Raw genomic sequence first — 128,672 nt, forward strand, 5'->3', positions numbered from 1 at the left:
GGTTTGAAAATTTAATTTTCAAAAAGAAGCATAGTATTAATTTTAATAAAAATAATTTTTTTTATCATATTTCCTAATTGAGAATTGTTATAATAAAGCATCTTTAACGTTTCCAAAATTTGAATTGTGAAGTTGATTTTCAATTCTATACAATAGTTTGAGAAATAATTAAAATGTAGTATATTTGTTTATAACAAATTACTCCTTAATATTGAAATACTAATATTTATATAATACCCTAAAAATTCTTCAAATTCTACACTATTAGTACTTTTTATATACTGTTACTAATTAATAGTATCATATTATTATTCCTTATCAATTTAATGTAAAATTATAGAGAAGGAAGATGATTCAATAATTATTTAACTAACTACTGATTTATTTGTTTTTTTCTTTGGAATTTAAGTTTTTAGGAACCAACATTGTATTAATATATAAGAAAATGGTTTTAATTTTCCTCACCGGAAATGATGTTATAACTTTTAAGCATCAATAGTCTATTTTCAGACTCCAAAAATATTTTCCCATATTTTATTAAGTATATATCACATTCCCAAAATTCAACCAGTTCTAAATTCCAAACAATAATCTAAGAAAGAATAAATAATTATTCATTTTTGTTTTACAAATCACAAATAATTTTAAAACAGTACAGTTTATGTAATTCTTTAAGGAAAGTACCAAAACTTTTCATTGCTTATTTTATTTTCTCTTACTAATTACGAATATCATATGATTATCCTTCACCAAGATAAAATTATATAGATGGTGGGTGATACCTAATTTATTCAAATCATGTTTTATTTATATCCTCTTCTTTTGAAAATTTTATTTTCTAAAAAAAAATAGTAGTAATTTTAATAAAATAAAAATTGATATCATATTCTCTCATTAAAAATGGTATTATACTTTAAGCACATTAAGGATATATTCTGTGACTCCAAAACTATTGTTTTAAGCTAATTTAGAATCTTTAATATTTTCAAAATTTCATGTACATTAATGCCGACTTTAAATTCAAATCAATAATTTTTGAAGATATAAGAATTTATTTATTTGCCTTTTCTTTTTGAAAATGAAATTTTGGGAACCAATATAGAAATTGCATCACGAGTGTATTTTTAGGCTAAAAAACTATTTTCCCCTAGTTTATTAAGCATTTTCAAAATTCATGCTGTTCTAAATTCCAAATAATTGTTTGAGAAAGAGTACAAAATCATTTATACGAAAATCACAATTTGATTTTGAAATAGTAGTATTTATACAATACAATGAAGAAATCATCAAATCTAGCGTTCCATCCCCTATTTTGTTGACTATTACAATTTACTAATTTTGTATGATCATTTTTCACTAATTCGAGATAAAATTATAGATATAGTGGGTGATACATAATTTATTCAAATTATCTTGGGTTTATTTCCTTTGTTCGAAAATTTAATTTCGGAAATAAAAATAACAGCAATTCTATAAAAATGAAATTATACTTTGGAAACATCAAAGATACATTTTGAGATTCCAAAACTATTTTTGAATATTAGTTACCATTTTTAAGTTTTTAAAATTTTCATGCATTCAAGTTGACTTTAAGTTTCAAACAATAGTTTGATAAATAATTAAAAAAACATTTCATTTATTAATAACAAACGACAATTCGATTTTGAAATAGTAATTTTTATATAACACCTTAAAAAATATGAACCTTAGTTTATTATTACCTACTTTGTTGATTGCTTCTAATTAATAATATTATATTATTATTTTCTAAATAAAATTATAAATATTAAGGATAATTCCTAATTTACTCAAATTATTATTGGTTTATTTGTCTTTTTATTTTTAACTTTAAATTTTGGGAATAAAAGATTGCAATAAGTTTAAATAAAAAATATATTTATGAGTTTTCCTCATTGAAAATGTTATTATAGAAATAGTTTTCCCTATTTTATTAAGCATTTTTCACATTCCAAAATTAAATTGGTTCTAAATTCGAAACAATAGTTTAGGAAAGAATAAAACAATTGTTGATTTTTTATTTACAAATCATAATTTGATTTTAAAATTGTACTATTTATTTAATAGCCTAAAGAAATTAAGAAACTATCAAATCTACTATTCCATGCTCACTTTATTTAATCTTACTAATTACGAATAACATATGATTATTCATTATACATACACACATACATATATATATATATAGCATTGTTAATATAAAGATTTATATGCAGTTATTATATCATTTATCGTTCATTTATATTACTTTTTTTAATAGTCAATGATGATTAAATATCAATGACGAATGATACAGTGATAATATATAAAACTCATACACTGTCGTTAGTGCATACATTTTTTCTCTATATATGATTAGCAATATATATACATATATCATTTCATATGTCAAATTATATTTATAATAGTAAGTAATATTGAGAAGACATTATTTAAAAATATATGCATTATTCTTAATCGGATGTAGGATTAGGTTTAGATTCAATAGATGATTCAATTGACATTTGGAGTGAGATTAGCTTCGGGTCTAGGGCTGAATTCAGGTAAATAAAATTAATAACCCAAAAAAAACCAATATTAAGATCGGGTTAAAGACAAATTTTATTCGGTCCAACCGGGTCCATACTTACCCCACCCACTTATATATGAGAACAAATATAAGAGATGATGAAGCAGTGCTGAGGAATTAGTCTTGAAACAGTACTGCAAGGAGTATTTAGCTAGAATGCCTACTTTCCAGTCCTCAAAACTGAAATGAGGCCACTTTTTATTTCACAAAACTTAGGTTATACACTTTCATTAGAGTGTATATGGCCCTAAAATATTCAGTAATATTTTGCTTAGTTTCTAATTTTTACAATATATTCAGCAATTGACGATGCTTATTTTAATTAATTGTGAAAACTATTATATTGCTATGAGTAAAGAATTTTGGAAGCCTATTTTAAAAATTATTGGAGGCCTATCTAAAAAGATAAAAAGAAATATAAGAGCTTACAACAAAGGATTTACCTGCTTTATCTCTAGACCACCCTACAATTTAATGTAATTGGGTGTATTTTTTCCTAAATTAAAACTTCACCATCAAATTTTCCTGTGAAGTAAGAAAACATAATAAACGTTTGGCGTTAGTGCAATTACTACGACGAATTGGTACCAGGAAGCATACATCTCTCATTTAATTCTTTTATCTAACCCATAGTCTATACATTGTTACACTTCTCAATTAAGGGCAATAGCATAGCCATATCTCTCACCTTATGCATGAGTTTGTATTCCTTGACCATGCATGTGAACCTATTAAATATTTCCCAAAATAAGGGTCATCATATGATGTTGACAAATTATCTGACTTACCATAAGGAAGTTAATCAAAATAACTATTGAGGGCAATTATGAGTCATGACGGCTAAGAAAACAAGAGTTACCCTGCCCAATTACCTTTTACTCGTGGTCTTTCACTTCAACATAGACAAAAAATGCATGTGAAAGGTTTGGTTGTAAAACTACTGCTGAGAAGGTTAGGTTATTATAATATAAGGGAAATATCAATAAGTGAGGTAAAAACATTTGTGTAGGAAATAGAAAATTTTGTATTAAAAATGATGTTTTTATATTTCGAAAAATATTTTTTAAGGTTGATTTTTTTTTGTATTCTTAAAATGTTTTGTCAAATTCAAACCTGGTGATGATATAGTATACAACAATGCACAATTAAGGCGACGTTGTTGTATAGTCGATGCACAATTGTCATGAACATTAGGTCATTAACAGCACAACAATAAATGTGCGCTGTTGAAGATATGTCATTAACAGGGCCACCTGAAATATGCGATGTCGTATATGACACTTCAACAACGCATACTTAAATATGTGTTGGTGTATATACTGATTCCTAATTCTACACAGTTGAGCACAAACATGCAACACGAAATCAAAACACTGAACACGAAGCATATATTGAAAAAATGCATACATCAAGCTCCAAAATAGATTATGCTACAAAACATATACATATATTGAACAACAGAACATATCAAAATTCTCAACAACTACATATACACCAGAACAGAATACTGTATATCTGTGTGACTATACATTGAATTCCTGTGCTACAACATAATTTATACATTGAATTTCCTATACTACTCATTAAAAGTAAGTACATATTTTGACCATTCTTCCCTAATCTGGGTGACTCGGTCTTCTGAGTATGTCTCTAGATCTGCATCAAATTGGACTGGAGTTGGCCATTGCTGAATAATCTCCTTCATGTAGTTCAATGTATAATAGCTGCAATCTTTGTCGTTGGTTTGGCAGGGAGTCTATAATTATAATCAAGTAAGCATATAAGTATAATCTTCACTGAAATATGATTAATACATATTTATATAATTGTTTGAGATAATTTGTGTCAATACCTTTATATGAATCCATTTGATGTTGTTTGATGAATAATTAGGATGAACATTATGGGCTCTAGAAATTTGCAGCCCCCTAAACAGCATAAAATGTACTTAATTACTAAACAATAGAAATTTTACTTAAATACTAAACAACTAAATGAATATACCACTCACTTAGTGAAGATTTCTTTAATAACGGTGTACTTGGACAGATCGTCATGTTTCAATGAGTCAAAATAGTATATTTGCTCCTCGATCCAATTAATGACAACTAGAAGCCAATGTTTCCTGACAAAACATATGCATACGGTTATGAAATGTTAAACACATAATACAAAGACAAACATATACAAAATGCTCACCCGAGATTAAAAGGTGCTAGGAATAAATCTGCAGAATCTTTACATTGGATCATAATATCTGCAACATAATTTTTCTGATCCCCTACGTTCTTAGTGGTGGCATTGCTTGGTGCCGCAAAGGAATGTGGGGATAAGAACATCACCTTCTTCTTATCTTTCTTGATAAGGTTGTCATACAAGTACCTAATATATATAACATAAATGTTAGTTAATTATAACGTCAATGGTGATTAAATGCAAAAGTGAAATGTTAAGAAAACATAATTTATTCTTGTACAATCCAGGCATATTTATAGACATCCTTGACTTCATTGATGCTAATGTATTCTTGTAATTCAAGCCCGAACACATCAAAAGGAAGTGGTACAATGATTAGTCCATCCGTACCCAAACTTTGTACATGCCTGGACAACTAAGTGCATAAGGGTATATGTGATTCTTTAAAGCTGACATCCCCAACGAATTTTGCTTATTCATCAAATTTTTCATGCGATGCTTGAAAGTCCCATGTTTTTCCTTTTTCGATACTTGTTGGGGAGTAGGGGATGTCATTGACTACTTTGCATGGGTTGCGGAGTATGGTGCGGAAACTTCACTACCCTGGAATATTCAATGTAAAACATATCAGTTACAGATCAAAACATATAATAATTAAGAATTAATGAGCATTAGGTCAAAATCATACCTTATTCGGCACTACATGCACAAGGTCTATTGGCCAAGCCACAAAAGTGCCTATAGCCCCTTCAACTGTCAAGATATCCTCATTGAGAGGAATTGACAACAATGCGTCATCATCGATTGCAACCTCAATCGCGACCTTCACATGATTGGGCGGTATAGGTGCATTGTGTAGCATCATATCGGATGAGTTGTGCACTTTACCAACACCCACTAATCGCCTCGATGGGATATCCAAGAACAGTTTGCATTTATTGATTCCCTAAATGTTAGTTAAAACATATAATTAATTAGTTTACGACCAAAATTAAACTAAAGGGCCAACAAATGAAAATTAGTTAATGCTAAATTACCTTAGGAAGGGTAATGTTTTGATGAATAGCCTTTGAGAAACTCTCGTTGATGCTACATGAGATATCGCTAGCTTGGCGCACCTCATCATCCTTCAGTTAAAGTATATGTTCAAATTGACTGTAGCGTTTCATGAGAAAGTCCAATTGTTTTTGCATCCAATCCAATTCGGATTAGGTAACACGCTTCTTTTTGGTTACAAATGACTTCTTGGTCACCCCAAAACCTGCCCCCCATATACGGCCTGGGTACTAACGCAGTCCTACAACCTCATCAAGTATCTTGTGTTGACTGTCCGGAGTATTTAGCTCTTCATTTTTTTAGAGCAACCTATACATCAAGAAAACATATAGTGTTAATTAGTCGATCACATTGATAAATAAAATATGGAAATCAAATTTAACTAAATGATAAGCACTTATAACACGTTTTGTCACTTCTTGAACTTTTCTGTTGTCAATTACGCCTTGCTTGTTCTTACGGGCATCTAGTCATAGAACATCGAGATCTACTGTGTGAACTCGAAGGAGTATCGGTTTGCTCAAGCTGCAAAAACATAACCATTAATAATGTAATTAATTATGGATACAAAACATAACTAATAATGTACTTAAAAATTAACAATACTTACAATATTTTCTTCAACTCCTCTATACCTTGCTCGGGAAGCTCTATATGGATACATAGGTTTAGATGTTCTTTTGCGATTTTCATTGCTTACTTTGTGCAAAAACAAACAACGGTAACATCAACAATCATATATATACAAAAGCATAAGTAGACAGTCCATATACCAAAAAAATATGATTTTACCAAGAAAGACTCATCTTGTGTGTGTATAGTGACAAAAGTCTTCTAATCCTCCTCTCGAATATGATTTACATATCTGGTTGGAATTTGAAAGTTGGGTTTGCCATCGGCATCTCTAACAATTTTTCTAGCATCGCTTCTGAATTATCGGAGAGCCTTTCCAGCCGATTTAAGGATGTAATCCTTGTGCTTCTCACCAACATCAAAAGTTGACTAAAACACATAAATACAACACGTAAATCAGAAATGTGAAAAGAGTACATGCATTCTTATTATAAATACATATACATTGTATTTACTATACATATACATGTATACATTACTTGCATGAAAACAATACATGCATTCTTATTGTAAAACAGTACTTACTGTAAATACATTACATTGCATTTACTATACATATACATATATACCAAAGTACACTTTTACTATACAACACATAAATACATAAACATTGCATGAAAACACGTATACATTGCATGGAAACATAAATATACAAAAATGTAAATGGAAACTTACTGTAATCTCATTCCAAATACGCTCCTTCATAGGATTCAACTGAACATCAGTTTAAGAGCTGAATGTGATAGGCACATTTTGTCATACTGTGACCCTGATGAAGCTTACCAAAGTGTTGCCACCTTTCTTGTTTAATGGTTGACCTTTTGTGTTCCACTCAACCGGTATCTTCACGTTCTTACTTCTTGCACGAATCACCTTCTTCATGCAAGTCATTCCACGAAGAGGATGTTTTAAAGGAGTAGTAGGTATTGTTGCATCATCACCACTATGAGAATCATCACCGTGAGAAACCATTGAAGAAGTTTGTGAAGTTGTATTTACGTGTTTATGAGTTCTGAGTGTTTGAAAGTTCAGCTTGAGAATTTTTTATCGTAGAAGCTTTGAGAGTATAGAGGGATGTGTTTCAACTTCTAATATTTAAAACATTGTAACCCATCAACAACTCTTATTTAAGAATGTGTTGTTAATGAATACTCATCAACAACGCTTTTTTATGGTAGCATTGTTGATGAGTACTCTACAATAACGCCAACTTCAATAAGCATTATGGATGATATGTTAAATAACAGCGCAATCTTCATACAACACTATTAAAGAGCCTCCAAATTAAAACACACACAACATAACTATCAATTAATTTTGAAACTCATCAACATCGCATCGCATATTTAAGAATGCGATGTTGATGATATGTTAAATAATATCGCAATCTTGAGATGGTGCTGTTAAAGAATCTTCAAATTAAAATAACGACACAACTATCAATTAAGTAACATCACAGTCTTGAGATAGTGTTGTTAAAAAGTCTCTAATTTAGAAAAACGACACAACGTAACTATCAATTAAAGAATACAGATATTAAAATAATGACATAGTGTCAATAACAATTAATTAAGTATGTAAAATATTTAAGTAATTTTGATTTTTATTGACATTCAAATAATAACACCAATAATGGCATGAAAATAATGACATTAAAGTCAATATGACATTAACAAAAATATTTCATAAAATTTTTAAAATTCATCAACAATGCATATTTTAGAATGTGTTGTTGCTGATATGGTAACTAACAACACAAGCTTAAATGTCCGCTCTTATAATACAACGTTTATTAACAGTGCGTATAAACGCATGCGCTGTTGAAGTGTTATCTGTGGGTCCAATTTAACAGCGTGTGCTTTAGTATGTGTTGTTGTTTAGCTTCCACTTTTTTATATTAACAACGTTATTTTAGAATTCGCTGTTGAATAGGTGTTGTTGTATATCAAATATGGCGTAGTGTTTAGACATAAAGTCAGCAAGCGCATTTCCTCTTTAAGTAGGCGACGAATATTAGCAACAACTTTGGCCACCCTTCCAAGACAAATATCCAAAATTTTAGAGAGTATATGTATCACCTCAAGACAGTCACTTTCCAAGATAACATGACGAAAGCCCAAGTTCCAAGCCAGCCTAAGCCCCTCTTACATTGCCCGAACCTCAACAAGAATGGGATGCTAGTGCCAAAACTTGGAGAAAAACCAAAGATCCAATTGCCATCGTGGTCATGCACCACCCATCAACTTGTTCCGCGTATTGCAACTTCCATCAACATTCATCTTGACAACACCATTCTTAGGTCTACACCATTGGTCATTAGGTAGAGTATCAATTGAGGAGCCATGTTTTGAAGACTCCAATCTCGTAGCTCATGATGCACATTACTAGCGACATGATTAGCATTCTAAGAAGTATCCTTGAATACTCAGTTATTTTGCCACCTCCATATTCACCATATACTTGTAAAAATTAAACTTCCCTGAAGAGTCCTAGCATTAGTCATGAACTAGGTAATGAAAGAATAATTATTCCAAAAAATATGAGTGTTGAAACTTAGGGGAGTTATTTCCACACAATCACCAAATAAACGGAGTAGGTCCTCTACTTTGTTATGACATCGAGAATACATAGGATTATTTGCCAATCTCCTAGTGAAATGGAGAAGATTAGTTGGCAAAGAGTCATGAGTAGAGAACCAACATATGAATTTAACAAAGAATCTGAAGTCACCTAAGCCAGTTCCAAGCAAGAATGTATTTGATAAAAAATATTGAATAGTACCTAAAGTAAAAAAAAAAAAAAAAAGCTTTCTAAAATACAACTTATAGAAAGGGAAATGGGGAGTGTCAATTTTTCTATTAAAAACATCTTTGAGGAATCAAAGATAGATATGCACATAGGAATTGACATATTCACGTGGAAAAAATTAAAAGTTATTTTTCATCGAACTTTTTATGTTTATTAATTTTTCTTATATTTCATCCATCCCATTTTAATTATATTGTCTTCTCATTTTTAAGTTTTGTTTTCCAGTTATTTGTTACCTAAGCAAATCAATTTGTATTAACTACTTTCCCTCATTTTTTACTCATCTATTGCATTAAGTCAAGTTTAATAATGATGAATATGAGTTGCTAAGGATAATTTAGTCGATATATATTATTTTACATTGATAATCAACCTATCCAATAATTACATTAATTTGTGTGCTATGCTAAAATAACAATTAAATTAAGAGATATGAAGTAATCATATTTATTTATGAGAAAAAATGTATATACTAGTAAGAGTTTGTTAGATTGTTATTATATTATCCATTATTTATTTTCAATCTTTATTTCCTCTTAAAAAATTAATCTAAATGAATGAGAGATAATATACTGATTGTATATAAATCTGTACACCGTCAGTATATGAATATTTGATTGTTCAAGTTTTTCTTAAACAATGTAATAGAACTTAACCACAAACATAAAAAAATATATGATTTAATATATTTCTTATACTAAATTATATACGATTCAATAATTTTTAAACGTTGTGTATAACCACAAACATAAAAAATATATAACGGAGGATTAAGAGTTTAATAAAAAGATTATAAACCAGCACCTTCAAACACATAACTAGATCCAATTATTAATTAGTAATGAAAAACTTGTAAAATGATAAAAGCAAAGTTCATAGATAAGGCTATAATTTTCTAAATAAAAATAATATTAGTAAGAAGTAAGAGGTCCTTCACTATAAGGCATATTAATCTATCACTAGTAATAATATTTGTCATGGAAATTCCTTTTGTCCTTTACCGACAAATTCCATCACTAGTAAGGCATATAAATCATTACTCAAATATAAACCACTATTCTAAATTTGTCTTTAAATAATAATAATTATTATAATACAGCTACCTATTACACTATTATATTGGATGGGACCCTTTCTCCTCCGAGTAGGGATCTTTCTATATCGTTGGAGAGAGAAGTGATCTTTTTAGATTTATTTTTAGAATAAAAATATCATTACAAATATAAATAAAATAATATAATTGTTTTTTATCATATTTTTTGTTTTATTTTGTACCGCACTTTCGAGTCTAACTCTTCTTCTCCCTGTCCTTTTCTTTGTTTCTTCCGACATTCTCTTCATTCGTTTTATTTTATTGGGCAGGGGTCTTGGCCAAGTATATGTCAACCATCAAAACCTAGCAATTTTTCTTTACCTGCATTCTAGGCAATGCCCGTGTTAAATTATTTCTTTACCTACAAGCTAGTATAATCTTCATTTTCTTGCTCAACATTACCTTGTTTTCAATTCCTTTATCATGCTTTGGAACATAAAATTTGATATTAATTAACCTATATTTATACATCATTAGGCCATGGCCTATATAGCTAAGTTGTCTCTTTACCTAGGAAACAAATTCAATATGTATGAGTTTTACAATATATTATTTACAAAATCTCCTACAAGTCATTCTATTGTTAGATGAAAAAAAAGAATAATATTAGATGAGAAAAAGAATAAAGCATTAAACAGTTTAGTTAATGGTAATAAAATATAAGAGATTTTTGTAGAAAACTTCAGAGTTATACTTTGAATTCACATACACTTGGCACCTACTAAATTAGGTAAGGTACTTCTGTAAGAGTCAGTTTCTGACACACTATTGCACTTACCTGATATATCATATCACCATACTCTACCATCTATCCTAAAATAATTCCAGCAACACAAATATAAAGATGATATACTATCATTTTTTATACATTAATCAGTACTCATCGACATATAATAAAAAGCTCAATAATAAAGATGATGGAAAGAAAGAATAAAAATGTATAGTCTACACAACACTCAAATTATATTCTATTATTTATACACAATATTTTAACCCTAATAAAATAAAAATTGTGTGAATTTGTGTGGAAAAAACGAAGCAATGTTAAGTTGTGGTAGTAGGTTGAATGTAGGTAGTGAAACCAAATCCCCATTTATAACTCTGACATACAACAGGCCCAGCAAGACAGTAATGTATGTTCTATCAAACAAAAAAAATCTTTATAAGTTTATCCTGTGGTTAGAAAATTAAAATATCTTTTATTACATGTACAACCTCAAAGTATTGATATCATCAAATAATGTTTTTTTATGATGTGTTTTTGAAATATCTATGTACATATCTCTCTCTATATATATAAAGATAGAAAATAAGTGAAAATTAACATAATGTATGCAATATTATACTGATACAAAGTTTAAAATAATCAAAGTTTGAAGTACAAATAATATTACTTGGGAGGAGAAAATGGTATTTCATGGTGGCCCTAGTAACCAGCAAGTAGAAGTAACAAAACTAAAGTACTTTAACCTGCAACTCTCTGAAAATTCAACCATGTTGGTCGTTTCAACCATTAATTAGTAGCAGTGATAATTGTATTACATGTCTACGTTGTAGCTCCCACTCCCTTTGTATAAATAGTGCAACAGTGATACAGTACCATGCAATGCAAGGCCTTTATTAGCCAATAGCCATAAACAGATTTAGTATTGTACCACAACTACTTCCTGAAATAGTCACTAATCTTTGTCTGTCCTTTCTGTCTGTGAGTAAGTGTCAGTGATTAGAAGTTAGAACAATACTGTTTGTGTGTTTTGTGTATATAATGGGAAGAGCACCTTGCTGTGAGAAAGTGGGATTGAAGAAAGGAAGATGGACTGCTGAAGAGGATAAGATCTTGACTGATTACATTCAAGAAAATGGTGAAGGATCATGGAGGTCCTTGCCTAAGAATGCAGGTACATATATATATATATATACACCGTAGCTTTAAATTGCAATCCGGCCAAAATATTATAGTTTTGGGAGTTTCTGCAATTATGTCTGAATCACAATTGACGCCATATCGGCCACACTTTATGCAATTATGGTAAACGCAACATAACAGCGCGACTAGTCTTTTTTTTTTCTTCGTGTAATACCAAACAGATAGATCAATTTGCTGGTTGCTCTAGCTTAAGTTAGAGTCCTTGTGTTAGTATGTATATACGTATGATTATGATATTGTGTGTATATGTGAAGGTTTGTTAAGGTGTGGGAAGAGTTGCAGATTAAGATGGATAAACTATTTGAGAGCAGATGTTAAGAGAGGGAACATCACTCCCGAAGAGGAAGAACTCATTGTCAAGTTGCATGCTGTTCTTGGTAATAGGTACACCACACATTTCGAAACATGAATTTGGTCCATCTTCACTAATATACCGTACTTGCTTAATAATGGTATTTGAATACATTCTTTAGTAATTGATTATAACCATTCATACCTTGGAACAATAGGCATAGAAAGAGAAAATATACCTTATTTTCACGACTTTAAAAAATGGGACCTACTAGAATAATTGGCTTCTACATTAACACATGACTACTACCCTTCTTCAATTCTTCACCAACCCCATAAGGAAAATGTCAACAATGCAAAAACAAAATTTGAAAGTTTAGTAGTCACATGCATTAAATCACTCCTTTTTATGATATTTTTCTACTATTTAATAACCATTCTTCACAATATATCATCATTAAACCTATGAAAAGTATAGAGAAACTTTTGTTGAACATAAGATATTTGACATCATATCATGTTATCAACGATTCACTGTATAAGAAGTGTCGGTTTTGAACATTGAAATAATGGTATGAGAAAGAAAAAAAAGTAACAAATACAAGTTTAACTTTTTATTTGAACTTATGAAATTTTTTTAGGTGGTCTGTGATAGCAGGACAATTAGAAGGGCGAACAGATAATGAGATAAAGAATTATTGGAACTCTCATTTGAGAAGAAAGATTTACTGCTTCATGAGATGTTTAAATAATGAGTCTTTGCCACCCATTGATTTGGCTAATATGGCTTCTACATCCAAAAGAAGAGGTAAAGGAACAAAGAATCAAGTTGAAGTAGCCATGGAAGAGGACCACAACATGGCTTTGAACAAAAACTCTCATGAACCAATGCCTCAAAGGAATGCAACTTCACAAGTTTGTTTTAATGGTGGAGAACCTGATAAAGAAATTTCCATGATGGATATTTGTTATGAAATGGATCAGGGCAATGGTTATTATAATAATAACAATAATAATAATACAGTTGCATCATTATACCCTAATATGAATGGAGATGTTGAAGGTTTGGGACCATACCAATGGCTAGATGATGAAATTAGGAAACTTAGTCACATGTTTGAAAATGGGGTACTTGTAAATAATCTAAGTGTTAATGGGAATGTAACCCTTAAGGATGAGCCTAATGGAAATGACTCATATGGTCATATGCAAATGGATACAATGGGAACTAGTGAGGATAAAAAAAGTGCTAGTGTTTGGAACTCATCAAATGAAGATAATGGAGGTTGGTATAACACTAGTTGTTTATCAGTTAATTCTGTTAGTGATTATCAATGGCCTAATTGGGATTTCACAAGTAGTACTCAATCTCATAATCAATGGGACCTTTGTGAACAAGACCAAAACCAATCTTGCTTGTGGGGTATTGGAATTGGTGAAGTAGATGGGTTTCATCATTGATTAGTAGTTCTTTACAATTGGTTGAAATGTTATGTGCTTGGTAAATGTAATTTTATTTCTTTGCTTCATGAGATTATATAGGTAGTAACTTAAATAAAAGTACCCAAAAAAAGAAGAAGAAAAATTATAGTGAGTGTGTGCTATCATTGTACAAAAAAATTGGATACATGAAAGTGGCTCTACTCTTTAATGTATTAAAACATGAAACTTATTACGTAGAAGTTATGGTCAAAATTGTGAAAACTATGTTGCTTATATAATGAGAAAATTATTTTGTTTCAATAAAGACCACTCAGTTTTTTAAATTCATTAGCACTTGTTTAGGAGTAATTGATTCCTTAGAGCGATATTTATTGGGGACAACCACATATCCGAAATGAATTAGTTCTTTACTCAAAAAGGGTGAAGAGATAACTTTTGTAGAATAAAAAAAAGTCTACTAAACCAAATAATCAGTAATCATGTGCATAAAAGCTAGAGGAAAAGATACTCCTAAACAAATTTCTTGACTGTATGCACTTGAAAGAATCAGTATTTCCTGACCAACAAAAATCTATTGTTCCAAATTCTATCTCCTATCAATAAAATAAAAATATGTCATGACAATTAAAAAATGAAATATTCATTATTTTTTCTGTTTTTGTTTTATTATCATTGGTGTGATACAATATTTAAGATATGGTCTGGGACAATAGAATAAAATAACCCCCACCTATGTTTATTACTCTGTTTTTGTTTTATTATCATTGGTGTGATACAATATTAAAGATATGGTCTGGGACAATAGAATAAAATAACCCCCACCTATGTTTATTACTCTGTTTTTGTTTTATTATCATTGGTGTGATACAATATTAAAGATATGGTCTGGGACAATAGAATAAAATAACCCCCACCTATGTTTATTACTCTGTTTTTGTTTTATTATCATTGGTGTGATACAATATTAAAGATATGGTCTGGGACAATAGAATAAAATAACCCCCACCTATGTTTATTACTCTGTTTTTGTTTTATTATCATTGGTGTGATACAATATTAAAGATATGGTCTGGGACAATAGAATAAAATAACCCCCACCTATGTTTATTACTCTGTTTTTGTTTTATTATCATTGGTGTGATACAATATTAAAGATATGGTCTGGGACAATAGAATAAAATAACCCCCACCTATGTTTATTACTCTGTTTTTGTTTTATTATCATTGGTGTGATACAATATTAAAGATATGGTCTGGGACAATAGAATAAAATAACCCCCACCTATGTTTATTACTCTGTTTTTGTTTTATTATCATTGGTGTGATACAATATTAAAGATATGGTCTGGGACAATAGAATAAAATAACCCCCACCTATGTTTATTACTCTGTTTTTGTTTTATTATCATTGGTGTGATACAATATTAAAGATATGGTCTGGGACAATAGAATAAAATAACCCCCACCTATGTTTATTACTCTGTTTTTGTTTTATTATCATTGGTGTGATACAATATTAAAGATATGGTCTGGGACAATAGAATAAAATAACCCCCACCTATGTTTATTACTCTGTTTTTGTTTTATTATCATTGGTGTGATACAATATTAAAGATATGGTCTGGGACAATAGAATAAAATAACCCCCACCTATGTTTATTACTCTGTTTTTGTTTTATTATCATTGGTGTGATACAATATTAAAGATATGGTCTGGGACAATAGAATAAAATAACCCCCACCTATGTTTATTACTCTGTTTTTGTTTTATTATCATTGGTGTGATACAATATTAAAGATATGGTCTGGGACAATAGAATAAAATAACCCCCACCTATGTTTATTACTCTGTTTTTGTTTTATTATCATTGGTGTGATACAATATTAAAGATATGGTCTGGGACAATAGAATAAAATAACCCCCACCTATGTTTATTACTCTGTTTTTGTTTTATTATCATTGGTGTGATACAATATTAAAGATATGGTCTGGGACAATAGAATAAAATAACCCCCACCTATGTTTATTACTCTGTTTTTGTTTTATTATCATTGGTGTGATACAATATTAAAGATATGGTCTGGGACAATAGAATAAAATAACCCCCACCTATGTTTATTACTCTGTTTTTGTTTTATTATCATTGGTGTGATACAATATTAAAGATATGGTCTGGGACAATAGAATAAAATAACCCCCACCTATGTTTATTACTCTGTTTTTGTTTTATTATCATTGGTGTGATACAATATTAAAGATATGGTCTGGGACAATAGAATAAAATAACCCCCACCTATGTTTATTACTCTGTTTTTGTTTTATTATCATTGGTGTGATACAATATTAAAGATATGGTCTGGGACAATAGAATAAAATAACCCCCACCTATGTTTATTACTCTGTTTTTGTTTTATTATCATTGGTGTGATACAATATTAAAGATATGGTCTGGGACAATAGAATAAAATAACCCCCACCTATGTTTATTACTCTGTTTTTGTTTTATTATCATTGGTGTGATACAATATTAAAGATATGGTCTGGGACAATAGAATAAAATAACCCCCACCTATGTTTATTACTCTGTTTTTGTTTTATTATCATTGGTGTGATACAATATTAAAGATATGGTCTGGGACAATAGAATAAAATAACCCCCACCTATGTTTATTACTCTGTTTTTGTTTTATTATCATTGGTGTGATACAATATTAAAGATATGGTCTGGGACAATAGAATAAAATAACCCCCACCTATGTTTATTACTCTGTTTTTGTTTTATTATCATTGGTGTGATACAATATTAAAGATATGGTCTGGGACAATAGAATAAAATAACCCCCACCTATGTTTATTACTCTGTTTTTGTTTTATTATCATTGGTGTGATACAATATTAAAGATATGGTCTGGGACAATAGAATAAAATAACCCCCACCTATGTTTATTACTCTGTTTTTGTTTTATTATCATTGGTGTGATACAATATTAAAGATATGGTCTGGGACAATAGAATAAAATAACCCCCACCTATGTTTATTACTCTGTTTTTGTTTTATTATCATTGGTGTGATACAATATTAAAGATATGGTCTGGGACAATAGAATAAAATAACCCCCACCTATGTTTATTACTCTGTTTTTGTTTTATTATCATTGGTGTGATACAATATTAAAGATATGGTCTGGGACAATAGAATAAAATAACCCCCACCTATGTTTATTACTCTGTTTTTGTTTTATTATCATTGGTGTGATACAATATTAAAGATATGGTCTGGGACAATAGAATAAAATAACCCCCACCTATGTTTATTACTCTGTTTTTGTTTTATTATCATTGGTGTGATACAATATTAAAGATATGGTCTGGGACAATAGAATAAAATAACCCCCACCTATGTTTATTACTCTGTTTTTGTTTTATTATCATTGGTGTGATACAATATTAAAGATATGGTCTGGGACAATAGAATAAAATAACCCCCACCTATGTTTATTACTCTGTTTTTGTTTTATTATCATTGGTGTGATACAATATTAAAGATATGGTCTGGGACAATAGAATAAAATAACCCCCACCTATGTTTATTACTCTGTTTTTGTTTTATTATCATTGGTGTGATACAATATTAAAGATATGGTCTGGGACAATAGAATAAAATAACCCCCACCTATGTTTATTACTCTGTTTTTGTTTTATTATCATTGGTGTGATACAATATTAAAGATATGGTCTGGGACAATAGAATAAAATAACCCCCACCTATGTTTATTACTCTGTTTTTGTTTTATTATCATTGGTGTGATACAATATTAAAGATATGGTCTGGGACAATAGAATAAAATAAACCCCACCTATGTTTATTACTCTGAGTTCCATGCCAAAAACTCAACAACCACAGCACAACTTCAAAATGTGAAAATATGAATTAACCATTCTCACCCAAACAAGCAGTAATTACAATTATTCTAAGCCAGCCATAAAAACATATCTAACATGACTTAAACTCATCTGTCTATAACTTTAGCATATGGAAAGAACTAATTCAAATTACCAAAAAAGCTATATTTATAGAAGACTTCAATCATAAATCACACAGCTCCAAAATCAATCAATCAAACACTAAGGTGTTTTTACAGGTGCAATATATCAGCAACAACATCATCAACCAAATAATTAAACATTTGATCAGCAATCTCTGCTCCTAGTTCAAAAGCATCAACCTCAAAATCTAGCCACCTTCCATATTGGCTACTCATGTCTTTGTCAACAAGCTCATCCACCATTGAATCCCCCATCTTTCTCCAACCTGGAATTTCTTTATACACTTCTTCTGCCAACCATTCATTTCTTTTCAACATTGCAACCCCTTTAGCCCACATTTTGTATCCTCCCCCTACATAGTGCTTGTATCTTAAGTCCAAATATTCACTCACACAATCAAATATGACTTTCCTTCTTATCCTAGCCACGCCATCATCGAACTCAAACCCTCCCTTTCCACTCTCCAACTTGTTGAATAGACGAGGGTCTACAACCGTGCGAGTTTGACCGAGGGAAAAGTCCATATACATCATTTCCGCATTAGATAATATATCTTTCACATAGTCCAACTCCCATGTACTTGATCTTGCACCAAACTTCATCACAACAAATGTACTTGTGTGCTTGGTCCCAATTGATGTTGAAGAAGCTGAATCAGATAACTCTGCATCAGGTTCAGCAGGATGGAACTTCGTTGAAAATTTCGAGCAATGAACATCCTGAGCTTGAACAGAAGGACACAACTTGCTTCCTGAAAGTAGGCATAGTAATGATTAGCACTCATGAATCATGAAAACTAAATTTTTAGTAGGTAATTAATTTAATTGATGATATGTAAGTAAGCATAACTACCTTCTGTACTAGTGATATCTGTGCTCATTGAAGATTCATAGCTTTCAATTGAAAGAGAAGGCTCGAGAACAGAGATTGGACTTGGTTGTCGGCCATTGAATAACAGTGGATCCATTTCATCAACCTGTAAATATTTTGAGCTAATTAATTGACCACTTCATTTGAAAAGCATAGGGAAAGTGCAACCAATTGGTACTTTCGATTCTATTGTTACCAATTGTAATTGTAAAATTGTTTTGGAGTAGTTAAGCACATTTTATTTTAGCTACTCAAGTTTGGTTTTACTTTTACTATTAACTGCATAATATTTAGCCATTTATCACATGATTTAACAACTTTTCAGATTGATTAGCATGGACTAGGATGTGGTTGACAAAACTAAAAATTGATTCCAATGAAAAATGACATCAACACCACCTTAAGTGCTGATTGCATCTTAAAACAAGCTATAACATAGAAGTTCGGAGAGTAAAGTAGAACAGCTAAGACCACTCTAGACAGCAAATTTCAAGTAGCCGAGTAGTATGCACTATGCAGTAAGCAGACAGACAGATTATTTTCATCACTTAGGTCGCATAACTGCATTTTCTCAGGAAAAAGACTAAGTTAAATACAGGTATAATTTACTTTACCTTAACCTTTAGGCACAAACTAAATACAAAGTGAAGTAATAAAAGTAAAACTAAGAAATAGGCGTCAAAGAAGTGGAACCAGTTTTTTGAGTAGTAAACATGTAAAAATGAACACAAGGCAGGATTATGTTTATATGCAATTATTTACAATGAAAAAGTTGGAAATAGAGAATGAATCTGTCAGCTTCAGTTTTTCATTTGTTAGGTAGGCTGAATTTCAATACAAAGCAAGCCTCACCTTTGCTTTTGTTTGGTCATTTAACTAGTAACCCTCTATTGTTTGCATGCTTAAACCATAAGTACTAGAAAATTAAAAAAAAAAAAAAAAAAAAGACAGCAAGTCTTAAAAGATTGTCACATACCCATGAGTTATGTTTCGATGAAATTTCAGGAAGACCCGTGAAAGAGATGCCAGAATCCTGGCTACTGCTTATATTGTCTGTAAATAACACATCTTGGTCTTTCTTCTGTTGCAACCTTGCATTCAAGTTAACTAAATTCAGTTTGGTAACTGTATTATTTGATTTAGGTGCAGCTTTGGAAGGTTGTCTCACTCTAGAAACATCATGACAAGAGGTCTCAACTGCATTAGTTAATTCCCTCAACTTCTGTTCCAAAAGCATACCCAAGGCATCGCCGCCGATCACATTATATCCTATTGGAGACCTTGTATTGTCCGTGTCTAGCGACACTCTTTTAATGCGTTGATCCAATGAAAGACCAATTGTCTTCTGGCGAGCTTGTCCAGAAGTCTCAAGACCAGGATTCTTCCGTGATAATGGTGTGGTAAATGTGAAGGAGACAACATCTGTATCTTTATTTGTAGTTTCTTCAGCCCAATTATATTGCTTATTACTTACTAGCTTAGGCTGAACAGGCTTTGGAGTTTTGTCAATGAACAAATTATCGACAACCCTATCATTCCAGTCCTTGTCTGTAGTCCTTTTCTTTCTAGGGAAATTGTTAGTACTGGTATATAAAACTTCCTTTTCACTATCGGTCACCTCCGTTGCTGACTTTCTGGATCCAACTTTCGCAATGGATTTACTACTAGAGCTTCTATGGCGTGAATAAGGGGAATCTGAAGACAGAACTTTTCTACTGTGTGAATTGGATACTGATGGCTTTGATGGTAGTTTGTCTTTTTCAACTAAACCATTCTGTTTCAGATTATTCTGCCTGAGTGCACCAGAAGATTTTTTATGCAAGATTTTCTGAACATTTGCCTTTGATTTCTGGTTAGGTTTAGTGTCAAGATGCTCTTTCTGGCCCACCATACTTCTGCCACCACTTGAACTCAATCCTTCTCGTCTTTGAACGTTCACTTTTGCTTGGACTGCAAGGGAAATAGACCTACCCTTATTCTTTAAAGAAGAATCTTCTTCTGCATATGTAGGAGACCTGATGGATGATGTATCCACGGATCCATTCCAGCTTTTGTTCAAAGGTTGTCCCTTTAGATACTTGGCAGCATTTAACTCAAGTGACCTTTCAGAAGGTTCTGAAATCCGGGTTGTTCTATGAGAAATTTCTCTTTTTCCCTTTAGATCTCGAGCTCTAGACAGGGATGGCCCAATTAGAGATCCTTTTTGTGATGCCTCCACCTTATCTTTGAGATCCTTAACCCTCAAAGATACTGCTGAGGATGATACAAGATGTGTTTTAGCCTTTGTAGTAAATTGGGATCCAGGTTCAATAATTCTTGCCGCAGCCTCCATTATATAAGCAGCATTATTGGTTGGAACAAAGCCAGGACACTTGATTGGGGACAAAAGTTTATGGTGAGTAACGGGAATTGACTTAGCTGATTTTGGAGGTAATACTTCTGTTTGGAACTTTTCAATTGGCCTAGTAACGGTCTTTTGAGGCTTTGGCTCCACATAGTTCCTCGAAGAGCCCTCAGCCTTTTCAATCAGCTTTCCGGAATATAGGGTCTGATGGTCATGCTCATCATTGAGGTTTCTGCTGAAGTACTGACTCTCTTGGAGGGATAGGGTATCGAAATACGGAGAAGAATATGGATCAGAAAAATGTGAAGGAGGCAAAGAATCTAATCCCATTAGCTTTGCAACTACATTAGGGGCCCTTGTTCCACATGATTCATCATCTGTTACAGATGAGGCATAACTATGATCACAACTTCTTCTAACACTTGCCAAGACTTCACTCTCATCTTCGTTCGCCTGGAAAAATTCGAGCAAGTATTTATGAACTTCTTTAACAATACATAACAAAATAGCAATTGAGGTTGCAAGTGAGAGTGACATCACTACCAGATAGGGCTGTGTCATTGTCTTTTTGTAATTAGCTTTTCTTCCATGCTTCAAGGGCTCTGCAAATGATGAAGAAAAAAGTTACAAACAGCAAAACACAAAAACGAATAGACCAAAAATATATATATACAAGTGATGCATATGACAAAAGGTAAAATCACAATTGCATATTCTATAGAAGCAGTAGATTTACCTGGTAACTCAGACTTGTTGGCAAATAATTTCTTGCGGGATTTCGAGGTCCAATCAAACAACTGGAAAAAACCACCAACATATCCTCCTCCACTTTTTGTCCCTTCTTTTTCAACTCCCATTTTATAAGCAGGTTCAGTTAACCTTCAAGGTACATTATGAAACAAGTAGTGAAAAAGGATTAACTTTGTTAGTCGAGCACTCGAGCAAAATTGTAATCCATACACAATTTAGTGACAGCCAAAGAGTTATTACTCGAACCAACCCCTAATTTTCTACTACAACAACAAAGCCTTTTCCCGACCAGGTGGGGTTAGGTACATGGATCAGACGACATCTAATTGTCAAATTAGAAATTGTGTTTATTTTCAAATCATTTACAGCTAAATCTCTCTTAATAGGTTTGCTTATACTTTTTCTTCCAGTCCCTGTCTCTAAAACCAGAATTTCAAATTGAAATAGAGATATCAGACATGTACAAAATGTGCTTATCTACAGGCACTAGTTCTCATCCAAATGAATCTAAGTGAAACATTTTTCCCATTGATAAAGCCATTCACATTAATCAGACAACGCATAATAAAACCCAAAAACATTCAATTCATGTCATTCAAAGCACAAGAGAAGTTCCACCGAAGCCAAACGCAAAGCTCAAAAGAAAAATCAACAGTGACAACCCATTAAATAAAAATAAGAAAAGATCCAAACTTTGAAATTAGAAGAAGAACTTACGTTGAAAAAATGAGATGGGTCAGCTAAACATTTTGGTAAACTGAAAGAGAAACAGAACCAGCAGGCACAGCAATTTCACTGTGAATGAGAAAACCGTAGCGAATGAAAACAATTCAATTGAGATTTCCACAGAAAAACGGTAACCCAATTGGAAGAAAATTTTGGCTAGTTAGAGAGAAAACATGAATGTGTAGAAAGAGAAAAAGGAGAGTTTTTGAAACATTAAATGGAGAGACATAAATTAACGTTATCTTTGTGTAAAGTAATTAAAAAAATGATTGTATTGAAATAAAAGACACATTAATTTGAAAATTGAGTGTAATATAAAAATATTGAGAGTTTATAACGTCTCTTTCCAGAGAGAAGTAGGAATTCAAATTCCAAACGGGGAAAAACGGTGGGCCCAGGAGAGCTTCCTAACGTGACTGGATCCTATATTTTGGAGCAGTCTTTTACAGATTCTTAAATCATTTATCTTTTTTTTTTGGTTTAATAACTATAGAATGTTAATATAAAGATTTATATATATTTAATATATTATTTATCATTTATTTTTATTATTTTTTGAAGAGTTAATAATACATAAATACTAATATTAAATAATGTATAAATTCCATAGTTCATACTTTTTTTCTCGTTTTTTACTTTGGTTTTATAACTATTTTCACTAGCGTGTTGACAGTCACTATCGTGTCTATCAACCCGCTTTCCTATTATTTTTAAATGTTAAATATAATATTTTGTGCTAAATATTTATAATTTACAGTTGAACTTATTTGATTGGTGTAATGTTCAATTTTTTAAATTGAACATTCATGTTTTACATTAAAAACTCATATTCATAATGAAAGAATAAGAAATAATTTACCAAATAATAATTTACCAAATAAGAAATAGGTGGAGAGGAACATTAGGTTATATATGATTTTTTTTGTAAAAATTAGAAAATAGTGAGAGCAAAATAGGGAGAACCATAAATTACACCATGGTGGGGGCTATTTTGGGTTTTCCTTTTATAAATAGTATAGATATAGATATAGATATCAAATTGATCTCTAGTTGAAAATCATTTGGATTTTCTTTTAACCAAATGGTTTAGTTAATAAAATGAATTAGAATCCGGATAAAATTCAATTTAGAAATGATTCAAGTTTTACACTGATTTTAGAATTGGTTAAGGTTTAAATTAAAAGTTGAGTCATAATCCATCTAAAAATTTGAACCGATTTTCAAATATCTTATAAAATTAGTTTTAAACCTAAACTAATTTATTTAAAATTGGTATCACTTAAGAATTGATTTGAATAAGAGATTTTTTATGTTTGGTGGTTATATTTTGTTTTTGGAACATAAGTATTTTCTACATGAAGAATTAATTTGATATAAAATAAAGAGTAAATATTCATTTCAATCTTTCATGTTTTCTATAAGCATTAGTCCCTACAAATATTTGCAGTAGTATGTCTCCAAAAAATTTGAATCATCTATAACAAAATTTTGTTTTTGAAAAAGTCCATATTTGGTCTATAAATAAATAATTATTTTCTAATTAGAACATATTCCCGATAGTTTTATTGAATAAAATAATGATTAAAAATAATAGAGTGAATGGGAAAAGAGAGACCAAAGGGAGATGTAATAATTGTTATATAAATAAAGTGAGAATGTTATGCATTTAAGGACGAGTAATGAGTTACTTGGATTAAAAATAAAGATAGTTGTTTAATTTATTAGGAAATATGAACAATTATAAAAGAAGTTGTAGGACACATTTAATAACAATGATCAAGTTTTGGGTTGGAGATACTCGAATAAATTTAAATTACAATTTTATTCCCCAACTTTAAAATGCAACTCACATTAGTTCCATCATTAACTTATTTTTGTTAACGTTAATAGAATGAGTGGTGTGGCATGTTATTTGTATATCCGGTCATATATGGTGTCTTTTCAACTGTTATTTTGTACTATTTTTAAATAATTAAGATACAAATCCTCTTCCTTTCTTACCATTTCAAAATAAAACACTCATTTTATCCTCTCAAATTTTTCGCAACCATATTAGCTCATATTTGAAACTTGTAAATGAAATTTTTAACCATAAACCAAATTTCTTTACCCTTAAATCCTTATTTGTAGTGAAGATTTAAGGATGAAGAGACTAAAATGAGTATTTTTGGAGATGCTGAGAAGGGAATAAGATGACATAAAACATTGTTGTTTTGTGTATTAATGTTTTTTTTTAAAACTAGTAGGAAATGGCGTTTCGCTTACTTTATTAATTTTTCCAACATGGAAATGCCAAATGTGTAGATAATGTGTCACGTCAATCATTCTATTAACATTAACAGACGCAGGTTAGCAAATTGACTAATACAAGTTTAAAGTGATATCACTTTGATAGAGCTACCTTTTGCGATAACTCTAAATTTTCTGAAATAAATTGCATGGTTTCAACATTAGCTTTTACTTTTGTTTGGGGACAAACAAAGTTATAAGATGAGGAGAGTTGTTAGGTAGAGGTGAGCATGGGTCGGGTTGGACATCTGACACTAAATACTGATCGAGTCATTTTTAAATTTGAACCCGACCCTAAATGTTGATCGGGTTATTTTTTGAACCCGAAATCGACCTTAGACTTAAAGGTAACGTAACCCTGAATGATAATCGGGTCAGCCTTTGAACCCGGACATGACCATAGATCTGATTAAATATAATGCATATCTTTTTAGGTAAAGTCTTCTCAGTGTTACTTATTATTATGGATATGTAATTTGACATATAAAACGATATATGTATATATATTGTTAATCATGTATATATTATAAAAAATTAGAGAATTAATGATTCTTTCGACCAAAGAAGTGTCATTACTTTGTAAACAATTGAATAGAGACATACACAAACATGATGAGTGAGTAAACATGAGACGGTGTTAATTAATAAATTGATCTATAAAGAACACTTAATTTTTATTGCACTTTACAACTTAATAAACTAAATCATTAGAAAAATACTCTTACATGATTAAAATGTTGAATTTCGGGCTAAAATTTGCTCCTAAGTGGTTTTGTAGGCTTATGATGGATAAAAGAGCATGAAAATGCAAGTTGCTGAAATCAGTTTGGCCACACTCAGTGCTAGATCCACGTCTAATGAATTTGACAGCATCTGATAGTTGCGCTCTGTCCCACTTCCACACTCAGCGCAAGAAGAGCCACACTCAGTGCACATCATGCAATGAGCGCCCAAATTCGAGGAATTAATCAATTAGATATTGTTTAGAATACACTCAATGTCACTTCCACGCTTAGCACAATGGGTGGTGTGTCACGCTCAACGCAACCTGGTTTAGCCAAAGGCCAAGCTTAGCACAAACTAGTGCATCCAAACGTCGTGCCAAGACATCTAGATCCCACACGCAACACAAAGTGTAGAAGCCAACATCATATCACTGTTTAAGGAGTCTTAAACCATTTCATTTGTACACTACTTTCCTACTTCAAATTGTACTTTCATTTTTATCTTTTCTTTAGAGAGTTTAGCTCACTTAGTTCATTGAAACTAAATGTGAGCCCTGATAATTGTTACTCAATTGTGCGTAGTTCTATCATCCCATGTGTGTATTATCCATATCATTATTACATTGTGCGGATATGAGTAGCTAAGAACCTTTTAGTTGGAGTTAAATGTAACACAAACTTGATGTAACCATCTTTGATTCAAATATATTCTAAGAAGTTCATTTTTATTTTGAGTTTTGTCTTTACTTAATGTTTGCTTTAGTATTGATCAACTTTTACATGAACTTAGAATAATTGCTCAAGTTATTTTTGCATGAATTTTGAACTTGCATTACTCAACAAATATTGCCTTTACTAGATATAGACTTGTTTTAATTGTCATTGTATGCATGTCACTATTTAGTACCTAGACATAGAACTAATATTGTGATTTTATAACTCTCGAACTGAATAACATATATTATTAGACATAAAAATATGTTTGAAGGTTCATATATTTCAATTTTATCATTATATTTATTAGACATAGACTTGCCTATGATAAAGTGCTACCATAGACCAAGACATTTGCGGTTAGCACACTTGATGTGTTGTATTTTTACTCAACTTGCATACTTGCATCACTATACATGGGGGCATGATATTGTACGTCATTAATTTTAATTTTGTGCATCAAAATCACTAGACATAGGGTTTTCTTACATAAATGACTAATTGACTAAGACATTAGCAATTAGTTATTTTGAGGTATTTGATGGACTAGTTGTTCTAATGGATATGAAAAAAAGAATCAAAGTGAAAACTGAGAGTGAATATGAAGTTTAACCCCAACTACATTTATCATATTATAAAGTACAATCGAAGTGTTTGTATCACACAACAAACAACTCGGAATTATTGAGCTGAGAAACAGTTTATAGTTGAAAGACTATAGTTTTATAACAATTCCATAACCAGGCGATAATTTACTTTTTTTTCTATACTTGTTTGCGATACCAAAGTAATAGTTTTTACACCTATTTGTCAGTTACCAGATGGGTCGGGTCATGCTTGACATCTATCTGGCCCTAAATATTGACTAGATCTAATTTTTGAACCTTAACCTGATCCTAGACCCGTTGAGACCCGACTTTATTCGGATCTGATCATGATCGGACCATACTGGGTGAATGGGTAGAGTCGGGTCCTGCACACCCCTATTGTTAGGTGTGAAAATTACCTTAATTCACAAGGCTAATTTAACAACTTTTAATTCTAAATACTAAATTTATGACTTCATTTGGAAATTTGATGATTTATTACAATAATCCTTTGAATTTAGTTTCCATAATATTTTAGAATATTAAGAGAGTAAAACAAGCAAGGATTGGTGACAAATGAGAAAATACAAGCAAGACCATAAATCAACTGATATGTGCCCAACATAATAATGGTGCTCAGGGCAAGATGTGTTGAGCATGGAAGACGCGCCAAGTGCAGCTTGCCTAGGTGAAGCATCAAGCCAATCGAAGAGGCTGCACTCAGCGCTTAACCCCTACGCCTAATGCAGGTACAAAAACTCATAATGTTAAAAGGATCTAATTTTGAGTTTCCAACTATTTTCGGTCAATTTTAAGATGTTTTATAATTCCTTTAGTGTGTAGGCTAGTATATGTTGGAAATGAGATGTAAAGGTGAGAGAAGTGATTGATATAGTTGATGTATGCTTATAGAGGAGGTAACACTTCTCCATGATTTTTAATTTTCTGCGTCATTCTAAGTCTTAGCTTAGTATGAAAATGCTTAGCTAAGTTACTCTTTTGTTGGGATTGATTGTAATACTCATTTGATATAACTTTTGGAATTGAATTATGTGTAATTTTAAGTAAGACGATTTGCTAAGTATGATTTTGGAAATGAATTAATGAATAAATTCTGGTTTAATAGCCTGAAGCATGTAATTCATCCTTTTTGTGTAATGTTAGACGTAGTTTTATACTTAATTGTCACGTGTGTGTTTGTGTTCATATGGTTGCTATTTGCTCGACGTAGATTCATATAAGTATTGAATAACTCTCAAACTTTTAGCATAAACTATTAGACATAGATGTATGTTTAACGATTCATATATCTTAATCTTACTAATTTAGTTGCTAGACATAAAACAATTTTAATAAGGTATTAATATATACCAAGACATTGACGGCTAATGCAACTGAGGTGTTGTGCTTAACTCAAATTCATAAGCATAGACTACTAGACATAAATGTATGTTATAAGGGTCATAATTCTTAATCTTGTATGTAAATTTACCAAACATAGAGCTTTATTGTATAAGTTGCTAAAATGACTAAGACATTAGCTATTAGCTAGTGATATTGAGGCCCATTATTCTATAAGAGTCATTCTTAAAGGGCCAATCTCCGTCTGGCCCGAGGAAACCTTTGCACACCTCCGTTACCTTTTGGGAGGCCTTTATTTGTTTGATTAGTTCCGAGGTTATAGAAAATGAATAGGAGATAAATTCCACATTGAAATTTCATCATCTTAAATTTATAGTAATTTTACGTTTTCCAAACAATATCACCAAAAACCCTTTTGAAAATAACTTAGGATAGTGATTTGAGTGTTGAAAAGCTATATTTAGTAAGTCCCTCCAGATACGATAAACCCCTTACTCAATACTTGTTTGTAATATTGTTTGATAATTTCAATACCAATTTGTCAGCTAAATAGCTAGCACAAATTTGTGGATTACCATAAAATTGGTATTTAGAATAACAATCAGTGTCCCAAACACGACTAACGACTAGTCGTGTATCCACATTGTCGACCATGTTCGAGTGGACAAGATCATGCATTTATAACTGTCAAACATGTCCAGCCGATGGCTTAGATAAGGGAAAGGGCAAAAATGACATGACATAAAAAGTCAGCACCTGTTATGTCGAAGAAGCTTCCTACACGCCTAAGTCAAGGACATACCATATGACAATCGACAGGTTCACATTGTTCACACAACAAAGGTATTTCAAATTCTTAGCATTTCAATCTAATACTATTTAAAGGACAAGAGTATGTTGTCTACAATGATGACACTTCCCATTGGAGTGTAAACCACTACACCTCAATATAAATGGACGAAGTTATTCATAAGGGAATGATAATAATATTATTTTTTTGCACTTCTCTACAAGCTAAGTGTACTTCTATAAATGTTGATTTGTGCATCATAATGCCTTTTGAGGTACCCACACAAGGCGGTTTATGGTCGTCAATTGTTCATTCATCCTAGAGTCCAAGTCCACACAATCCTCCAAGGTTGGCTACAGTCTGAATCCAACAAGGCAACCGACATACGATAATCCAACATATACACGAAAGAATATTGGTGTATCTGTGACTTATCTATTCCATGATGATCACTAGAAATCAAGTTCATCCCCATTGTTATCTTGATGGAGGGGAAACTAACTTCTCCCCTCATTGTTATGCTCCATCATTCAACCCCTAGTCTCGCATATAGCATTCAAACTAGGCTAGCAAAACACACAATATCGCTGCTAGTCAATCTCTACCCACCACCTAATAGCTCTTGGCGATGATGGAACATCAACAAAAGGAGAAAGAGCAGTAAAGCAAGAATCCAAAGATATATTGCTATTCTAGTTGAAGAAAATGAGCCCATAACAATTAGGGTACAGTGGATGAGTTAAGATGGATATAACCTCAAATAATTTCTTAGGGACAAAGGTATTTTAAGTCGGAACGAGTTATGTTGATCCTTATTACCTAACTAAAAGTTATTTTGATTAACATTAATTACATAAACTACATTCATTATTTATTCTATTAAAATAATTCTTAATTAGCTATTATATTCTTATGACCTCATTTTTAGTTTAAATAAAATTAGCAAAATCAAGAGTTAATCAAAGCTCAATTTTAAAAATCATAATTCGAAGACAAGTAGGGACACCAAATTTTAATTCAAATTAAATTGCACCAAGTTATTTGAGTACTTATTGTATGTCAACGTGGAAATCTAGTTGTACTACAGTACACTTTCTCATACGAATTACATAAAATCAATTATAAGATAAATTTAATCTAAGTACCATAATTGTCACAACATTAATATGTGGTGGTCTAAATTGAGATTTGTACTTAAGTATTTAAGTTTTAGGTTTATCTTTGAATCATTTGTAAATAAATATAATTGTTGTGAGATTCTTACTTTTATGTCTGGCCATACTTTAGAATATTAGTCTCTCAATTCTCGGATAGAAAAATATTTTCAGGAAATTAAAAATATTTCCTTGATCTTTCGGCATTAGCAGAGGTCAACACCCATACATAGTCTTTTTGAGGATGCATCCTTCTCCTAAAGTTATGGGGTCATTTTTGCAACATTCATTAGATAGAGTTGTTTGTGCCCATAGATATTCTCTATTAAAGTTTGGATCTCATGTCCCCAAAAAAGTATGTTTCTATGTTTCAAGTTAATTACATTACAACAAGTAATAAAAAAAATTATTTTTATTTGTATGATTTTTTTTAACTAATTATCATTTTTTGATAAGATTAATACATAATACAGCACCAAATCTTCCAACAGATAATTTCAATTTATCCTCTACCTATACCTATATATGTCTGTTTCGGGAACAAGTACCTTTTGTATAAAAGGTTGTTGGAGTTTTTCTCTCACAATATGATATCAAGCCAATCAACTTATGTATTGAAAATGGAATAATTTTTTATTAATCAAAGTATACATATGGTCTCAGCAATAAACTAATCATTTTGGGATGCCTTTGTTCTGCCAAGAAAATTAAACACTTGTACAATACGTGGAAATTTAACACTATTTTATAACATTGGATCAACTACTTATTGATAAAATAGAATGGTTCAATTGTTTGGGGTCATAAAATTTGAGTTTTTTGAACTCATGTTCAAGGGTTAATTACTGGTAGGAAAGTAAGATCTATTAAATTGTCTCATTAAACATAAATTGACAATAAAATACTCTATCTACTCCATTGAAAAGGCTTTCCCAAATTCAAAACACATCCTTATAATATATAATATATGTAGTTTCCTTCAACACCAACACTTTTGAGGGGTTCTTCATCATAAAATCAATAAACCTATATATTGTTGATTATATCTACTTAATTTTCTATTTAGTTTTTTAGAGTATTTTTGATAGCTTAATCTCCCAATTACAGTTTGATAAGAACCAATAAAACATTGGACTAGTTGTGATAGTAGATTTATCCTTTTAACCAATGGTGTATTGGTCCTTGGTTCATTATCCCAGTGATTTTTGTAGTACTAATAATTCATAGTTTTTGTATTGGGTAGAACTCCTTATACTTTTCTAATACAATTCTCGTTTGTTGTTTAAAACAAAACTCATTGAATCTTCAGATAGACCAAAAGATTAAGAGTTTGATTCTGAGGAGTAATACTAACTTAGAAAGATAATCATGCACATTAAAATGATTAATTCCTTACCAATAAGACGAAATGATACCCCTGATTATACCAGAAACATGACATTCTTTCCGGTTATATTTTATAGATATGCATAAATCCTAGTCAAACTTAGAACCTCATGTTTAAGTGACACAATCCCCTTTTACTTAGAGTCTTAGACCAACACACATTGCTCATATAATATATTTTTTACCAGGAAACCACCAATGTTATACTACTAATGAATCTATCATATGTTCAGGGCAACATTTATACATGCAGAGATATTAAATTCTCTACCAATTATAAGTAACTGTAAAGATTGTTTTAATTTTTATAACAGCTTTCACAATCTTACACATGTTAGACAACAATTTAAGTACACTCATAATAGATTTGTACATAGTTATGGATAAGCTTTATCAAAAACAAAAAGCAAAAGAAAGATTAACTTTTACACTAAAGAGTTGTGTAAGTACGATTTCTTTCTGATATTGTGCCCCTCATAGCCATCTACAGCATAGGATAAGCATGTACGATTGAAAGGACATGTGGTTTTTGGTCCAAATTCAAGTCCTTCTTTCAAAGTCTTTGTCCTTTGAATTGTAGGGTATGCTAGCTGGAACCAAATTAAGATCAACAACACCTTTAGATCTGGCTAAAACATGAAGATGATGAAGCCTCTCATCCTCCTCATCAGGGATCATAGACAACAAAGGACGTGGGTCTCTTCTATGAAGTGCATTTGAGAACCATGCTTCATGATCTTCCATAGAAGCACGAGAATCATGAACAAAAACAGGTACTCCTGATGATGGTGTTCCATGTTCAACCATGATATTATGGTTAGGGGAAGGTACTATAAACCTTTGATGATAGTGAAGAAGGTTTTGGAACTCTTGTTGTTTGGCCTTTTGGCGTTCTCTCTTGTGTGCATTTTGGTGACCACCCAATGCTTGAGAATTTGAAAATTCACGGCAACAGTAATTGCATTTGAATCTTTTGTTTCTAGCTGGGGTTAGTGGAAAACCAAATAGCATCAATGTTGTTGTTGATGATGAAGAAGAATGGTTAGTATTATTAGGGCTAGGGTTTTCTGATGCACTCATTCTAACTTGATACTTGAAGTGCTTAGGGTTAAGAAGGAGAGGGGCAAAATTAATCTCTGACCATGTGTACATATATAGTAGTAGGAGCATATGTACATTTATTATTTAGTGAGCAAGAGGATTATAATATTTTGAAAGGTAAAAATAAAAAATTATTTCAGAAAGTACTAGAGGTACTTTTATGGTATATTCTCATCTTTTTTCTCCTAAAAAATAATCTATTTTGACGTATGTGGTAGCTCATTTCAAAATAAGTGTTGCTTCCAAGAATCGAATTCATGACATCTTCGTCATTTTGGGATCTAGCACAACATTACACAGCAGAATTAAAAAAGTGGTTTTTGTATTATTATGTTCTAAGTTTCCCTAGTTGTAATAAAATTTATTTTACCTTTCAATAAAAGTAAAATAAATTTTGAATATCAAGCATAATAATTAATTACATATACTAAGAATGATTATAATATAGATTTAATATATATACATCAACAGTATAATAGTTGTTAGTATGTTAGTATTTTGTTGTGGCCTTGTGGGTGAGACTCCACCCTCAACCTCCTACACCCCTACCATCTAACCACCTTATAACTCCCATTTTTTGTTGATGGTGAGACTCGAACCCACAACCTCATGCACTCCATTCCTTACGACCACTCTCTTCACCATCAGACAACCTTATGACTCCCTTCAGAGTTATTTTGAAAGTTGGATTTTAGAGGGGAATGAAAGGAAATAGAAGATGTAACACCTCAGTTATGTCATGCGACCTCCCAACCCCATACATATACTGAGCTTGTCACCACAAGCTTAAATACACCTGCAGTATTTTATTCCCCACAAAGGGGAGCCTCCCGCGACTCGAACTCATGACCTCAGGGATAAATAGTCATTATTCACATGAGCCGCTACCATTAAGCTAGCCTTTTTATTGTAACACCTCAGTTATGTCATGCGACCTCTCAGGCCCATGAATATATCGAGCGTATCACCGGTAACACCCCAGTCCTGACATGCGATCTCCCCGGCCCATGAATACACCACTTTCCAAACTAAGGATAATGTTCAACAAAAGCAAAACAGCAAGAAAAAAGTATCCAACAACCATAAAACAACATCAAAAAAAACTATGTGTCGCAAGGCAACAACAGCAGCACCAAAATTTTAACATGATTTTAACAATATGAACAAAGTTTGTACTCAAACCTTTAAGAATTAAATCCGTAAATTTTACTATATAATTAACTTTTTATAAGCAAAATTCGTATTAAAGAAGAAACCTACGCGATAATAATTTATAGTACTGTATATTAAAAAGTACCGTTAATTAATCGGTAGGTTTTTAAACTACACAACAATTTTTTAATAGGTACCACAATTTTTAATCATGTTGTTGGTCCGACTTTTTACGATTTACGTATTAAGAATTAGGAAAATATATACTCTTGCAATTAGGGTGAAATATACCTATTAAACGGTGACATTAATTTTTCTTTTTTGGGAAAACATAGCTAATTGTATCCATTTCTTGAGTTATTTTTTTTTTCTTGAGTTATTAATAACGACAAATAGGTCAATTCGAGCAATGTCCCTCTAGGTCCAAAATCTGAAAAGATTTAATATTGATAGCACTATGAAGCAATTTTAGAGGCTCATGTGGGGGACACTCTCTTAAGAAACGCCCAGGACAAAGGCAAACAGTTATATATAATCGAGTTTGGAAACAATAGTTTTGTTTTTTTATGGGAATTTTTTCACCTTTTGTTGCTCAACCAAATAAATATCATGTACTTAAACCAAAACCTGTTACAATATTAGAAAGACGATATCAAAAATTATTACAACAATGTGAAAAAAATCACTTGACAATTGTGCAAATAAAAATATATATAGACAAATATGGAAATTAAAATTTTCCCTTTTTTAAGATGACCTTAAAATAAACAAATTGTTTACCAATTATTGTTGTTCTTGTAAAAAGTGTTATTAGAAAGACACAAAAGTTATTTATGGAAAAGAAATAAAGTCAATCACATGAATCCAAAATACGGATCCACTCACCTAGTACAATAAGATCTTATTACATATCTTCTGTTTTGTCGGCAAGTTATATCTAAAAAGGTTGAGTCAGAATGTTAGGTCTATTGGCATCAAAATTTTTGTTGTTGATAATTTGCAATGGTTTTATTTACTTATGGCTAATACACATTGGGGACGAAACATGAATTGGAAAATCATAAAATTCATAATACTTCGACGCACACATAAAACTTAAGTATGTCGTGTTTAAAGTGGAAGCATTCATCCAAATTGGGAATAGCATGCATGTATGCAAAATCATAAATTTTATAAGGATGCTTTGATATAAAGTACATGTAAATCAAGATGCACATATAAAACTTAAGCATGTGGTGTTTAAAGTGGAAGTATTCATAAATATCACACATAAAAGATTTTAAAATTTATGATTAAGTGTCATATTTATGTGGTAAAGATTTATACATAATTAGTATTTCATCTATCATTTATTTATTTTTATTTTTTTTGAAAAGTCAGTAATCATTAAACATAAATGATGAATGATACAGTAATAATATATAAAACTCGATGTTAACACATTACATTTTTTTTTTTCTCCTTATGATTTTCACTCGAAGAAACCATGATCTTAAAAGTTTTAGAGAATTAAATGCTTTCTCATAACGGATTCCATTAAATTGATTTCCCTCTCCACCCGTCTTTCAAACTCTCCATCTCCCTTCTTTTAACTTTTAAACATGCTATGATGACATCCTTTTTTCTTGTGTATAAACATATGTTTAATGAGATTAACATTATTAATGGGGATTAGTAGTGGTTATCATTATGTGTTACACGATATTTATTATTATCTATTACAAGATAGTTATTATTAACTAAAATTATTGGTTTGGGAATTGGGATAAAGGTTTTGGATGAGTGATTCTTGAACATGATTTTAAAATGGTGGTAAAACTGTAGAAGGTTATGAATCAACTCATCCTTGTTTTTTTGTTACTATTAAGTATTAATTATTCATTTCCTATAAATAAGGATTTAATGCATAGCTGCCCTTTCAATAAATGTCGCTAACAAGAATCGAACATTGAATATTTTGATTATTCTAAATGTCAAACGAAACTTTATATCATTAGACTAACATTTTTCTTAATGCTCATCCTTATTTTAGCATTATTGGTTTCATTCTTGACTTGGTGAATGGTCGGTTGGTGATCAAAATTTGTGGTACCTATAGAAAGTGCAACTCATGTGCAGACCTATTATTTAAGCATTACCACACTTGTACATTAGGCCCCACCATTACTTCAATTTACTCATTTTTATTGTTTTCATCTGAAAATATTATAGACTCTTTTTTTTTTTGGGTACAAATCTTAAAAATATTATATACACTTAATAAATTAATCTAATTATAGGAAATTAATATGTATTATTTTCAATGCACAAAAATACGATGGCACATATCATTCTTTAATAATTAGAATGATTTTTAGAAAAAAATGTTACGAGAATATAATATTATTTACATGATAATACACATATACATATATCAATGTAATATTGACTACAATAATATTGTGAAACCCGAGTCGAATATCAAACTGGAAGAAGTCATATATTAGGTTTAATCAGTTTAAAAAGTTAAACCGTCTCACTGAGTGATTTTATATAATTTATCAGTTTCGTCTATAAATATATAGTTATATATGATTACAAAATTTTATATAATTAATAATTATGTATAATTATATTGAAATAACACCTCCGACCAAACTAAAATAAAATATTAGAGTATTGTTCTATTTTTTAAACTTTTATCACTTCCTGGGTTATTCTGATTCAATTGAGTTTAACACGGTCGGATCAGAATTTCTACAGTTCAAAGTAGTTCAACCTTTGATTCGGTTAAGACTATAAAACCAGAGTCGTTTTCAAGGTCAATCAGAGGTTGAACCGCCCAGTCTAATCGGGTTATTACAACACTAACTACGATATCTCAGTGTTAGTTTCTGGTTTGTGATTTTAACTTTTAGTTCAAAAAGGAAAGAAAAAAATCTAAACTTAACTCGAGCATTGCCAAATTAAGAAAATTTCTCTTAAATGCACCAAATCAAATATGTTGATTGCATGAAGAAGAATCCAACTTAATTTCATGGCCACGAACGAGTCCAACAATACTTTTCAATAAAGCATAATAATGGATGTCTCTTTTAATTAGGAGGAGGGGCTACCTATGCCAACTACTTCAAAAGAGAATCTATAAAAAGTGATAATTTATTTGATTTTATTCTTGATGTAAATGGATTTTAAAATAATTTTGCCACAAAAAAGTGTTACCAGGGTTAATCTTATACTATGTCATTCTCTTTAACACGTTTTATTGCACTGTTGAAAATTATGTAAGAAAATTATCAATCACTATAGTGTCCCAATGATAAAACACCATTGTATGGGATAATCTATACACCATAAAAACCAATCTAAAGTTGCATTCATAATATAACTTTCGTCAATCAATAATATGACTATTGTCACTCGAATATCCTAAGAGCGGTGAGAGAATGAGGAGATATTAGGTGGAAATGCTTCAACAAAAGAGGAGGAGAGAAAACCAAAGAAAATGCATTCAATTGGTGTCATTTTGTCAAATTCGTCAAGAACTCTAGTTATAGAGTCGATAAGCCAAATAGCCTAAAAAGAAATGTTCATATGAAGTCTAAGTGGGATGGACATTACCATCGAGAGTCAAACTATACTACCCATGTAAATTTTCCGTCGTATGCTAGTTGTGTCATGCATTTAAAAACATGTGCCATCCTGTGAGAGATATTTGACATAGGCCGGCTTCTAGAAGATTAAATTAAAAAATATTTAAAAATAAAATAAATGATAGTTTTCACTAAAATGAAATGTACTAGATGACCTAAGCTCACATCTAAGTCTGAACTGGACTGATTAGATGAACAACATGTGATGTGTATCCCTAACCATATAACTCTTGTATGCCTAGGGCACATTGAAAGAGTGAACTATGTTATTTATAAATATTTCTCATGTAGATAAGATAGATATTGTGAGAATCTTGTTTTTCAAATACACTATTATGTTCAACCAATCTACAATTAAAAAAATTCCCCATAAAGAAATAGCAATCTTTATAAGGTTGTACATAAGTAAATGTGCTTCTTGACTTAAACATTTGCATAATGAATAATGTGTAAAATTCATATTTTATTAAAATGACTCAATAGTTTTAAGTTGTATTTCTAATGTCAAATCACACAATATTTTTAATAGTGTATTTTATAAAGTTTGTGCATTAAAGATAACACATGTCTATCTCAGTACAATAAAACTCAAAAATTGTTTAAAATAAAATTGAAAAATATCTACATAAATTTTGAAAATTAATTAGTATTGGAGTTCGGTTCAAACTATTAATTAAATCAGATAAAGGTGCAGGCATAACTCACACATAAGCCATGGTATGTGTATATTTTTTATCTAAGGGAAACACATGTAGCTAAGGTTGTGGAATAAACCATCCACATTAAAGCTGATTTTAAACCCCAAATCTCTAAATCCAAAAAAAAACACAAACCCTAAAATGGAAATAAATAGAAAAAGGTTGAATGCACAACTAAACTAAATGTACTATTTAAAACAAAATTGAAAGGAGGTATGCAATTAAACCTAAATATGTATGCAAATTTTGTGCTGGGGAAAAACTAACCTTGGTTATGAATAGGGATGACAAAAAAACTCGTACCCGTAGGTAAAATGCGTACGGGCATGAGTACATGTCACAAACGGGTATCCGCGAGTTTTACAAACGGATTTTTAAAAATACTCGTAGTACATATGATCGGGTATGTGTATTATGGTACCTGTGCACACAGGTACCCGTTATTTATATGATTTTATATAATTAAATAAAAAGTATATTATCCTAACATTCATTACACTATGTACATCTTTTCCTTTTACTTTGTTTACATTTTTTTACTTTGTTTATGGTGAAACACCCTACAAATATTATTACATGTGTAGAAACGCATGTTTTGCAAAGAAAATATATATTTTTTGTTAAGGGACTGAGAACAACAAATTACACAAATAGAAAACACCAATAAATTTAGCATTTTTGCCAAATATTCAATCAAAAGATAAAAAAATAATTAAGTTTCATCTCATTTGAAAAATAATAGAAGTAGAAAATTAAAAATTCATTTATAATAAAGGAAACTTGCGGGTACCTGTTGTACCCGCAAGTACAGAGAAATACCCGCGAATACCTGCATGCAGGTACCCATATAGATACGTGCGGGTATGAGTGATGCTCTCATATTTTAAAACGGGTAGCTACTATCTGCGCCCGCTCGTGCCCGTTGTCATCCCTAGTTATGAGATTGGTGCTGGGATAGGATAATTTTATAATTTTTGAAAAATTGGAGTTCAAATAGTAGATTTAAGTAGAGATGACAATAAAAACTGAACTCGTGGATACTCGCCTGAACCTAACCCAGACTTAATGGGAATACTCGATGTGATTAGGTTTGGGTTCATATTTTACTCAAGTTCAACTTTTGGGTTCGAGTTTGATACAGTTGATATCATATTCCGAACCTGTCCCGAACACAATTAATATATGTAAAATTACACATAAGTACATATAATATATATATATATATATATATATATATATATAAACATATGTTTTGGGCAGGTTCTGTCAGGGTCAGGTTAGCCAAAACACAAAGAGTTCAGGAATGATATCATTATTTTTAACCCCATTTAATTTGAGTTCGGGTTTTGGATTTCAAGTTTGTGTTAGATAATCACAAACTTGATCCTGATCTCAATCCACCCTATTGTCACTTTAATTTGAGCCTAATATAAACTCCATTTCCTTAACTTGACTAAAGCCCACTTTATTCCATGACGAAGTGCAAATCTGTTTGTTTCCATAACTGGGCTTTATCACTATAACCCATTAACTAATAAGCCCAAACTGAATTTCGTGAACAAATTGCAATTATTCAGCGACAGAACGCAATGTCGTTTTACCGAATACTAAAAGACGACACACAGCGTTAGATAACACTGTGCATCCACACGGCGCATGATAAGATTTGTTCCGCTGTGAATGCTAATCGTTCTCTATGGGATGCGCTTTACTCCTCCCTCCACAACCCTACCCGCCACTTCAATCTTCATTTCTATTTTTCTGAATTTAATTTAAAATTTAAATTTACCATTTTGAAGTTTTCTATTGACCGTTGATCCCATCTGGTATGTTAATTTCTTGTTCAAATTTCAATCTCAAATTATTGAACCTTTTTTTAATTTCACTTTAATTCATGTGTTTGATTGTTTTTGATTTATTTGCCCATTATTTTAGTTTTACTGTTTCTTTGTCTTTTTTATTCAGATATGGATTTGGATCTGTGAGTGTTAATTATGAGTTCATTGATTAAGAGGATAATGTAAGTTTTGGGATATGTAAATTTTTTTTTTGAATTTTGGAGAGACCCACATGAGATTTTTGGAGATTGAAGAACACTGCAAGTGTTCTAGAATTTGGAAGTGTGTAAGTGAGAGACTTTATAAAGTTATGTGGGTGTACTTTGTTATGGTCATATTTATGCTGAATTTGCTCTCTTTTAAGATCTTGTATAGATAATTTTGTCTTATTAGGTAGCGTTCGGTTGACATGTCAGAATAGGATGAACATACGAGTTCGATTATGTAAACCGAATGAACCAGACAAAAGACTGAAAAGTAGAACATTTTGGTTCCAATGAAAGGGTTGGACGCGAAGAGAACATAACTGAGCATCATATTCCGTCTGTGCACCAAATGCTATATCAGTGTCAACCCTGCTTCGATTTCGCATTCGTGTAACATTCACTTGTACTGAATTTGCAATTTATCTGTAATTGGAGGTTTCAAGAGGTTTGTTGTTTACCAGAGTTGTTAGTGGCCTCCCTCCTGTTATCTTTGCTGCTACAGCTTTGCCCTTTTTCAATTATACTATTATCATCTACTTTATCAATTATCTACTTCAGAGCTATAATGTGAAGGATGCAAACATGTAACATATCATTGAGTATTTAAGTAAGCTAATGCTCCATAATTGAAGTTTTATCGATTTAATGACCATGTATTCCTTCTGTTGATTTTTAGAGAGGTGTTACTTGTGTGTTATCCTTGTCAATCTTGTGATTTCTGTTTAAAAGTTTATAGTTCTCTATGGTAGTTACAGAAGGAAGCAATATCTTTCTGTATCAGGTTGTGCTTTCCAATCCTGTGGAGTAATTCATGTAAAAGGAAAATAAAATAGCTGTTTGATCATTCTAGACTTTGCTTTATCTATTTTGTCAACAAGTTCTACGACACTGTCTTTTAATGCATAATGGAAATGGTGTTTCATGCGTTATCTTTCATGCTGTGTTGCATGATTTTTCAGTAACTGGGTTACATGCACCTGTCAATAATCTTTGTTTTGATATCATAATTAACATGATATCTTCCCCATTTGATTGTCTTTCAGGTTTAAAGATCTGCAAACGAATCCTGCTGTTGTCATTGAGGACAGAATGTCAGAAGGGATCAGTGTGGTGCTGGAATCATCTGAGAATGGCACCGATCTGTCTCAGGATGACATTGGCACCATTGAGGAAATTCCAGAGGAAACGATTTTGTCAAGACAAACTTCTATCAACCTTGTTCCTTTTATTGGTCAAAGATTCATTTCGCAAGAAGCTGCTTATGAATTTTATTGCAGTTTTGCTAAGCAATGTGGCTTTTCTATTCGACGACACCGCACTCGTGGAAAAGATGGCGTTGGCCGGGGAGTTACTAGGCGGGACTTTACTTGCCATCGTGGTGGATATCCCCAGAATAAACCTTCCGATGATGGTAAGATGCAAAGGAACCGCAAGTCATCTCGCTGTGGCTGTCAAGCATATTTGCGTATTGTTAAAAGGGCAGATTTTGATGTTCCTGAATGGCGTGTTACTGGTTTTAGCAACATACACAACCATGAGTTGCTAAAAGCCAATGAGGTGCGTCTTCTTCCAGCATACTGTACAATATCCCCTGATGACAAGAGTCGTATATGCATGTATGCTAAAGCTGGAATGTCAGTGAGGCAAATGTTAAGACTAATGGAGCTAGAGAAAGGCATCAAACTTGGTTGTCTTCCTTTTACAGAGATAGATGTGAGAAACTTGTTGCAGTCTTTCCGAAATGTTGATAGAGATATTGATGCTATTGATCTTATAGCTATGTGCAAAAGGTTAAAGGATGAAAATCACAACTTCAAGTATGAGTTCAAGATAGATAGTAATAACAGGCTTGAGCATATTGCATGGTCCTACAGCTCGTCCATTCAATCATATGAGGCATTCGGAGATGCTGTGGTTTTCGATACAACCCACCGAATAGATGCCTATGACATGCTGTTGGGAATTTGGCTTGGAGTGGACAATAATGGGATGGCTTGTTTCTTTAGTTGCACACTTCTACGCGATGAAAATATGCATTCTTTTTCATGGGCTCTAAGGGTAAGAACCTGATGAGATTATCTCTTGTTAACAATCAACTTGCTTCTGTACCAATCTATATGTAGGAAATCTATGATATCTGATTAACTGAGTTTTTTCTCCTAATTAACATTTATGCAGGCTTTCTTGAGCTTCATGAAAGGAAAGGCTCCACAAACATTATTAACTGATCATAACATGTGGCTGAAAGAAGCTATTGCTGTTGAAATGCCTGAAACTAAACATGCCTTTTGCATATGGCATATTCTTTCTAAGTTCTCTGACTGGTTTTCTATACTTCTTGAATCACAATATGATGAGTGGAAAGCTGAGTTCCATCGGCTCTACAATTTGGAAATGGTGGAGGAATTTGAAGAAGGTTGGAGGCAAATGGTTGATAAGTATGGACTCCGTGTAAATAAGCACATTATTAGCCTATATTCGTTAAGGACATTCTGGGCTTTACCTTTCTTGAGGCGTTACTTCTTTGCTGGATTGACCAGCACCTGTCAGTCTGAGTCCATCAATGCTTTCATACAACGGTTCTTGAGCGCCCAATCTCAACTAGATTGTCTTGTAGAGCAGGTTTGTGATATATAATATTTTGTTTTATTTGTTTACATGCTAAGTCATATTAACATATTATTTTTTACAGGTTGCTGATGTTGTTGATTTTAATGACCGGGCTGGAGCAAAGCAAAAGATGCAACGAAAACTACAAAAAATGTCCCTCAAAACAGGTTCACCCATTGAATCTCATGCTGCCACTGTACTTACTCCTTATGCGTTAAGTAAACTCCAGGATGAGCTAGTTTTGGCGCCGCAATATGCATCATTTCTGGTTGATGAAGATTGTTTCCAGGTCAGACACCACACTCAGACAGATGGAGGATGCAAAGTATTATGGGTTCCTTGTCAAGAACACATCAGCTGCAGCTGCCATCTGTTTGAGTTTTCAGGCATCTTATGTAGACATGTGCTACGCGTCATGTCAATTAATAACTGTTTTCACATCCCTGACCAATATCTACCTGCCCGTTGGCGAGGCAACAGTTTATCTTCTATCAACCACTTTCGTGGTACAACTAATAGGGACCAATCTGAGAGAATACAATATTTGGAATCCATGGTTTCAACACTTATAATGGAATCCATTGAAACAGACGAGCGCCTCGATGCTGCTTGCGAGCAAGTTTCCATGGCACTATCGCGTATCAAAACCCTTCCTAGGCCAGCGCCCGCAGTAAATGACATGGGATATAGTTATCCATCGGATTCATTGATCCTGCCAGAGGTTGAAGATACTGATGGAATAATTCATGGTTTTACAATTGCAAATCCCCATGATTCTATGGCATTCGGAAAACCGAAGGAGAGAATGGCAAGAGATGGAACAGATCTCTCCAGGAAGCGTAGGCAGTTTTCAGGGCAATTATGTGTGCAATATGATGCATCTGATTGCTCATTAATGGGAGGTGATAATTTGGGTGCAGATGCATTAGGTTATTTATAGAATTATTGGAAGTAGTACTGATGTACAAAGTAAATGCAGTTTTTTATTTCAGTGTTCATTATTTTTTCCTTCTCTGGTTTTCTTCCTATTTAGTAATACACATCCTATCTTTTGCTATGTAAGTCAGCAAACACTTTAGCCTTATTTAAATCACTTTTGCTATTGTACATTAAGTTGTAGGTGACAATAAAATGTTTGGTCATTTGGAGCAAGTGGATCCCAACCTGAATTGAATTATGAATAGCCTATACAGAATCTTTAGACTATGCTAGATGCCTTTTAATCAAAAATTTTTTGAAATTGGAGTAAAAAAATGGGAATAGAATGGCTGGGGATGACAATGGCATAATTTGTTCCATGGGTGATCATCACATCATTACAATTCACACATAATTAATCAAGCCAGTGCTATTTATGATTTGGCACTATCAAGCACACTATGATGCATATATGTGTCTATAGTCAAATCTTATAATGATTACAAGTTATTAATCTAGTAGTATAAAGTTCTACTAAACAACTGGAATGACCAAAAAGCCAATGATTTGATTCCTGTGAGCGACAGTTGTTGGGATGAACAATCACACACCTCGAAATAAATTAGTTCCTTATGCATAGAGGTGAAGATATACCCTTACTTTAGTTGTAAACAAAAAAAATGAAATCTTATATAGAAGATCTAATACTAATTTCCCCCATATGATGCAAAATGTCTTAATTAAGCCGGTGTTTTTCAACTTTGTCCTTTATCCTACATCTTACATCTTTTGGGGAGCAAAAGAATTTTGTAAACCCCTTAAAATCAACTATTGAGTGTATAAAGAACATTTTCTGAGGTAGTATCAGGAATAAAGGAAAAGGGGGTTATTGTTTTCTGTTGATAGAATTAGATAGGATAACAAAACTGGTGGTAAATTAGACTGGACTTAGGGAGTATTAAACAAGATTTTGTTGGTAGAATTATCAAGATTTATATTATTGTGTATATCATAAAAGGGAAATTCACCACTCTTAAAGAAAATGGCCTTTTCACCTCCTTAGAAAGTAATGACTAATGACTATTCCCAATTTTATTGAAACATGGTTAGAGTAGATTGAGCATTCCTTAAACTGTTTTATGTCAAACAACTGACCTATCTTATATACGGATACACATTTGTTGTCTCACAGTTTGTATCACTTCATGTATCACTCTTTGAGATAACTTGACACCATTTGTTGTTACCCTAGTTTGCAACAATTATAAATGGCACGAAATAATAATTATTGGCTGAGTGACGATCAAGTCGCTCTCTTTAAATGTTCGTGACACTGTCCAAAATGTGCAAGCCCACATTGTCCCCAGCTCAGATCTCTGTCATCAAATTATTACTACACTGTAAGAACCGATCTCGAATACACCCACCACAATATGGCTACCAGTGTCAATTCTTGAAATTCTCACAATATGACTAACAATGTCAATTCTCGAAATACCCACAATATGGCTACGTGTGTCAATTCTCTTCCCACGATACTGACTATCAGTGTCAGTTCTCAAAATGTCCATAATTTGGCTGATTGTGCCAATTCTTTTCCCTCAATACTGACTACACTACCAGTATTAGTTCTCGAAAGTCCCACAATTTGGCTGCTTGTGCCAATTCTTAGTGTCACGGAAAGAAAGGGAGAGAAGTTTGCTAGAAATGCATCGGCGGAAAATATGAGGGAGAAAGAAAAAGTTGAATGAAAATGCATTCAACTTAGAGCAAATTATAATGAGGGGACCTCTATTTATAACATGAGATTTTTCCTACTCCTCATATCTCTAATGTAATATGAGACTTGAGACTTGTTTTTTTCCAAAACTTTTCTAAGTGGAACTTGAGAATTTTTTAGATTTCACACCCAAAAGTTGATACTAATAATTTTCAACAAACCACGTTACAACACCACCCATTTTCCTCAAAAGCTATACATTCTTGATTTTGACGGTAAATTAAAAAAAAAAATCTAAATTTAGCAATTGGCACTCACTCCACAATTTATGTATGTTTTTCTCTTTTGGAGCCCTTGGAAAAATTGTTTAGCTCTGTCCTGCAAATGAATATTCTCATATAATTGAAGTAATAAACTAATAATGAAATTATCCATGCATTACAAGATCCATTGACTTACTATACTATAACCTGTTTTATAAAATATATTGATCATTTATACATATATCCTAAAGGGTCTCACTACCACTCCATTTCCTTGCAATTTAATCATCCTTATAAATGCTATGTCTATAACCATATCTACAACTATATTTACATTTTGAATGCCTTGTCTATTTGTGTCTCTTATTACAAATACATAATTATACTGTGCCATACCTATGACTTATTCTGCAGAATCTTCTCCAAGAGAAACTTTACTTAACCTGCTTGGCAATGATTTAGCACTGTTACTCACATTTTTTCTTCTTCTATTTTTCTGTAGATGAGATCTCAAAAGAGCTCTCCTTGCTAGTTCTTTCCCTAGATTGGACTTGGTTGTGCCATTTGTGGCACAGTTTTCTTCTGAAGAGATTACTACATGGTTGCTGCTACTACTACTTGTGATTGTATCATGTTCCTTAGAATAAGCCTTATGTGAATTCATAGTTTTGGAACATGAACAAAAGTTGTTGAGAAGGTACTAAAGGGTAAGATGAATAATGAAGAATTAATGATGATTAATAAAGCATGGCAATAGGTGTCAAATTTTGAAGGTGGTTTTAAGAGAGCATTTTCAGTCATTTTATGCATCACAAGGTAGGCTAGAATGAGAATATATGTTTATGTCAGCAAGGTTAATGGGGTGCAAAAAGAATCACTTGTTAAAAGTTCATGACTCATGGAATAAGTTAAGAGTTTAAATTCTTTGACGTGTAAAGTTTTACACTGTCAGCATATCATTTATCATTGATGTGTATTACTTTTCTTTGAGAGTTAACGGTGGTTAATAAAACCAATGATGAGGGATTGACAGTGTAAAAAACATTTACACTATCAGTATATACATATTAAATCCATAAATTAAAAGTTAGTTATTACATTTCAAATAAAATTTAATAATGCATATTAAATATTTTCATTTCTCATAATAAAAAAAATGTTCCTATATATAAATGCACAACAAAGTACTTTGGTCTATTTTTAATATAACCATGGGTGTGCCTATTTTTGTCCCTCTTCCTCATATACATTTTCCACCTCAGAATACCACTTTTTGGTGCTTTGTTGTTATGCTTACCACTTAATCTTAGAAGGCTTTCAATCAAAAACATGTGGAATTCTAGAGAATAATATGAACCGTTCATCTATTTTCCAAGTACTTTGCCTTAAATCTGAAGCAGAGAATTCATTCCCTTTCTAATATTTAATAAATTTGATTCCTTTTCTTTTTCCAGAGCTTTATTCTCCTTTCTTTAGAAACTCTTGTTAATCAAAGATTTTATACTTCAACATACGGTCCAACTTTATGTTCTCATTTCCTTTCTAGGAAGAAAATTAATCATCATATAATGGATATAATTATATAACTTAATAGTAGTTTATTTCATTTTTTAAAAAGTAACCATTAAAGGGGTTCTTCCTTTATCATAGGTTTAAGGGAAATTCATGTTCAATCCCCCACATGCATATAGTTATACTTGTACCATATGCAAAAACTATATAGATGTTAATATTTTGGGAAAAAGATGTATATATTGACAATGTGAGTTTTATATAATGTTATTATATTTTCCATTATTTATGTTTAATCATCATCGACTTTTAAAAAAGTAATATAAATAAATGGTGTATGATATATATTTACATATATTTGTTGTGTAATGACTCATCATGAGCACTAGCTTTGTCTTTCATTCAGTATATTACAAAAATAAACTTATGGTTATAATTAACTATTTGGCTTTGAATGAATGCTTAGTATTAAAATCACAGAAGTGGGTATCTCTGGCTTTAAAGCAACCTTTGCTACAAGCAATTCTGAAACTCTTCCTTTCTTTTGTCTCAGTTCTTCCCTTAAGGACTTAAAAGTTTGATTATGTTCTCTTCTTTTGTTCTACAATATGAATTGTATCTCTCTTGAACTCAAAAAATTGCCACATACAATGGCAGTAACACATGCAGACCTTGAACCTAGCAGAAGTAAAACAGATTTGAGTAGCAAAACTGGTGCATTCCTTATGGTTCTCACAATTCTATTAGGCCTTTTGTGCTTCATTCTATGTCTCATAGCAGAAGCCACACGTTCAGAGGTACAACTTTAATAATATATTTGCAAATCACAAATCTTATGTATAATACTTAGAGTACGAGGGGAGAAGTGAAAGAGTTTATAAGTGGAAAATGTCAATGAAACCATTGCCTTAAGATTTTGGTTCAAGACATGGTGTCTCACTTATGGCTCTTCACTCTTTCCATCACCCTAAATGTCGATCGAGTCAGCATATGAATCCTACTTGACCCTGAATATTGATCAGGTCTAATTTTTAAACCCGGCCCTAGATCCTATTCGAATTCAATCATGATCGGGTAGGGTAGGTTCCCCAGCTATAGTATAGTCCAACAAATATTTTGAATTCAATTATGTTTTCTACATGTTATAATGTTTTAGTATTTTGGGTTTGATATGGCAGGTGACATGGATAAGTAGTGATGAGAAAGGAAAGGAAGATAAATCTGAATGTGTTTATAATAGTAGTGGAAAAGTGCCATTATTATGTGCTGCTTCTGCATTTTTTGGACTTGCAATTGCCATGGTCATGGAGCATACTTATATGATGATAGCAGTGAGTAAATCATCACCTGCTTTACTTGATTGGGATCCTTATTCTGCTTCTATCAAGTCCCTAACATGGCAAGCTGGATTTTTCTTCATTACTACTTGGTAAGAATGTTACATCTCATCTCATGTTACCTATTTCGGTTATTGTAATGGTCAGAAAAATATTTAATTATTAAACTTTAACTTAAATACATTTTTTCAACCAATCAAAGCAACTGAACATAACGCGATATACTTTTTAGGACAAGAAATGTGTTCCCTTAAAATAGTAAGTACAGTTTAGTTTTAATTTTATCTTTTATTTGCACCTAACTTTACTATTTAATAAATAATGACCTAATGCTAGATGAGTTTAACCAACCTCTTCTGAATTCATCCTAAAATAATGTTGAGTGGAGCACACAAGAGAAAGAAAATGAGTGAGGCAGTTGGGAGATGCCTGAAAGAAAACTACCAATATATACTGATTGCATGGTCCCATCATTGGATTAATTATTAAAGGGCTTAATTTAATACTTCATTATCTTTTAATAGGCAGGATGGTCGACCTCGACCCAACGGTAAAATTGTTTGTCGTGTAACCAATATATCAACCCTGTTGATAAATTAAATGAATCAACATAACTTGTAAATATGAATATCTTACTACAGTGCCAAAATCTTGACTATGTTAGCAATTATGAAGCAGCAATGAAAACATGTGAATTGTAACACTTGTTCTACATTGTAGGATTTGTTTTGCAGTTGGGGAGATTTTGTTATTGGCAGGACTTAGTGTAGAATCAGGGCACCTAAAGAATTGGTCTAAGCCTAGAACAGATTGTTATATAATCAGAGAAGGGTTATTCTCTTCAGCTGGTGTGTTTGCTTTAACCTCAGTTTTTCTTGCTGCTGGTTTATACCTTACAGCACTTCGTGCACAAAGAATTTTGGAGGATCTAGCACATGTTAGAAGAGAGATTCTTGAAGCTTCTGTCTTATATGCTTCTCCACCAAGATCACCACAAAGACATATCACAAGTGTTGATAGAGAAAACCCCACCACAAGAGAGAACAGCCATAATGAGAATCTATTATCTGTATTTCCAACACCTTTTAATAAGAGCTATAACTTTGTATAAGCTAAGGAAAGTAAAGTTTGTTTTGATTGTGTATATAAATGAGAAGAAAACTATACTTGCATAACTACAAGGTGAAAATTCACGTTGAAAGAAAAAAACTATAGTGTTCAAATTCATTTGATTGTGTATATAAGTTTATGTAAATCAGATTCATTAGGTACCATTTGGTATGAAAACTTGGCCTAGTTGATTTTAATCCAATTATAAATTCAACTAAATACAAGCTAGAAAAATAGTACAACATAATTGTAAAGAGGATCATAGATTCAATTTCCATAAAAAGTCTATTTGCTTGGGATGATAAAACTACATGTGTTACAATTCTCTGGCTCGAAAGATCTTTAAGCTTATGAGGCAATCTTGTTGTGGTTTCCTTTTGGGTGAATGCTGAAATTTTGTAGGCATTTCATATTTACAAACTTCACTTAGAAACGATGGTCGATTCTTGGGAGCGGCACTTGTTGTAAGTGTTGGGTATTCTAAGTGTGAATGAAGAAGTCTAACATTGAGCAAAAACATATGAGATAAAGAACATATAAGTGGATGGACCCATAGATCTAATACCTTAAGGTTTTTGGTCAAGATGTGGTGTCAAAGTAACGTAGTACCAAGTTCCATAGCTGATTCACCAAACTTCAACTTTGTAAAGTGTATATCCCATCAAACTTTTCATTTTATCCTATATAAGCACATCTCCCATAGCTGTACAAAGTTGTATAGTTTATAAGATTGATGTATAAAAGCACCTCCAATAAAAGGCTGCACGAAGTTGTATACAAATATTTTACAAGATTTTTTTTAGTTCAATTGTCCTTTTGATAAAGGTGGCATACTTATAGAGGCTATATATATATATAATATAATATTATATGTGGAATAATTTTGTTTGGTATTACAAAGAGTAACTCCCCACATTTTGGGTAAGGAATTAATCAATTTTGAGTATTTGGTTGCCTCTTCTAATAAGTGTTGTTTCCAAAAATCAAATCTTAATATTTTAGTCATCATATGGATCTAATAAGACCTTACATAATTAGATCAACATCTTATTATTAAAAAATGAGATAAATTTATATCAATGATAAATAACTTCACCAATAAAAGAAATATTGGTTGTTGTTATTGTGTTGAATCTTAAGTGAATGATTAAGATTAAAAATAAATATATTTTAAATGATTATGTGATCATTAACTACACTCTTAATCTTAATACAAAATCATTTTTGCATGACACACCATTAAAATAATTTCATAAAGCAATATCAAGTGAGAAGGGAAATAAAAAATATGAGTTCAAAGATTTATATATAAACACCAAATCATTCACATTCTTTTTTATTATTTTTCCTAAAAAGTTAAAGATTATTAAATAATAATGGTAAATAATGTAATGAACAGTATATAAAACTTATATAATGTCAGTGCATATATATTTCTCTTAAAAAAACATCCACTAACTTTCAAATTATATCACTTAAAATTTTAAAAGTCTAAAATATATGTACCTAAAGTTTTTTACACTTTTGACATACCATTCATCATTGATTTGTATTAGTTTTGTTTGAAAGTGAATTATCATTAATATATGAATGATTATGATTTGGCTCACAGTGTAAAAACATTTATACGATCAATGTATAAATATTAAATTCAATTTTTAAATAGTGGAATAAGCATGGGAAGATCATTATACTGAAGTGAGGGTCCAACTCACCACAGAACAGTAAATAACCCGAACCGTCAAATCGGTTTAACTCAACAAACAAATCTCCAATTTAAAACGACACGCCGTATCAAATATCTCACCATCATTATTGAGTTTCCATGAATCAGAAAAAACCGGTTCGAACCGGACTGAACCAAGATTCAAACTTAACAACATAACCGCTCCCAAATCGCTATTTAAATTTACCGCCAACACTGTTCTCTCTATTCAATTCACCATCCCTTAATTCTCAATCCAAAATCAATCTAGGTTTTCTCCATTTCCTTCGATCTCCGATCGCTGTAGTTTTTTCTCGATCGAGATCGAAGCCATGTCGCTGAGGCCTAATGCCAGGACCGAGAGTCGCCGCAACCGCTACAAGGTTGCTGTCGACTCTGATGAGAGTCGCCGGAGGAGGGAGGATAACATGGTGGAGATCCGAAAGAATAAGCGCGAAGAGAGCCTCCAGAAGAAGCGTTGCAAAGGTATCCAAGCTCACCTGCAGTTCCAAACTCCTCTTCAAGTTTCCACCAATGTGGAGAAAAAGGTAGCTTAATTGTGAAATTAGGGCTCGATCATGATCTTTCTGCTTCAGATTTTGTGAATTTCTATGTTTTATTGTTTAGTTGTGACTGAATTTTTTGTTCCTCTTTGCTTCGATATTGATAAAGGGATTTTGAAAATTGGTAGTTAGTTAGTTAGTTACAAACGGTTTTGACGGTTATTGGTGTTTGTTGCTTGTTACAGTTAGAGAGTCTTCCTGAGATGGTTGCTGGGGTCTTGTCTGAAGATAACACCCAGCAACTGGAAGCAACTGCGCAATTTCGGAAGCTTCTTTCGATTGGTAATGGTAACCCTAATGGATTTGTTTGCTAATTAATATCATGAAGATTATATTAATGTATTGCATTTATAATGTGTGTATTTATAATGTGTGTTAACCATTTTATCGGTGTCCCGTGTCTTAATCATTTTATCGCTGTCCCGTGTCTTCTACAGGGTCCTTCCCTCCAATTGAGGAAGTTATTCAGTCTGGTGTTATCCCGCGTTTTGTTCAGTTTCTGGATAGGGAGGATTTCTCTGAAATTCAGGTTAGATTTTTTCTCGCGTTGAAACCTGTGTGTCCTGTAGTTGGTAGTTGAAATTTGTTGTGTTCTTGGTTGTTTATGTGATCTGTTGTTTGTTATAGTTTGAGGCTGCATGGGCTCTCACAAACATAGCATCTGGAACTTCTGAGAACACCAAGGTGGTGATTGATCATGGAGCAGTCCCGATATTTGTCAAGCTACTTAGTTCACCTAGTGATCATGTTCGGGAGCAGGTATATTCATGATTAGATGTCGATAGTGCAACAACTTTTTTTGGTTTAAAGCAGAAAATTTACTGAACTCCTCACTACACTGAAATTATAGGCGGTGTGGGCATTGGGAAATATTGCTGGTGACTCCCCTAGGTGTCGTGATCTTGTTCTCAGCCATGGCGCCCTGATCCCACTATTAGCCGAGTTGAATAATGAGCATGCAAAAATTTCAATGCTGAGAAATGCCACATGGACTCTGTCAAACTTTTGCAGGGGAAAGCCACAACCTCCATTTGAACAGGTGGTTTATTTTCTACCTTTGTTGATTAATTGGCTAAGTTGAGTCAAACCTGTAGGATACCTTTTTAGGCATATTCTTAATACTACAGTTTTAATGGACAGGTGAAGCCAGCACTACCAACTCTTGAGTGTTTGGTTCATTCCAATGATGAAGAGGTTCTAACAGACGCATGCTGGGCACTATCATATCTTTCTGATGGAACAAATGACAAAATTCAAGAAGTTATTGAGGCAGGTGTATGTACCCGATTGGTGGAGCTCCTTCTGTGAGTATAAATTCTAATGTACCTGGTCATCCAAGGTTCTGATGTTTCATTTGTTTATTTTTTTGGTCCTAAATGTTTATGCATGTTTTGAAGGCATCCGTCGCATACAGTGGTGATTCCTGCTCTTCGCACAGTGGGTAATATTGTGACTGGAGATGATATGCAGACTCAGGTAATGACTAGCAAACTTTTGTAATAATTACTTATTCCATATCTATATTTAATTCAAGTTTTGTTAAGTAATAAAAATCAATTACCAATCTATGTAAAAATTAAATTAGCTATTTCAAGTAATTTAGCCTCAGAATGCTGTGATGTTAATTTTGTGTGTCTAATGTGATCATGGAGAGAAAACACTGATGCATGGTATTGGCTTATTCTAGTTTAATATTACAAAATTTAGAATTAATTCATAACGTTGATGAGGCGCTACTATTTTTGTGTGCTTTCACTTGCAATTTACTACAGAGTACAGACAATCTATTTTTGTGGGGGTTGGGACATAGATGGAGAGGTCTGGGAAAATAACCGATAAGTGACCCATTGATAGTCATCATCCACATAAGAATTCAACTTTCCAGTCTCACGGATTAAACACTTGCACATGCTACTAATTACCATGTATCTAGTGTCTTGTTCTCTTATGAACTGTGCATGTATCACTGGTGCAAGAATTTCCTAATATTAGTGGAACTCTTTTTATCAGGCTATTATAGACCATGGTGCACTCCCATGCATTTTGAAGCTGTTGAAAAGTAACCGTACAAAAAGTATCAAGAAAGAAGGTTGTTGGACTATATCAAACATTGCAGCTGGAAACAAAGAACAAATACAGGTAAGCCAGCAAATCCAATTATTTGATGCTCAATTCATGTTAAATTACGTGTTTGATGAAGTCTAATTTCTGTTATTTTTATTTTTACTGGTTATTGGTTTTATCTAAGTTTGATGTTTTAGTATCTGCTTGCATATGCTGTAATATTCAACTTTGGTTTGTTTAGTTCTCAGGTCGCACCAATTAGAGTAGAATTTGATTTATTCTCAACCCTAACCCCATGAATACAATTTTTGCAATAACAAAATGTGAGTAGCTATATTGTGTGTGCCATTGATCTTAAACATTTTTATTGTGTCTTTTCATAAGATTAAGTGTTGGAGTACGAGGTCAATGTATGCCTTCTGGAAGTTTGACTCACCAGCTCATTCGGCTGTACTGGCTGAAATTTAATAATAAATAGTTTATTTTATAAAATTTTGCAATCACTTCACTGAAGAGAATATTACATCTCCCCGGAAAGAGGACATTAATTAAAGTCTATATTTTCTTTTGGGGATCTTCTGATCTTGAAACTTGAATGTGTCTTATTTCCTTTTTATTATAGGATAACAGTATCAGTTGGCTTATTCATTGATAGAGCTCTATTTACTTTATACATATGATTTGTAGGCTGTTATTGAAGCTGGTGTGATCGCTCCCCTTGTCAATCTTCTTCAAAATGCTGAGTTTGACGTTAAAAAAGAAGTTGTCTGGGCAATCTCAAACGCTACATCTGGTGGTACTCATGAGCAGACCAAGTATGTAATCTTTTTGTTTTATTTGATTGTGCTTCATAACTGCCAACATTGTGAATTCATTATATTGACTCAACTTATGTGGTTATAAGGTACTTGGTGAGCCAAGGTTGCATTAAGCCTCTATGTGATATGCTTGTTTGCCCCGACCCAAGAATTGTCACTGTCTGTTTAGAAGGTCTAGAGAATATTCTGAAGGTTGGGGAATCTGAGAAGAGCTTGGGTAATACTGGAGATGTCAACTTGTATGCTCAGATGATAGATGATGCTGAGGGATTGGAGAAAATTGAAAACCTGCAGAATCATGACAACAATGAGATATATGAGAAGGTTGTTAAAATTCTAGAAACATATTGGCTGGAAGATGAAGATGAGACACTACCTCCGAGATATAATGCTCCAGGTGGTTTCAATTTTGGAAGTAATGAGCTTTCAGTCCCATATGGTGGATTCTACTTCAGTTGAAGACCTTTCTTACTTGAGAGTGGGTAATTGTGCTTTACATTTATCTTTGTGTTTTTTCTTCTTCAACCCTGCACTCACAATCATCATGGCTTTCTTTTCACTCAATATTTGGGTTTGGCAGCAGCATAATGACTTTGTCAACAGGGTATGCTATATTAGTTTGTATTGGATATATACAGAGTCAGTATTTGATTTGAGTGAATATAGTATTGAGAAACCAAAATTATGCTTTACTAGGAGGAAGAATCAATGCTATTCTCATGGTTGCATGTTGCTTTGTAGTCCTAGGTTGTTTTGAAGGTTTTTTCTGTTTTTATTTTTGAATCCATTCTCCTCGCTTTACAATCCACATTAGTAGTACCTGAATGCATAGTTTGGTTTAGCTGAGCCTCATCAACAAGTCAGTGGGGATTTCTGTTCTGCTTCACAGTTACAATAATGTCATCATTTGTTTTCCTCCTCTAACTAAGCCTGTTTATGTTTTAGTAGAAAAAGTCGTAGAAATGAAAAATAATTAACTCTTGATGTATACTTAAGACTAAAAATTAACCACCACAAACAGTAAGCAAACAAATGGAAATGAATAAAGCCCTTCTCTTTTTTTATAATAATTAACCAAATTAAAAATACTACATACAATTACAAATTGTAGATCAATCTAAGTGTTATTGATCTACATTAACATTAGAGAAATTCAAAGAGAAAATTGAGAATAAGAAGGAACATGTATGGTAGTTGAAACAAGTTCACATTGTTACTTCTTGTTTTCTGGACTCAGAAGCTGAAGCTGTCCTTGATAAAAACAAAAACAAAGTACACTGTCCTTGCACTCACTCTCATTTCTCTTTGCTATTCTTCTAGATCTGCTCATCTTTGCACTTATTCCCACCATTTTCCTTACCCATCAAAGCAAATAAATCATAAGAGAACAAAAGCCAATTGCATACATGGTTAAACCCATCAACGGTGGAGGAGCCGCCGTGGACGGTGGCGGAGGGCTATGGTAGTAGAAAGGAAAATAAGGCACAATTGGGTTTGGTGGTGGCGGCCCCGGATAGTTCCTGTAATTCGGTGGAGGGTAATATGTGCCGCCGTTTCCTCCTCCACCGCCGCCGGTGTATGCCGGCGGTGGTGGTGATGAATAGGTATACTGAGTAGGTGGTGGTGGAGAAGAGTAGTAATACGTACCGCCGCCACTGCCGCCGGATCTTGGTGGAGAAGGAGGAGGAGGGCAGTTGGTAGTGGTAGCAGGCGGTGGTGGAGAAGGTGGCGGTGGTGATGGTGGTGGAAGTGGGTTGGCAGTGCCACAAGGTGTGCACTTGATATCATCATTGGTTATAGTTTTGAGGTTTTGATCTACTGCCATTGTGAAAGGAAGAGAGAATAACAACATCATGAAACAACAACATAAAGTGGTTGATCTTTGAGTTTTTCTCATTTTCATTCTACAATCAATAAGAGAGGGATTCAATAAATGAAGTTTGTACTTTATAATAACACTATTACTTAGAAAAAATAATGATATGTAAGAAGAAGGGGAAAGTATAAAGTGGAAGTGAATGGAAGCAGTATACACATATTTTACACGGTTATTACATCATTTATTTTTAATTATTATTAAATTTTAAATAAAAATTAATATAAATGAGTGAAGATAATGTATTAAATATGTATGCATTTTTATACTAAGAGTATATTAATATTATACTTATCTTTTACCGTCTACACTGATCATTTTTATTCATGCACACCTTCATTTTTTAAGGATTAAAAGAGAAGACATAAAAAAATGGAGGACACCGACACGTTTTACTTTATTAGAAAGCAGCCATGTTTGAACACAGTTATGAGACAAGGGAGGTTAACTTAAAGAACCTAAGTTGTCAATCATAATTTGGGACCATTTACTTTTTACTGTTTTACCTTTACCATAATGTTTGTACTCATGCATATGTTGTTAAGAAGGGTTTTTATTTAGACATAGTTGGATCACTTAATTTATGCATATGAAAAAAGTACTGTTAAGAATAATTCCTAAACAAATACCTGACAGTGATAGTAACTAAAAATCATTACTCCACTTTCAAATGTGAGATACTATTTATACAAAACAGTAGTAAATTTAAATTACTACAAACGTATTTAGTTAAACATTAGTTGATAGTCATCCTTAATCAACCAACATTCATGTTTCAAACAATCTATCTATATGTTCTTCCATGTCACATGTTAAGCTCTCAACAAAAAAATTCCTTCATAAAAGGCTCTACTTCCTAACATACATACTACCACACATGATTAAAGTCAACTCATATTCATTTCACCTTTCACATCCTCTGCTTAATTAATGAATAATAATATCACCACTATTAATAAATTTGTGGTTGACATCATTATTGTACTGGGTAATTAATATCTTTACTTTAATAGTTTTTTTATTACAAAAGTTTGTTTAAATATGTTAAAAATCTCAATGAAGAGATTGATTTATCAAAGGATACTTGGAAGTGAGAGGTGATGATCACAAGTTTTTAGCGTGTTCAAAGATATGGAACTCATTCACTGCAAATAATTTTCATTGATCGAAGAGTATTTTAACATTTAATCGAATTTTTTAATTCTTTATTTATTCACTTTTTTATGACAACATGATGTAACATGGGTAAAATTCAAGTTGTTGTAAATAATTTTCATATATCACCATAGGAGTCTTAACTAAAAAGAAGATGACAGATTTGAATGTGTATCTAACTATGTAATAATATTATGTACGATCTTCAATTTTTATGCTTACTTTTTTAATGGAGTTATAATTTATTTGTTTTTGTTTTTAATTTTACAATAGTCCTGGTCGAGTTTGTTTGACTAAGGAGCACTTTGAAAAATGGATGATTGTTTATGTTTTATGTATATATTTTGGATGTTTATGCAATGCCATGCATGACCACATTTTTGCTACCATGGTCCATTTACACATGTTGCAAACATGTATTTATTTTATTGATTTTTAGTTTTTTGGAGTTATAAGCTGTATATATTGTCTGTATATATCATTGTTTAATTAGCGGTAATTAATGTCAAAACTTTTTGTTATTAAAATTGTTTATTTTGTAGTTGTTTATTTATCAATTTCAGTTTAATATTTTTGAAACATATGTTTCGAGTTTCGACTATGCATGAAACCAACAATGGTTTAGGAAATATGTGTTTTTATATATCCAGTCAAATGCACAAGAAACATATATGTTCTAAATCATACGAAAAAAAAATATTGTCCCATACGAATGCACAGAAACTTGCTAGTTGATGATTATGATATAGGTGTAATTATTAGTTTGAATCATCTAATATTTTTTATCAGTTCTACAACCATTTTCAAATAACAAACCAATTAACAATTAGATGTTGGATTAGTTATGTAAGACCCAGATCCTCTTGTATTGTACTAGGTCAAAAATTAAAAATTAATTTTAAAAAATGACAGTCATTTAGAGGTACAATTATGCACCCCAAAATATATTAATTCATTATTCAAAAAAGAATTAATTTCTTACACGTAAAGAAATTAGTTTATTATCGAATCGAGTCGATTATATAAAAAATAACAATCCAATTGGAAAGCCAATTTTCCACCACAAGTGACCTTCCATGCTACCTTTCCAGCCTGGTTCCCCCGAACTAAATAACTCTATAAAGTTGGTCACTCATCAATCAATGCCCCTTCAAAGATAACGAAAAGATGTTCAGTATGTGTGTGGCCCAATACCAACTTTGATAACATACTGGGCCAATTGCAACTGCAAAAGTTTTTGGTTTCAACCATTAAAGTTACAAGTTTATATTTTTAACCAATATTTTTTTGTATTACTAATAGTATATTTTACCCTTTTGGATAAGGAATTAATCTGTTTCGAGATGTGTGATTACTACTTTAAACAAATGTTATTTTCATGAATTGAATCATTGATATTTTGATTATCTTAAAGATCTAGTACGATCTTATACCATTTGATCAATACATTGATTGTATTTTTTTTTAACCAATGTGATACACATACTTTAACACATAGATGGAATATCTTGTTTTCTCTTTTATGCTTTTTTAGTACTTTAACACCAAAGCATGTTGTCATATTATAGAATATACTAAATTCGTAGCATTCAATTAATAATGCTATATATATCATACAGACTTTTCAAATTGTATTTTTATTCTTTCCACACGGGTTAGTGGTAAATTTTAGCTTTTTATAGTTTAACATTATTTATCAAAAAGTGAGGTGATTGTTATTCATTATATTATAACCTCAAAAAGTGTGATCTTGTGGTTGCACTTTCTTCACTCCTTCAATTACTTTTTCCTCTTTTCAATGACTCTCAATGTCCAAGGGAATTTCCACCATTTTTTGAAACAATACCAAAACTTGTTTTATTTCATATAAGTGACCATGATGCTCCATTATATAATCTATGAAATTAGCTTCAATCCTAGTTAAGGTGCCACAACATTGTTTCTATTAGTAACCCCTAAGGTTCAGCTTACGAGTTAGAGTTCGAAGGGGAATGAAGGAGGAAAAAAATGTTTTAGAGTCATCTCACAAGTGTATTTTAATAGCTATGAAGTCTTGATTTCTTTTCTTTTATCTCCAAAACTAAACTCACAAACAGACTCTAACAGACACTTCTTCTAAAACAAATGATATACAACTCAATTTGCACCCTAAAATATAGCTCAATATTTTGATATTAGAATTAATGAATATGATTTAAAAAGTTGATACTATGAATTCATAATATTTTCAAATTGGCTCAAAAAGGCATTGCCTTTGCCCAAATCTGTTCCATTTTGATAAGGTAAATTAATGTGCAAGTAGCTGAACAGCTTGAACTTGTTGAGAATGGTTAAATAAGCCCTTCAATTTTAGAAAATGGTAAAGTGGGTGTTGAATATTAAAATGAATCATAGCTGAGTTCAGAAAATTTATAATTGGGTCTTTACACTTTAAAATCATGTCTAATTGAGTGAAATATCCACATTAGATAATAGCAAGATTGAGAGAGATTACTCTCTTCCACTACCAATACTAATTAATGAATACTTTGATTAAAGAAATCTGAAATGTTATCACTGCTTATAATTTACTACTAGCAGAATTATCTAGTGTATTTATACGATCCAAATAGTTACAAATGTTAAACAAGAACATTTGAGGGTAGTGATTTAGGTGATAAATATCTATTCTATTTAATCAAGGGTTTATGCTTGAGTCTTGCATATAAAATGAAAATCAAAACATTTGAGGCTACCATTTAATAATTTGTAACCAATTCTGAAACATATTAACATGTGACCCTCAATAATGAATTTATATACACTATGAAAAAAGTGCTTATCCATCAATACAGGTTTTGATAAAAATGTATTCATTCAATGCAAGCACCTTAGACAAAAATACAATAGAATTTTACAAAGTGCACATCATAAAAGAACAAGTAATATCCAAGATTCCAAAACATAAACAATCAGAAAAGAATAGCAAATTGAATGGCTTGAGCAACCAAATGATATATATATATTTACAAACTTACATCAGTCATTTACTTAATTCCAAGACATAAACAGGAAAAAGACAAAGTCAGAAAAAAAATCTTAATTTGTTTCTAAAGTTAGAAAGGCACCTGAGTCTGAAAATGTATGAAACCCTGCTTCTTCAGTTCTGCTCTAAACAAAAGAATTTTCATGAACACCCTTAAATTAGAGGCTTGCTAGGAATTTTGCAATCAAAATTTTCAAATATGCATTTTGCATACTTGCAGCAGAAGTTTACAGTTATTCATCATGAGCTTCTAGACTAAACCGTCATAGTACATTACTCCTTGAAGCATGGATTTTTTACATCAATTAAATTCTATTTGTTGAACAATAACTCAGGTCCAAACTAGCTAACTGCAGAATATGAATCGGTCCACATGGAACACCAACTATTTACATTGGCGACTGCAATTAGAAAGAGAACCAGCAGAATATGTTCTAGACCGGAATGTTGTCTAAGGAATATCCATCAAAGTCGAACTCATTTTCAGCTGATCCAATGCCTCCTTGCTGCCATAACACGAAAGAAATTTGGTTTGTTTATAACATAATATATATATATATATATATATATAAGCAAGCATATAAATATTGAGAGTGAACAGAAAGAAAGCAAGATCAACCTGTTTCAGAAGTGCGCTCATAAGATCCTCCTGCCCATACTGATCAGGGAAGAGATTAATCTGGGATCTTGGATCATGAAGTCTTTCAGCCTTGACCTTTACTGAATTGTCAACAAGATGCGTATTGAGGTGTTGAGCAAGGTTTTGAAGATTACCGTGACTCATGCCTTCGCCTATTGAGAACATACCTTTTCCAATTGAAATGGCATCTCTATTTTGTCCAGTCTGGTGGATAGAGGGACAATTCTGATGGACTATAACTGACGGTGAGACATCAATGTTACCTTGTAAAGGATTTGCATGCTGAGAGGCATCAAATGTTAGGCCCACATTCGTTATGTCCCAATCATGAGACTTCTGATGATGATTGAGTTCATTAAAGATATCATAACTTGGAACAGATCCACTTGATCCCTTAATTCGCATAGAAACTTCCTCATGAAACATGCCTTTAGTTGCCATATTGGATATCCGTGGAGTGCTTCCAAGAGGAAAAGTACCGACAGGCATTTCAGACGATTGGTTCATGGGAAAACTCAACATTGAAGTGTTTTGTTGAACTGGATTATAAGCAGGAGTTATGTTGCTCATACCAGAAATCCCATTTCCCAAAACACCATTAGAAATTTCATTTCGTAATGTAGGCTGCACCAAAGATGATGAAAGCCTATTAACATGAGAACCAGTATTTTCACCTAGCACCTGACCTCTTGATTGGGATTGAGCCATATGCATCAACAAGGGGTTGCTCTGTGCAGCACAAGAATTTACTCCCATGTTTAAGTTGCCACGGGATTGGGTAGGTTGGTGCAAATTGGCAAGCTGCTTTGGCTCCATGTTGGTAGGGATTCCGTGAAGTAAGTTCGTTGGTTTACTATTGCTCAAATGTTGCAGTTGGTTTTCTCCAAATCTTATTCCTGGGTTCTCAAAACTGAAAAGGTTCCTTTGTTGCACTAGAGATATAGATGCACCTGCATTTGCGGTTGGCCTGCCAAGCCCTGCTGCTTGAAGCTTGGCTAGACTTTGTGCTGTGAGGTGGCCAGAAGCTTGAAGTGTTTCAAGATCAATTCCACCGATTGAAGTTGCCCCAAATGATGCCGCTTGGGGGCTGATGAAGGGGTTGTTCAAGTTATTCTGCAGCGGTGATACCCCACTAAGCCTTCTAAGATACAAACGGTATTTCTGTATGAGAAACAGATGAAAAAAGAGTTAGCTCCTTCAAGTAGCATAGATCAGCACAACAACATGAGTCCTTCCAGAATTATGTATAAGATCTGGCACAATAGTATCGTACCTGGAGGTGGCTAGCAACATTTTCTCTCGTTAACCCGGCAACATTCATCAATTCCAGAATTTTTTTAGGAACAGCCTCTGTATATAAAAATCGAATTTTGAAACATAAGATGAGGCCTTGCAATTTTAAATAAACCTCTAATGAATTAGGCAAGAAGAAATCACCATAACTCTTCATACATAAGATAATCGAGCAAGTATTTTGTGAGATAAATATACTAACTTCGAGGTAAAAACAAGTTTGTAATGCTAAAGCCACTATGGAATCTTAATCATAAAAAATTTACTGACTAATTTATAGTTGAAAGGTGATTTGCCTAGTACGATCTAGAAAGCTTAAATGGGGTGACCCCAAATATTATAACAGAACACTGAAGATCCAAGTAGTAAAAATGTTGATTTGAAGCATCCATGACTCTTGTCTATGACAATTCAACATTAGAAATGTAGAATCTCGAGGATATGTATCGCAGGTACTGTGAAGCATAATTTGATATGATAGATAGGACTACATGGAAAAGCAAGAAAGATGAAAGGAATTGAAGGATACATACTGTCGAGACCCAGTTGATTGACAGCAGCCATAAACTGTTGATGGAGTTCAACAGACCAAACGACTCGTGGCTTCTTTAATGTTGAAGAATCATCCCTCTCATCTGGATCTTCTTCCTCATCCCTTCTCTTCTTTGAGGATTTCCCTTCATTTGCGGATGATGAATAATCTGCATCATCAGATGCCTTAAGCTGTCGATCTCCTTCGTCTACACTACCCGATTGCTCCAGATCTTTCCACCCGTTCTTTCTTCTCCGAACCACATGCTGCCATATATTCTTCAAAGCCTCAATACGCACAGGTTTAATTAGATAATCGCAAGCACCATGTGTCACACCCTTCATTACAACTTGTTTTCCATCATCTGCTGACATCACTGTAATATCATATGCAAAATGTCATTCTCTATATCAGTGCAATCTATGAATTGATCTAAATTCTAAACTAATCGAGTGATGCTTACTAATAACCGGAAGGTCCATCTCCAATCCAATATGCTCTAGAAGTTTAAATCCATCCATATCGGGCATATGCACGTCGCTTAGAACAATATCAAACCCATTTTTGTTCTCTCTCAGAAGAGACAATGCGATCTCTGCTCTCTTGCATTTGGTCACTGAAATAGACCCAAAAATCAAATAAAATCATTTCCCAAAATCTTCAAATTTTGAATCATATGAGAATTCCACATAATGTAATTATAACAAATCTGACATCTATTCATGCAAAAAAAGTACAGAAAAATCAATTAAGTCAATTAAGCAACAAATCTGGCAAATCAAGTTGAAAACAAACATGATTTAAACCAAATCAAAAGCATCAAACAGTAAACTTGCAAAGAAAGAAAGGTGCAAAAGAATCTGAAAATTACAGAACCAATAGATAAAAGGGTCAGTGTAATACTCTATCAAACATCATGTTTCATGTAAGAAAAGTGAAAAAAACTTCACAACAGAAGACATAAAGTGCTATATACATCTACAAGTACTTAATAATTGAAGAAAAAGATAAAGTTGGATTCTTTTTGTTACAAAATCATAACCCAAATCAGCAAAAAACAAATTGGAAGAGAGAGAAATAGAATGAACTTGAAATCAAAACACCTTCATAGAAGCAAGCACGAAGCATCCTATCAAGGATCATAAGGCAAGTGGGGTCATCATCCACCACAAGTACCCGGAGACCCGCCGGAAACTGGTCGGAGACGGTGCCGGAAGATTTCAGAGGTGAAGTTGAACTAGGCGTTGACATGGTGGTGATTCTTTTACCGTTGCTAGAGATCCAAACAGAAGAAGAGAACAAAACACAAAAACACAAAAACACAAAAAAGTAGTGATTGTTTTTCTCACATAGCAGCTAAGATTATTGGCATGGAAGTGAAAAGTGAAGAACAAAATTTACGGAATGGAAGAAAGAGAGAAAAGGGTAATCGAATTTTTTTTGTGCTTTCTAGGAGAACATAAATTAACTAATAAACGACTAAGATATGAATTAACATTATTTATATTCCTTAAATCCTTAAATAATATTCTTGCAATACTTATTAATATATTAATTATATTCTCCACTTAAATGTATATCAACACAAGATTACTTTCACTTAAAATAATCTCTATCAACCAACAAAATATTGATTAGTTTTATAAGATTATCCTGAAATAGACCAAAATACTAATGATGGATTCGATTCATAAAATGATATTTATTAGGAATAACAATTACAAACCATAAAAATAATTAGTTGATTATTCATAAAGTGAGAATATACAATTAGTAGTACTAAAAAATAATCTCAAGCACTTGTTCTTTTACTATTTTGACAAAATAATGTAATTAATATATCAAACATGAATATTTTGGTTGTTAATGATAATTTTTTAAACCAAGTTATCCTTTTATTATTAGAGTATGTCACTACTATTTCCCTCAAGGATAGTGGCTATCAGTCTTAGTAATTATTACTCCAAAAATTAGAATATGAACACTAAATAATAGTAGTATTGTTATAATTTTTATTTAGTTTTTAATACCTTTTAAGTACCACTAGATTCAAAGTTGAATCTTGGTCCTGAAATTGAAAGAGTGGATCCAGCTCATTCAATGCATTGGATTGACAATGGCTTCTCTCTACCTACTCTACTTCTAACACCAGTACAAGGATACACCTGTAATAATAATAAAAAGATAATCTCTTATTTACTCAATTAGAAATGTCAGTTAATTTTTGTTTTTGAAGTTTGAGTCACCTTAATTACTACCCTTATAACATGTTAAGGAATATTTAAGTTTAGAATTTTCACAATATTTAAGTTTAGAATTTTCAAAATAAATTTTGCTTAATTAATGTTTTTGGAGCATGGGTTAATATTTTCCTTTAAAGTTTACTATTATACAGATTTTATAGGCAAGTTTGTTGTTCTGCATTAATATATTAGTTAGTTTATTTTCAAGATTTGTTGTTGACATTTTAAAATAAGTAACATATGAGAAAATAATTATTAAACAATAACTAATTTGCTTTGAGGTATAAAATCATTAAACAAATTTTTATCTCTTAATAAAATATTCTTCATATGCAAAGTGATATCAAATAAAAATATCATATTTAAGAAATTTGTCTTTTACAAAGTGGCTCGAGCTTAATTATTTGTACAAGTTTTTCCTTTAATTTTCATGACGTCGTGTAAAGCCTTAATGCATTTTTTTTGTTTATACATGGAGGAAGAATTTTCTAGGTAAGAAGTATTTATATTATAGAGAATCAAATTAATGATAAATCATGGGATAAATACATTTACTTTTAAAATATAACTTTATAATTTACTAAACAAAAATGATTCATTTCCACTTGCCTCATGCATGTTGCAATTTTATATCAATATAATATTTATATAATGTTAATATAAAAATTTAACAAGGGTAATACTTCACTCATTATTCATCTATATTAATTATATTTAGTAATCAATTATAATTAAATATGAATAATAAAAAATATAATATCAATGAAAAAAACTTTAGACTTTGGGTATATAGATTTTTTTCTTATTTTATATATATATTGGTTGGTTTTAACCTTAGTTTTAAATGTGTGATTCATGAATAAATATGAATTGATAAAATAGTATATCCATGTAAAATTTATTTTTAATATATTATCTAATATTCATGTGTTAATCATCATTTACTCCTAAATAACAATGATACACCTGAGTAATGTATGCAAAAAAAAAAACTTTACTAATAATGAGATATTAAATTCATGATATGCAGACATTTTAATATTGGAAATAAACATTCCATAGATATCTCTATTACGTTTAAATTTATATATGATTAAATATGTTTATTAATCGTTAAGTAGTGTGGTAATAAATATAAATTTGAATTGTTTATTTATAATAATAAAATAAATATTTGAAATTTTCTACGCCGAAAAAAAAACAAAGAAATGAAATTAGGGTGGGTACAATAATAGTAGTATTTCTATATAGTATGCCGAATCAAAGGGGAAAATTACATATGTGGCATATAGTGAGAATACATAATAATTGTTACTGAATATATTTATTTGATTCCCCGAATTAATCTATTTCCTTTTGTCTGTATATATCTATATTGATATTCCAAGTTCAACCAAACCTTGCAAGAAGAAAAATTAAAGCACACATAAAATGCTCACTTTCTAAAAAAAATCTTCTTTTTTAAAGAGTAACCACTTTCTCATTTTACACTTGCCCGTTGTAATTTTTGGGTTAAGTCGATATTTTGAGGTATGGGAATGAGATTCATTAATGGCTTAAGTCCATGTTTTGCAAAGGAAATATAAAATAAATAAAAGAATAAATGTTTTAATGAAATTACATAAACTACTCATACCTTTTTAAAACCTACACAAATCATCCTTAAATATATATATATGCATCATATTGAAGAATGAGGAAGATAACTTGCCACTCAAGCAAACCAGAAGCAATACAACAGAGCCAAGCCATGAGCAAGGCCATGAGCAAGGCCACGAGCAAGACAAGGTCAGGCCAACTAGGCCACAAGCAAAGTCAAGCCCTAAGCAAGGCTATGAGCAAGGCTAGGCCAGGACAAATAGGCCACAAGCAAAGCCAGGCCATGAGCAAGGCCACGACCAAGGCCATCACGAGGCCACAGAACAGAGCACCAAGGCAGAACACTCAATACACAATTCACTCAAGCTCCCCTTGACAAATCATGTAGCTCATTGGGCTAATCCCTTCCTAATTCCCAAACTATAATCATAAATATCAGTATTAATCCAATTCTAGTTAGGATAGGCTAATATTCTATAAGTTAGTTGTGATACTTGCTTTACAAGCAAGGTTGTTAATTCGGCTAGCAAGCTTCTTGAAAGGTTCTTCCCTTGTATAAATATGTGACCAATTAAGGGTCAAAACTAATGAGAAAATTACATACTTCAACTAAACTTTCGTTATACATCACATTGACTATCCATGTAAGATAAATAAGTGTAATTTCTTAAATAAAAAATGATGACAGATATAATTAAGTCAAACAAAATATGGTATACTGTGAAGACAAGTCCAAATAGTATAAAAGTCGATGTCTGTTCATTATTTTGGTTAGTTACAATATAGTATGAAAGTAATTTAAACATTTCCTTAAACTTATTGATGCAGTTTATAACGAATAAAATATAATGAATATACATCAACTTTATACTATTTGGACTTGTCTCCACAATATACCATATTTTGTATGACTTAATTACATTCGTCACTATTTTTGTTTAAAAATTACACGTGTCTCTCTTACATAGGTAGTTAGTATAACATATGTATAATTAGGGGTGATTTGTGTAAGTTTTAAAAATGTTTGAGTAGTTTGCATAATTTCACTAAAACTCAGAGGTATCAACATAATTCACTCTAAATAAAATTATAAATGTTTCATACAATGAAACAAAAAACTTAGACTACAGTCCTTGTTCCTTCAAAAAAAATTATATACTCTCTCAAATTTTAAAATATTTAATATGGTTCCAAAAAAATAAATGTTTGTTAAATAACTTCTTTTTAGTATTCTTTTATGAATAGAGTATACACTTACTCCAAGTCGAGGAGTAAGTTTAAACTTCATATATCTTATATATTCATTATAGAGAAATTTAATGGTTTGAATTAGTGAGTACATCTGAACGACAGATTTCTCTAGAATAAATGATTAAGATGTAAAATAATTTTTTTAAACTTATTATTGGAGTAAGTTGATCTCTCCCTTAATTATGGCACTTAATCATAAGAACCATTTTGACTAACATTCACAATTTTTAAATATCCGTTTGAATTTTAATTTCTACCAAAGACGAAAGTGAGTATTTACTCAAAATATTATTGGAAATTTATGGTTTGTGATCATAAAAAAAAATGAATGTTCTCATATTTGATGGTCTAATCGTCTGGATTTTGGACAAGGATATGGGTGACCTTAGGTGGTGGAGATTAGTTCTAGAATTGAGCTTATAATTGAAAGCTACCCCAAAAGCTTAGGTATATATCTGCGTAAGGTGGAAGTAATAAATAATACAGATAGAAATAAGAGTAGAGTGAGTAAACGTAAACAAATAATGAAAGAGGGAATGAATATGTCATATATTTCTCGTGAACAGGCATGGCCCATAGTATAGGCATATGTAAGATAATTGAAAATATTATATACGATATATTTGTTTAATTTCATATTTTATGTTATCCATGTTATGATTTGAAAATCTTTTATATATGTTTATTTGATCATAGAAGTTAAAATGTGCTTTGTCTTAATGAAAGATTTATATCTCTTTTAGGCTTTGCTATTTCAAATTTAATTTGTTTTTATCAACATCAAAATATTGAAGATTGTTAATAAAGATGGTTCTCTTCTTATTAAATTAATTATATCTCTTTGGTTTTAATGTTCTATAAAAGATTAAATTTATATTCCATAGATGTGTAGTATGGCATAATTCAACTTCTAAGGATATGATAATATGATCGTATGTTTTAATTTTTGATGGGTTTATGCTCACACACAAAAGTTTAGATTTGTGGATAATACTCTAGAAATATGATCATAGATTTATTTTTTGATATTACTAATGATATCTTCTAACTTTTAGGTAAAGAACTATCCCTTACCCGATGTGTACTTATTCCTCCTAACAAGTATTGCTCATACTAGTAAACAAATTATTTCTGGAAAAGAAATGCTTTAAAAAAAAGTTAACAAACACAATCAACTTTCTTCTCATTCAATATTTGTTTCTAGAACTTCAATTTGGTAAGAAGTGAGCCTTCTATTTAGGTTAAAAATAGTTTAAAAGTGACTTTTGGATGAGTTTTTTTGAGTTAGCTACACAATTGAATGAATAAGATACAATACATACCAAAATGAAAATTCATACAAGTGGTATAAGTCACCCAAATGACAACAAGAAGAAAATTCCAATTTATTGATTTTTAATAACTTTATAGAAGAAGCTTCAAGTAATAATTCAAAACCTAATAAGTAAAGTTATTTATCATGAAGATAGCTTTGTGGATTTGAATTCCTTCAATATAATTTGTCTTCTCAGACGGTGAAGTGGATAACAGAAATAAAGACGAGTTTTTTTTTATAGTTGATTCAATTTAAGAAACCAATTAGCCAATCTCTATGGAAAATATGTCGTTTTTCATGTATTTATACTCAGAATCCAAAATATTATTTTTTTACATAATAAATTAAATAAGTTTCTTAATGGTGTAATTCTAATTTCAAAGTTCATTTCATAGTAAGTACTCTTTTGAGTTAATTTCTGTTTACCGCTCTAAATTTTAGGCATGCATGCAACAAGTACCCTCACAAATAATGTTAAAGTAGGGGTGAATATGATATGAATCCACCCGTCCACTTTTTGATCATAATCAAACCCAAATAGAATTGAGTTTCATTAGATCTAGGGTTGAGTTTGAGTTCAAAAATTAGATCTGATCAATATTTATGGTTGGGTAGGTATCAAACATGACCTAACTCGACATGTCCTATAGTCACTCACTCATCATACTTGCATGCATCTCTGTTCAAATGTATTCAGATAATGATATCTTTTTGGTCGAAAGTATCAATGATTCTCTGATTTTTTCATCATATATACATGATTAATAATATATATACATATATTATTTTATATGTGAAATTACATATTCATAATAATATTGAGAAGACTATATCTAAATTGAATATCTATTATATTTAATCGGGTCTATATGTTCGGATTTAAAGGTTCATTTCATTGATATTTAGGGTCAGATTAGTTTCGGGTTTAGGTCCAAGTTCAAAAAGATGATTCAAACAATATTTAAGATGAACAAAACTTTAACATGTCCCAATCTAACTCATGCTCACCCATACCTTAAAGTAACTTATCTTTACAAGTATAACAAAAATATTAAATAATGAATACCTCGTGATTAATCTTTCTCTTCCTTTGGTCCTTATTTAAATGTCTCGCAAGCTCTATCTTGTTGGTTTGGGTCAATGTCTACATACATGTAAACCAAAACCATAATGCTGCAAACCCAATTTATTGTTTTGACTTAAAAGTTATCCCTTAAAGTACTTAATTGAATGATACACTTGGCATGCACCCCATGGAAACGTAACCGGGTACATGCATTAGGAAATTGGCAACTTTTGTTCCTTGCAACTAAATTCAACAAGAATATGTTTAAAAAATAGCATTGGTTTGACAAATTGACATTGTAAGTAAGTAATCTTTTTATTCAACCAAAGCAATGTTGACATGTGGGGTGGTTTTTGTTTTCAACTTTCCTATACCAAGAGTGCCCATTTCAAATACTGCAATTTCTAATATATTGTTCATTCTTCTATTATTATTATTTTTTTGCTTTGATAAGCATTATGCAACATTTTTTTTTATCGAAAAAGACAATTATTAAAATATACTTAAATGTACCAAATATTACAATAGTAGTTCGACAATGTGAGAAAGAAAAAAATACAATAAAAATAGATAAGGTCAAGACATTTTTAGTAGATAATCGCAGAGTTGTATGAAACTTTTTTGCAGGTAATTCAAAATGCTGTTGTCCGAGAAAACGCTCTTGATTCTTGAGAGTGGCGCCACGACAAATTCAACCTATACTCCGTCAAACCTGCTTATGACCTTCTCTTTCAACATCATCATCAACATCCGACTCGTGATATTAACCATCTTTGTATGCTTTGGAAGTCAAAAGCTCCCTTAAAAGTTAAAGCTTTTGCGTGGAGACTTTTCCAAGATCGGATTCCTACTATTGATGCTCTTCTCAAGAGGGGAGTCTCTATTGCATCTGGAGCGGGAACCTTATGTCCTTTTTGCAACGACCAAGCTGAAACTTCTCAACATCTTTTCTCCTCATGTAACTTTACTTATTCAGTTTGATAGCTTCTGTATAATTGACTGAAAATTCACATAGCTCTTCCTCTTCAGCCCATTCATCATTTTACTAATCACATGGGCATCATACCACACAGACGTTACTTGAACTATTGGAATATCATTTGGCTCGCTACTATTTGAGCTATCTGGAGGTCTAGGAATGTCTTTATTTTTAATTCAGTGCATCCCTCTCTCGAGAAATTTTTTGAGGCCGCTAGGGTTACTTCTTGGCTTTGGATTAATGGGAAGAGGGACAAAGATCATATCTCTTTTTCGGACTGGATAGCAAACCCCATTTTCGTCTTAAGTCTATGTTGTAAAGGCTTTTAGTTTTTTCTTTTTTTTCTCCACTTTTTCTCTCTTGTAATTATTTTTTCTCTTAATAAAATCTTTCCTTTTGCCGATCAAAAAAATCGCAGAGTTTAACAACCCAATTAGAGTAGGACATTGTTGATATACTTTTTTTTCCCAATTATTCAAAATCAAAGTTTCACATTTATCATCTTTTGTATGGACATCTGCACTCGGTTAAAGATAATATTATTTCAAACTAGTCAGATGAAATATTGTTGTTAGCCATATATTATTCCATAACTTCCAACACTTTTTATTAATTACTATATGGTGAATATTAAAATTGTTTATTGGAGCAATGCAAAGATTATTAAAATGACCTTATAGTGTTATTGCTGGTTTGATTTTGACCTAGCGAGTGCAATAATCAATAATGGTTTTGACGTATTATGAATGATCAATCATACCAAAGTTTCCAATTTATAGTATTATTTATGAGAATTGTATCCATGTTTAGGTTTTTAGAAGCATTGTGTTAACAAGTATCCTAAAATATGATTGTTCTTTAAATTTGAGTGTTAGTTACAATATAAACTTGCCCTCAGTGGCGGATCTTAACTTAAACGTTAGGAGGGACAATAATATTTAATTACACGTTAATTAATTACACATGTGGTAAAAAATTTATTTATTTCCTTTTCAATATTAATCACTATGTTGTATGCAATAAATTCATCTTCTATTTTCCTACGTAATTTTGTTTGGTTATTTTCATTGTTGAAAATGATATTTATGTTAACCGAACCACAATAGTTAAGATAAGACGAACAATTTGATAAAACAAGACATGACTAACAACATATGGTTGAGAGTTTTTCAAACTTGAATGACTTAATAACACCAAGAATAAAATTTTGAAATTCACATCTTAAACTAATATTCTCTCTTACTCATTAAAATCCATAGCATATAATTGTTGGACAAAAATACATATATTATTAATATTAAATGAATTTTTATGATATATATTATCAATATATACATAATATCTTTCATTATGTGTAAAGTACTTTCGAACTCAAATGAAATCATATATTATAAGCAACATCATCATCTACACGTGTAAAAGAATTAGATCCATTTATGTATAATTTTTAGAATGACAAACAAGTTAGACTACATTTATTTATCAAGGTAGAAATTAAAGAAATATGTGAGCTTCAATGATTTACTTCATAAAAATGTGTTTGGGTGTAGGTAAGTGAGTGTACGTGTTGTTTCAAAAAAGTGTATTAATCTATGTGTCACTTGTTATGATTGGTTGAAAAAATGTATTTTATAATTTAAAAGTTTAATAATTAAGTATTTTTCAAGTATCACACATGGATTGACATATTTTATGGGACAACAAATATGTTCCTGTGTACAAAAGTTCAGGGGGCAGCAGCCCCCACCTGCCCCTATAATCATCCGGCCACTGCTTGCGCTTAAATTATGAAATATATTAGAATATAAGAAAGTGTCTTATAACATCTTAAATTAAGTTATAAAAAATATCTAGAAGATAATTGAATATCAACATAATTTTAACAAAGTAAAAGATTTTGAACTATTTAAAACTTCTACACTAAAGTTTATGTAAAAATGAGAGGCTCATGCAAACCGGACATCAAAATAAAAATAAAGGCTATAGTTTTCACTAAATTTGAAATGTTTACAGAATATGTTAAGCTCAATATTTCTTAATATAAAGTCATTTATCTTTCTTCTTTTTAACCAATTCCTGTCTCCTTACATTTATATGTTTTCAATTTCTCCATTTATTAAATCCATCCATATTTTATTCACTTAATGAAAGATTTGATACTTTTATATTTCTAAACTTATTCTTAAGAATATAGTTAGAAAAACTATAAGAAATTTTAAAATAGAGAAATTGGGGGAAATGTAGATGGATAATTTTATCAAAGGTAATATTGATCATTAAGTATTATATTTTTACTGAAAATTGAATAATCAACCTCAATGTGTTGAAAGTGCTTTCATTGCACGAGTGCTGCCACACATGTTGGTATGTTGGAATATGTTGGACATTAGTGACTATCATCTAAATCATTATACCAAATACTTCATATTTTCAGTAAAACTATATTGTATAATTTGCTTATCTTGTGTTTTCTTTATATAAATTGTATGTTCCACAATTTATAAATGATAGCATTATGCTAGTAAACGTTGCTTTAAATATCTTAGTATCTAGTGATTTTGTAACTATGGAGGCACATATTCATTTATTTCATCTCATTCATGCAGAAGTTTCATCCAAGACAAAAAATGTCAAGTAAGCCTATATATTAGTTCTTGATTGCTTATTTTGTTTTCTAGTATTTGGTTAGGCTCATAAATATTGTAACATGTCACTTTTATTTATTCATTTGAGTTATAGTGGTATCAGGGATCCCACTAAAGTTGATATGAGGAACTCTTATCATGGAAGCTTTTCAAAGGTAGAGAAATCTATCATCTTTAAAGAGATTTGCTTCTTATGTTATGTTATTGATCTCATTGCATTTGTTATTCTTAATCAATTCAAAAAAGATGCATATGTGTAGTTTTTTTAACAATTGTTGTAATTATTAATGTTTATTCATTGTTTCAAATAAATGTTTCATTTTGTTATTGCAGACAAATCATGATGTTGCAAGTGTGTGATATATCTTTGAATGCAAGAGGAATATTTGGAGCTTAATGTTGACTTTCTATAGCAATTGAAATCTCCTATAGGTACAATTCTTTGTCACCTACAAATGATTTTTCCTCCATCTTTTTTACTCTTAATGATGCATTTGGTAATTTATTTGGCATATGAGGCTATAGTTGCAAGACAAAATAGATCACATTAATTTGTGTACACTAAAATAGTTCAATAACTTTTATTATTTTGTTTTTGTTTTTAATAAGTTCACGATTCTTCTACTACCATAATTTCTTTTGGTTCTCCAAATTCAAAATTGTAAAGAAGATAATGAATATAGTATACCAATTTTGATTATTAGAGTTTTTTCATTGAGTTATTTTATTTATTTATTGATATCCTTTTTATTCTTTGCAGGTGAAGATTAAATAACTAATTTTTTATATACAAAAACTCGGAAATGACTATTTTGTATTTTTTGGAAAAACAATTTATATCTATTTAGATGGACCATTTTTTAGGATTATAAGACTTTTTATGTGTATGATATATGTAGTTATGATATTTTTACGTTGACATATTTAACTCATATTTCATTGGATTGTATGACTTTTCTAATTTTAAATATAATGATGTGCTTATTATTTATTTTCCATTATATATTCATATTATAATTTGATATTTCCATCAATTACTAAAACATGTCGAAATGAAATTGTGAGTATAGGTATGACTCTTTTATTACCAATATTTATACCAACGGAATAAAATCGTAGGTATAAGAAAACATATTCATCTATAGCGATGCACAAACACTGAAGGTATAAGTTTTAGTCTTATACCTACAATCCTGACTCTCATCACTAAAAGCTATAGTGACAAGGAAATCTGTAGGTATAAACATCTATACTGACAGATAGAATTCGAAGGTATAGGTTGAAGATTTATATTCATTCTCCAAACAATCATCACTAAAACCTATAGTGATAGTAAAAAACCATAGGTATGGTGACTTAAATATGACGGACATAAACATTCGTAGGTAAAAGTTTGTTGTACTCTACCTACGGTTTTATCTTTTATCGAGGATTTTCTATGGACATATGGTAAATTTATTGTTGTGAATTATCATATGTTTTCTTTTATTTCTTAATATAAAAAATGAAACATACCCTAAGTGAAGATGATGAAACAACATATAAAGACCTTAGTGTAATACATGTTAGAAAATGAAGTACTTCATGAACACCTAATTTCGTTCTAAAATATTAAAATTAAATATTACACTATTGGTCATTTTAAGAACCAATAGATTCATGTTAACTTATTCTAAAATAATTTTAATCTTGGGCTGAACATAACATGTTGCAATGTTGCATATATGGTTACATTTTAATAAGTAATCTAGAATCATGAATATGATGGCATTTTAAATAGAAATAGTTATTTATTGAACAATATATATGAGTATAAAAAAGACTTTTACAATTAAGCATTTCACATTATTCTATGCTTCTGGTTACTAAAAATATGTAATACAGAATAGCAGCATCTGGTTACTTAAACATTAATCAAATACTTAAAATTATTCACCAAATAATTTTAAATGATTAAACATTTTTAAAATATAAAAATCTTTGACCACTCAAATAAAGCAATATATGAAGTGACATATATATATATATATATATATATATATATATATATATATATATATATATATATATATATATATATATATATATATATATATATATGTCACTTCATATATTGCTTTATTTGAGTGGTCAAAGATTTTTATATTTTAAAAATGTTTAATCATTTAAAATTATTTGGTGAATAATTTTAAGTATTTGATTAATGTTTAAGTAACCAGATGCTGCTATTCTGTATTACATATTTTTAGTAACCAGAAGCATAGAATAATGTGAAATGCTTAATTGTAAAAGTCTTTTTTATACTCATATATATTGTTCAATAAATAACTATTTCTATTTAAAATGCCATCATATTCATGATTCTAGATTACTTATTAAAATGTAACCATATATGCAACATTGCAACATGTTATGTTCAGCCCAAGATTAAAATTATTTTAGAATAAGTTAACATGAATCTATTGGTTCTTAAAATGACCAATAGTGTAATATTTAATTTTAATATTTTAGAACGAAATTAGGTGTTCATGAAGTACTTCATTTTCTAACATGTATTACACTAAGGTCTTTATATGTTGTTTCATCATCTTCACTTAGGGTATGTTTCATTTTTTATATTAAGAAATAAAAGAAAACATATGATAATTCACAACAATAAATTTACCATATGTCCATAGAAAATCCTCGATAAAAGATAAAACCGTAGGTAGAGTACAACAAACTTTTACCTACGAATGTTTATGTCCGTCATATTTAAGTCACCATACCTATGGTTTTTTACTATCACTATAGGTTTTAGTGATGATTGTTTGGAGAATGAATATAAATCTTCAACCTATACCTTCGAATTCTATCTGTCAGTATAGATGTTTATACCTACAGATTTCCTTGTCACTATAGCTTTTAGTGATGAGAGTCAGGATTGTAGGTATAAGACTAAAACTTATACCTTCAGTGTTTGTGCATCGCTATAGATGAATATGTTCGTGATAGATCCAAAATAAAAAGAGAGCTAAAGAATAGAAAGAAATGATATTCTATCAAACAATTCCTGACCTCTTAATAATCAATATTTAATTTAAATTTTATTAAATGAAACTTTAAATTTAATCAAAAAATATAATTAGGTTATTCATGTGTTATTTTTATAGTCCATTAATAATTCTGTAAAAAGAATAAATAACAATATTTTCAAAAGGATGAAGTTTCTATTGTTATAAAAAAGTCCAATATTGAACTTATATAATGACATATGTGATAGATAAAATTTTAAAGGTCTAAATTTTAAATTATTCATAAATAAATATATTATAAAAATAATTAATTATCATTTATCTCGTATTCTAATAATGAACTCTCCATTAATCGGAACTTGTATGAGATTCAAAGTGACACCTGGAGATGTCCTAGGTGTGTATGCGTGGGACCTTGTTGTAGGGTAACTGGACCAACGCGCAAAGCAAGGAGGGCTTCTGAGTTGGGACTTGGGTCCTAATCTCCCTTATCACTGCAAAACAATTGGCCCCACCTTAACATCACTGAGTTTTTCATACAAGTCCCTTTCATAATTTAATAATTTATTTGCTCCATCTATGTGTATTATCTATGATTTAATCGGATTGGCCCTTCGGTAACATTTTTTTTCATATATATACAAAACTCGAAGTTGAATCTCACATAATAGGAATTAAACATATTATTTAAAAAAACATTTTGATTACTTGTAATTTTGTAATTGTAATATATAAGAAGTATACTCCTATCACTTTCCATCTTTTTTCCTCCCTCCTTTTGCTGCCTACTAATATTTTATAAGTATACATTTTATTCATAAAATTATCTTGAGTAGCCAAATACTTATTTTGTTCATCTTTTAGGAAAGATCAACCACAAGCATAACATGAAAGCACATATTTTGTCTCATAAGTTATGTTGTTATCTATACCATTAACCTATGATTGATTGAAAAAAATATGTTTACGTTAAAAAATTAATAATTAATTAATTTTTTAATCAATCACAACTAATAATACATGTAGCAAATATGTATCTAACATCATATGCGTTAAAGCAAGTAAAAGAGCTTAGTGTGTTTAGTTTAGAAAAACAAATACAATACCTTAAGAAAGATCTTTCTACCCCATTAACCCATAAATATAAAGGTACTCTCTTTGTTTTTTTATGCACTACATGCCTCTATTCTGGTTAATAGGATTGGAAACAAGATAAATCGAGTCAAATCAGAACTAAATTTGATAAGGATTTGCTTGAAAGGATTTATGTTTTCAGCTCAAATTTGGTTTGATTGAAGTTCGTCAACTGTTTGATTCGTCTCATTAGCTAGAATTGGTTTGGTTCATAAAAAATTTGTAAACTATTTAGTTTAATTTATTAGCTTGACTAGTGTGGTCTATTTAGCTCGAATGATGATTATTTATTTAATGAATATAAAATTAAAGATATATATATATATATATATATATATATATACACACAATGTACATACACATACAATATAAATATATATTTTTACTAATACACATATATAGATATATATAATTCAGTCAACACATGAGCCTAACGAAGTGAACTATACTGATTAAATTTGGCTAGTTTATTTAATAATCTTAATTTTTAGCTTAAGTTTAACTCGTTTGGTTCAAGAACCAAGTTTATCAAATTAAATGTTGAGTCAAAATTCAAATGAATGTCGAGTTGATTTGGTCATTATCTGTCTTACACGTTAGATTGTCGTTCCCCCTATTCATGGTCTTTGTATAGACTACTTCTCTAAGATGGGATATATTATGTTGGTTCCAAATTTTTTGATGTTTAAGAAGCCAACAAATAATGTAAAAATTTAATATAAACTGATTAAAATATCTCTGTTAATTTTTACATATTTCCATTATTAATTTCTCATCATAAATTCGATGAAAATTCCAATAAGTGGAAAAAAGAATTGGAATAAAAATTAGTAAGAAAATAATTAAATAAAATATTCGTTGAAAAGTTGAGAAACCGGTTTCATCACAATTTCATTCGTATATTGAAAATATATTAAGAAAGATTAATACATTAAAAATGGAGAAAATTTTGGAAATAAATTAAAAGTGTTTATTAAATCAGGGGGGAAATACTTAAATAAAGTTAAAAAAATACATACAATTTATCTCAATCCTATAAACATAAAAAATATGGAATTAAAAGCTGTGGGATGAAGTAAGTAATTCATGACCAAAGCCAGTTTACTATTTTATGCAGGAAACACCAGATAGTATTGTGTGGGGATGTAACAAAGGTCTCCAAAAAAAAATTAACTTCCAGATTTTAAAATATTTTTTGATAAAAAAAGTTATGGGATATTAAATCTCCTTTTACCTTACATTCCAGTATTTAATTTTTTAGTGTTGGAGAGGATCTCACTCCCTTTTGTACTGCTGTTTGGAATTAATATTTATAATATCCTTTATACTAATTATCATTCCATAATTCCACACAAGATTATTTGAGTGTGTTTGCTTTGACTATTTTATATTTTCATTTTCAATAAAATTAGAAAATGAAAACATATTTGCGTTATTATTTTCATTTTATATTTCAAAAAACTTGAGCTATATTTCTAGAAATTCTGAAAGTGTAAAAATATGATTTCCAACATTTTCAATAATGAAGGAGTCATATTTTTTGAAAACTTTAACATTTTTTATTTCACTAATTCCAAATCTTTTTATGCTTTAGAAATTCAATCCACATTTATACTTTGTTTTTTAATTATCTTATTTATTACTCCTCTTTTCCACATGTATTTTTTTAATTTTTTTTAATTCAGTTTTCAATGTGCATTAAATTTGGTTATTTTAGTCAAATGATATTAAAATTTTATACCATTTAATAATTTCTTAAATCATGTACATAACCTTAAATATAAAAAATATGAAAATGATGAAATGTATTTTTTATTATTCTCTCTACTGATCAACAAAATGTAAAATCTATGAATGAATGTCTCACTCGTTTACGCATCTTCGTAATAAAAATTATTTCTTTCTATCTAAATATTAAAAAAAATTCTTCGTCCCTCTTAATGTTATTGTTGAAATAATTTAACAATGAGTGTCATAATATATGACTCATGAAGTTAGTGCAAAAACTAAATAATATAATACTTGCGTGATACTAATTTATTTTAACTAACTTTTTTAAAGAGCACTTGCAAATCCATGATCCTTTTATGACATTCTACAAGTCACAGTGATAGACAATAATCAAGTCCAACAATTAAATGTGTTTAATGTATTGTTGACATAAAATTTATTGAAAAGGAAAATACAAGTATCAAATAAAAGACATTCCTATGAGCGATATTTGTTGGGAGGGACAGTCACGAACTTAAAAAACAATTAGTTTATTATCTAAAGGTGATGGGATACACTTGATAGTACCAAAAAATATAATGCCATCATATAAAACAAGTCGCTTGATTATTTTAGTAATTAAAATGTAGAATTGAAATATTTGCAATATTAATTATTCTTATTTGTGGGGTTTTGAATGAAGAATTTTGAAAACTAAAATGAGAATAATAAATATATTCTGAGGAAATAAAAATATGGAAATGAAAATATTTTTTTGAAAAATAAATAAATAAAAAATAGGAAAAACGCAATCACATCCTTATATATCGATATACTTTAGTCTTAGAGATAGCTACAATTTTGTGAGTACAATGACAATTGATTTGTCATATTTTTTTAGCATTGGGTTGGGCCAGTATTAAGGCCCATACTACAACTCTACAAGAAAGAGAGATAAACTGATGATATTTGACAATTTTACTTACATAATAATCTATTACTATATAGCAAAAAAATTGATCACATAAAATTTTCCCACTAAAGTTCATTACCTCTTAATATGCCACCTCACACATATAATAACAACATTTATCAATTGTTTAAATAACCGTTAATTATAGAGTTTAAAATCTATGGAATATGTAAAGTTTTTTATATTGTCACCCTATCATTCACCAATTTGTATTACTTTTGTTTGAGAGTCAATAGTGGTTAATAAATCAATGGTAGATGATTGACTGATAGTATAAAAACACTTACACTATCAATGGATACATATTAAATCCTTAATTATAACATTAAAAAGGACAAAATTCCTTGATAATCACATGGTGAACAGTACATTGTAAATAGAAAGTGGCACACCCTCCGATAGTATATACTACTTTTTATACATTTAATATTTAAATAATATAAATTGTAATTAGTCATTGATCCCTTCTTCTTTAGTAGCATTTATTTTTCTTCTCGTAACATTTTTTTTTTGTTTTTTACAGGTATCCTCGCACTAGAGATAATCCTATTCAAGCCAAAAATATCTATAAGTACGTGAGGCTAACTCTACCAACGAATATTTTTTTCCATCCACAAAACTCGAATACGAAGGACTATAAAAAAGATATGTTTCTTCCCTTTAATCTTTAAATTCAAAAAACATTATTACAATTCATATTAAATGATATTAAATAATTTTTTCAAGTTCATTAATATTTCCTTCATCTCTCTACTTGTCACGTATTCATTATATTTCTTTCTCATTATTCTTCTCTTCAACCAATTTTTCTCCTTCATCCATTTCAAATGTTTTTTCTTTTTTTATTAGGAAGAAATATATGTTACTTTCATATGAAAGTCTTTCAAGAATTTTTTGAAACTCCTTAAAACTGATATCAAACATGCTGCTATGATTTCAACATGATCATGCTGCCAAACACTAACACACGAATAACTTATTCCCAATATGTGCACAATGGTTCTTATTGAGACTCTTATATTTGGATCTCATGATGCTAATCATGCTATGGGCTTAACCCTAATTTTTTTTTATGTATTTGATTCCTACTTTTTTTTGTTTATCTCCTAATCAAGTTTCTCTTTTTAGTAGTGGTTCATCTTTAAATAAACATGTGTGTTTTATGTGTCCTAACATGTGCTTGTTTAATTCTTATTTTAAAATTGGGTTTCTCTATATCTGACAACAAAATACACATTTTATCTGTGTAGAGGTGGAAGATTGGCTGTGATGCTGCACAGAATAATGCAGATTAAACTGACCAATAAATCACTCTTCCTTTCTCTATCTGTGTATGCATCTTTCAAAATAGGACATTGGTTGTTTAAGTGATATGTTTATAAACTTATGTAGGTGGTGTGCTTATAAAATTATGTTTTGTGGTATTCACATTCTTATTCTTTAATTGATGCTTGTGGCTTAATCTCTATCTTCAATGTTCATCATTTGTTTCAGAATTTCATTTATTAATTTTACAAACCTTTGCTTGAGGGGTGTCTTATATTATAGAAAAGGATAGGGAAGGCATGATAGGAAACTAATTGTTGTACACCACAAGTGAAGGAATTGAAGATCTCATTTTGTTGTAGGAGAAAATGTTAAAGGACTAATTTCTAATTTAGTTGTTGTTCTTCATGGGATTGTAGCAACTAACCTCATGGGATCAAAGTACCTCATTTAGGACGAGGTTTCTTTTCTTTTGCTATCTATATGTGGAAAATGCATCATATATATGTTTAGTGGTAGAATAATATAATTGTGCTCATACTTTTAGTATTAATTTTCTTACATAGTCTATTTGATTTCAGGGTTATGTCATTGTTATGATTCACATAGGAAATAGTCAAAATGACCTATTTTCATTTTTCTTTATTCCCTTTTTCTTTGCCATTTATAAGATTTAGTTATGATTTGGGTATATACCTATAACAACAACACATACCGAAAGTTACAGAAGCATGATGATCTATATACCTAAGCATCAATCTATGTCATTGAAGAACACGACCTAGGTTAACTTAAAAATTTATATATTATGGATTATTGGTACCTTGAATTTGTTTTCAAAAACATGATCACATCTAATATGTCTGCATAATCATTTTAAACTTTCATTTTCCAATCTAATATATTTTGTCTTTCAGGCACACTAGAAATAAAGAAACACTCGTCCAATGTATAATGGAACATCTACGGTAATTATCATCTTATTTAGCTATATGCGTAAGGATCCTATAATTGTGTGTTTTTGTGCATCTCTTTATCTCATCATTTTTAACTAATGGACCTCTCTCTTTAACGGTTTAGTTTCCAAAGTGAGGAAACAGAGTTAATTTTATTTTTTTAGTTCTAAACCATTAAAGAGGAATATAATGGTTAAAATTAACGAGTTAGAAAGATACACAAAAATGGACTATTATTTTTTGTGCACCTTTGTTATAACTAACTATCATTTAACCAAATTTGTAGGTTTCTATAATACTTGCATTAAAAAAGGACTATTATTTTTTTGTGTATCTTTACATATTAACGGTTGGTCTCACATAATTTGTATGATCTATTACTAAACTTTTACTTTATACTTTGTGTTCTGAAATAATTAATGTATATAAGTTTTCTTTTCTGAAATAATTAATGTATATATCTACATTCTCAAAAAACCTCATAGCTGTTGATTGGCTATTCTAAATGTGATCATTATAGATGTATAGATGTCAAATGGAGTAGCTTATATAAATATAAATGTCTTCCAATAATGTATTTATCTAAATAAGCTTATATCTAGGTAATGTTTAAGTTAGTTTTATGTTTCAAAAAACTAGTATGGTCTTAGAGAAAAAGCTTATAAACTTTTTTAGGCATTATGTATATTCCATGGGCACTTTAAAGTTGCGTGAAAGTAAAAACATTTTTTAACAGCCTCGCTGTCTTTTTAATGGTTACTACAAAAAACACATACAATAAAATTAGTTTTTAATATTTGTGTTTATATATATATATTTCATTTTATTGTATCAAATAACTCTACAATATTACACATATATATATATCTTTCTTTAATAATATTGATACTAACATGCATGCTTATTAACATGCATCAAAATTAATGTGTCTCATGCGAATACACAGGTAAAATATGTATTCTTAATTATATAAATGTACGAGTATAATATATGTTTTTAAATATGAATGAACGAGTAACAATTGTGTGTTAAATCATGTGAATGAACATATAATAAATATGTTCTTAACCATGCAAATGCACGAATGTGAATGCATGTATAACATGTATGTTCTTAATCATGGGAGTACACGAATAATATGTACATTCTTAATATATCAAAGTAACAACATGTGTTCTTACTTTGATAAGAAAGCCAATGCATGGATAAATTACTACTGTTATGTAGGAATAAGACTCATGCTAAATACACCATTTAACCACCATCAAAATTTGTAGTTTCTGTATATATTTCAGTTAAAGTGTATCATAACATATCCATATTTTATATGTTCTATCTACCCGCCAAAACAGAACATATCATATGTGCTACAAATATTGGTTTCTTTTGTTCTAATGTCCTAGTTTATGGTATTAGATTATAACCTACCAATCTACCATACTCATTCACATCGTAATTTTCAGAAACTACTTAAATTAAATGTATTAAAAAATAAGAGCATTTCCAAAATTAGACATGAAACACGTGCCTCATTTTCCATACACACCCTCATCCATAGCATGTTAAAAAACACAGAACAGAAAGCAACACAATACAACACATTCTCGTACACCAAGGTCGGTTCAGTCTCTCTCTCTCTCTCTCTCTCTCTCTCTCTATCTCCATTCTGAGGGTTTTATTGTTCACGGTTGAAGCACTTCAAAGTTTTATCCTTTTCTCAACATGGACTCTGATTCCTGGATTTCTGCTCGTCATTCTAATTCCTCACGCCGTTATCATTCTCGATCTGGTTCGTTCTTCATTCACTCTAATTCATTTTCCGTTTGTTTTGGATAAAAATTGAAGCTTTTTTAATTGATGTGTGTTTTTGTAGATCTGTATCTGGGTGGGTATGAGGATTTGGACGGTGGAGATGATCTTAGGTCGGAGTTCCTCTGTCCATTTTGTTCTGAGGATTACGACGTCGTTGGCCTTTGTTGCCACATTGATGAGGAGCATCCTCTTGAAGCCAAAAATGGGGTATCTTCTATTTTCTCAATTCAAATAATATCCCTTTATTTATTTATGATCATGAAATAATAATAATTATAGATGATTGACTGATAGTATAAAAACACTTACACTATCAATGGATACATATTAAATCCTTAATTATAACATTAAAAAGGACAAAATTCCTTGATAATCACATGGTGAACAGTACATTGTAAATAGAAAGTGGCACACCCTCCGATAGTATATACTACTTTTTATACATTTAATATTTAAATAATATAAATTGTAATTAGTCATTGATCCCTTCTTCTTTAGTAGCATTTATTTTTCTTCTCGTAACATTTTTTTTTTGTTTTTTACAGGTATCCTCGCACTAGAGATAATCCTATTCAAGCCAAAAATATCTATAAGTACGTGAGGCTAACTCTACCAACGAATATTTTTTTCCATCCACAAAACTCGAATACGAAGGACTATAAAAAAGATATGTTTCTTCCCTTTAATCTTTAAATTCAAAAAACATTATTACAATTCATATTAAATGATATTAAATAATTTTTTCAAGTTCATTAATATTTCCTTCATCTCTCTACTTGTCACGTATTCATTATATTTCTTTCTCATTATTCTTCTCTTCAACCAATTTTTCTCCTTCATCCATTTCAAATGTTTTTTCTTTTTTTATTAGGAAGAAATATATGTTACTTTCATATGAAAGTCTTTCAAGAATTTTTTGAAACTCCTTAAAACTGATATCAAACATGCTGCTATGATTTCAACATGATCATGCTGCCAAACACTAACACACGAATAACTTATTCCCAATATGTGCACAATGGTTCTTATTGAGACTCTTATATTTGGATCTCATGATGCTAATCATGCTATGGGCTTAACCCTAATTTTTTTTTATGTATTTGATTCCTACTTTTTTTTGTTTATCTCCTAATCAAGTTTCTCTTTTTAGTAGTGGTTCATCTTTAAATAAACATGTGTGTTTTATGTGTCCTAACATGTGCTTGTTTAATTCTTATTTTAAAATTGGGTTTCTCTATATCTGACAACAAAATACACATTTTATCTGTGTAGAGGTGGAAGATTGGCTGTGATGCTGCACAGAATAATGCAGATTAAACTGACCAATAAATCACTCTTCCTTTCTCTATCTGTGTATGCATCTTTCAAAATAGGACATTGGTTGTTTAAGTGATATGTTTATAAACTTATGTAGGTGGTGTGCTTATAAAATTATGTTTTGTGGTATTCACATTCTTATTCTTTAATTGATGCTTGTGGCTTAATCTCTATCTTCAATGTTCATCATTTGTTTCAGAATTTCATTTATTAATTTTACAAACCTTTGCTTGAGGGGTGTCTTATATTATAGAAAAGGATAGGGAAGGCATGATAGGAAACTAATTGTTGTACACCACAAGTGAAGGAATTGAAGATCTCATTTTGTTGTAGGAGAAAATGTTAAAGGACTAATTTCTAATTTAGTTGTTGTTCTTCATGGGATTGTAGCAACTAACCTCATGGGATCAAAGTACCTCATTTAGGACGAGGTTTCTTTTCTTTTGCTATCTATATGTGGAAAATGCATCATATATATGTTTAGTGGTAGAATAATATAATTGTGCTCATACTTTTAGTATTAATTTTCTTACATAGTCTATTTGATTTCAGGGTTATGTCATTGTTATGATTCACATAGGAAATAGTCAAAATGACCTATTTTCATTTTTCTTTATTCCCTTTTTCTTTGCCATTTATAAGATTTAGTTATGATTTGGGTATATACCTATAACAACAACACATACCGAAAGTTACAGAAGCATGATGATCTATATACCTAAGCATCAATCTATGTCATTGAAGAACACGACCTAGGTTAACTTAAAAATTTATATATTATGGATTATTGGTACCTTGAATTTGTTTTCAAAAACATGATCACATCTAATATGTCTGCATAATCATTTTAAACTTTCATTTTCCAATCTAATATATTTTGTCTTTCAGGCACACTAGAAATAAAGAAACACTCGTCCAATGTATAATGGAACATCTACGGTAATTATCATCTTATTTAGCTATATGCGTAAGGATCCTATAATTGTGTGTTTTTGTGCATCTCTTTATCTCATCATTTTTAACTAATGGACCTCTCTCTTTAACGGTTTAGTTTCCAAAGTGAGGAAACAGAGTTAATTTTATTTTTTTAGTTCTAAACCATTAAAGAGGAATATAATGGTTAAAATTAACGAGTTAGAAAGATACACAAAAATGGACTATTATTTTTTGTGCACCTTTGTTATAACTAACTATCATTTAACCAAATTTGTAGGTTTCTATAATACTTGCATTAAAAAAGGACTATTATTTTTTTGTGTATCTTTACATATTAACGGTTGGTCTCACATAATTTGTATGATCTATTACTAAACTTTTACTTTATACTTTGTGTTCTGAAATAATTAATGTATATAAGTTTTCTTTTCTGAAATAATTAATGTATATATCTACATTCTCAAAAAACCTCATAGCTGTTGATTGGCTATTCTAAATGTGATCATTATAGATGTATAGATGTCAAATGGAGTAGCTTATATAAATATAAATGTCTTCCAATAATGTATTTATCTAAATAAGCTTATATCTAGGTAATGTTTAAGTTAGTTTTATGTTTCAAAAAACTAGTATGGTCTTAGAGAAAAAGCTTATAAACTTTTTTAGGCATTATGTATATTCCATGGGCACTTTAAAGTTGCGTGAAAGTAAAAACATTTTTTAACAGCCTCGCTGTCTTTTTAATGGTTACTACAAAAAACACATACAATAAAATTAGTTTTTAATATTTGTGTTTATATATATATATTTCATTTTATTGTATCAAATAACTCTACAATATTACACATATATATATATCTTTCTTTAATAATATTGATACTAACATGCATGCTTATTAACATGCATCAAAATTAATGTGTCTCATGCGAATACACAGGTAAAATATGTATTCTTAATTATATAAATGTACGAGTATAATATATGTTTTTAAATATGAATGAACGAGTAACAATTGTGTGTTAAATCATGTGAATGAACATATAATAAATATGTTCTTAACCATGCAAATGCACGAATGTGAATGCATGTATAACATGTATGTTCTTAATCATGGGAGTACACGAATAATATGTACATTCTTAATATATCAAAGTAACAACATGTGTTCTTACTTTGATAAGAAAGCCAATGCATGGATAAATTACTACTGTTATGTAGGAATAAGACTCATGCTAAATACACCATTTAACCACCATCAAAATTTGTAGTTTCTGTATATATTTCAGTTAAAGTGTATCATAACATATCCATATTTTATATGTTCTATCTACCCGCCAAAACAGAACATATCATATGTGCTACAAATATTGGTTTCTTTTGTTCTAATGTCCTAGTTTATGGTATTAGATTATAACCTACCAATCTACCATACTCATTCACATCGTAATTTTCAGAAACTACTTAAATTAAATGTATTAAAAAATAAGAGCATTTCCAAAATTAGACATGAAACACGTGCCTCATTTTCCATACACACCCTCATCCATAGCATGTTAAAAAACACAGAACAGAAAGCAACACAATACAACACATTCTCGTACACCAAGGTCGGTTCAGTCTCTCTCTCTCTCTCTCTCTCTCTCTCTCTATCTCCATTCTGAGGGTTTTATTGTTCACGGTTGAAGCACTTCAAAGTTTTATCCTTTTCTCAACATGGACTCTGATTCCTGGATTTCTGCTCGTCATTCTAATTCCTCACGCCGTTATCATTCTCGATCTGGTTCGTTCTTCATTCACTCTAATTCATTTTCCGTTTGTTTTGGATAAAAATTGAAGCTTTTTTAATTGATGTGTGTTTTTGTAGATCTGTATCTGGGTGGGTATGAGGATTTGGACGGTGGAGATGATCTTAGGTCGGAGTTCCTCTGTCCATTTTGTTCTGAGGATTACGACGTCGTTGGCCTTTGTTGCCACATTGATGAGGAGCATCCTCTTGAAGCCAAAAATGGGGTATCTTCTATTTTCTCAATTCAAATAATATCCCTTTATTTATTTATGATCATGAAATAATAATAATTATAGTAATTATAATTGTAATTATGATTATAAATTTATAACTAACAATGGTTGTGGATTGTTATTGCGTCTTATTTCTCTATTATTTCCAAGAGGTTAAGTATTTAATGGAATGAAGCATATAAAGGGAGGACCACTAGAATTTTATCTTGTTTCATTTAGAACAAAGCAATTACTAAGGAAAAGTGATGTGCTTGTTGTGTGGGTTATATTCTTAGTTTTTACAAGTTGTGGATAATAGAGTACGAGATTGTGTAGTGGTCCAGTTTGTGTTTATGAGGATGGCCACTACATGAGTGAAGGTCTTATGGGGTATACTTGTTAGAGGAATATGGGTTCTTGTCCAAGTTTGTTACTTTTCGATAATTTTTTTTTTTTTGATACACAAGCTTTTATTTGTGAGACATTTACCTAGGATAGAGTCCTTTTTCCTAACTTTTAGTAATATTCATTATCTGTTTCTTTGTTGTTGTTTATCTATTGCTTGTATTTTCAGGTGTGTCCGGTTTGTGGAAAAAAGGTGGGGATGGATCTCGTTGGTCATATGACGATGCAACATGGGAATTTTTTAAATATATCCTTTGTACAAGTTCGTTTGTTTGATTTTGTTATTTTTAGTGGTTCAATTTCTCTTTAAAACTAGTTCTTTCGGGGCAATTTTTTTTTTATTTGTAGATCAAGGTTTCGTTCTACTCCAGTTATTTGATAATTTTAAATTGGCATTTGAATTTAACACTCATTAAGTATCATAGTATATTACTCCATAAAAAAAGACTCTGAAATAGTAACATGTTATGCTGGGAAGTTATATATCACCCATTAGTATAATTGCTTGCTGCTGAAAGAGTATGATAGATTTCATGAACCAGGGTACTCAAGTAGTTTCTATTTAGCAAGCATGTTAGTTTATTTGAATGAGTAATTGGTTATTTACCTCGTAAGTGCGATTTATGTAATGAGCCTAAGGTGGCTAATCATTGTGTAGTGCTTTTCCAGTGAGTTATGTAAGCATTATTAAATGGTAGTATCTTGTGCTTTCTCGTAGACCCAAGATCATGTTCTTTCAATTTGATTCACTATCTTGTTTCTGTCAGTAATGAAGATATGTATATAAAAAAACTCATTGTGTCAGGTGAACCCATTTTATATATGCATTGCTTCACATGACTATTCATTCCTAGTACTATTTTTAGTCATGTGTTTTGGATTGCTTGGTTCATTACTATAACTCGACCAGCCCCACGCTATAGATTTCGAAGTTTTCCTTAACCAGTAATTACGTGCAGCGCAAAAGGAGGGTCAGGAAAGCAGGCTCTAGTTCAACATATTCTATATTGAGAAAAGAGTTGCGAGAAGGAGCATCGCAGTCCCTTCTCGGAGGTTCTTCGTACATTGCTTTCCCCAATTCTGAATCTGATCCTCTTCTTTCGTCATTCATTTTTAACCCAACCGCAGTTGATGAATCTTCAAGCTCACAACCTTATCCTTCTGTTGGAGCTACCTTAGCAAAAGAAAGCTCGAAAGACAACTTCTTGGATAGGTATGAGCATTCATATTGTTTGATTAAGCTTCTTTTGTTTGAGAAAGAAATTGACAATTTTAAGTATGCAGTAGTGCAAAACTTAATGATGAAAGGTAGTATCAGAGTGATTGCTTGTTCTTATGTGTGTATGGGTAGGGCTGATAAAGGAATAGGAGATAGAATCGTAGTCCTAAAGATTGTAGCAAAGAAAGACACATTTAATGTGATTAGTGCTTATACACTATAGGTAGGGTTAGAGAAATATCACAAGTAAACCTTTTGGGGGAATTTGGAAGGTTAGTTCAATTTCTAAAGGCAGAGGGAGACCAAAGAAAACTAGAGGCAAAACGATTAGGAAAGACTTATATATCAATGTTTCGTCAGTGAACATGATTCATGACAGAATATCATGACATCGTTCGATCCATGTAGCCGACCCACCTATTGGGAGTAAAGCTCGGTTGTTGTTGTTGTCATACCTTTTTGTGTCATTGAGAATGCCATTGTGAACTAGTCCAGACCTGATGATGGCGTATTGTTACAGAAAACCCCAACAGCTGTCAGAGAAGGATCAAGAGGAGAAAGCTAGAAGGTTCGAGTTTGTGCAAGGGCTTCTAATGTCCACAATTCTTGATGATAACTTATGAAAATATAGCTTGTGTGGCATTATTGTATTAGGAGCAGGAGCTATAATTGGCAATAGCTAGATCAGAGAAATATGTATGTAACCATGTATCTAGATTTATGTTCATAAACACAAATGAATAACCTTTATTATGCTGCCTATGTTCTATGCTAGTTCCAAATATCCTATGGGAATAAAATTCATGTTACAATCATGCAGTGTAGTGTGGAATCCGGAGCCATTTGCTTGTTTTAGGTTAGGGATGACAATGAAAACCGAATCCATAAGTATCCGTCTAAACATAACCTGAATTTAACAGGGGAAAACCATTGTAATTGTGTTCGGGTTTGGGTTGGGGTAAAACCCGATCACTGCTGTATCCAACTATTTTTTTCAGGTTCCCAATGGTTTCGGGTAACCCGAAACTAGACAGGTTTGGGATAGTATTGTTAATTTTAACCTTATCAAATTCGGGTTTTGGATTTCGGGGTTGGGGTTGGGTAAGTATAAACCCGAAATAAGCTTGAGAAGGATGGTTTTGGCCTCAACTTTACAGACTTGTTTTTAAAAAGTCCTTCTGTTCTTTACAAAACTGAACACAAGGTTTCAGATAAAATATGCCATTTAAATGAACTATTATTAAACCTTATATTCATCATCATTTTCATATGAAACAAATCTATCCTATTTACAATACCACCATTCTTCCTCAACAGCCATGTGGTTCTATTTTAATGAGGCTATCACAATCCCACATAGAAACATTGAAGACCAGACACTGGTAGTGATAGCTTGGATGATATGTTCCTACCTTTGAATGATGCATATGAAAACCATCAATATTTTGATGCTACGTGCTTGAGATTCACTTATAACTGGTGTTCTTAATTTTTTAACAACATTTTTATTGATGTTCACATTGTGGGACACATTCTTATAAGTCTGTATTAAGAATTAAGAACTAGTTCCTATTTTGTAAATCATTCTTATGAGTGTTTTAAGACAAATGATAGAAACTCACCATTAAGGACACATTTTAGTGACTTCTGTCACTAAATGTGTCCTAGACATTATCCAAACATTCAAGTAAGAGGTAATTATATACTATAACTTCTCAAATTGTACAACTAGTTTTTTAGTTAATTTTAATATTAATATTTTATTACTTTGTGAAAAAAACATATTAAAGAAAATGTATAATCTTTTTAACTAAAAGATAAGTAATGAGTATGTGTAAATATATAGGCACTCAAAGATATGAGAATGATGACATGTACCAGAATTTCTTTCGGACGAGTAACTACAAAAATGAGTATTAGAGTATACTACTCATTTGACTATATTCATTGACATAGTCACTATATTTCAACAAAATTATTCCAAATAAGCCACATGTAACTATTTAGTTTTATTTGTTTTGGCTACTAAGGATTTATCATTTGTTTGACATGTTGGACATCAAAAATATATTTTTCACTCAAATATTTGTATACAATTTATTTTTATATTTTGAAAATATTTATACAAACTTTTAAACATGCAAAAATATTCAAGAAGGACAATCCGGTGGTTTAATTGAAAAGGGTTTGAGTATTTAAACATTGAGGGGCATAAGGATAATGTATTTTTTTATATATTACCAAGAATATTTCTTTATCTTTTTGGTAAACAATTAATCACTTTCAGGTACGCGACTGTTCATCTCAATAATTATCGTTCTCATGAATCGAACTCTTAACTCTTTAGTCATATCGTAAACTTATGATATCATATATTACTGAACCAACTTCTTGTTGGTAATCATAATGTATTTTGACATAAAAGAAAATATCCACAACTATAAAACACAATTCTCAACGTTATTTATTGCAGAACATAGAGGGTACAAAGATGTGAACACCAACACCCAGCACTACTTGATCATAGAGACAGAGTCACATGTATACACACATGCACTCCTTACACAAATAAAACCAAACCATACAAACTTATAACCATTATTTATATGAACCAACCATAAGCAAGTACTTGTTTTGAGGGTCTAGTAATTAGGATTTGCCAAAACATAACCCTCAACAGCTTTGAAAAGTCCAGTTCCTCTAGTCTTTGCTTCTTCACGCACTGCATCTGATAGAACATCTCCTTTGGTATGAAACTTGACCTTGATTTTCCCAATGGATCCACCATCTGGCCCACCAGAAAGCTTGCTCTCGAATGTTATTTTCTCTAAACTTTCATCTAACCCTGTGCCTCCAACTATGCTGTAATCATATTGAAAGGTTGCTTCATCAATTGCATCAACTTTGTGCAACACATAGCTAGTATGCCCATCTGAAAAATTGTTAAAATAGTTGAGTTTTTGTTAGTCGGTTAGTTAATTTGGTTAGGGTAGTTAGTGTTTTCTTCCCTTTATATAGATGATTCAATGTAACTTTGGAATTCAATTCAATTCAATAACATTTTCTCATTCTTTCTTGTTCAGCAAGAATCTTTCTTATTCATTCATGTCTACTACCATTTTAACAAAAATCATCAATCATATAAATTTTACATATATATATATATATATGTACTTAGATAATTAATGTTTTAAAGTTATATTCCAATAGAAGTGAGACAATTACCATGAGAAGCTGTTATCTTCTTAATAGTTCCTGCTCCTCCATTTCCTTCAACTATTTCAACACTTTTGATTTGCTCAATAACCTTTGGGATGATTTCATCTGAATCTTTTGTTAGAGCTTTGAATAGTTTAGCTGGAGCAACAGCAGAAGGATGCTCATCTTCAAAAGCAAAAACACCCATGATCAATAAAAATGATTCAAACACAAAGCAAGAATGATAAGAAGGTGGTGTGAGTGAGTGTTATTATAGAATATAACTTATTAGTTTGTGATGCGATTTATGCAAAGATGAGAGTGCTATTTATAGATACAATAATGGCTAGCTACTACCACTTATATTCATGTAATTATTTTCCTATTTTAATAATCTTTAATGGAATTGAGAATTAAAAAATACTTGAATTAGTCAAAATAGACGGTTTTTTTATATTATTAAATTTCTCCACCAATGCTAATGAGTTAATAATAGTAACATGGCTTCTATTTAACCCACTAGAATGAAGCTAGTGATAATGTTTTGGTTATTGGGCATTGCTTTATGGTGTGTATATTATCCAATACAGAATTTCATAACCTTTTAATATGCAACTTCTATAAAAAAAACTAGTATATTAAAACCTCAATATTAACTTATACATCAATCATTGGTATGCATAATCTATTCGATTAATATTTCAATGGAAAAGTTTTCTCTTCTGAATTTTTTGATTTATTTATCGAGTTAAATCACAACAATTTAAAAGTTAAATTGATCTATAGGTATTTGAATTACTCCCTCACGTCTGACCTTATTATAAGATGCTTTTTTCTATAAGATTTTGATGTTTCTTTTTATAAGATAGTTTACATTTTTTATACAACATTTATTATTTTTCTATTTGTCTCTATTAAATTTTTTGACGATTTCTATTTTTTTTGTTAGTGAAATGAACAATATTAAATAATAGAATTATAATCTTATAAAACTATTCATAAGTCTTAACATATAAAGATAAAATTATTCATAAATTCCTACCCAATAATCATTACTTCTAGAAGAGAGTTAGATCTTTGTCATTTATATATATGTATAAAAATCAAATGGCCGGTTAGACGCATATAAGGATCCAGATCAAGAGAACCACACACCTCACGCACTTTTTTCAAATTTGATGGCTGCAAAATGAAAACCATTTTATGCTTTAACTTTTTATTGTTTTCAAAATCAAAGCTTAAAGGCTTAGATATCACGGGGTTTTAAAGAAAATGCAGGATCCAGATCACACACATTATATTTTTTTGGCATATAATGTTTTTTATATTTAAACATAGTTATTTACCAACAAAACTTTGTGCTCTCATAGATTCTCATAATGATTAAAATATCAATGATTTGATTCATATGAACGATACTTATTCGGATGGACAATCATGCACCCGCAATGAATTAATTCATTACCTAAAAAGATAAAAGAAAATCATTGATAATACAAAAAAAATAATAGATATTTATTTTTATGTATTATCCAATCAGAAATTAGCCTAGTGATTAGATAGTTAGATTCTCAAATATCACAAGACTAAAAGTGGAGAAAATGATAAATTTTCAGAGAAAAAGTCATAACAGTCGGAAGAAACTAATTCACCAACAATGAAAAGACAAAAATAGATAGTTGAGGAACTCATGCTCTAGTCACATGTGTTTTTTACTTTATCCATAATAGTTATAGTTTTAAGTTTTTTTTTTTTACTTTTTTTTAATTTTGTAATGTGATGGGTAAATGAGTAAACTTTTAATATAAGAAGTTGAAACTCGTTAATTATTTCTTAATTGTATTAATAATGAAAAGACCATTCTAAACGTTTATAAAATACGAAAATGCATAAAGAACACTCGTTAGGTTACCTTTTGTTGATATTTATGAATATATTTTTATTTTAGAAATTACAAAATTGTAACAATCCATCTAAATATTGACTCATTTGCAAATCAATTTTGTATTCATGTGACGTAAAAACAAGTAATGGGACTATTTCTGATGTCCCATTATATGTACCATCAATTTGGTTAGATGAGAAAAATTATTTAATTTAAAATTATAATTATTAAATATTTTTATGATTAATCATACTTCTTAATACATGAAGTAACATAAAATAGTGAGACAGCAAATGTGATAATAACATAGAAAATAGTGCATATGCGACATAACGAAAAGTTTTATGAATAATGAATGTGAAAGCTATATGCTTGGGTTGCCAATTTTGAAGCAAAGCAAGCTCCAGTAGTCGGCTGGTCCCACATAGTTAGAAGAGTCGCATTATTAGATTAAGATAAGGATGAGAAAAGCCAAAACTCTTTCTTTTCTACTAAGAAAGATACCCATCATTGTTTTTAATAAAAAATTAATCTATTTCGATGTGTATGAGTGTCAATTTCAATAAATATTATTCATAAAAATTAAACTGTTAATTTTTAGGTTATTCTAAAAGTTTAGTGAAGTTTTACATCACTAGACCAAACGGTTTATTAGTACAAGCCATAAATCTCCTTTAAGATGTAGCCTCCTTCCATTCTTTTTTTTCCCTCACTTCACTTTATGTGTAAAAAATTAATTTCTATTGGGACGTGGTTGCCCCACCACTAAATATTATTTCTAAAAATCGAAACACTAACCTTTTGATCTTTTTAAGATAGAACGAGACTTTAGTCACTTTACACTATGTCCATGTCTTGTTGGCCAACATCCAAGTAATTACTCTTTGATTATGTATTATTTCATTAAAACTATGAGTTTAATATCTATATTTTTGTTACATTTTTGTGTCTACCATTACCATATTATTCACTATATAGTATATAGTAGCATATAAAAAACATCTTATGTATTAGGGGTGAACATGATATGATCTTACTTGTTCATTTAGTATGGTCTGATCACAATTGAGTCCAAATAAGATCGGGTCTCATCGAGTTTAGGGCTAAGTTTGGATTAAAAAATTAGTATCAATCAATATTTAGGATCGGGTAAGGACCAAACATGACTCGACATGTAACTACTAATCATGTTTGTATGCGTCTCTATTCAAATATGTATACACTAATAACACCTTTTGTGGCGCAAGTATTATTGATTCTCTAATTTTTTCATCATATATAATCATATATATGATTAATAATATATATATACATATATGGTTTTATATGCCAAATTACATATTTCATAATAATAAATAATATTAAAAGGACTTTATCTAGAATGAGTATGTATTATATTTAATCAAGTTTAGGGTTAGGTTTGAGTTTAAAGGCTAATACAATCGATATTTTGAGGTGGTTAGTTTCGGAAGGTTGGTCCAGGTTCAAAAAAGTGACCCGACCAACATTTATGGCCGGGTAGGAGACAACCCTTAACATGTCCCAGTCCGACTCATGCTCACCCTAATATGTACATATATATTAAATTATAAGTAGGATATTTATATATTGTTAATGTAAAGATTTATACACAATTAATACAACAATTATTATCCATTCATGTTACTTTTTTTTTGAATAATCAACAATGATTAAAAATAAACTGTTCAAAATGATGAACTGACAATATATAATTTTTTTAGATTCTCATTATATACATCATTTTTCTCTTAAATTATATGATTTTTAGTAAAATAGATAATATAAATATACCGGGACCATACTGGACCACACAATAATTTCTCATGTAAATCAGTACATGGATGGGATAGTTTCCTAAGTCATCATACATGGAAAATAATTATATGTCATTCATTCTAAATTTGTTATCTTCGATCACTCGGTCCTATCTTGACGTGACAAGTACTTCATACTAGATTACGATAATATTCTATCTTTGAGTTTCCGAATATTCGTTTATTTATAATCTTTAAGTAAGTATTACTACCCTACTCGCCACTTCATGATGTAACAGAAATAAATAAATAACTCAGTAAGATTATATAGAGAATATTTCCGTCTACATTAATCCACTTCATGATGTAACAGAAATAAATAAATAACTCATTATCTTTGAGGGGAGAAAACAATTGTTAAGGTTTTAGATCAAATACACTTGCACTTTACGTCTAAATTTTATTAATTGTGCTAACTTTTGAGGACGAAAGTTTTTGTTGATAAATGTAAAGTTTATAATTTTAGTTATTTCTACATCTAAGAAATTACCTTGAAATGTAAAGTACTTAACTAAAAAGTTTATCTTAGATTTGTTTAGAGTCATCATCAGACATTCTATAAGAATTAATTTCTTACTAGATTGACTAGATATACACATCTAAAAAAAATTATTTTCTTATTCATTACATGATAGATTAGTTCAAATCAACCACTTAAGACTATGTGATTGTTGTCCCATCCTATATTATTACTATATTTAAATTAGTTTACTAAAGTGTATGAGAACATAGATAACTTTCCGTCTACATTAATCCATTTTTTGAAAGTGTCTACATTAATCCAATTACTTTTCTTTTACGATTAAAGTATCTTCACATCATTTCAGACTAAGTTCATCTGTAACAAGTCTCAAGTTTTGCAACATCGTCCTAATTCATTTACGAAATGAATAATTAACTAATCAGATATTACGTATATAGATTTTGACACTTTGTACAACATGATTGATGACATAAAAATATCTTGAGATATAGTAGTTTGTAGCAGAGTGGAACAATTATTGTATAAAACATTACATGGGCATTGTTACAATGTTAAAGTCATGCATGAATCTTGATAAAGCAAGAAAAAAAGAATGAGAAAATCCATGAAAAGAAAGCTTCTTGATGAATCAAGAAATATGAGAGAAAATCATGAATGAGAAAATGAAAACTTTCTATATAGAATTAAATTACAAGGAATAAAGGATCACCATTTATATAATATAATATCTAACTAATAATTAACTAGTTAATTGATTAATTAAACTCTTAATCTTCTATATAGAATTAAATTATAAGGAATAAGGGATCACCATTTATATAATATAATATCTAACTAATAATTAACTAGTTAATCGATTAATTAAACTCTTAATCGATTAACAAAAATAATATTATAACTAACAAACTGAAATCAGCTAATAACAACACTAGCACTACCATCATTCCATGATTTAATCTTAATTGTTTTATACACGGCAATCTCACTCTAAAAATTTAAGGCCTAATTTATGAATTTTTAAGAATTGTAGGATCGCCATAAACATTTATTTGGATCATATAAAGAAAAAGAAAGAAAAGAAATTTAAATAGTATAATAACTAAGACCAATAGAAAAAGTGAAAATACACTCTAGAGAGTTTTATAGTTGGATATACCCTAGGTAAAGACAAACATTTCGTTATCCACTAATTGTTCATTCACAACCAAGTACTCTGGGTTAACTGATTAAGAGACAATATGAGATATGATCATATCCTTATATTGTCATAATCTAATAAAAATATGATATATAAATTAAAAATCTTAAATATTTATTATTATTGTTGTTTTTATTTTATTATTATCGATTCAAGATAACATATAAGACAAAATTTATGATTACAAATATGTTGATATAGATTGTTATAATGGTCCAGTAACACGTTCAGTTGAATTAGCTTTCCGTAAAATTCCTATTTTAAAATTTCCGTAAAATTCCGTCTATTTTGACTAATTTATAGTCTTCTTTAATTTATGAATTCCATCAAGGTTGTTTGAATTAATAATGAGCAAATGAAATAATACCAAAAGGGATTGAATCACTAAACAAAGTTGATGATAAGCTAAGTAAACTACACCTTATAAACATTCATGTGTTGATCTAGTAGTATAAGACACTGCTAGATCTTAAGATGACCAAAAAGTCGAGGATACAATTTTTAGGAATGATACTTATTGAGAATAACAATTACATACCTTGAAAGATATTAATTTCTAACTAAAAGGATAAGAGATACGCTTGAAAGTACAAAAAAAAAAAAAAAAACTATACTACTTTTCAAAGCTGTTGAGGGTTATGTTTTGGCAAACCCTCATTACTAGACTCTCACCAATTCAACAACACTATACTACTTTTGGTTGATTCATACATATAATTATCATCATAAGTTTATGTGTGGTTGTTTGATTTCTTGTGTATTCAATTGGTGTTCATGTATTTGTACTATATAGTATTCTGTAATAAATAATGAAAGAGGATTTGGTTTGCATGTTTTATTTTATGCATTTTCTTAGGATTAGGATATATGACAAAAACAAAATTTAGATGGTTCAAAATTTTACTTTTTTTTAAAATTAAATATATTATAAAAATACTTCCTCCCACATTTCCAATACTGGAAAGTCTAGTGGGGAGGAATCCATTTCTTTCTTTTGTGGTCAAGGATTAATTGTCCTAATTTAACCACTAAAAAACTTTGTAATTATTAAAAAATATTTTTTTTGATGCTTTTTATTATGAAGTTTTATGGTGAAAAGTAGTAGTTCACTACTCTTCCATTTCTTCATTGGACCATCACGAGTAAAATCATTTGATTGATAGGAAAAAAGAATTGCATAGAGTTTAAGAAAATGAATAAAGTGAAAGAAATAAAAGAAAGCACTTAAAAATATATATAACAAAGAAAAAACATAAAAGAAATGTACTTGAATTAGAAATTTGGAATGGGTTGAGATAATTGAAGAGACTAGTCAATCGGTGAGCGTTGATATGGATTTTGGATGGGTAGGATGTGAACAATTATCTATTATCCCAAATCAATAATAATAAAAGAAAATTAGAAAGAAAAAAAATATAAATTTTTTATATTTTTTAGGACATACTTTGGAATAACATATCATTTGTCATAGATTGTTACAAGGTCCAACCAGAAATTACATTTTGTCCAAACTTATAAAGTTAACTGCTAGCCTCTTAGAATCTTGCCACCACATACACACATGTTAAACTAGGCAAATGTTACCATGTACTGATTTGAGTTTTCTTGTTGATCATGTTCCAGTCTAACTTTTACCGTAAAAACTCCTTATTATTATCATTAAATTTCGCAATTGACGACATTATCTTTCATAATTAAGTTAATATATGTGATGTAATGATCTTTTCTACTTTATTATATATCAAGAATGATACAGAAAGTAATGTTATGTAGTTTTAATCAAATGAATATATAATATGATGTTCTTATAAAGCAAAACTCTACTGAAATATCTTTGCTTATTGAACGCAAAAGATGAAGAAAGGAAGAAGAAGTTTATGGAGAGTGAATAGAAAAACTAATCTTTCATTATATTAAAAAACTGAATGAATACAATTTGAAGGAAAAGAACAAGTATATATAGGTTGGTTCATAATAACCTATCTAACTAAAACTATAACAAAATAATGTGAAGAAAGATTACACCAAAAACACAAAGCAATAAAATTCCTATTGTATAAACTCTAGTTGCTTGGCAGTGAAGTAACAATTGTCTAGCAATTCCTTTTAGGCTTTGAACTGCTGATGGTTGATCACATTCAGTCCAAGGAGTAAGCATGCAGCACTTGTCCATATGCTTGAAATCGTGACTGAGATTAGGTCCTTTATGATGCTCCAAGGATATGTCAGTGTATTGAGAAACAGGGACCAAGTTAAGGTTATGGTGATCCATCAAGCCTTTTGTCTTGGTTGAGGGATCTGTGTCATGTCGTATCGAGTTGGCTGAGATGGCCAAGCTTCCAACCAAGGCTGCTACCTCATGCTGCAATGGCTTGTCCAAGGAGCCTAATCTGGAGTCTGCAACAACTGAATCATCATGCACCAACCTACAAGAAATCAACTTATGAGAATGAATTAAGTTTAACAGATGTAATATGGACATGGTCAAACCACCTTTTAAGTTCCAACAAATATTGTTAAACATAAACAAGTTTAAAAAATAGTGTGAAAATAATCAAGTTTAAAAAATAGTGTGAAAATAATCAAGTTTAAAAAATATTGTTGAACAATTATGTGAAAATGAGTGATTGTGGCCTAAGATCATGATGGCAAAGTTTGTGGTTGTTGATGGTGCAGATAAGATAGAGAGAGAAAGGAGAATGTAAATGTTATTATTTTACAATTTTTTTAACTTTTAATATTAGTTGTTCAGCTTTTTAATAATAAATCAATGACATTGGCAACCTATAGCATGTTAGAATATTTTATTCATGCACAATGTTTGAAGAAGATGAGCAAGATAACAGAATTATTGGATATTGTATTTGGTGTACACTAGATTTTTAATGAAAATTTTATAAAGTTCAAATAGTTAGAAAATGTGCGTATGATATGACATGGCTACATGGATATTGATAAAGGTCAAGATATGTTACACTTTCTTACAAAATATTTGATCTTGATCATTTGTAAAGAGGTATTGGTCATCCCTCATTAATAAATAACTTTACAAAATATTTATAAAGGGAAGTATTTGCTGAACAATTCTTGTAATTGATATATTTTACACATTTAACACATGAAATTGTTTTACAACATGTGTTTATTAATTTGCTAGTTAGTTAGTTAGGTAAGTTTGTTAAGTTCTTAGTTCTTACCTATTCATGTACTATAAATAAGGCTTTTTCATGTCTTGATCTATAAAGAGAAATATCCATAATATTCATCTTTAAGCTTTCGCAATATGGTATCAAAGCCTGAATGCTTTGGTAACCGCTGTGCATTCTCTACAATAATTATTATCTTTCTCTTCTAAGATTCAACAATGAATTCAATGAAAGAAGATCAAGAATTGGTGAAACAATACAAATTCTGCAACAAACAATTCTAATGAGAGGAGAAGAAAGAAGAAACCAATCCACATTCATTTCCTTTATGGAAAAACAGGATTGAAGCTATTAAAGTACATGTGTGGAATTGGAGCACTTCTGCTGCCAAGATACAGATTCAAGCTATTGTACCAGAAGAAAGCTTCAGTGGGTATTTGCATTATATTGCCTTTAATGCCTAATGTTTTATGAGTTTTTCAAAGTGAGACATAATATTCCAAATCTTATGCTCTGTCATGCAAGATTGTGATCATGCTTTGAAGATTATTATAACTCGTTTTCAAGACCCAGTTTATAAAGGGATGATTAAAATATTGTCAAGAAAATGTATGAAATTCATGCCAAGAAATTGATTACTATGATCAAGAGCAACTAGGAAGCTTTAACAATATAAAACAATGGAAAAATCATGGGAATATGGTCAAGATTCTGACCAGAAATATAATCAAGTGATTGAGAAAATGCAATCACACCAGGATCGAGATTTCAATCTATCACATTGTTATGACATCAAATCAAAATATCAAGCTGGAGTCATTATCATTTACCCTCCAGCTTGAAGGGATATTGGAAAACAAAGTTACCATAGAAACAAGACAACAACAATAAAAGTTAATCGATTAACCTGATAGAAAATCAAGTGAAACATTGGCTGAACAATTCTTGTAATTGGCACGTTTTACACATTTAATACATGTTGAAATTGTTTTATAACATGCGTTTATTAGTTTGCTAGTTAGTTAGTTAGGTAAGTTTGTTAAGTTCTTAGTTCTTACCTATTCATGTACTATAAATAAGGTTTTTTCATGCCTTGATCTATAATGAGAAATATCCATAATGTTTATCTTTAGTACAATTCAAAAGAAGTCTTAATTAATATTGAAGTTTTGGTCTAGTGGTTAAGGCCCCGTTAGATTCCCAAGATGACCAAAAGATCATGAGTTCGATTATTGGGAGTGACATTTGTTGGGAAGGGCAATCATACACACAAAAAAAGATTAGTTCCATATCCAAAAGTGTGAAATGATACTCTTAATAATACTAAAAAAAGAAATCTTGGTCATATATAGTAGCCTACTATTCAAAAACATGTTTCAACAATATAAAACAAATTGATTACTACGATCAAGAGCAACTAGGAAGCTTCAACAATATAAAACAATGGAAAAATCATGGGAATATGGTCAAGATTCTGACCAGGAATATAATCAAGTGATTGAGAAAATGCAATCACACCAGGATCGAGATTTCAATCTATCACATTGTAATTGAACAATTCTTGTAATTGACACGTTTTACACATTTAATACATGTTGAAATTGTTTTATAACATGTGTTTATTAGTTTGCTAGTTAGTTAGTTAGTTAGGTAAGTTTGTTAAGTTCTTAGTTCTTACCTATTCATGTACTATAAATAAGGCTTTTTCATGCCTTGATCTAAATGAGAAATATCCATAATGTTCATCTTTAGTACAATTCAAAAGAAGTCTTAATTAATATTGAAGTTTTGGTCTAGTGGTTAAGGCTCCGTTAGATTCCCAAGATGACCAAAAGATCATGAGTTCGATTTTTGGGAGTGACATTTGTTGGGAAGGGCAATCATACACACCAAAAAAGATTAGTTCTATACCCAAAAGTGTGAAATGATACTCTTAATAATACTAAAAAAAGAAATCTTAATCCTATATAGTAGCCTACTATTCAAAAACATGTTTCCTAAACTATCTTATGATGGTAGGGATATTGGATATAGGTGAGAGAAACACATTTGAAAAAGGATAAGAAGCATTGAAGTCTTATTTTGATGTATTGAAAAAGTATTCAAAACCTATCAAATTATAGATATTTAAATAACTAAAACAAAAATAGAGGATACTTCTCAAGTACATATTTTTGAAGTATCATACGTGTATTAATATTTTATATGAGTACTACATTCATACTTATTCATTTTTTTTGAGCATATGTGTCTATATGATGACATTGATGTGATGGTGTCAAGGTGTGTAAGTATGGAGGGAAATAACATTATCTTATCCTTCTTATTTTTAAATAAGTGCCTCAAGTGATACATCTTATAGTATGAGTATGAGAACATAATAGATTAGGTTAATATGATAATCTTATCTTAGTATGTTGGTTTACCAATCTTTAAATTACAACAACTAATACTGCAGATCAGCGGGATGAAAGAGAAGTGTAGATCAGTAGCAACAACAACACCATGGACATCCATAACCCCTACTATATGCACCCTGGAGAAAACCCAGGTACAACCTTAGTGACACAACAATTGGATGGTACCAACTATGACTCATGGAGCAGAGCCATGAGGAGAGCCCTTCGTTCCAAAAACAAATACAAATTCATTGATGGATCTATCACAACACCAAGACAAAATGATCTAAGTTTTGACATATGGGATCGTTGTAACACCATGATCATTTCTTGGATTACAAGGTGTTTATCCCCCACAATTACTCAAAGCATTGTCTACATAGAAAATGCCCAAGAACTATGACATGACTTAAGAGAGAGGTTCTCAAAAGGTGATTACTTCAGAATGTCAGACCTACTTCAAGATCTTTATTCTATCAAACAAGGTGACAGAGACATATCTAACTATTTCACTAGCTTAAAGACCCAGTGGGAGGAGCTAGAACCTCTTAGGCCAATGCCATATAGGGAAAATGCGAGTGTGAGTGTGGTCAAATCAGCATCTTCAGGGCATATAGGAAAAATGAATATGTTTCGTGTTTCCTAAACGAAATTGAATGAAGAATCCAATACAACAAGAACACAGATTCTTTTAATGGAGCCACTTCCAACAATAAACAAAGTCTTTTCTTTGATCATTCAACAAGAAAGGAAGATAGAAGGTACCAACCAAGTAAATCCAAAGGTTCTTTTCAATTATGCAACAAGCAAGACAAATTCTGATGAGCAAGGACAAGTGTGGAGACTAAGGAATAACCCAGGAAGAGGTGGCATGACTCAAGGCAGAGGAAGGTTTATAAGCAAGAATTATAAAACCAACATTGGGGTAAAATTCTGCACATATTATGGAAAAGAGAGGCATACCATTGAGACATGTTTCTTTAAACATGGTTTCCCACCTAACTCACAACAAGAAAATCAGAGGCAACCTACAAAAGCCATCAACAATGCAGTGAGCTCACACCAGGACATGCCCAATGAGTCAAGTAATGACCAACTCAAGGATTCAAAAGGCTACACATTGGGACCAGAACAGTATGCTCAATTGACATCATTACTGAAAAGCATCAACACTAGTAATCTTGAGCATAACATAAATCAATTGAGCATTACACCAAGTACTGAAAATCAGAATGAGGATGATCAAGAAGATCTAGGAATTTCAGGTAATAGTTCATATTGGGTTCTAGACAGTGATGCCATAGACCATGTATGTCCCAATTTGAACTTATTTGATGCTTTTAAGATCATTAAGCCAATTTCCATTAGATTGCCAAATGGTTCAACTACATTGGCAAGAATATCAGAGACTGTGATCATTTCCAGTTCCCTAGTTCTACATCGTGTGCTTCATATTCTTGATTTTAAATTTAACCTCATATCTATTCATAAGCTAACCAAATCTATGTAGTCTCAACTGATATTTAATGATTCAAAATGCTCCATTCATGATATGATTACCTCGAAGATGGTTGGACATGCTGAAGTAAGGAATAACATGTACATGCTTCAGAGGAAACCCAGGCTAAATTCTAGGATTAGACATAATGTGAATGTAATACATGTTGAGCCTCATTTTCACTTGTGGCATTTTGGACTAGGCCATCATTCTTTTAACATTTTGAAATCTTTCTGTAAAAAGGACCATCATGTTGATGATTCTCCTAAAATAGCTTGTGATCATTGTCATTTAGGCAAACAATCTAGACTCTCTTTTCCGAACAACATGCACAGAACTTCTAATGTTTTTGATCTTGTGCATATAGATATATTGGGCCCAATAAGCAACACCTCTATACATGGGCATAGGTACTTCTTGACTGTGATTGATGATCACTCAAGACACACTTGGATCTTCCTTATGAAATCCAAAGGCTGAGGCCAAAAACTTAATGAAGGATTTTGTCAAAATGGCTAGAACTCAGTTTGACAAAGTTGTCAAGGGTATTAGGAGTGATAATGGTATAGAATTCAACGATCCAGCCTTATTTAGAGAGAATGACATCATACACCAGACCTCTTATGTTGAGACCCCTCAACAAAACTCTATTGTTGAGAGAAAACATATGCATCTACTCAATGTAACTAGAACTATCATGTTTCATTCCAACCTACCCAAGATATTTTGGTCATATGTTGTCCAACATGCCACATACTTGATAAATAGACTACCTAGTCCAAGCTTAGACCACTATTCTCCTTTTGAACTCTTTTTTGACATTATGCCAAACCTACTTGAGACAAAAGTCTTTGGCTGCCAATGTTATGCATCAACCTTAACCAACCAAAGGACCAAACTAGATCCAAGGGCAAGAAAGTGTGTCTTTCTTGGGCATAAAGCAGGGACAAAAGGTTATATAGTTATGGACTTAAGAAATAGGGAGATATTCATATCTAGGAATGTCATCTTTTATGAGGACCTATTCCCTTACAAAGGTGAAGAACCTAGATATAGAAATTAGAAACATGACCTATCACTAAACATCATTTTAGATGACTCTTATGACATAAAGACATCTATGAACAAAAGCATTGACACTTTAGAATGTGACCTTATTAATACTAACCAAGATCGTGATCTAGAGGCCACTCACTCTGTTATAGACAACTCTCAGCAAAGAGAGGAAGAAAATGATATGAATCATAGGAGATTCAATCGCCTTAGACAACCTCCTAGCTACTTAAGGGACTTTCACTACAATTTGTCCCTATCTCATGAAGAACATGTGCCAAAAGATATTTATCTCCCTCTATCTTGTGTTCTATCCTACAAATCCATCTCACTTGGCCAGTTACAACATGCCATCAGCATCACAACCCACAGTGAGCCAAAAACCTATAATCAAGCCATTACTTCTGAGCGTTGGATAAGGGCTATGCAAGAAAAATTAAATGCCCTTGAACTAAACAAAACATGGACTATAGTTGATCTACCTTCAGATAAGAAACCCATTGGATATAAATGAGTTTATAAGGTTAAGTACAAGTCAGATGGTTCCATTGAGAGATACAAGGCTAGGTTAGTGGCAAAGGGATATAACGAGGTTGAGGGAATAGACTTTTTTGATACCTTTGCCACTATTATGAAATTAACAACAACGAGGCTTTTGTTAGCCATTACAACATGTCAAAATTGGATTGTTCACTAGTTAGATGTGAACAATGCCTTCCTACATGGAGAACTAAAGGAAGATGTCTACATGACAATACCTCAAGGAGTCATTTGCCAAGAACCAGGTAGAGTTTGTAAACTACAAAAGTCCATGTATGGACTTAAGCAGGCTGGGAGACAGTGGTACCATAAGCTTTATGAGTCTCTCAAAGCCTTAGGATATGTGCAATCCCACCATGACCACTATCTCTTCACAAAACATAGGGATAATGACTTCACTGCGTTACTAATTTATGTAGATGACTTGGTCTTGGCAGGTAACAACAAAAGAGAAATAAACATTGTAAAACATAATCTAAACAACCAATTTAAGATAAAGGAGGTTGACACTCTAAAATATTTTCTTAGCATAGAAATTGCCAGAGCCAAAGAAGGAATCACACTCTGCCAAAGGAAATATGCCTTGGATATTTTGCATGCTACAAGTGTTTTGGGTTCCAAGCATGCTGCAACACCAATTGTGAGGACAACAAAGCTACACCAAGATGACTCAGCTTCATATCAAGACCCTGTGCAGTATAGAAGGCTTGTAAGAAGATTACTCTACCTGACCAACACTTGGCCAGATATCAGCTTTGATGTACAGCAGTTAAGCCAATTTATGGCCCAACCAACTACAAATCACTATAAAGCCTTTTGTAGAGTCCTTAAGTACATCAAAAGCAATCCTGGTCAAGGATTGTTCTACTCATCAATATCTCTTATGCACTTAAAGGACATTAGTGATTCAGATTGGGCATCTTGCATTGATTCAAGGAAGTCAATCACTGGATACTACATCTTTTTAGGTAATTCACTTGTATCTTGGAGGTCAAAGAAGCAAGGCACAATAGCAAGATCTTCCTCATAAGCAGAGTATCATGCATTAGCTTCCACTGCTTGTGAGATCCAGTGGCTCACTTATTTACTCAATAACTTCCAAGTATCCTTTATTACACCTACTTTATTGTATTGTGATAATAATTCTGCTAGATATATAGCAGCTAATCAAGTTTTCCATGAAAGAAAAAAACACATTGACATAGATTGTCATGTGGTTAGAGAAAGGCTTCAATCAAAGCTTTTTCATCTTTTACTCATTTCCACTACATAACATGTTGTATATTTTTTGACAAATGCATTGGATCCATCTCCTTTCACTTACCTTCTCTCCAAGCTGGGAGCAATTAATATATACTCTCCAGCTTGCGGGGGTATTGAAACATACTCCAAAAGGTGTTTCTAGTACATACGACCGAGGGAAACTTCACCATGACCGATGGAAAATTGATCGTCACTAAGGGAGTTTGAACCATGATCAAGGAAAGACACCATATATGATGCAGCTGGAACCAGACATGATGGAAGCAAGCTAGGTGCATGATCCTGACTGTGACTCACAGGCTAGGCGTATATGGAATATGTGGTCGTGATCGTAACTCATTGGGCTTTGTGCACGAGTTAAGCAAATCAGTCTGGTCACTAAGTTTGGCTCGTGCAATCTGACCGGTCCACATAAACTATCTCGGTCAAACATTGTACATTAGTTAGTTTTCTGGTTTTTAACCAACTTGAGTAGACAAACATTCTAGAAACACTTAGTTAAGCATAATTAGTTAAGGGTTGTTAACTTCTTGGAGATTCTTGTTTTTCTTTGGGATCTCTTGTTCAATAGCTTGTAGTGCAAGTATTTTGTATATAATACCAACCAAGAGCATTAGTTGAAGCATGAAATGAAGTATTCCTTTTCTAATATTTGTAATAGAACATGTTATCATATATATTATCTCTTATCATGCACACCAAACAAATCCTAAGCCAGATAACTCATGTGATACAAATAAAGAGTCTTATCCTTGTTGAAATAAGGTGGAAAAAAATATATAACTTCAATATCAATTCTATATGATTTCAATTTATAATTATTACCCGTAGGTGGATATTATTTTAAAAGTAAAAAAATTATATAAAATATTAATTTAATGTAAAAAAATTTAATTTTAAAAAAATGATTTTATAATATTCAAAGTTAAATAACTGAAATAAATAAAATTTAAGTGATTTAAATAAAATAGCAGAACTGTTAAAAGTCTTACGAGGCAGAATTACGTGAGAATATAAATAATTTGTAATCTATAGGGCTTTCGATAAATAAATATAGCAACCACAACCACAAATTTTGGCCATTAAATAGGACGATTTTTAAGTCCCCTTTGGCACACTAATTAATTTTTCGGGTACTACTCAAAAGCATGAACTCTGTATAAAATAGATAATAAATATAACAACCACAACTACATCTTTCGGCCATTAAATAGAACAAGCTTCAATTCCTTTTCTTGCAACAAAATTTATTTAATCCTAGTAAACCGGGAGCATGAGTTTCAATTTCTTTAATGTGAGGTTGAATTTATGCTTGTACAAATGAAACAATTTGAATCGAAGTGTGTGAACATGTGTTTGATTTCTCGATGAGTATAAAAAAATAGTAAATATATATGGAATTTGTTAAGTATAATAATTTTTGGTATTGGGAAACTATATATTTAATGTATTGAGAAATGAACGTTTGTATTTAGTTTTTTAATCAAACAATTATATATGTATATCCTTAATTAGTGAACTAATCTTTAGTTGCATTCTTTGTTACACTTACCCTTCTCAATAGGTAGGCATCTTTGACCATGATAATGAGAACAAAGGAAATAAATCTCAGATATATTATTAATTATTGTTATCATCAATTAGTTTTCTTTAAAAAAAGACTAGTTTGATTGTTAGATTTAATCAACATTTTTGTGACTAGAAAAATCGGTGGATGGATGAGTTAAGCCAACAAAATTTCCAACTAATAGGATCATATAGAAATCCAACCTCATCATTTAAGTTCAAGTACGATCGTAATACTTAAAAAAGTGTTCAGTGGGTGTCATGTGTAGAACATGGAAGCATATCTTCTGTCCACATTTTGTATCACTCCATATATCATGAGATATGATTAATTAAAAAATATATTTATAAATTAAAAAGTGAATTATTAAGCTATTTTATGACCAATTACGCCTCATGATAGTGATACAAATTGGACTCTAGATTGGAGTTTTTAGCAATCTGTTACACTTGAGATTTCTCTAACTCTCAATGAGTTGATACTATAACAAACTTAATTAAGGGTTTAGCAATGAAAAAGGAAATATAATCCCACTAGCAACTTTGTACCCAAGTTTTTTTTAATTAGCCTACTATTTATGTCACTTTGTACTTCTTTCCCATATAGAGTGAGGAGTAATATGATCACATGCTTATACCGGTTGATTAGATATTAAGTTAAGGAGTTTAAGGAAATATTTTTTAATACTTTTATTGGGATTAGGAGTAGTACTTATGAGTTAAATATGGTGAAATTATAGACACTGTAATTTATATATTTAATTTTTGAGTCCTCATGTTTTTCAATATTACTAGTTTATTCTCTCAAAAATTGAAAAACTCAAAATACTCCCCAAAACTTTTAAAACGTAAGTTAAATTAGTCATTTTTAGGGACAAATTAGTCTCTATCAAATATTATAAAACATGCTAAAGGAGACTAATTTGACCCACATTTAAAAAAAATAGGTTCATTTTTATTAATCAATTACAATTGTTTAAAAGACTTATTCTTTGAGTAACTGAATATCCACTAGTAATATCAAATCATGAATTGGTTTCTGAATATCCCCTCATAATAAAAATTGACCAAACTGTAAAATTGTTTTATATAGATTTAAATAACAAATTAAATATTTAAAAGATAATATGGTATAGGGTGCCTACTTGAAAAATCTTTGTGCATGAGAGGATGGGTACCTTGTTGTATAATAATGGCACAGGTTCCTTTTTCTAGCAATCTGGTAGTTGAAGCAATAATATCAAATGCAGCATCAATATTAAATAGCTTATAGTTTAGATCTATAAATACAACCAACTCTATTATGTTACACCACTGCAATATTACATAAAATTTGTAGCTATAATATATCTTGTATTTCTAAGGAACATGGCTGTTCTAACATTCACTGATGAGTCCACTAGCATTGTCCAAGCAGAGAGGCTTTTCAAGTCTTTGATCCTTGATGCTCATAACCTCATTCCTAAGCTTCTTCCTCAGGCTATTAAGAAAGTTGAACTTGTTCAAGGCAATGGTGGCCCTGGAAGCATTCAAGAGATAACCATTGTTGAAGGCTAGTTGCACCATTTCACATTCATTTTCATGTTTTTTTTTATTATAAATTTGTGCACCTATGGACACACCTATAAAAGGCTCATGACTTTATTTCCTATAAATGATTTTCAAAGTACATTCTTAATTCTAATTGTTCGATTTGACTGTCCGCAACTTGGAAATATCCAATTGTTATTGATGCATGGGAAGAGTGAATAGTTGCATGTGAGACATCATATCTTGAACTAAAACCTTAAGCCAATAGTTTAATGAACATTTTCCCTTGATATTGAACCCGATGTGGGACTTAACCCTTGAATATATGAAATAGTTAACAGAAATGAATTAATTGTTGTGCCTTCAATGTTGCAGGTGATAGCATCAAACACTTGAAGCATAGAATTGATGCACTAGACAAAGAGAATTTGGCATATAGCTACACAGTGATTGAGGGGGATAGTGTATTGGAAAAGGTAGATTCAGTTTCACATGAGATAAAGTTTGAGGCCACTGCAGAAGGAGGTAGCAAGACCAAGAATATAAGCAAGTATCAACCAAAAGAAGGGATTGAGATCAAAGAAGAGGATTTCAAAGCTGCTAGGGAAGAAGCCTCAGCTATACTCAAGGTTGTGGAAGCCTATCTTGTTGCAAACCCTGAGGCCTATGCTTGAAAGTGATCTTATGAAACACCTTAGCATCATATTAATTATATCATGGTGTATTTTCAGTTTAACCTATGGTTTACTATGAAGCCAAATATGATATGGCTAGTAATAAAAGTTATATGTATGTGTGAGTTATTTAAATGGGGGCTTATATAGTTGATGTACCAGTACTATCCACATCATAATTACTAAATCAATGTTGAGGTGTTTAAAATTATGAATTGGGGCTCATGTTTCAATTTTTTTACTGGCAAATTTGGACAAATTTTAACAGCTATAACATGATTTTCCTTCTGGCATATATCACTAACAGAGTCTGAACTGAATTGAGATTCTATAATCCTCTCAAGAGGTTATGGTTTTTCAACTTTGACATTACCTTAAGTAATAAAACATGGACATGCTTATGGCATAAAGTTGAAATTTCCTTTAGTTGAAGTATCAACCAAATCTATTACATGCTTTACAGTGAAATCAAAGTGGACTAATGCAAAAACAATCAAATTTTGAGTTCTGTGGTGGCACTATCAAAACTTCCATACACATGAATGAAGAAATGATACTGTACAAATAATATGTGCTGATTGCAACATGCAAGAATGCAAATTCAAGTGATGAAAGAAATCAGAACAAGTATCTTAATGAAAAGAATGAAGCTTAATCTTCACTTGCAAGTGCCTGTTCCTGTTTTCATTGACAAGCTTCTCAAGAATATGAATCTTCTTTTGAGAAAGTATAATCACAGCACTGCAGTATTTCTTTCAGTGATACTCAGCAAGTAGGAGAAACATGATGAGGAAGAATTTGAAGGGTTCTCAAGGTCTGGACATGGTTTCGGAAACACGGAGTCCGAAAAGCCAGAGACATTTGAGCATTTCCAAGTAATAGTAGAAACAGAATTTGTTGACAAGGTTATATTGGAAAGGCATATGTTGGTAAAAGGAGATTCTTCTATTCCAACAAAACTTCCAGCAATGGTGATGTTAGTACCGGTAACATCCTTCAAGGTAATGTGATCCAAAAGTGGAAGAGCATTTGGATCAAACTTGTCATCAGGATGAGAGCCACAATGGCCCGTAGCAGCGATTGCGGTATGAACATTCTCAATTTCTATGTCTGACATAACAATATCTTTCATATAACCACCTCTTCCTTTGATAGTTCTGAACTCAATGCCGCTATTCGAGTTGAAAAGATGAGCATGCTCGACAAGAACATTTGAAATACCCCCAGACATGTCGCTGCCAAATGCTAAAGTAGAGCCAGAAAAGGCTTCGAGATGCACATTTCTGATGTGTACATTTTCAGTGGGCCTGCCATAAGCAATGCCGTATTCATCCCAGCCACTTTTTAGCGCAATTGCGTCATATCCCATGGTTACAACACAATCTTCTATACAAACACTATCAGAAGAATCTGAAAACATGTAGTGCACAAATGTTAGCTAAATGACACTCAGTAAAGTTTAGTAAAGTACTGAATATTTGAGATGCAATGTCATTATCATAATGTGGACCAAAAGTAGAGTCCATAACATGTTACAAACCTGGCACTATACCAACAGTATAAGGGGATTCTGGAGGAGCAAAGATTGAAACATTTTGAATATGTACATGGCTGCAAAACATTACATATAACCAAAATTAATATGACTTTGCAAACTAAGTAATATTGAATTAAATGTCTTGAATAAACACATAACATTTACCTGCAATAAACTGGGTGGATGCTATATGCAGGGGCATTCAAGAATGTAAGATTTGAAACTACCACAAATTCAGATGCTACAATTTCAACTAAATGAGGACGGCTATAGTTCAAGGAATGCGAGCCGAACAACTCCCACCAAACGGACCCCGTGCCATCAATGGTCCCGTTATTACCTGGCCATGCACAAACAGATATGAAAGTTCATTCCAGAAACAAACCATGACAATGGTAAAAAAAATTGGGAAGTGGAAAAAACCTGTTATGACCACATCATTTAACATGTATCCATTTATCAAACTCTGATATCTTCCACCAGGAACTTCAAGGCCTCGGCCATACGAAGGTAAAGGTTCAACAACATTCCAATGAGACGGATCCTAAACAAAGAAGAATGACATGTAAAAAGTTAAGACCGAAGACTACGAATTTGGACTTGAATTGTTTATCTCACAATATAAAATACCTGAGATCCAATAATGGCAGCACCTTTTTCTAAGAAGAGGGTAAGATGGCTTGTAAGATTGAAACTATCAGTGAGCCAATTTCCGGGTGGTACATATAGCTGAGCTCCACCCTTATCAGCAAATGACTTGAGATAGAAGATGGCATTCTGGAATGCAATAGTGTTGAGTGTTTTACCATCTCCAACTGCACCAAACTCCAAAATTGAGACACTGTGTGGTCTTGGGTCTAGTATTGGATTTGAACCACACTGTCCAATATCTGCATCAATACTAACAGCATTGCTCAATGCCAGCAGCAAGAGCAATGCCACCTGAAAAACAAGTTACAAAAATGGGAAAATGCAACCCAATTATTCACCAGATTATGTCCCAGATTAAGAATTAATAGAGATTGAGAAAAGGAGAATCAAGCATAGTAAATAGAGATAAAGAGTTTCTTCTTTGAGCAAATAATTCAGTTCAGAATTCATTTAGAGCTTAAAGGCATTTCTCTGAGATAAGAATTGGAATAGAAAAGTGAGAGAAAATTCATAGCAAAAACAATTAAACAATGTTATGCTACATGCTAATCAATTGGTAACAATTTAGGAGTTAGAACAGTTTCTAAATTGACTCAATTGAACAAAGACACATATCACATGACTAAGAACATAAAATCTGAAATGAGAATGCTTAAGCTTATTAGATCAAATAGAATGAACTTTCAATAACCATCACCATATATGCCCATAAAAAAACAACAGAACCAGACACAAATAGAACATCATACATAGAAGATGACCCATATGAATGGAACACACATACTTTGACTTAAACATATGAAATCCAACCAAAAATTGAAACTTGAGAACCCCTTCTCAGATTTGGAATGAGGTGTAAAGTTTTAAAACTAAAAGGAAAGACAGAACATGAAGTAAAAACAAAACAGAACAAAAAGAACCTTAGAAACGTACTTACAAACATGTTCTTGAGTCAAAGCTAGGAACAGGGTCAGAGACCAATAAAGGAGACAAGAAGAAGCAGCACTATTGCCAAAGCAAAAACAAAGAGAGAAGGAAAAGTATGAAGAAGAAGCAGGCACAGGAACCTTAACCAGTTTTGTGAGTATTATTTTATAAGACATTAATCATACATTTCATAGTAAAGGAGAAAATTGATGTTCCTTTCACATATGACAACATGTACAAATATTTGGTAAGAAATTTTTTGTTGTAATGACAAATTAATGAGATTTAAGAATTAGAAAATGCAGTTAAGTACCATAAAAATGGCATTTGTTTCATGCATAGAATACGTTTTCCTCCTCAATATTATACCATAAAAATGGGTTTTAATTTATATTTCTTTCAACAAATTCTTTTTTGTAGATAGCGGTAGTCAAATATTCTAAATGTATTCAAGTAATTTACATATCTAGCAATTCTAACGTATTTGGTCCATACATAGAATAGAATAATATACAGAGGTTGTCACAATAAATGAATCACCACATGTGATTATTTGGAAAAAAATGTATTTTAATTAAAAATTTAATAATTAAGTAATCTTCTAATTAATTATAATCGGTAGCAACATATTTTTTGGATGGATTTCAATTCATTCATGACTCTATTTTTATGGATTTAGATAAATGAATATTCAATTCATTTGATTCTTTTTAATAGAACTAAAAAAAGAAAATAATTATTTAAAAAATTGTTATTTTAATAAACCTTTTTTTAAAATCACCTTAAAAAACATCTTCAAAATTATTTAAAAACACTTTTAAATTAATTTTTTTTTTAAAAAAAAGTTATTTTAATTTTTTTTAAAGTGATTTTATGAACTTTTAAAAGAATTATTTCTTTGCAATATTTTACAAGCATACGAGGTTTAAGGTCTAAGTGTAAACTTTTTAACAAAAAGAAAAGAATGTATATACTAACAGTGTAAGAGATTTTTATACCGTCACTACCTTATCTATCACTCATATTTAATCATCATTATTTCATATAAAAATAATACAAATTGATGGTGGATGATGCACAAATCTTTATACTGTCATTGTATAGATATTACACTCTTTAACAAATACTTATATATATTATGTACTTAATAATAAATTTTAATATTAACTATATATTCATATGTCCTATATTTGATATCAATTTAAAATATTAAAAATGAGAATAAGAAGCATGGATCAATTTGCTTCAATTAATTTTCTTCATTATTAACTGAAATTGAAAAACTCATTTTTAAATGTTTTTTTATGAATTAGATATTCATTCAATTGATATATCCATGAATATCCATTAGATATAATAGATGAAATTAAATTCATTCATTATTAAAGTTATACATTGAATTCTATCCATTTAATTTTATTAACTATAATAAATGAATTTAGATTGATTTAATTTCTTAAATTTGGATGGATTGTCGATAATTTTGTCACATTTTATAAATTATTTTTAATAAAAAAAATCAAAAATTATTTTTCTCAAATGAGAGAGCTCTTCCTTAAAAAACAACCTCTTTAATATGTCAACATTATAATTTGAAATTACATTCTAGAGTAAAATGAACATAAATTACTAAATTTTACTAATTAATTTAATTGAATCCAAGACATGAGAGTAAGTCTAATTATGTTTCCAATTCAGTCTTAGAACCATAAATCCGGCTTCAACATTGTTCCCCGAATCAATAAAGAAAGGAAATAAAACAGAATATTGCAACAAGAATCGTTTTCATTATGAAGTAAATTTTAAATTAATTAAAAATAAAATTCTTCACTTTTATGTAACAATCTGGTTATCTTTTGATTTTTTTTTTAAATAAATGTCAAATCATACCATATTTTACACCCATAGTGGAATATTTAAATCATTCCAAAACTATTTCTAAATTTTTTTGTAAGACCAAATAAGAATGTTACCATAAGAATGGTAGTTTATACACATAAAAGAAAAAAAACAGGCCATGTATCAAATAAAGGAGGGGTAAGAGAATAATAGCAATCATAGATAAAATCCACAAATTATGGTATGTTAATAATTAATTGCAGCAGACTAGTGATATGCTTTGAAGTTTTTACTTATATATAATATATTTTATATTTTTTAATCCCTATTTAGAAGTTAGATATTTGAAAATTTCTCTCTCCTTATTTTATAGTATTCAGGTAGCATTAAATAATATATCAAATATATTCTTCTATAATCACATTATTTAATATTATTCTTTACATATTCTAATAAATATTTCAATCTCATAAAATTATAATTGCCTTATATATATAATTTGAAGGGATGAAGTGAGTAGCATGCAACAAATTTAGTCTTAGAACAACAAAAAAACTTTTTGTTTGTTTTCCATTTGTGAGAGAAAGATAATAGTTGATTGAGTATAATATTTCTACACTACCAATATATTATTAACCATTTGTGAGAGAAACATGAATATTAGATAATACAATGATAATATATAAAATTCATATACATATTATTATTATTATTATTATTATATATATATATATATATTCTTTTCTCTTTTTGATTTGGTTGAGAAGATGATAAGCTGTGGTAAGAATAGGTGATAAGCGTTGCAACATGTAAATTGTGTCAGTGACAGGTAACTCTTGTGAGGGCCTACCTTTGGCTGCCAAGTTGGTAGTAGGATGGAAGAAATAAATAGAAAAAATATGATGATATATACAACACGTCATATTTAAATACAAATATTTTTATATCCTTTGATGATATCATTTAGGATCAAATTTTAATTATAATTAAATATTTAATATTTTATTAAAATTTTATTGGTTATCTGTTTCAATATAAATCTTTCTCATACTTGAATGAGAGATATATACAGGGAAGAGAATAGAATATTGATAATAATAATGAAGTTTACGGGTGCATGTGGATTGACAGAGCATAAAATGGACAGAGTGGGTCTCACCTCAATCATGGAGAAGGTGCCAGCCTGGCGTCATTCACTTGACACAATAATATATATTGAATGTAAAATATAATATAGTGATTAAACTATTAACTATTTATTTATATTACTTTTTTTTAAAAATAAATAATAATAAAAAATGAATACCGCACATAATTTCTTATATTATTATTATATAATTTTTTCTCTATATATTTATGGGGAGTATAAAGATTTTAAAAGAGTTTTTTATATTATTATTATTATTTATTATTCATTTTTTATTATCATTAACTCTTAAAATATAAGTTATACAATAAAAAATAAATAATATATTGATTGTATATAAATCTTTACATAAGTATAATATTACATTCATTATTATATGTTTAATATATTATTAATTATATATATTAATTTTATTCAAGAGTCAATAATAATTAATAGAGTAAATTATTCTAACGTTCTCTGAGTTCTATTGAAATTATACAAATCACCTTTCATTTTTTACACCTACAGAAAACTCTAATTTTTATACTTACATTACACTAACTACATCTGTGTGAGAAATAAGTGTTGTTTTTTAAACAAAAAAATGATAATTATAATTAAGTTAAACAAAATATGGTATATTGTAGTAACAAGTACAAATTGTATACGAGTCAATACATTTTTATTATTTTCTATTCATTATAATATATTATAAGAGTGATTAAATCAATATCTCATCAGAATTATTTGATGCATTTTGTAATGAATCATAAATAATAAAAATATATTGACTCGTAAACTATTTGAACTTGTTTCCACAATATCTCATCTTTTGTTTATCTTGATTACATCTATAAAAAAATTTATGTTTAAAAAAATCACACTTATTTTCATGAAGGAGTATTTAGTGTAAGGTATGTATTAAAATCAGAGTTTTTTTTGTAGGTGTGTAAAATGGATGAATGATTTGTGTAATTTTACTAAAACTCGGGGAGTATCAATATAAATTATTCTAATTAATATATGAATTATGAATGATATAATGATAATATAAAAAATATTCCCATTAAATATTGATGAAAACTATTTTTCTCTTTGAACTTTTGGAATTAATCTAATCCGCATATCTTGAATGACATTGTTTTTGACGATCATTGTGGATAAAAATTTCACTATACATAGTTTATTGAAGTAAATCATTAAAACCATCCCTTTCCAAGTTACTAAAATGTTGCTTCCAAAAACCATGAGCCGCTTTTGTAGCGAATTAGCCACAATTTAGTATTAATTATTAATTAGGATTTGAAAGCAAGGTCAAGGATCTTAATTCATGCCATAACATTTGTGGTTTTTGTAGTTTTCCTAATCACAATAATAACAAATATTAACATTATTGTGTACATTACTGCCTTATTCAAACTCAATTTTGACAAGTCAAAATCAGATTTGCAATTTAAAACATGCATCTTGAGCATATATTATTTATTAATAGAATTTTAAAGTAGTTCACTTTTCAATAAGAATAAAACAAAAGGATAAAGGATGAAAAAAATTCCACTTAAGAAATATAGTGAAAATTCAGTCTTTTCACATTCAAATCTTCAAATTAGTTTCCTATTCAAAAATGTGAAAAAATATTTTTGGTAGTACAAAAATAGCATTTAAATCTCCATTTCATAATTATCAAAAGTTGTTAGGATTCGGGTGGCAGCCACTAACCATTGAAAAATCTCATTGTTATAAAGTCATGGAAAATATAAAACTAATCATAAATTAGACATTACATCCCTAATCAAAACGTTAAAGTGTTAGTTCTATAAGTTTTTGCCACTTTTTCAATATATAATTTCACATTTGAATATATTTAACGGTATCAAGTATGGTACCATACACTTATGAGTCATTCACCCTTAGATTCACCGTACATATTCTATAAGAATTAATGATTCTGATACCACTTGTTAAGATTTGTGACCAGATAACCTCCCATGATCACGAAATCTTATATTGTTATTAGATCAAGAGAAAAGTTATCGGAAAGTTAAATACCACATATTTTGGAAGTATAAATTATTTCACTCTTCATAATTTATCCAACTTCAAACTTAATTCCTATATATATTCCACATCTAGGTTTCATACAAACCATAAATGCTAGTATGTGTTAGTTATAAATAAGCGACCCCCATGTTCCTCGGTACAAATTTCTTTTTCGCAAAGCTATCAAAATGAATCGTGAATTTTAGGCAGCGTTTCTCTAAAATATATAATATCTACTTGGCCTTCGTCATAACCCACATATATTAAGTAGATTCAAATCAGGTTGGGAATTAGGAGTAAAAAAGGGGTCAAAAGGAATGGGATAAAATATCTGGATAATAAAATATAAATGAAATATCTATATATGTCACTGTAGAGATTTATATATAGTCTACATCATTCATTATTTATTGGTATTAATTTTTTAAGAGTTAATAATCATTAAAAATAAACGGTGGATAATGGACTGATAATGTATAAAATTATACATTATCAATGTGTACATTTTTGCTCATAAAATATTTGTAGGTAACTCAATATAATGTAAAGTATAGTATCATTTAGAATAACCGAGTATAATTCAACCCAAGATCTAGTTCAAGATGGAGTTGGTAGATAGGAAGGGACTATGGTGATAAATATGAGATAGACAATATTATTGAGCAAATTGGAAGATGCCCATTGATCTCAAGTTTTAAAATTTGTGTGAGTTTGAAAAATAAATAGAAAGGGAGCAACAACATGTTCTTTTAATTTATGTGGCCCAAAGATTTTACAAAAATATTCTTTGAAAATTTTATGGTTAATATAAATGTCAGCTTTATCTACCCTATGGGAGTTGTTGATGGGCTCTCAAGGGTTAAAGAAGGAGCTATTGCATTTAAAGGAGGTTTTTGGAAACATTTTATGAAGAAAAAGACATGTTGAGGCTAGAATTTCACGCATTCAAGAGAGACTTGATGTTTTTGATGATCAGGATTTGGTTAGATTGGAAGTCCAGTTAAGGTGGGAATACAATAAAATCTTGAGGCACGAGGAGTTCTTATGATTCCAGAAATATAGAGAGCGATGGGTAAAGTTTGCGGATAGAAACACTAAGTCTTTTCATACTCAAACTATTGTGCAACATAAAAGAAATAAAATGCATTGTCTCTTTTTTTATGATGGAATTTGGTACAAAGATCCCCAGTTGTTGTAGAATGAAGCAAATAGGTACTTTCATAATTTATTCTCCAATAATGTTCATAGGCAAGCCTAGCCAAGTGTGTGGTGGATACTCTAGTTTTATCAGACAATGGGTGGCAAGTTTGTTTGCCCTGGTCACTATGGAGGAAGTTACTAAAGCAGTCATGAGTATGCATTCCTTTAAGGCTCTTGGTCCTGATGGTTTCCAGCCAATCTTCTCCAAAAAAATATTAGCCTATGGTGGACAAAAATATCTGGAAGTTGGTTTTTGAGGCATTTCAGTTTGGCATATTTGATGCTCGCCAGCTTGAGACACTTATCTTCTTGATTCCCAAGGTTGCTAATCCTACATATTTAAAGGAGCTTCAACCAATAAGCCTTTATAATGTGGTTTATAAGGTTATTACTAAGGTTTTGGTGAATAGATTGAGACCTTACTTAGATGATTTGATTAGCCCCCTACAGAGCAGTTTCATTCTTAGGAGAGATACTTCTCATAATATTATTTTAACTCAGGAATTTATGCATTATATCCACAAGACGAAGGCCAAGGATGGTGTGATGACCTTTAAGGTGGATCTGGAAAAAAAGGCATGTGATAGGGTTAATTGAGATTTTCTTTCATCAAACTCTTCTTCAGATTTGGATTTCCTAGTATTACCGTTAAGCTCATAATGTAGTGTGTTACATTTGGGGAGGTGTCTTTATTATGGAAGGCTCCAAGCTTGATGGTTTTAAATCAAACAGATGTCTTCGACAATGAGATCCATTGTCCCCTATCTTTTTGTCATTTGTATGGAGAGATTAGTCTTGCTGATTAGAAAGAAAGTGAATCTCGACTTGTGACATCCTATTAAGCTTTCTAGAGGAGGACCTCTTGTGTTTCATCTCTTGTTTATAGATGATGTCCTTCTTCTTTTGCAAGGCGACGAAATCCTAGGTTAGAATGATTTCTTCTACATTAAGGGGTTTTTTTAAGTGTCTGGGTTGAAGGTTAATGAAGCTAAGTCCAAATTTGTGTGTTCAAAGAAGGTGTCTAATCAAATGAAGAATACTTTTATATGAATTTGTTCGAAGATATGATGATTAGAAACTTTTTGTGAGGTGGAAATGTCAATAAGCTTAGTCTCAACCTTGTGAGGTGGTACGTGATCTCTACTCATAAAAGAGATGGTGACATAGGTATGAGGGATTCTCGGTCTACCAATATTCCTCTGCTTAGCAAGTTGAGCTGAAATTTACTCACGAATAATGACAAGCTATGGTGTAGGGTTTTGTTTTGTCTGATAAGTATTTGGATGACAAGTTTGTTTGCTCAAGTAAAGTCTTCAACTTCTTTTGTTTGGAAAGTATAGTGAAAGCCTATAACCTCCTGATGGAGGGTTTTAGTATGCACTTGGGTAGTGGAAATTAATCTTTTTGATATGATAATTGGATAGGTGGTGGTAAGTTATGCAACTTCATCCACTTTGTCCATGTTTCTAACACTCAGCTTCGGGTGAAAGATATTTGGAAGGACTGCTCTTGAGACTTTAGTAGTTTGTATATTATGCTTTCGTATGAGGTAAATGATCTTGTCCATCATTATTTCCAGGTACGCAAGTTGAGGGTGAGGTGTGGATTTAGGATGGTCATGCTTCTAGTGTATACTCAACTAGTTCAGGTGGCCTAGCTCAAGTGAGAATGAGGTTGGTATTAATGACAAGGTTTGGTAGTGGGTATGACCTCTTAAAATCCTGGAGAATGTGAAATTTATGTTGGCTTGGAATTCATGACGTTCTATCTTCTAATGAACTGCGATTTAAAGAAAATTAACTTCTAATCCTCTTTGCAAGTGTTGCCATGATGGTGTGGAGACTCTCCTGCACATTCTCAGAGACTGTCCGGAGTCCTCTCTACTTTGGGATAGGCTTGATATGACTACAAATTCTTTCAGGAGGAAACATTCTTTCAAGCTCTGGATTATGGAGAACTACCATCATCGTAATAGGATTTTGTTCATAGCAGGTGTGTGGTGGGCTTGACTACAAATTCTTTCGGGAGGAGGCATTCTTTGATTGACAAAATAATGGACATTATAAGACATGGACGATAATTTGGCTTTGTCAACTGGACTTTCCCTCATGTTGGCTAGGTCAAAATCAATGTGGATGAGAATTGTATCCTTCAATTCATAGTAGTACTATTGGTGAAGGTGTAGCCATTCGTGATCATGAATGGAGGTGGTTGGTAGGGTTTTTAGCGAATTTTGGCAGAGGCTCTCAGATTTAAGCTGAGCTTTTGGATATTGATCGAGGTTTAAATCTGGCTTGCAGTCATGGTTTCAGGAATGTCATTCTTGAAACTGGCTGTCTGGAAGCGGTACACATTACTCATGAGGATGTTCAGATTTATCTTCATGATATATTGCATGCGGTTAAGAAGATTCATGCTTGAGTTTCTCTTGACTGGGTTGTCGTTATCAAAATGGCAATGTTAAGTTATATTTATAAATTTCATATTAAGTAATTATTTTAGCAAATGCCTGATGACTTCCAATTTTTTTACTTAATACTTCACTGTTTGGCAGTTTAGTAAGATGAATAAAGGAAGCAATAACTCGTTACTATGACTTGATTCAATTTTCTCTTAAGTTGATTTGATGCATTTTTGTCAGCTCTAAAAATAGTAACATTAGAATATTTTGTTGCAGTGATAAAATGGTTAAGAATTGGTTACAATGATTATTAATTCTTATGGGACATTGGATCATGGAAGATAGTGTCAAACATTATTTATTACAGGGTACACCAACACCTATCAAACATTATTATTCTGTGACAGCTATCACTTCAAATTATTTGTCATTGATTTTTTCTCCAGATTTTTAAACATTGTTCTGAACAAGGGGGGTTATCAAATAAAAAAACAATAGCAATAAACATAATATACATGGTAATGAAGTTTCATCAATTTGTATATGTGACTAAGAATAATGAGTTGTGTTTGTAGTAGTTATACATCATTGGATTTACATACATATATATATAGTCTCTATTTCAACTATTTTACTACTAGTTATCAAATACAATATTACTGTAAAAAGAAGTAACAACAGTTATAAATTTTATGGGCAAAATAAAATATATCTGACATTTTACAATTAAATTATGGATTTAATATAACGCACTTAAAAGGTTTAGTCAAAAAAACTCAAATTCCCATCAGAATATTTTTCTAGAAAAAAACCAATTCAGCTTGAAATATGGGAACTAATATTCAAGGTTTCATATGGATTAAAGTTTGAAACAAACTCTAGATATTTGATCATCAAATTAAAATATAAAAAAAAATCATTATTGCATAGCATTTTTTTCTTCTGGGGGTATATATAAGACAACCATTTCTCATCTTAAAAACGTTAATCTTCTTAATGAGTGTAATTTGATTATAAGAGCACGTACCAAATGTAAATTAAAATTGAGTGTAACATCTATGTATTATTAGTGAATTTTTTTTATGTATAATCAATTTATTATCTATTATTCATTTACATAAATTTTTATAAAGAGTGAATGAAAGTTAAATATGAATAGTATATAATATAGTGACAGTGTATAAAAATTTTACACTATTAACGTATAAATCTTTTTCTCATTAAAATTTTACCAACTAGCTTACGTTCTCGGGACTATTTTTATGAAAGACCAAACTCAAAGCAAATCTCAACAATATCTTATTTCTTGTGAGTTGTGAAAAATAGACTAAACATAGAGAGCACGTTATTTCTTCTATGTGCCAAGAAAGGTAGGGCATACAAAAAGTTGAAGCTTAGTTTCTCTCATTATTGTGGAATAGTGACTCTTGGGGACCAAATTGAAAAGTTCACTCAAGCACAAATATATGAATCATATTTCTATTTTTTCCATTAATGCCATTCACACATCATTTTCATTACATTATTTTTAATAATAAAATACGAGGAATTCATTTCATAATATACTACTTCTCTCTCTATCAACATAAGTAAAGTATAACTTGGTGTAGAAAAAAATGAGTAGACAAATATTTTCTTTTACCCCTTGACAATTACTTCTCTAGGTTATTTCTGTTATAGCCCTCACAATTATAAATGTGTCACATATTTGTCTTTCCTTAATGTTTTGAAAGACTTATTCATTTGGGTCACTAATAATTTTGTCTGTAACCAAGTTACACCTAATTAAGTTTTTTTATGGATTAATCATACATGTCTCCATATTTTTTTGTTATTAGTGTTTCCATCATATTGTTTTATCAAGAAAATATTATCATCATATTATTATTTTTCAGGAGCAATTTGGCTGGAAATTTTATGCTATAGTTTATGCATGTGGTGAGTCATCTTAGGATAAAAAAACAAAAGACAAAGAGCGTAAAATAAGCTTCATGTCGAAATTAAGCACATGCCACAATAGGTGTTGAGGCTTATATATTTTGGTAATGCAATAATGGAGAAGTTCCAACAAGCCAAACTTGGCGTCTACTAGTGAACTAGTATAAGCACACTTAGCCAGCAACTCATGTCGTATATATGTTTCTTGTTATCTTATTACAATTATAGATATTGACAAAGAAATTATGGACCCTATGGGGAATAAAGAAGAATATACGGTAAAAAGGAAAGAGTAATGCATATTCATGTGCTTCAATATTTCAATAACGGCATTAAGGTCACACTGAATTCTCATTCTCATATATAATATTAGGTCAAATGTTTGATTACGACACTTATTAAAAGAACGGTCACATACCCTGAAAATGGTTAATTTTCTTATACTGCTAGATATAGGCAAAACATGTTGATCAATCCAGCCAATATAGTTTTAAATTTTATTTTGGAGTTATAAATGCGGCTATACTACTATAGTTTTTGGATTTTCAAATAGCATGGTCAATGTAATTGTGGCTATATTTTTTTCTCATTTTTTTTGCCATGTTATTTAAAGATAATGTAATCGCAACTTAGAATATTGAACATCAAATTATGGAATAAAATTGACAGAAATCGTATATCTTCTAGTAATTTATTGAGTCTACCTCCAAGAAAAAGACACAAGTTACTTATAAATTAATTAATAAACTAATTACTTGGGACGTTCATGGTTTATATTGAATAGGATATTTAGAGTGGCTTAGGATAAAAAATGTGCGAACATAATCATCGAAAGCTAGGTTGAGATATGGGGTGGTTAAAACTGCTTCGCAAATATTAAATACTAGGTGGGTATTGTTCTTGCATAATCAGAGATGGCCTAAGAGGGAGAAGAATGATTCTAGAAATTAATCCTTATGCTTTCTGTCAGTTAAGTTTTAAAGGGAAAGAACGAGAAAATGAAGAATTCAGAGCTATGTTATAAGTGTATTCCACGATTTTTTTTTTCTCTTTCCCTCTAAAATTCAACTTACAAACATATCTTTAAGGAACACTGGGGAATATATTTTTTCTTTATTTTTAATATAATTTAGAGGAAATTTGATATTGCAAAATGTGATTTGCCATGTTTTTTTTGTATAACAAAGTGCATTCCTTTACCTTTTACTAAAAAATTAATTTCTTTTGGGATATGTGTCTCCTCTTAACAACAAATGTTGTTCATAAGAAAGAAATTAAGATTTTGGTATACGTGAGAATCGAGTGTGTCAGATAAATGCTTTCTTGGTATTTGCACAAGAAAGAAACTGAAATTTT

At 30.9% G+C, this 128,672-nt stretch overlaps 12 protein-coding genes and 2 long non-coding RNA genes across 22 annotated transcripts; 7 read left to right on the plus strand and 7 right to left on the minus strand.

Annotated features, from left to right (window-relative positions):
- On the plus strand, nucleotides 6,550–22,960 carry LOC109334604. Its single transcript, XR_002106117.1, has 3 exons — nucleotides 6,550–6,560; nucleotides 8,440–8,446; nucleotides 22,828–22,960. It is a non-coding gene; the product is annotated as an uncharacterized LOC109334604 (long non-coding RNA).
- Nucleotides 11,966–14,330, plus strand: LOC109334603 (transcription repressor MYB6-like). 2 transcript variants are annotated; one of them, XM_019570457.1, is made up of 4 exons: nucleotides 11,966–12,062; nucleotides 12,129–12,271; nucleotides 12,555–12,684; nucleotides 13,233–14,330. In XM_019570457.1, exons 2-4 carry the CDS (start codon nucleotides 12,139–12,141, stop codon nucleotides 14,050–14,052), a joined length of 1,083 nt encoding a protein of 360 aa, XP_019426002.1. In that variant the 5' UTR covers nucleotides 11,966–12,062; nucleotides 12,129–12,138; the 3' UTR covers nucleotides 14,053–14,330. The 2 variants fall into 2 exon arrangements, with proteins under 2 accessions (XP_019426002.1, XP_019426003.1); XM_019570458.1 differs by lacking the exon at nucleotides 11,966–12,062 and having other exon boundaries at nucleotides 12,070–12,271.
- On the minus strand, nucleotides 18,089–22,859 carry LOC109334602. Its single transcript, XM_019570456.1, has 6 exons — nucleotides 22,764–22,859; nucleotides 22,033–22,175; nucleotides 21,840–21,898; nucleotides 19,929–21,749; nucleotides 18,935–19,058; nucleotides 18,089–18,833 (listed from the first exon to the last, which is right to left on the minus strand). Exons 2-6 carry the CDS (start codon nucleotides 22,151–22,153, stop codon nucleotides 18,172–18,174), a joined length of 2,787 nt encoding a protein of 928 aa, XP_019426001.1. The 5' UTR covers nucleotides 22,154–22,175; nucleotides 22,764–22,859; the 3' UTR covers nucleotides 18,089–18,171.
- On the minus strand, nucleotides 32,150–32,991 carry LOC109334113 (protein LATE FLOWERING-like). The gene has a single exon (XM_019569683.1). It carries the CDS (start codon nucleotides 32,947–32,949, stop codon nucleotides 32,320–32,322), a length of 630 nt encoding a protein of 209 aa, XP_019425228.1. The 5' UTR covers nucleotides 32,950–32,991; the 3' UTR covers nucleotides 32,150–32,319.
- Nucleotides 39,987–44,123, plus strand: LOC109334581 (protein FAR1-RELATED SEQUENCE 11-like). The gene is made up of 4 exons (XM_019570430.1): nucleotides 39,987–40,188; nucleotides 41,450–42,464; nucleotides 42,585–43,028; nucleotides 43,099–44,123. Exons 2-4 carry the CDS (start codon nucleotides 41,496–41,498, stop codon nucleotides 43,954–43,956), a joined length of 2,271 nt encoding a protein of 756 aa, XP_019425975.1. The 5' UTR covers nucleotides 39,987–40,188; nucleotides 41,450–41,495; the 3' UTR covers nucleotides 43,957–44,123.
- On the plus strand, nucleotides 47,896–50,053 carry LOC109333801. The gene is made up of 3 exons (XM_019569375.1): nucleotides 47,896–48,226; nucleotides 48,608–48,858; nucleotides 49,487–50,053. The coding sequence occupies exons 1-3, from the start codon at nucleotides 48,038–48,040 to the stop codon at nucleotides 49,875–49,877; spliced, it is 831 nt and encodes a 276-aa protein (XP_019424920.1). The 5' UTR covers nucleotides 47,896–48,037; the 3' UTR covers nucleotides 49,878–50,053.
- On the plus strand, nucleotides 51,656–55,634 carry LOC109334368 (importin subunit alpha-1a-like). The gene is made up of 10 exons (XM_019570111.1): nucleotides 51,656–52,129; nucleotides 52,330–52,426; nucleotides 52,582–52,673; nucleotides 52,772–52,903; nucleotides 52,995–53,183; nucleotides 53,285–53,448; nucleotides 53,542–53,620; nucleotides 54,155–54,283; nucleotides 54,896–55,023; nucleotides 55,113–55,634. The coding sequence occupies exons 1-10, from the start codon at nucleotides 51,914–51,916 to the stop codon at nucleotides 55,483–55,485; spliced, it is 1,599 nt and encodes a 532-aa protein (XP_019425656.1). The 5' UTR covers nucleotides 51,656–51,913; the 3' UTR covers nucleotides 55,486–55,634.
- On the minus strand, nucleotides 53,548–74,355 carry LOC109334370. The gene is made up of 4 exons (XR_002106093.1): nucleotides 74,345–74,355; nucleotides 70,954–70,958; nucleotides 55,093–55,096; nucleotides 53,548–53,627 (listed from the first exon to the last, which is right to left on the minus strand). It is a non-coding gene; the product is annotated as an uncharacterized LOC109334370 (long non-coding RNA).
- LOC109334369 (extensin-like) lies at nucleotides 56,084–56,988 on the minus strand. The gene has a single exon (XM_019570112.1). It carries the CDS (start codon nucleotides 56,927–56,929, stop codon nucleotides 56,390–56,392), a length of 540 nt encoding a protein of 179 aa, XP_019425657.1. The 5' UTR covers nucleotides 56,930–56,988; the 3' UTR covers nucleotides 56,084–56,389.
- Nucleotides 61,030–65,004, minus strand: LOC109334367 (two-component response regulator ARR2-like). Of its 5 annotated transcripts, none has more exons than XR_002106092.1 (7): nucleotides 64,651–65,004; nucleotides 64,011–64,163; nucleotides 63,549–63,923; nucleotides 62,996–63,072; nucleotides 61,702–62,883; nucleotides 61,456–61,591; nucleotides 61,030–61,424 (listed from the first exon to the last, which is right to left on the minus strand). XR_002106092.1 is itself a non-coding variant. In XM_019570110.1 (7 exons), exons 1-7 carry the CDS (start codon nucleotides 64,796–64,798, stop codon nucleotides 61,517–61,519), a joined length of 1,977 nt encoding a protein of 658 aa, XP_019425655.1. In that variant the 5' UTR covers nucleotides 64,799–65,004; the 3' UTR covers nucleotides 61,030–61,516. The 5 variants fall into 5 exon arrangements, 4 of the variants coding, with proteins under 4 accessions (XP_019425655.1, XP_019425653.1, XP_019425652.1 ...); XM_019570110.1 differs by having other exon boundaries at nucleotides 61,030–61,588; nucleotides 61,702–61,740; nucleotides 61,771–62,883; XM_019570108.1 differs by having other exon boundaries at nucleotides 61,030–61,591; nucleotides 61,702–61,740; nucleotides 61,771–62,883.
- Nucleotides 85,310–92,200, plus strand: LOC109334843 (protein DEHYDRATION-INDUCED 19 homolog 4-like). 3 transcript variants are annotated; one of them, XM_019570827.1, is made up of 6 exons: nucleotides 89,367–89,543; nucleotides 89,628–89,773; nucleotides 90,336–90,413; nucleotides 91,120–91,379; nucleotides 91,906–92,027; nucleotides 92,059–92,200. In XM_019570827.1, the coding sequence occupies exons 1-5, from the start codon at nucleotides 89,477–89,479 to the stop codon at nucleotides 92,006–92,008; spliced, it is 654 nt and encodes a 217-aa protein (XP_019426372.1). In that variant the 5' UTR covers nucleotides 89,367–89,476; the 3' UTR covers nucleotides 92,009–92,027; nucleotides 92,059–92,200. The 3 variants fall into 3 exon arrangements, with proteins under 3 accessions (XP_019426371.1, XP_019426372.1, XP_019426370.1); XM_019570826.1 differs by lacking the exons at nucleotides 89,367–89,543; nucleotides 89,628–89,773 and adding exons at nucleotides 85,310–85,487; nucleotides 85,572–85,717 and having other exon boundaries at nucleotides 91,906–92,197; XM_019570825.1 differs by having other exon boundaries at nucleotides 91,906–92,197.
- On the minus strand, nucleotides 93,880–94,904 carry LOC109333579 (protein LlR18B). Its single transcript, XM_019569084.1, has 2 exons — nucleotides 94,611–94,904; nucleotides 93,880–94,317 (listed from the first exon to the last, which is right to left on the minus strand). Exons 1-2 carry the CDS (start codon nucleotides 94,789–94,791, stop codon nucleotides 94,028–94,030), a joined length of 471 nt encoding a protein of 156 aa, XP_019424629.1. The 5' UTR covers nucleotides 94,792–94,904; the 3' UTR covers nucleotides 93,880–94,027.
- Nucleotides 112,763–113,865, plus strand: LOC109334482 (major allergen Pru ar 1-like). Its single transcript, XM_019570294.1, has 2 exons — nucleotides 112,763–113,002; nucleotides 113,356–113,865. Exons 1-2 carry the CDS (start codon nucleotides 112,819–112,821, stop codon nucleotides 113,652–113,654), a joined length of 483 nt encoding a protein of 160 aa, XP_019425839.1. The 5' UTR covers nucleotides 112,763–112,818; the 3' UTR covers nucleotides 113,655–113,865.
- LOC109334481 (probable polygalacturonase) lies at nucleotides 114,111–116,952 on the minus strand. 2 transcript variants are annotated; one of them, XM_019570291.1, is made up of 7 exons: nucleotides 116,780–116,952; nucleotides 115,822–116,133; nucleotides 115,615–115,735; nucleotides 115,357–115,531; nucleotides 115,195–115,265; nucleotides 114,408–115,064; nucleotides 114,111–114,376 (listed from the first exon to the last, which is right to left on the minus strand). In XM_019570291.1, exons 1-7 carry the CDS (start codon nucleotides 116,783–116,785, stop codon nucleotides 114,354–114,356), a joined length of 1,365 nt encoding a protein of 454 aa, XP_019425836.1. In that variant the 5' UTR covers nucleotides 116,786–116,952; the 3' UTR covers nucleotides 114,111–114,353. The 2 variants fall into 2 exon arrangements, with proteins under 2 accessions (XP_019425836.1, XP_019425838.1); XM_019570293.1 differs by having other exon boundaries at nucleotides 114,111–115,064; nucleotides 116,780–116,951.

This window comes from Lupinus angustifolius, chromosome LG19, assembly GCF_001865875.1.
Source record: "Lupinus angustifolius cultivar Tanjil chromosome LG19, LupAngTanjil_v1.0, whole genome shotgun sequence".
Taxonomy (NCBI): domain Eukaryota; kingdom Viridiplantae; phylum Streptophyta; class Magnoliopsida; order Fabales; family Fabaceae; genus Lupinus; species Lupinus angustifolius.

Bases quoted from the DNA above. Each gene is read 5' to 3' on its own strand.
- LOC109334603 (XM_019570457.1), top strand. From the start codon at position 12,139: ATGGGAAGAGCACCTTGCTGTGAGAAAGTGGGATTGAAGAAAGGAAGA. The intron at 12,272-12,554 runs GTACATATATAT...GTATATGTGAAG, and splicing joins GTCCTTGCCTAAGAATGCAG to GTTTGTTAAGGTGTGGGAAG. The intron at 12,685-13,232 runs GTACACCACACA...AAATTTTTTTAG, and splicing joins CATGCTGTTCTTGGTAATAG to GTGGTCTGTGATAGCAGGAC.
- LOC109334602 (XM_019570456.1), bottom strand. From the start codon at position 22,153: ATGGGAGTTGAAAAAGAAGGGACAAAAAGTGGAGGAGGATATGTTGGT. The intron at 21,750-21,839 runs GTAGTGATGTCA...GAATTTTTCCAG, and splicing joins CAATGACACAGCCCTATCTG to GCGAACGAAGATGAGAGTGA. The intron at 19,059-19,928 runs GTATGTGACAAT...AAATATTTACAG, and splicing joins CATCGAAACATAACTCATGG to GTTGATGAAATGGATCCACT.
- LOC109334113 (XM_019569683.1), bottom strand. From the start codon at position 32,949: ATGCTCCTACTACTATATATGTACACATGGTCAGAGATTAATTTTGCC.
- LOC109334581 (XM_019570430.1), top strand. From the start codon at position 41,496: ATGTCAGAAGGGATCAGTGTGGTGCTGGAATCATCTGAGAATGGCACC. The intron at 42,465-42,584 runs GTAAGAACCTGA...ACATTTATGCAG, and splicing joins CTTTTTCATGGGCTCTAAGG to GCTTTCTTGAGCTTCATGAA. The intron at 43,029-43,098 runs GTTTGTGATATA...TATTTTTTACAG, and splicing joins TAGATTGTCTTGTAGAGCAG to GTTGCTGATGTTGTTGATTT.
- LOC109333801 (XM_019569375.1), top strand. From the start codon at position 48,038: ATGAATTGTATCTCTCTTGAACTCAAAAAATTGCCACATACAATGGCA. The intron at 48,227-48,607 runs GTACAACTTTAA...TTGATATGGCAG, and splicing joins CAGAAGCCACACGTTCAGAG to GTGACATGGATAAGTAGTGA. The intron at 48,859-49,486 runs GTAAGAATGTTA...TCTACATTGTAG, and splicing joins TTTTTCTTCATTACTACTTG to GATTTGTTTTGCAGTTGGGG.
- LOC109334368 (XM_019570111.1), top strand. From the start codon at position 51,914: ATGTCGCTGAGGCCTAATGCCAGGACCGAGAGTCGCCGCAACCGCTAC. The intron at 52,904-52,994 runs GTATATTCATGA...CTGAAATTATAG, and splicing joins GTGATCATGTTCGGGAGCAG to GCGGTGTGGGCATTGGGAAA. The intron at 55,024-55,112 runs GTATGTAATCTT...TGTGGTTATAAG, and splicing joins GGTACTCATGAGCAGACCAA to GTACTTGGTGAGCCAAGGTT.
- LOC109334369 (XM_019570112.1), bottom strand. From the start codon at position 56,929: ATGAAAATGAGAAAAACTCAAAGATCAACCACTTTATGTTGTTGTTTC.
- LOC109334367 (XM_019570106.1), bottom strand. From the start codon at position 64,798: ATGTCAACGCCTAGTTCAACTTCACCTCTGAAATCTTCCGGCACCGTC. The intron at 63,073-63,548 runs GTATGTATCCTT...TTTTATATACAG, and splicing joins CAATCAACTGGGTCTCGACA to AGGCTGTTCCTAAAAAAATT. The intron at 62,884-62,995 runs GTACGATACTAT...TTTCTCATACAG, and splicing joins ATGTTGCTAGCCACCTCCAG to AAATACCGTTTGTATCTTAG.
- LOC109334843 (XM_019570826.1), top strand. From the start codon at position 85,421: ATGGACTCTGATTCCTGGATTTCTGCTCGTCATTCTAATTCCTCACGC. The intron at 85,718-90,335 runs GTATCTTCTATT...TTGTATTTTCAG, and splicing joins CTCTTGAAGCCAAAAATGGG to GTGTGTCCGGTTTGTGGAAA. The intron at 91,380-91,905 runs GTATGAGCATTC...GTATTGTTACAG, and splicing joins AAAGACAACTTCTTGGATAG to AAAACCCCAACAGCTGTCAG.
- LOC109333579 (XM_019569084.1), bottom strand. From the start codon at position 94,791: ATGGGTGTTTTTGCTTTTGAAGATGAGCATCCTTCTGCTGTTGCTCCA. The intron at 94,318-94,610 runs GTAATTGTCTCA...ACAATTTTTCAG, and splicing joins GAAGATAACAGCTTCTCATG to ATGGGCATACTAGCTATGTG.
- LOC109334482 (XM_019570294.1), top strand. From the start codon at position 112,819: ATGGCTGTTCTAACATTCACTGATGAGTCCACTAGCATTGTCCAAGCA. The intron at 113,003-113,355 runs GCTAGTTGCACC...TCAATGTTGCAG, and splicing joins AGAGATAACCATTGTTGAAG to GTGATAGCATCAAACACTTG.
- LOC109334481 (XM_019570291.1), bottom strand. The intron at 115,736-115,821 runs GTATTTTATATT...TTCTTTGTTTAG, and splicing joins CTGCCATTATTGGATCTCAG to GATCCGTCTCATTGGAATGT. The intron at 114,377-114,407 runs GAAATACTGCAG...ATTATACTTTCT, and splicing joins CTTGCTGAGTATCACTGAAA to CAAAAGAAGATTCATATTCT.